At 50.6% G+C, this 143,754-nt stretch overlaps 1 protein-coding gene across 4 annotated transcripts; it reads right to left on the bottom strand.

Annotated features, from left to right (window-relative positions):
- Positions 1-32,731: 32,731 nt before the first annotated feature.
- CHST15 (carbohydrate sulfotransferase 15) lies at positions 32,732-107,405 on the bottom strand. 4 transcript variants are annotated; one of them, XM_057737384.1, is made up of 8 exons: positions 107,296-107,405; positions 66,464-67,512; positions 65,430-65,769; positions 63,348-63,494; positions 60,490-60,646; positions 44,213-44,369; positions 37,241-37,388; positions 32,732-35,172 (listed from the first exon to the last, which is right to left on the bottom strand). In XM_057737384.1, exons 2-8 carry the CDS (start codon positions 67,010-67,012, stop codon positions 34,982-34,984), a joined length of 1,689 nt encoding a protein of 562 aa, XP_057593367.1. In that variant the 5' UTR covers positions 67,013-67,512; positions 107,296-107,405; the 3' UTR covers positions 32,732-34,981. The 4 variants fall into 4 exon arrangements, with proteins under 4 accessions (XP_057593367.1, XP_057593368.1, XP_057593369.1 ...); XM_057737385.1 differs by lacking the exon at positions 107,296-107,405 and adding an exon at positions 106,174-106,284; XM_057737386.1 differs by lacking the exon at positions 107,296-107,405 and adding an exon at positions 83,286-83,509.
- Positions 107,406-143,754: the final 36,349 nt, after the last annotated feature.

Here is a 143,754-nt window from a genome sequence, read left to right as displayed (position 1 = left end):
GCTAAAAATCATCGAATGATACATTCAATGATAAAATATACCTCAATGAAGTTGTTAAAAAATAAATAAAAGAAGTGAGCATGCCATTTCCAGGCCTGGTGTGTAAAAACCTCCCACACGTTCTGCTCGGGCCCTTCCCCTTCACCCAGGCTGATGCAGTGATGGAGACGGCACAGAGGCGCCTGGGTCCCTGAGCGACGACGTCGGGGACAGCCACCCCCCTCCCCGGCCCCCATGCTCCCCTGTGAGCAGGAAGTGAACTGCTCTACGTTGAACCACTACTTGTTTGGATTTTGTTGTTACAGTAACTCCCTTACATGAATTCGTACAGACAGTTCCAGGGCAACCACGTATATCTCCATCTGAATGGCATTATGGTTCTTTGGTCGCACCCCCACTGGAGCTGTGTTTCTTCGCTGGAAGCCCTTTGTCTTCCCCACATCTCCCCAGGTCCCCTCTTTAACTCCACCCCTTTCCTGATACCTCTTGAATTGCCCTCGGGAACTCCAGTCCTTCCTTCTCAGTCACATAGAGCATCTGAGTCAGTCGATGACCAAGCAGGCCAGATTGTTTCCAGGGCAGCCATGGGAGAGGAAAAGGAGGTGAGGAAATTATTCCTGTGAGGGTTAAGGGTGGGGGCTGAGCCCTCTGTGGGGTGAGGGGAGGCGGGAAAGCTATGGTATCTGACTCTACCAAACTCTGCTGCCTTCTTCCCATCTCCAGCATCCAGTGTTCCTGCATTTCCAGAACTGAGATGGCATGAGTTTGGTAGGAATCAAAAACATTATTTGAGTCAGAAAAGAGAAAATGTATTGAATATTAGCATGGAAGAGGTATCAAAACAAAGAAATGCCTCCAAGCTACAAGGAGAATAATATAACATGGGGAATATGGCCCATATTTTATAAGAATATAAATGGAGTATAACCTTTAAAAATTGTGAATCACTATATTGTACACCTGTAATTTAGATAATGTTGTACATCAACTATATGGCAACCAAAAAATTTAAAAAATAAATGCCTCCAAGTGTGCATTTTACCTGCAATAAGCAAAATAATTTTTTCAAGCATCATTGGAACTGTGCAGGAGAGAAATCCTGGAAAGTTTCTGGAGCAAAAGCAATGACCAATGGGAACTCATTTTACAGGCCTGTTGTTCACTGAAGGTGTTTACAAGGGATGGGTATTTTCTTTATTTGGTGCACTGGTGCTGTCGGGCTCCAACCCTGCAGAGTCCACTCCCGCGTACAACACTCCTCCCTCTCCTTTCTCCCGGCACTGCCTGAGATCACGCCTCACCTACATCACCAAGGCTTCTATCTGCTGCTCCTGCCTCCTCGCTTGCCCCCTCGCCAGCCCACTCTCCACAGCCACACTTACAACCAGGTCGCTCTCCTGCTTACAGCCCTTTGGGCTCTCCTGCAATGGTGCAGTGCACAACCCACCCATCTGTACCCTGTGGTCCTGAGTATAACTCGGAGAGAACTTCAAGCTCTTTGGGCCCCAAATCTCTCTGACCTCCCCTGTCACCATCTGTGACAGGAACCTTCTGTCTAACCACTTAGAATCCCCGACTGTGCAATCATGTGTCTCTAGACCTTTCCTTATGCTGTTCCCTTTGCCTGGAACTCCTCCTATCTTCCTTCCTCACCAGGTACTTCCCATTCACCCTTCAGAGCTCAATTCAGCATCCCATCCTCCAGAAGGCTGCCTCTGTCCCCCTCACTCAGTCCTCTGTGCTCCTTGGGGCACCCTGGGGACTGTCCCGTGCGCTCCCTGAGGACAGCCATCGCGTCGGAGATGTGAGGTGAGGTTGGGGCTGTCCCCGGAGGAGCCGGAAGTGGCGTCACAGATGGTTCCACCTCAGGCAGGAGGAGGACCTAGAGCAAAATGCTGAGGGAAGCCAGAGGGAAAGTGAGGTCAGGATGAGGGCCCTGGGGCAGGCAGACTGGAAGGCAGGTCGGCACTGGGAAACTGGAAGAAAGAAGGCAGATTATTGTTGAAAATGTTCACCTTCCCCTTCCCCTCCCGCTGACACCTCTCATCTCCACCCAGGCCTTTCCTGGACGATGCCCACCATCCCCTGCTCACCCCAGGGCCTGCAGGTCGCCTGGCAGAAGTGCCCTGGGAAGGGTCGGGGGTGGCAAGGGCTAATCTGGGCAGCTGGGTGGGGGCCTCTCCGCTGGTCAGTGGGAGATGGTGCAGGTCTAGGAGCGGACCCAGCGGGAGCAGACCCAGCGAGGTCGGTGTAATACGAAGCAACAAGAACAGGGCCTAAAGCACCAAGGTTAAGGGTGCAGTTTAATCCCTTTGAAGTAAGATGCAGAACCCCTCTCGGCTGGAGCCACAGTATCCTCTCCTAGGACCACAGCGCGCTTGGCTCCCAGGCACTGGCAATGAACAGCTCAGAGAGAGCATCCTTGTTCACCTAGGAGAGATAATAAAAGTGCATAATCACAGAGATTAAAACACGGTCACAGAGGTCACCCGAGAGCAATTCTGCTGGAATGATTACAGTTCTCCGGATGGGTCTTCGATACAAAAGTTCAGATCATCAGATTCTCCCTGAAAGGAGAGCTCATTTCTTCTGTATCCACACAGCAGATACCCACTTGAGAGCTCAGGCCAGGAAGACTGTGTGAGACAAGTAACAACAGCCCAGGGGGTGTGGGGAGAGCTGCGCACAAAGAGAGGCGGCCAGGATGGTCGTGACGGCCTCTTCTTTAGGGAGCCAGGCGCCTGATTTTATTATTTTATTTTATTGTTTAATGGAATGGCTGAGTTAAAAGCTTTTGGTTCTATACTGGGTTTCTACCTTGGGCCTATTTTTTTTCTTTAAATGAGAAACAGATTACAATGGAGGCATTTTGTTATGTATATTAAATGCAGACACATCCAGAGAAAACAAGTGAAAAGGCAGACAGAACACAAGCTTGTGCCTCCTTGCTCGCATGCATATGCCTTAGCTCGTGGCCCCTAAAGTAAACCAGTTTCTCCAGCCTCTCATTATGCAGAGAGGGGAGTATTTTCCAAACACTCTTTGAGTTAAGGGGAAATGGCCTTGGCAGAGCTCTCCCCTGACACAGCCTTCCCTACGTGCTCCTTTCCTCCCTGCCCGCTCTCCTTTCTGCCTGAATTAACCAGTTCTTCCCCTTCAGTATCTCGTTCCTCACCAGTTGGAAGGGAAAAAATAATTATTATTTAAACAGGTCACAAAGAAGCAGATGAATGTACTGATTAAATGCAAGGGATGTGGAGTCAGAAAGCCCAGGTACAAATGTCTTTGCCACTTCAAGTGACTTCACTTCTCAAGCCTCAGTTTTCTCATCTATAAAATGGGGATGAGAATATGAGAATTAAATGGAATGATGCCTGTGCAGGGATGCCTAAATAGGCATATAATATATTATTATATTTTATAAATTGTACACACTAAGTATATCACTTACCCCAGAGAACTCAGTGCCTTGGGCTGAAAGGGGTCTTGGAGATCATCTCTCCTTGCAGGATAGACTGATCTGGGGGAGAGGGGGACTCACTAGGGCAGGTAGCAGGGAGGAGGGAGCCAGTTCTTATTGAGCACCTACGGTGTGCCAAGCCCTACACTCAGCATTTGGTCCTGGTGACGCTACCCTTTCCAGCACTCCGCGCTCCAGGTAAATGGCATGAATCCAAGCTTGCTCAGCTTTGCTCCTGCCCATCAAACCCTAGAAGGCATCCTGCAGCCCACCACCTCGGCACACCCTCACCCCCTGATCTGGGACACCCTTGCAAGTGACAGAACCCCACAATTACCGTCACCGAAAAGAGGAATTTATCATAAAAATACAGGTTTCATACTTGGATTATGAACTCCAAGAACTAGAGAAAAGTTGGGCTTCTGGAAGAACTAGAGCCAGGACCAGGTGTGCCCTGAGGGACCCAGGACACCTCTAATTCCCTGGGTGCCTCTGTGCCATTGTCTACCAGGCACCAGGCACGGTGCCAAATGCTTTATATGTATTTTCTCCTCTGCTCCCCCCACAGCCTAGGGGTCACGCTGGGAAACTGAGGCACAGGGCAGGAATTGGCTTCCCCAAGCTCACAGACCAATCCATCAGGGAGCTGGATTCTGAACCACAGTCTGGTGCCATTTTGATTGGGCCAAGCAGCTCAGGTGCTCCCAGCACTGGACCGATCAGCATGACCTGGAGGCAGGGAGACACAGGCAGCTGGAAGCAGCCCTAAGGATAGAGGGCACTTCTGCTGGGAAAGAACCAGGAAGAGACCCAACATGACCCACTCCACTGTCACCCTCTGGCCACCCTCTGAGACCCAGCAGAGAGAGCTCTCCCCCAGGGAAGTGACCCTTTTCCCAGCCTGGAGCCACCATCTCTCCCACTTTCAGGACAGTGGCTCGCACACAACCACCCCGCCCCGACTCCCATGGGGCCCTCAGTCCCATGTGAGGGTTTCTCTGGTGGTCTCCTCACACCGGGCAGAGATGCCAAGAGGCCTGAGAGTGTCAGGTCTGACCCGCCTCTGTCCCCAGAGACTGCACAAGCTTGTGCACAAGGGCTGTTCAGCACAGGAATGAATGAATGAAGGGATGAATGAATGAATGAAGGGATGAACAAATGAATGAAGGGATGAATGAATGAAGGAAGGATGAATGAATGAATGAAGGGATGAACGAATGAATGAATGAATGAAGGGATGAAGGGACAAATGGGTGGATGGATGAATGAATGAATGGTTCCCCCTCCGTGTCTCCCTTCCCTCCACACAAACCCCCAATTTCTCTCTGCTCAAGCCCCAGTTTGACAGGAGCACAGCCCAAATTAAAGAAGGAGGGGCCAGCAGGCACGACGGCTGCCCTGGGAAAGGCTGAGGCCCAAGCCACACACCTGATCCAGATATGAAGAGGGCCCACTGATGCGGAAGTCGGGGAGTAGCAGGAGGAGGGGCCCCCAGCAATCTCCCTCCAGAGGCCTTCAGGTGGTCCTCTCCTTTGCCTACCTCCCAGCATCCTGCCCTGCAAAGCAAGCCCCCGTCCAAGCTCAGGGCCCCCACTGGCCCTCGACTCTTTCTCCAAGGACCAGGTACTCCCGGAGCCTCCCAGCCTGGTCCAGACCCCTGAGCCCCAGCCAGCAGGAAGCAAGGAGACCCCCATCCACCCTTCACAGCCTCTGATCTGCAGCCCTCAGCTCCGTCTTTGCCCTGGGGATGCTGATTTAGGACAGGCGCCTTCCAAAGGCACAGAAATTTTTCTTCTTGTTTCTTTAATGAAGCAAACCAGATGGAAAAGAGAAAACTTGACATGTTTTAAGAATAATGACTTTGTTGTTGTTGTTAAAATCAAACATGCTCATTAAAAAGAAAAAAAATTCAAGCAATATAAAAAGGACCAAAAGATCTCTTCAAAGTTAAGGGAGAAAAGGAGTATAAAAATTATTAAAACTTGAGGTTTTTATATTTTGATATGATAGTATGTTTCATGTCTGTCTTCCTGCTGTGAAGGATGAGGGAAATTCCACCTTCCTCTCTCCATCCCTTCAAATTCAGTTACTGGCATCATTGTTTACATGGGCCACGTCCAGAGTAGAATGAATTCTATGTTTACCACAATCCTTTCAGGATGGTGCCTTGTTTCTGCGATCTGGAGTTTGATGCCTCGAGGTTCTGTCAAAAAAGCTTTTAGGAACTGTGTGCTCCTGCTTAAAGAAGTCTGTTGCCTTTATATCCCAGGGAGGGCTGGGTCACGTTTCCTTTCCCTGCCAGCTCTGCAGATCCTGGACACCGTCCTCTTGCACTGGATGCTGTGGGGGAATTTTTGTCTTGTTTTGTTTCATTTGGCACTGTTGTTTTTAGGATTCTGCCTTTGTCATGGTGTTCAGTAGCTAAACATGGTTATGATTCAGAACTGATCACTGTGTATTTTTTTTCTGGGATACAATGACTTTGTTGAATAGAAGATTTGAGTCCTTCTAATGATGAGTTTAAAGCTCATCTTCCTTTCATTCTGTTCTCTTCTCTGGAAGCACCAGCATCCTTCCCCTTCCATGTAAATCATCTCCACAATCCTTTTGGTGCCTTCGCACAGGTTTGTTTTGCATGGTTTTGTCAAACTTGTGTTTTCAGGTTTTCGTTGCTTCGAATGCGGTTTCCATCTCTGTAACGTTTTATTTTTCTCTCCCACTTGTTTCCTAAGCTCTGTCAACTCGCCTTTCATCTATTTCTGTCATCGCAGAATCTCTTCCTTGAAACATACACAGATGTCAGTGGAGCTCCGTTTTTCAGTCCATTGTGTCTGTAGTTTCTTCCGATTGTGGGGGATTTATGTGATCTTTCCCTGTCCTTTTTTGAGCAACCTCTCTTTAGAAGTGTGTCATCCATCGTTTTTCTTATATCCCTTTCCTCCTAGTTTGCTTTCTTGCTGTATCAATGCATAGGTTTCATGTGAATTCCTTTCTCAGCCTTATGGGCTCAGCTATCTCCTGAAAAAATAGATGTGGGTAGGAAAAAGGGGCATAAAAGCATCTAAGCATGTCCAGACTTTTCCTGGGGCCATGCTCTGCCTATGACTCATGCCTGAGAAGCAGCGTGGCTCTCCACTCCACCTGCAGCATTTTCCTGAGTTGGGAAGATGGTTACAGACAAAACAACGGCAAGAAGATGTGGCCTCCTCCTCCTGCTCCATCTCCCCAGCCGTGACCATGCCTTTCACTGAGCCAGGACACCAGAGGAGGCGCTCACTGGAATGGAGGGAATTACCGGGGCGGGTGGCCTCAGAGCTCTGTTTTGGCCACTGTTTTGACATGCTCACTCTCCACCCAGATGAAGACATCACATTAACAGTTGAATTTCAGAATTATTTCTTGGATCGTTTTCTTCTCTCCACTTTCTTTGCTTTTCTCTTTCTGGCTTTCTTCTGCAGATATTAGGCTTTCTAACTTAATCTGCTAATTTTCTTATTTTGAGTCCCCTATTTTCCCTTTTTCTTTTTTCCTTTTTTCTGATTTCTTCTAACTCTTCTATGGATTGTGTACATTTATTTCTGTCTTATTTGTAATCCTTGAGAGTTCTCCTTGGGGTTCTGCCCTGGGATGTGCAGTGTGGCCACAGCTGATCCCCAATCTCTCCTCCCTGTACCTTACCCTGGTTTACCCTGGACCACCTCTCACGCACACATGATCCCTCCAAGCTCTTCATAGACTATGCAACTCCCCCCATCCTGCATATAGCTTCCCTTGGCCATGCTGTGGGCCCGGGAATGCTCATTCAACCAAGCGGTCCCCTTGGGGGACTCAGGAAGGAGGCCAGCGCAGGCCCTGGAAGTGCTTTGGGGCCATTAGGACAGGGACTGCCAGGATTCCAAGAACTGGAGCCTCGTCCAGAAGGAAGGGGGCACAGGCTCCAGATGAGCATGTCAACTTGGTTTCTGGACTCTTTGACCCTCGGGGAGTGGACATGGCCAGAGGAAGGCCAGGGAGGGGTAACACAGAAGATTCAGAGCAGGCCAGCTCTCGGCATCTTAGGACACTTTCTGATCTCACTTGTGTCTGGGACAAAGGAGAGAAAACTCTTCCCCATCCCAAGCTCAAAGAAACAAACTTTCACAAAGATTTTGTTGGCCCCAATCTTATAGTATCTTCTTTTTTTTTTTAATTTATTTTTTGAGGTACACCAAGTTCAATCATCTGTATTTATATAGTATCTTCTAAACCCCTCCCAATCTGTCCCCACCTGCCATCACCGTGATAACGCACACCTTCCAGGGGACAGAACCAAGGAGACAGGAGGGAAGCTGTGGGGTTCGCCTTGCAGGGACTTCAACTTCTACTCAGACATGCCGTGCTCTCCAGCACAACCACTTAAGTCCTGGTCCCCCATAGCCCAGAACCTCCTGTCTTCTTGATGCCTAAATCCGGTATGTCAAAATTCCAAGTTATATCAATGTATATTCTAGACAGTGAGACAGTCGGTGATCTAATTAGCGGTTCTCAGCCTTTAGGATTTCTGGAACCCTGCTTTCAATTTTAAGTTAAATCAGGGACTGACATTGGGTTGACAGCTTAAAACAAAAACCAAAATAAAACAGAACAACAACAACCACCAAATTTCTCTCCACCCATCACCACAGTCCAACGGCAAAAAGAGAAGAACAGCATACTCTCAGTGTGGAAGGTATTCCTTTAAGCTGAATCGACTTAGCTTTATGAAAAATTCATCATATTTTCTTTATTTTTCACATTTTGCCTTAGACCAGGGAACACTTGCTTCTTTCTTCATTTTTTCCACATAGTCCAATGTTTGGACATCACTTCTTTAAAGCGCGTAACGGGAAAAAATTAAAAAGCCATCATGTGAACAGAATCACGCTAATGCCCGGATTCCTGGGGCAGTAGTGGGAAAGCACAGAAAGAATGGAGAAGGACAAGACTTGAAAGCTCTGCTCTTGGACTTGACTTGTTCCAATTCTGTTTGAATATTCAGCCTCTGTAGGCTCAGGACACCCCCCGATACGGGCAGGTATGTCTCCTGCACCCTCTTTCCCAAGCTCACCTCTCCCAGGGAGAGTAAGGACGGAAAGCTCTTCTTGTCCCCTGCGTGCAATGCCCTCCCTCTGCACCTTCCCAAATGCTTTGGAGCCTAGCCCGGGGCCTCCCTCTCCACTTAGCCAGTCCCTCTTCCTTCTTAGCTACTTCCATCTCAGCTCACATCCCTCACAAGCGTGTCCACTGGCCTAGAGCTAAAGTTGACATCACTTGCCTTCCTCTAAAAGAGGGATGGGGAGGGGCATACTCAGGCTCAGGCTGCCTTCTCCTCCCCAGGTGAACTTGGGCAGGGCTGGGCATGTCCGAGCTCTTAGACAAGAGCAAGTGAACTTAAGCCCCAGACTAGGTTGTAGCTCAGCCTCCTCGGGGCCCTGGCTGTCCCGCCTACCCTGCTCGGAGGTGGTTCTGTGACTTTAATCCACGTCCCTCCCTGGTGTGTTTCTGCAAAGTCTCTGGTCACACCCCAGCACTGCCATTACTGTTGAAGCCATGTCTATAAACATACCAGCCCGGGGATATATTAAGATTTTATGAGTCTCTTCATATAAACAGATTAAGAGATTCAGTGTGAAATTCTTCTCCTTTTTAAAGTTTCCCCTTCCCCTCAGCTCCCATCAGTCACACCAACCCTGGCCCCAGTTGGCTTCCGCTCTGTGATTTGCAAATTAAAGTAAATGCTGCTTTTTCCGGAAAGAGATGGGGTGGGCCGCCCTCACTTCCCATCCAGTGTTACTACTGGATTGGGTCCTTAATCCCATTTTTCTTGGCACACAGGCAGCAAAAAGGCTTTCTAAATGGCATGTTTTTTCCCTCCCCAAAGCAACCATGGCTCAAAAGATAAGCTGCACCGTGAGAACATGATAGGGTGGGCCAGCTCGCCTGTGACATGCCAGGTTTCAGCACTGAAAGTGTCACCCGGGAAACTCTGGGTCCCAAGCAAACCTGGGAAGATTTGTTGTCCTAGAACAAAGGCTTGTTGCAGAATCATCAAATGTTAGAGCCAGGAGAGCCCTCTGAGCTCCAAGGATTTCCAGATGATAGGGAGCTGGAATGCTTATTCCAAATGAAAACTCACAGGAAGAACACCAGGCAAACGGGCTGGAGCGCCTCCGATGGACAGAGGGAAGGAGCCTGCAGCCCACCTCCCCGCCGCTCTGTGGTCCTGGAAGAATAAGGCATCGGCTGGGACACGAGGGCTGCTCTGACATCATCCAACCCCCACATGGCCCCCAAGAAACCCAGCGGCCCCAACGGACTCCAAACCACAGCCCTGGGAGAGATTCTGGAGTGACGTTAATTAACGAACGATACCAGATGAGAAACCCCAGCTCCAGGAGGGAAGCGCTGCCCCAAGATCACGTGGTTGGAGACAGTGGGGCTCAGACGAAGAGCTCTTCTTCCTTAAAAAGAGGCATGAAGAAGCCAGCCCACACCCTCTGGCAGTGCCCTCCCCATCCTCCCACGCATTTGCTTTCTAAATTTGGAACAATCCATGTGCTCTAAACCCAGTCTCTGAGACACCACCACCTAAAACCCTCACACACATACACACCACCTGGGCTGTGGCTGTTTAAGGGAGGTCAGCCGCCTGCACTGCAGGGACTCTAACTGTCCATGGTGTTGACTTAAAAAAATGTACAACGTGAGAGTTGTGAGTTAAGTTTTATTTGGGGCAAAATGGGGACTGAAGCCTGGGAGACAGCAGTTCAGATAGCTCTGAGAAACTGCTCTGACGGGGCGAAGAGGGGAGCCAGGAGACATAGAAGTTCTGTAAAGAAAACCAGACATCTCAAGTTAAGGAATTTAGCGCTTTTCTATATATGGGAAGATGCAAGAGTCTGGGCTCACTGAAATCATTCCTTTGATATGCACCTCAGCTATCTGGGGCCCGTATCCTGTGTTTTCACATCCTGAGTTTCCTCAGGGCTCACTGCAGGGAGTGGCTGCAGTCTGATGGCTGCTAGATGACAGGTATTCTTTTCAGCCCTGAGTTTCCCCAGGGCTCATTGGCTGGCGTTGGAGGGCTGCAATCGTGAATGACGGTGACATCCTTTGTTTACTGATATAGCAGGAAATATTCCATTTATAAATTTTCCATTCCAGTATCAACGGCTTGGTTTGAACAGATGGCAGAAAATGCAGTGTAGGGGGTGTGGCTCATGGGTCTATGCTGGGCTGTCCACGCTCTGTGTCACAGAGGTTAATACCCAGCTTCTTCCAAAGGCTGTGGGTATTTACAAGTTTCTGCTCCACCTGGTACCCAAATCCTCACATTCTCCCTACACGAAGCCTCAGCACAGCGCTGGGTGTGTTCTCCCTGCCCTTCAGAAGCGGCTCCTAGCTTACCCTGAACCTGGAAAACTCCACCCTCAGAAACTTGGAGTCCACTCCCTGGCCAGCCCTGCAGAACCTCATAACAAAACACTGCATGATCCTCAGATTTCGGGAGGACAGGCGGCCTGCCCATCGCCCAGCCTTCACTATGCTGGCACTCGGCCATAGACCCTCCTGCCCTGGAGGGGCCCTGGGGTGGGGAGCGCCCCTCGGGCTGTGCCTGCAGCTACTCCAGGGCAAGAGCAGGCTTTCCTGGAAATGTGCATCCAGGGTGACAAGCTCCTCAAAGGCTCTGAGTCTGGGCACCCCCCTCCCCCATCTCCCCTGCAAGTCCTGCTCTCCCCAGGGGGCTGGACCAGGCTGATGACATCTCCCTCTGAAAGGTGCTTAGTGGTAAAAGAAAAACAGAGGCACATGAGAATTTTCAAGGGACTTCCCTGCTGGTGCAGCAGTTAAGAATCCACCTGCCAATGCAGGGGACATGGGTTCAAGCCCTGGTCTGGGAAGATCCCACATGCCGTGGAGCAACTAAGCCCATGTGCCACAACTACTGAGCCCATGCTCCGCAACTACTGAAGCCTGTGTGCCTAGAGCCCGTGCTCCACAACAAGAGAACTCACCGCAGTGAGAAGCCTGCCCCCCTGCTCTCCATAATCACAGAAAGCCCGCACGCAACAACGAAGACCCAAAACAGCCAATAAATAAAAATAAATAAATTTTAAAAAGAAAAGAATCCCTGTCTTTTAAAAAGAAAAGAATTTTCAACAGTTTATGGTTAGGAGCGCTCCACCGACAGGAGCAAGGGGAGAGGTTTTCATAGAGAAGATGTGGAAACAAAGCAAAGAAATAAAGTGATTGGCTGCAGCCTCGGCGGCTGCCTTACCTGGAAAAGCTAGTCAGCTGTTTGGGGTCGGCTGTCCCTGTGTCTCATCCTCTGGGATGAGTGTACTGACCCCGGCTTAGGTTTCGGCCAGCTTACCTGGACTACTATTCTGATGGCCTCCTTATTTAATTCCTTTTACATCAATGACATGATCCTTTAATTCCTCACTCTAATCCTCAAATGGGCAGGACCTGTGAGTGGATGTCGTGATAAAATAACTGTGAAGAAATCTCAGAGATTTCTTGTTATCATTACAAGTTGTAGTGGGACCCCCTCTTCTGTCGTCAGTAGAGAAACCAGGGTCCTGATCTGCCCGAGCACCCCACTCCCACCCGCACCGCACGCCCCCCACACATACACCCCGCCCCCACACCACTCTCCGCGCCGCCTGTCTGCCCTGCCCACGTGCGCGGGTGTGGTCGCCGCTTGCTCAGGGGCAGCGCCACCGACACCCGTTTCCCTTTCTAGACCGAGGGCAGCCTCTGCGACAGCAGAGTCCCCGCGTCACCCCCTCCAGCCCTCGTCACCCATGACCCCAGGGTGTCCCTATGATGAATGACGCTGTTGCAGAAAAAAACCAACCGATCCCACGAGAAACCAAGCACAACACTCGGAGAGTTGGAGAACTCAGGTTTATTGAGCCGGCGGACCCAGACGAGCTAACGCTCCAAAATTCTGGGGCCCCGTTTCAGGGGCGCCTTCTCCTTATATAGGTTAAAACATACAGCTATAATTGGTACAAACTGATTGGCTACAAATTACTATAGGTCACGGGCAGTTACAGAGCGCAGGAGTTGCCATGGGTTACCCACATAGTAGGGGGTCCTAACAGGAGCTTGTAGGAGCCGGACATTCCATTCCTATCAGGACTAAGGTCACAATTTGCATTCTCATATTGGTTGCAGGTTGAAGTTAATGGTCACTTAACAAGTCTCTGTGCAAAGGGTCTCAAACAAAGGCCTGGGGTGGGTGCCTGAGAGCGAGACATTCCTCCATTATCTGATCACTCTTAGTAATTCATTTTACTGTTTAACTGAGAGTGGCGAGCAGGCCTTTGCAAGATGGAGAGTAAGCAATTACAAGTACGGAAGTTTCAGTTTCCTCATCAACGCAAGCAGGGAAAGCAGGAATCTGCTCCTCCCCCTTGTCCCACAGCCCCTTCACACAGTGGCTTCTCTCCACCCCAGGCTTCCTTCCCAAGAGGGTCCGAGCTCCTGCCAGGGCTTCCAGATTAACCAGACGCTTCCTGCGGGCACAGGTCAGTCTGATGCTTTGCCACTTGCAGAGAGATCAGTACCAGAGATGTGGTCCGAGTCAGCAACGGAGTAGAAGGAAGCCCAGGGGACCACAGATGGGGCTCAGGAGGCCCCGTGAAGCCCCACCCCCACTCTGCCAGGAGCTGGGGATCCAGGACGAGCCCATCTCTCACCCTCCATCCCCCACCCCCCACCAGGCCCGTTTCCTCCTTGTTAAATGGAGGAGCCAGAGCAAATCAGGCCCACCTCTGGGCGTCTAGCCTTCTCTACATTATCAATATTTCAACTGATCACATGAGTCGAGGGAAATTAAACAGAATGAAGGTGAGGAAACCAGAAAGGTTTGGTATTGGAACTCACACAATGCACACACCCTGAGATCATTCCACACTAAAAAGCCTATTGAAACGTGGTGAGGCGCGGCACAGGCCAGCCCATGTTGTTTAAGCAGAGAGGGAACAGGAGCTGCTTTCAGTGAACTTTGTTGCAAAAAAATGGCCTGCCCGGGGTGGGGTGGGGTGGGGTGGGGTGGGGTCTCAGGAGTAAATACCCGCCTGGGGGATTAAAGGGCCTTGTGCAGGATCCAGTCTCCTGTGCTGTGACCCAAACGGAGGACAGTGGTGCCTGGGGCATCATGGCGTCCTCTGCCTCACCCGGGCCCTGCCCATCTCTGGCCACAGCTGAGCCCTGGAGGAGCGTCCCCTGCAGGTGCTCAGGCCATCAGGGAGGGCAGTGGGGAGGCCTCGCGGCTCCCGGTAGCTCTCAGCACCTTTGCGTACCTCTGGGGGCTTCTGGAATGATCCAGACCTGTATACAATTTCACGATCTCCTTTGCCAGTGTCTCAGACTGAAATTCAACCTCTAAGCATTTAAAAGAAACAAGTGGAAAACTCAACCCCCTTCCCTCCCACAGCACACTGGGACAGAGCTTTGTGGTTTAAAATCTCCTCAAGGAAAATACAGCAACTGCGGTGGATGGAGAAGCCCAGAGAGCCAGGAGGGGGCCAAGTGTCATCGCTCTGCCCGCGGGCTGGCAAAGCCCAGGCACAAGCGGGTTTCTGGTTGGTGAGTGGGTCAGCCCTGGCTCAAAGTGTCAAGTGGAAAGACAGACTGTTCCACAGTTTAAGAAAACTGTATTGTGAATGAAAAATGTTGCCTGCGGTATCAGTAACCAAGGGCTGTGGCAGCCATCAAGCCGCTGCAGCCGCCCCAGCAGTGAGCCCTGAGGGGACTCGGGATGGGAAAGAGAGGTGCATATCAAAGGAATAATCTCAATGAGCCCAGACTCTTGCATCCTCCCATACACAGAAAAGTGCTAAATTCATTAATTTTAGAGGTCTGGTTTTCTTTTAATTAACAGTAATCTTTTGATGTTCCTACTCCCCGGTCTTTGTTGCAAAAACCCCCATATATCCTGACTCCTTCCTTACCTCTCGGAGCCACCCCTCTGAGGGATCTAAGAGGCTGCGTCCAGGGCTTAAGTCCTCAGTTTTGTCTGCCAAATAAAACATAATTCTCAACTTTTAGGCTGCGCCGATTTTCAGTTGAAACTCCCTATCCATCTATCACAGGTTACATAGGTACTCTTCTAAGCATTCCTCAAATAGTAACTGATTTCGTCCCATTTTACAGATGAGAAAATCAATGTGTGGGGCACTGAGGTCCCTTTGCTACTGGTGGAGCCAGGAGTTCAGTCCAGGCAGGTCTAGAACACAGGCTCTGCCCTCCATGCCTGTGGTCTAGGCAGCTGGGGGGTGGAGCTGAGGTGGGCCGCAGGGCCAGCTCAGGGCTGCCGCGTAGGCTCAGCATCCGGAGGGGGCTAAGAGCCACAGACACAGTGGCAACCAAGTGAGTTGGCCTAGAGGGACAGCAGGAAGGAGGGAAGGAGGAAGCCAGCCCTCTCACAAGACTCCAGCCCAGTCCCCCAGCCCCCAAGAGCCAGGCCTGCCAGGACCTATCGTGTCTGGCAGGCACTGCAGGAAGGGAGGGTGACCTGGCTGAGAACCACCAGAGATTTTTCTCTTTGATGGGGAGTGATCCGGGTCCTGGCAGGGGCCAGTGGGGAGTGAGTCTTTGGAGGGAGTCAGATTCCAGCATCCTTGGACTCTGCCTGGGAAGCAGCAGCCGCTCATTACCAGCGGCTCCAGCACATTCCCAGGTGCAGCCTGCCCTCTGCTGGGCCTGTCGGGGGACCAGGAAACAGAGCATCCTCAGGTGGCTTCTCAGAGGCCCCTTTTAGGCCCATGCTCATCAACTGAGTGATAATTCACTAAGTCGCAGTGCCGTGCTGCTTACATGTCTGTCATCATTCTAACCACGTATCTGGGCTGAGAACTTTTAGTTTATTCTGCTTGTCAATGAAACTATTGTTTGAATTGTATAAAATGTGTGAGTGGCACATTTTTGTCACAGCTGGGGGCACGGAGGGGAGTGTTGAGGGGCAGGGGGTAGAGGCCGGGGCTCCAGGTCACCTCCCCCCAGGCGTGTTGGAGTGCATTTGGAGTTATATGGAAACAAGAGTATTGCTCTGCTTTCAAAGTTAGAGTCACTTGACCCCCTGCTGGCAGGTCCTTAATAAGGGACCTTGTGATGCAAGACGTGGTCCAGGCCCCAGGGCCATTGACACCCAAAATTTAAGAGCCCTAAACACTTGACCTGGGGCTTAGCTGAACCCTGGGAGTTAGGAATAGGGGTGACAGTCTGTTAAGGAAACAGCATGTTGCTAGTTGAGAGCTATTTTCCCCTCTGGTCATGTCATTGTTCAAGTCTGACTTGATCTTTTCCAAGCTCTATGACACCACTCTGATCCCACAGGACAGTTACAGAGGATCAGAAGTCCAGCTGATTTTGCTTCTTTTCACGACCAAACTTAATCACCAATGAAATCCCAGCCTCCAGTCAGAGTGGCTTCCAAACAGCTGCTATTATTTAAGTATCTGTGGAGGAAAGTCTAACTAGGCATTCCCTCGGCAAGGACACTGGGTATTTGTTTTCTAAACCTGAACTTCAGTTGGGAGTCAAGTCTCTATTTACCTAAAAACAGTGAACAGAATCCCATCACCTCAGGCTCATGTCAGGCAGGACCCTGTGTCTCAGCTCTAAAGATGCTTTCTCTCTCCGTGGTCCCTGTCTCCTCCCGACTCACGTCACACCTTTACTTAAACTCACCCATCACCTATCCTGGTGACCAGGAAAAAAATTCCAGTCCCTTTTGTGACCAATCAGGCCTCATGTTCACCCAAACTTTAGCGCTATCTACTGAGCCCCAGTCACGTGCCGGGTGCTGCCTGGGAGCTTGCGATAGGAAATGTCAGGGAGAGACAGTCCAAACCTCCCCCTCCATGGAGCTATTTAGTGTGAGATGGGAAAACAGTAAGCCAACTGCGTGAGTAAATGATGAGTGTACAGAAGATGAAAAGTGACATAAAGAAGCAGAGGAATGCAGCACTGTTTACAACAGCCAGGACATGGACGCAACCTAATGTCCGTCGACAGAGGAGTGGATAAAGAAGATATGGTACGTATATACAACGGAATATTACTTAGCCATAAAAAGGAAGAAATATTGTGCCATTTGCAGAGAAGTGGATGGACCTAGAGACTGTTATACAGAGTAAAGTAAGTCAGAAAGAGAAAAACAAATATTGTATAACATTGCTCATGTGTGGAATATAGAAAAAGAGTATAGATGAACTTATTTGCAAAGCAGAAATAGAGACCCAGATGTAGAGAACAGACTTACGGACACCAAGGGGGGAAGGGTGAGTGGGATGAGTTGGGGGATTGGGATTGACTTGTACACAGTACTATGTATAAAATAGATAACTGATGAGAAGCCACTGTATAGCACAGGAAACTCCACTCAGTGCTCCATGGTGACCTAAATGGGAAGGAAACCCAAAAAGGAGGGGATATGTATAACTGATTCATTTTGCTGTATGGCAGAAAAACTAACAAAACATTGTAAAGCAACTATACTCCAATAAAAAGTAATTAAAATTAAAATTTTTTTAAACTTAAAAAAAAAAAAAGAAGAAGCAGAGGGAGAGGGACCTGGAATGACAGCCATCAATGTGGCCTTGTTGCCAGGTGATGGGAGGGTGCAGGCAGGGGGATCAGCGGTATAGAGACCCCGAGGTAGGGGCAGCCCTGGGGATTGAGGACCAGCCAGGGGCTCATGGGCCTGGGTGAGGGAGTGAGGAGAGATGGAGGGAGCTGAGGTCACAGAGGAGGAGAGCAGGCTGGACCCCGGGGACCACGGGAAGGACTCAGCGGTCATCCAGGTGAGGGGGGGTCCCTGCAGGGTGCCAGCAGAGTCACAGCTCCCCCCATCCCACCCCCCACCCACTCACCTCGGCAAGGCTCCCTCTGGCTGCTGATTGTAAAGAGACAGGGGTGGGTACTGAGGGCAGGGACACCACTGCCCAGCCAGTGGGGAGCAGCTTGGAGGTGATGAGAAGGTGTCAGAGTCTGGGCTTAGTTGAGGGATGTGCCTGGGAGACCCCCAGCCAGTGGGGTGCAGGGTGGGAGAGAGCTGAAGATGGTTCCCAGCTGGGAGCCTGGGCTGCGAGAAGGTGCTGAAGCAGGGAAGGTGGTGGGCTGGCAGGTTTTCAGTGGTGGGTAGTGGGGACGGTCAGGAGGCTGAGGTGCTCCCTGGACCCCCTGCGGAGGAGGCAGAAGGGCTCTGGAGAGAAGTGTGCGCTGGATGAGTGAACTGAAGGTTAAAAGTCAGCCCAGGTGACGTCCTTTCCTCTCCCTCCCCCCACCCTCAGTCTGGCCACTCACACCTCCTTTATCACTGCAAACATCCAAGCTCATTTCCTGCCCTGGCCTCTCATCCAGGCAGCAGCCCCATTCCACCCACGCTCGCCCAAGGCACCGTCTCCCAGCTTCCATAGCACCCAGCAGGCCTTGACATGACCTTGAGTGCTTACATGGTGGTGTCCAGCCCCTCCAGGACAGCATCGGCTCCTCGAAGACAGACACCGGTCTCGCTACATCCCCACCCCTGTGGACACTCAGTGGCTGAACACAGCCGACCGGCTCTCCCGCAGGCCTCTCTGCCCTCTTCCCCTACAGCCACCTGCTCCTCTACCAGAGCATCCAGAGGTGACCTGAGGTCCCACTGTGAGGCCCGGGGACCCAGGTGGTCACTGCTGCTTTGGGGACCCTAATGGAAAGGAACCTCCTTTCTGCACGCTGCAGGACCCAGCCTGGGGGCCTTGGGGTAGAAGACCTAGCCACGCACACACATTCACACACATACTCACCCATAGGATTTCACCATTTTTCTCCTCCACCTCCTTTACTCATTCCTGGCCCGAGGGTTTTAGTAAGAGACTGGGAAAGCCTGAAACCGGGAAAGCCTGAAAGCCCAGCTTTACCTGACTGTGTGCATTTTTTTAACATTATATAGTATTAAGTATCATAATCAATTAAGTATTGGTTATGAACTTGATGTGTGATGAGGAGTGACGCAGACAGTTCTTTAAGCTGTGGCTCCACTGAACAGGGACACAGCAGAGGATACAGGCTTGGCTGGTGGAAAGTGTGTCCTGTCCAGATCCCCGTGCCAATCCCACAAATCTCTCAAACTGTCAGGAAAACACCGAAAACGCTGATAAACACAATAGGAACAGTACAAATGTATATAAATATATTTTGGGAGAGAGCGGTGGTAAGGATGTTCTGAATTTCAGTGTCCTGTTGTCACTGCAAATCTCTGACCAGGGGTCTGGGCTCGGGGCAGGAGTGCCTCCTGGAGGAGGCTTGGCCTCCAGCTGGCTCCACCGGGTCTGCTTCCCAGGCTCCTGAAGTCTGTTCTCTGCGGAGGGATGGCCAGCTTGGCCCACAGAGTGCTGCTTCATCTTCTCCACTGGAAAGGACGGTCAAACTGTTTAGGTGCTATTTTAAAATATTTAAATAAATGTCCTCTACTTCCCAGCCTAGGAAGCAGGGTGGGGACCTTGGAAGGGGAGGAGTCTTCCGCACCACCCTCCCCCAGCCCTCCCTGCCTTGCCTCACACTGGAGCCCCAGTGGTGAGGACAGGAGCCTGGTACCAGTTACCAGGTACTGTGGGATGTGCAGGTCCTACCTTGAGCTGCAACCGGGGAGGTGCCTTGGCTGAGAACCCGCCCCTTTCCCCTGCTGTTCTGTGTTTACAGAAAGCTCTCCATCAAGGCCTTGTCCCTCCGCATACACTCAGGCCACGCAGATTTCCGTCCAGGTGTCGGGTGGGAAGTGGCAGCAAGAGGCGGGACTCTCCCCCGCCCTGCGCTCTTCAGGGACCAGGCTTGTCCCACAGAGGCTGCCAGTGCCCCCAGTTGTGGGTGCTGGTGGGGAGGCCTCGCCCCTCGAGTCCCAGCCCACAGCCAGGCGAGCAGGACCCAGCAGAGGGACAGAACAGGAACCCATTGCTCTCCACTGTCCTGCAAGTCTGGCCACCAGGCCAACCGGGGTCACCGGACTGAGGGGGCTTCCAAAACGCAGGACTTTCAGTACTGAATTCAAGAACGTCCTGGGAAACGGGGACCTGTAGGTCACCCTAGGGCCAACCCAGCGTCCAGCCTCCCCAAATGTAACTCTCCAGAGACTTTGTTTCTCTCCGTCTCTCTTTGTGTGACTCTGGATCCCGGCAAACTCTACTGGGGCAAGAATATACTTTTGATTCTTATAAGCCCAGAGCCGCTTATAAATTCCTTATTTGGGGCCAGCAGTTGCTCCAGTTTAGCTACTGGCTCCAGGCCCATCCAGCTCTTTGAAGTGCAAGGTTACTGCAGGACGAAAGACGAAGGAGGCCCTGTGCCTTCTGCCTGGGTTTTTGGCAAGCTCTAAACTGCGCTTCTTTCACATGCCCCAGGCCTGGTCATCTTTCACAGCTATGGGCACTGCCTTTGTTTTCGGCCCCTAGGCTGATGCACCTGGTGAAGCTGACATGCTTGGTTCAGGAGCACACATTCCCCGTTCAAGTTCAAGTTCAGCTGTCAAACATCTCTCCCTCTGCTCCTCCCAGGAGGTCTGCTCCTTGCCTTACCTGGAGGGGAAATGACTGTTGATGAAAGAAAACGTTGTTGCATATATTTCTGAACCTTTTGTTTAATCCCAGACGAAGTCTCTTGAAGTTAAAAGCAGGAAATTGCCACCTGCACACTTTCCTTTGTGACCTACCCCCAGGCAATATGGGCCTCCTGACCGACAGCACAGTTCGAGAGTTGGGGAGTTAGAAGGGGCCCATCAGTTCATGTGTCACAGGTCATCCTGCTGGGATGACACAGGTGGACCCTGATGTGTCTGCCCTCCTGGCTAACTGCATGATTTCTGTGTCTCCTTCTCCCTGAAACAAACCAAATGCATCAATGTTCCTGTTTCTCACATTTCCTGTACCCCATCCTTTACCATGACATTTTCAGGGCCCCCACTGTGAGCCTGGCATCCTGCCCCAGAGACTTGCCACAGAGCCCTGCTCTGCCCCATGACTTGCTTTTACAGACGGGATTTTAGCAAATGTGACACAAGCAGAGGCTTGAAGAAATGCTTGCATCTCTCCCTCACTCTCTTGTTCCCAGTCCTTTTCCATAAGAACGTACCCAGGACAACTTGCTGGAGGGTGGGCCACGTGGAGTACAGCCAAGGTCACCAGTTGTTCCAGCTGTGTCCACCCTGGGTCCACCAACCTGCAGCCAACTGGCAGACGTGGGTGAGCTCAGCCAAAACCAGAAGAACTGCCCAGCAGAGCCCAGCCTAAGTCACTGACCTCCAGACTCATAACCTGCTAAACCAATGTTAACAGTGTGACACTGAGGTTCTGTGAGGTGTTTGTTATGCAGCATCATTGTGGCAAGTGATGACAGATTCACTCTAACTCCAGCTGCCAGAGGAAGCTTTCAGTTTCTCTGCAGTCTCAGGACCCAGCATGGTATGAGGCTGAAGGTGCCGATGGAAAGAGCCTGGGGTTTGGCAGACTAGAGTGTGGACCTTGGGTGTGACAGTGGCAAGTTGGCTAATCCCCCTCTAGATTGGGGGCACTACTGATACTATTGCTCCTAAAATTCTAATAGCTACAATGTATTGTGCAGTGATGCCTCTGAAATAATGTTAAGAGCTTTACATACAATAACTCATTAGATTTTCACCACAACCCTGTCACAATATGTCTGTTTTCAGATGAAGAAACTGGGGTTCTCGGTGGTTAATTGGATGGGCCAGAGGCACACAGCATAGGCTATATTATGCTTTGTTTTATGTGTATTTTGCTTTGAGTGGCATACAGAATTGTCATATAATACAATCTCAACCAATCAAAAATATAGAGAAGTAAGACTGGAAAAAAATATGACAATAGCATTTGCCTCAGAGTACAAGGTCTTTTTTTTTTTTTTTCAGTTTATTCATTCATTTATTAAACAAATGTTTTTTAAACCCCTGTTTGTTCTAGGCATTCTTTCAGGAACTGGGGATGTGGCAGTGGACAAATATATATCTAAATGTATGTATATGCACACATGTGTTTATAATATACATACAGTGCTGGGTGTAAATGCCCTCTGGAAACTGCCATGCGCCAAAACTTAAAGGGATTTGTTGGACTTGTGGGTCTGGAAAGACAAAAATGAGATTCTTGGGGGTGGGGAGCCAGAATCCCATAAGATGGGGCAAAGAACTAAGCCCAGCTATCAGCCAATTATCCCCTCAAAATATTTGAAGGTTTTTTGAAGCTGCACAAGATGGAAACTAGAAAGGTAAACACAGAGCCCAAAAAGTTGTTTTTAATTATCTCACTGTGCTGAGGACACAAGGACTAGAGTTCAGGACCTATCATGGGGCAAGAGCCTTGATGAACACACCAGCCTAATGAACACACCTTAAAACCATTCTGGAGGAGCAGACATGAAGCAAGGGCAGGCAGAGGTGTTCCAGTCCTGCCCCCCAGCCCCAAGTAGCAGTACTTGACTAGCATCCACTTAGTTCCTGATTGGATTAAGATAACTGACCCCCACAGTCTATCCACCCTTCAGAGAAAAGGATGAACAATGCCCAGCATTCAATGAAAAATTACTAGGCATGCCAAGAGATACGACCAAATGGCCAAATATCAGGGGGCAAGGGAGGGGAAGCAGATAACATAAAATAAGTGCAGCAAGTAGAAAACAAATAATAAAAGTGTAGCTATAAATCCAAATATATTAATCATTACATTAAATGTAAATGGACTACATACTCCAAATAAGACTAAGATTTTATATTGATTTTTGAAACTTGATCATATTTTGGTTGCAAGAGATCCAACTCAAATACAAGCAAAAAATAATGAAAGTAAAGGTTAGGGAGAAAAACTATGCTAGATAAGCACAGAATCAAAAGGAGGAAGAGACAAATCTATAATAATGGTAGGTGATATTAGTACACTCCTCTCAATAAAAATAGAAGAGCAATAAGGATATGTGTGAACAGCATTATTAACTTAAACAATACTGTATCCAACAATGACAGAATACATACTCCTTAAATGCACAAATATTTAATAAAATGAACCATATGCTGGGTCATAAAGCCAAGCTCCACACATTTTAAAAGATTTACATCATTCAGAGATGTCTTCTGACCACTGCAAAATTAATCTAGAAATTAATAACAACAGTTAATTAGAAAATTCCCATCTCTGCCCTGCTAGCCATCTCTGCCCCCCAAAATAGAGCAATTTCTTTCTAATTCACAGGCAAGTTTGAAATAAGGAACGAGGGCACTTCTTGAGCCAGAAATAAAGTAGGAACCACAAGTCAGAAGGATCATTCATGAGCCAACATCACAGAAGCCCAGGGAGGGGTCAAATGTAAGTATGTGTTCTAAGGGCTGGGAGCTGGTTTTAATGCTCACTGAAGAGAATAAATATGTCCTTGACACAGAGAGGCAGAGGTGAACTGAGAACTCAAAGTCAGGCCCCTGGAAGACTCACCCCTCCTTATAAGAAAGACTGGGAAAACCCAACAGAAATCTCAGGAACAAAGCTTGACACTGCTCAGAAAAGATGAGGGTGCATAAGAGCTCCCATTATAAAACAGAGGCTCCAAAATATTTGCTCTCATTTTAAAGTAGATGTGAGAACCGATGCTGCTATACTTAATATTAGACCAGCACACTGTAGGAGACAAATAAGTATCAGCTAATAACCATGCTCTCACTGTGCTTTTCAGTGATTTTACACGTTATGGACAGACGGAAAATGGGATAAACCGTGCCAGGTTTTTTCCAGAATAACACAGTTTTTGAAGAATAAAACAAACAAACAAACAAAAAAGAAAGAAAAAAAAAGGGATGCTCCCAACCCCCCCCCACCCAACCAGATGGACAGTTTTAATTTATACTTCCCATAAACAAGGACATCTTAAGCCAAAAAGTTATTGCAAAATTTGTTTTCAGAGAAGTGACCCCTTAGGTCCAGACCAAGGCAAAGATAAAATTCTTTCACTGGAAATACATCCCATCCCAGGGACTCCTCTAGGAAAAAAAGTGGTAATACACCCCAACAAAAACTCAAAATAATTTTTTTAAAATTACACACTACACAAGAAAACAATTCAAAGGGAAAGTCAGCAGCTTAAAAAAAAAAAGAAGAATGATTAATCCCCAAGCACATATAATAACAGAAGAGTTCAAATGAAATAATAAATCATGTTTTAAATGTTTAAAACGATTAAAGACATAAAGAAGGAATTAAAAACCATATTTAAAGGACTTCCTCTGGTGGTCCAGTGGCTAAGATTTCACCTTCCAATGCAGGGGGTGTGGGTTCCATCCCTGGTCGGGAAGTTAAGATCCCACAAGCCTCATGGCCAAAAAAACAAAAAACAAAAAAACATAAACCAGAAGCAATATTATAATAAATTCAATACAAACTTAAAAATAGTTCACATTTTTAAAAATCTTAAAAAAAATTTAAAAAACAAGATTCTATGAAAAAATAAAACAGACTTGAAAATGAACCGAATTGAAATTCAACAATTGAAAATGACCCCCAAAAAAGCCATTTAAAAACTAAAAACTTAATGGTTTACAGAGCAAAATTGGTGATGTAGAGAAGTGGAAAGATTTAGTGAACTGAGACATAAACGGAAGGGAATTTCACAGAATGCAGTGCAAGTATAAAAAGGTAGAAAATCCGAAAGAGATTAAGAGGTGGGAGAATGGGTAAGAAGGGCCAGGCTGGAATCCAGTGGGGATGCTGAGGGAGCTGGGGGACACTGAAAGTGCTCCCCCCCCCCCACATCAATTCTCCATCCAGCTCATAGCAGACTGACTGTCCCGTGGCTGGAGGGGGCATGTGACAAGTTCTGACCACTAAAACCTGAGCATCCTGGACAGGGTCATCTCTCAGCTGATTCAGGGGCTGAGAAGGTCACATGTTCCAGAAGGGGCAGCCCCCAGCTAGTGAGGGAGAAGCCCCCCTGGAGCAGCTGGGATGGAAGAGCAGGGGTCTGAGGAGCCCAAGGGCAAGAGCTATGAAGAAAGAGTGAGGGTTACAGTTGTGGCAGGTGCTAGTAAAGTGGGATCATTTTCTTTGCTTGTTACACAGTGTTTCTTTGAATGTCCTGGCAAGGTGGGCACAGTGATGTATCTGGGTGATGCTAAGCTTGGCTTGTCATCGAGACCCAGGACATTCCCAGAGCTGCCTTGTGGCAGCGTCTCCAGACCTGCTGTGGGAGACCCAACCCAGCTCAGCCTTGCCCCATCCAGCAAACGCCTCACAAGCAGGGAGGAAGGAGTAGAAGGGACAGAGAGAGGAGAGAGCAGAAAGAGGGAGGTCAGGTCTGCCTGCTAGACCAGGTCAAGTAGAAATACCCACTGCCACATGGAGGTCTGAGACCTCAGCGTGTCTACACTAAGGCAGGACAGGTGTCAGCACAGGACACCCCGGGAAAGGGGTTCCTCCTGGACCCCTGATCTCCTCCTCCGTGTCTAGGAAGGACAAAGTTATCAGAGCCTGCCTGGGTAGGGCTAAGAGGTCACAGAGCACGGTTTATGGAGGTGGGGCCTGGAGCTAGAGCCAGGAAGGCCATTTTGCAGGGAGGAGAGAGGAGAGTCCAGCAAGGAGGTGATGCTGGGAGGAGTGGAGAAGGAGGAACAAGGATGCACAAGGATGGAGCTCTGTAGGTCTGCAGGTAGAAGCTGCAAGCCCAGGTCCTCCCCATCACCAATACTCCCACCTCTCAGGTCCCCCTGGGGTGGGTGATGGCTCCCCCAGGGCCCTGTTGAGCCATGCACAGTCCTAGGAGGGTGCCTGAGACCCAAGTTCAGGTCAGCTCAGGACAGGGTATTAGGAAGGGTGGGGTAGAGGACGGGAGTTGAGAAGGAGGGGCATCCACATGGGAAGGACCAAGATGCGGAGGGGCTGGGGAGCTGTCTGACCACCACCAGTCCCAGAGGGGCAGAATGGCCTCAGCTCAGCCCATCAGGAGCTGTGTTCTGGCGGTGCCAGGTGGCATGGAAGGACCACTGGACGGGAGTCTGGCTGGCCCTCTCCCAGCCCCCCGTCCCTGCAGGCACTATAGGCTTGATCCTACACGGCCTGCAGGCCACTCAGCTGAGAGGAGGCCGGGGAAGAGCCTGGAGACCAAGAAGCACGTGTGAGCACCTCTGGGGTCTCCTACCACCACCCTTCTCTCCACATAATGGCACCTCCAGAACAGCGCTCCTGGGTGGCTGAGCTGAGACCTTACTCTCTCCACCTTCGGACATCCTCTTACTAGGGTTACCCGTGGTCCGCGGGAGCGCCATGGCCCAGGTGAGAGGTGAGCAGGAAGACAGTGGGGAGTCAAGTGGGCCACCCAGCTTGGTGATGGGCATCTGCCAGGGTAGCCCCGGGAACGGTTGGCTGAGAAAGGCTTCCTGGATGCAGTGCCCATCTAGACCACACGGGGGCAGCACGCGGCTGCATTTCCGTGCCTTCTGCTCCCAAGGTAGGCATCCTGGAATCCCAGAGGAGTTGCGGCTAGGCTGGGGGGGGGGGGGGGGGGGGGGCAGGGGTGGGCTGCGCCGCCGAACGCGTTGGGTAGCAGCCCAACCCCTTCTCCAGACACTTGCTCTGCAGAACACCTTAGGCACATAAGCAGCTTGGGGAAAGTGTCAAGTTTTCAAAAGGCAGTAAAGAGAAGGGCAGATCTGAAAGGGCCCCTTGAAATCCTCCAGGCCCCCACCCTGCTCCGTAGCTGGGGAAACGGAGGCTGGGAGAAGTCAAGTCACCTGCTCAATGTCATCGAGATCCCTAGCTCCCAAGTCAGTTCTCTCTCTAGACATTCACTGCCTCCCTCTTGGGGACATCACTCCACAACTGAAGGTGGAGGAAGGAACAGCCGGTGTGCCCCCAGGATTCCCTGTTTGGATGGGAATTGAAAACACACAAGTGACTACAGAGTCATGTAGAAAGCAATCAACACCAACTAAGAAGGGGAAGAAACCACAAGCAGGTGAGGTGGTGGGAAGCAGGGCGGAATCCAGGAGGCCAGCACGGAGGAGGAGGTAACACTTGTGCTTGGCCTTAGGGTGCGGTAAGATGCTGACTCAGTTGTACAGGAGGGTGGACACTCCTGGTGGTGCAATGGCTTGAGCAAAGGCAGGAAGGCAGAAAATGTGGAGCAGAGGTGAGGGGCATGCTCTCTTAGGGGAAGTAGGAGATTAGAGGCCAAAGACGTTCGCCTGCATCCTGAGGTCTTGCGCAGGCTGCCTGGGTCACTGCCTTTAGAACTGGAGGCTGGCTTGGCTTTGGAATTTTCCTGAATTCCACTATGTTGAAAGTGTAGAAAATGGCAGTTCTCCAGATTATCTCATGTGGAGGTGGAAGTAAACAAATGACCTCCATGGTAACCGTGGGGCCTAATTTAGGATGTGCAGCTGCCCCTCGGAGATCTGGAGGCCAGCCCTGAGGAGGGAAGCCGCCACTCCCCATTCCTCAACCGTGACTGGAACCCACAGCAGCGGCAGAAGCGGCTGGCCACAGGGGGCCCCGGGGGGCCCCGGACTAACCTCGGAACTGGCAGGAGGGGTGCAGTCCGGATTCCTGGGCTCTGAGAAAGCCTCCGATCAAGAGATGGAAGGGCCCCTGGAGCAGCTGGTCCTACCTGTTCAATCTCCAAAAACGCCAAGGGCTGCTCCCCAGGTCAGCACCCTCTCAGCCCAGCTGCAGGTGGAGGCAGGACACAGAAGGGATGCCATGAGAGGGCGGTGGAGGCCAGGATGGAGTCTCTGCCCAAAGGCCCCTACAAGGCTGGGCACCGATGGGGTGCAGGGAAGTGGGGGTGGGGCACTGTCCAGGTCAGTTCTACTGCTTCCACAAGGGAATGACCTTGAAGAGGCCACCAGGCCCTGACCTCAGTCCCCAGTGCCTGTGTTGGCCTCCCCGCCCAGACTGTCCGGAAGATACCGGCACCCCCCTGACGTCACCTGAGGCTCTGCCCACTCCACGTGCCTCCTTAGAAACTCAGAGACTTCAGGGAGTCAGAGGTGAGACGTGCAGGTCAAGACTCAGGCCCTAGAGATCAAGGACTAAATCTGCTCCTTAGGAGCTGGGGGCCTGGCGCGCGTCGATTGGCCCCTCTGAGCCTCAGCTCCCTCACCTGTATAACGACAGAACCGGAACCAAGATAGGACCTCTCTCATGGGTGGTGGTGAGGATCCAAGGAGACACTGAAAGCTGCACTCAGCACAGGGCCTGGCCCTCAGCATGTGCTCAGTAAACAGCGGGCACCTTTATTACTCCTGTCGCCACTTGTACCATAGATGCCTCTTCACCGGCCTCCCCACTGAAAGATGCCTGTCTCCTCGTCCCCTAAGTCTTCTGGCTGAGGCTCGGGGCATGTTCTGTGCTCTTGGCCATTCTGTAAAATGCCCTCCAGTCAATTCTGGGTTTACTGCAAGTCAATTATGTTTGTTCCCAAGTCTTTCTTATGCCAGTTGTGCTTGATATTAGAAATGTATGATTTCATACATATAGAAACTAGCAGTTCTCAAACTGTTTAGTATCAAGATTCCTTTATACTCTTAAAAATTACTGAAGATTCCCAAAGAGCTTTTGTCTATATGGTTCACATCTATCAGAATTTACTGTGTTAGAAATTAAAGCTGGAAGATTTTCAAAGCCCATGAATGCACACTTAGTCCATCAGCCACTGGAGTGGGCCTCAGCCACTGGAAACCATCGCTTGTACATCATGTGGAAATGAGAGGGTAAAGGGCAAATGACGTCTTGGTATGATCATGAAGAGTCCTGGTTTTGACTGGTGGATTTCTCGAAAGGGTCTCGAGGGTTGCCAGCATCCTTGGACCACACTTTGAGAGTCACTGATGTAAACAAATGAAATACAAGTGCAAAATATGAGCCAATTTCTGAAAACCACGTCAGAAGGTTTGGAAAGTCCCAGCAAACATGAAGGAAATAACCATGTATACAATGAAAGACTCTTATCTTCAGATGCTTCTCAAGGGCCTTCCAGTTCTCATGCCCCTTTAAAGAACCAAAACCAGAAACCCGTGCTGATTCATCCTGATACAGTTTTGGCCACAAAGATGACCCAGAACTCCAATCTGCAGATTCATGTTCGGGCAAAAGGCTTTGGCCCTTTTATCAAAAGACAGACAAATTAATATACTTTAAGTAAAAATAAAATGTCTAAGAAATGTATGTGTGGTTAAGTAGGATTTACAGATACTCAGAATTCTGACCCAACCCAGCCCGTCCTCCCTACCGGGGACACCAGCTCCACGCCTCATCCTGGCTACTGACCATTTAGCTTTTGGCCTTCCTACCCCCTACCCCCTCACCCCACCCCACCCCCCCACCCCCCGCCACCACACGGCTTCATGCAATCAGGGTTTCATAAACACGGGGTGAAAGAACCAGTGATGGAATCACTGAATGAGCGGATGAACAGCCCCCCAGCCATCCTAATGCCTGGCCCAGGGCCTTGTGCAAAGTAGATGTTCAGAAAACCCTCGCTAAAAAATTAAATTTTGGCTCTTTGCAGACTTTCTAGAGGAGTATGTCCCTTTGAGACTATCGCGGGGCTGAGCCCAAGGGCGAGCCATCCACTTTTGATGTGACTCTGAATCCTCCGCCCAACAGCCAGCACCGCACCCCTCCCCGCCCCCGAAGGCTGGCCTGGTCCTGGGAGTGGGAGCCTTGGCCGGCCCAGGGCAGGGAGGACACCTCTGCAGGGAGGACTCTCAGCTGTGGGACCCTTTTGGTAGAGCAAAGCCATGTTTATTTCCCTTTGTCTTCCCCTAGAAGCCCCAGTCCACCTAGACCCCTAGATGGGCAGATCTGCCAAAACCTCCGGCCCAGAAGACCCAGAAATTGCTGCCCCATCCCTAAGAGTATCTGAGATGCGGGCAACACGTGAAGTACAGACAGGCTGCTGGGGCCAGGAGCCTGATGGGGGTGGGGTGGGGTGTAGGCTGTAGCACCATGGTTAGAAGCATTGACTTTGAAGTTAAAAAGTAAAAAATCTGAGTTGACATTCTGCTCTTTCTTTCCGGAGATGGGAGCTGTGTGACCTCAGGCAGGTGTGTAGCCTCTCTGATCCTCGGTTTATACTTTCATGTACCATCACCTCGTTAACTCCAACACCCACTCATGAGGCCCACAGACCTGCAGGTGTGGAAAGGGCCCACGGTGTCCCCAAGGTTACGGAGTGGACACAACCCAGGCCTTGAACTCAGCTCATCTGGCTCCAGGCCCAGGGCTTGCCCCTTCCCCACACTGTCCTCCTGGGGGGCTGAGATTGGTGGGTGCAAGTCAGACTGTCCCTTTTCAAGGAAGAATGGTGAAGAAAGATGACTCCAGGAGAAGATGCTGGAAGGCTTTCCATCTCATTCACTGGACCCAGCCTTTCTCTGCTTTTAGAGAAGGGAATTCCTCAGGGATGTGAAGTTCTGGGTCCCCGCTACTACTTCACCTGGTGACCTTGGGAAAGTTGTAAGACTCAGAGAAGCCCAGGCTTCAGACCCACCTGCTTCTAGATCTGACCAGGGCCTGAGCACACAGAGCTGGGGGTGCACCCGAGCCCCGGGAGCCCCAGCAGCCTCCATGTTCCTGTGCTGCTGCCCCAAGTTCAGGGTCCTCCACTGTGAGAGGAAGCCCCCTTCCTCCTCTCCTCTGTGCCCCAGACTCAGAGCTGGGCACCCACGGGGCAGGGCGGTCCCACAGGATGGACCAATCCTACTCTTTGCTTTGCCCCAAGTGCACAGATGAAGAGCACGGGTGCAGCCTGAGCAGGTCCGGGCCCAGAAGGAGGACTCAGCCACCCCCAGGTGGCGGCCGAGGGGCAAGCGTTCTTCCTCAGGGGGCCTGCTGCAGCCACTGAGAGGCCACCACTTCCGCTTCTGTGATGTCCTTGTCACCTGCAGGCTCTCAGGGACAGCAACTCGCAGGCCAAAGAGACCCAGGACCGCCCAGCCTCCGCCCTGCCAGCTGGGACCTGAGCAGGGGCAGTTCTGCAAAGGACGGGAACTGAGAGTGGGAGGGACGGGAGGGGCGGGGCCAGGGCCAGGGACAGGCTGCCAGGCGGTCGGTGCCCTGGGAGCAGGGTCAGAGCCGAGGTCGTGGAGGGGAGGCCCACTCGCGGCCATCAGGCAAAAGCACTGAAAGTGAGGTTGCCAGTTGCCTTCCAAAGGCATCCCTGGAGCGTGCGGCCGGGGCCACGAGGCCACTGGCCCCCGAGACTCTCTCGGGGGCCAGAAAACATTCTAACCATATTTGTAGTTTTCACAAGCTGCTCCCTTGGGAGCGTGACTCACTCAAAAACAGCTGAACTTGAGAAACTCAAAACTGCCCACGTGGCTTCTGTGGGTCTCCTCGGGGAGAAAGAATCTGTCCAGGGCCAGGTCTGCCACTTGGCTCACTTGGGAGAAACATACAAAGGAATGACTTGCCGTTCACCCTGTCCCCCTCACTCCAGTCACAGGGTCCTGCCTAGACAGGAAGGCTCACCATCTCAGAAGAGACACATCAGGAAGCTCAGCCCTCCACTAGACACTCAGACCTGCGCGGGCCCCTTGGGGCGCAGTCGAAAGGGACGGGCCAGTGGGCACCCACTCCATCTTCTGACTGCCAGCCAGCACACTGGACCCATCCCCCATCTACTGCTGGCTAAACAACGGGTCCCAGAGATGTCTGCATCCTAATGCCTGGAACCTACAGGTGTTACATTATGTGGCAATAGGGGCTTTGCAGATGTGACCTTGAGATGGGGATGACCCTGCACTGGCGTCCTGTGGGCCCAGAGTCCTCATTCGGGTCCTTGCAAGAGGCCAGGAGGGGAGAAGCAGAGAAGGTGACGTGCCCAGGGTGAGAGTGACAGAGAGAGCCTGCAGGTGGAGGGGGAGGTCACCAGCTAAGGAACACAGGCAGCCTCTGGCAGCTGGAAAAGGCCAGGAAACAGAGTCTCCCCCAGAGCCTCCAGGAGGGACCAGTTCTGTCGACCTCTTGACCTGAGCCCCGAGAGACTGAGTTTGGGTCTCTGACCTCCAGGACTTTGAGGTGACAACCTTGTGCTGGTTTAAGTGCCGGCGTCTGGGGTAATTTGCTGCTGGCAGCCGCAGGTCACTCACATGGCTCCCTGCCCTGCGGGACCTGCTCCCTGGGCTGCTCTGCGGGCAGCCCTGCCAGGTAAGTGCTGATGTCTTCCTACCAGTCTCAACAGGATCTGCCCACAGGGTGAGGATTCTGGAGCAACAGAACAATACCCGCCCACACGCAAGGCCTCGCACCTTGGACGAGGCCCCGAGTTCCTTCACCAGCAGCTCGGCCTTTGCTGCGATTCCCACATGGAGCCCTTGGGAGAGGTCAGTCCCAGGGGAGGTTTATGCTAAGACAGAGGTGACCCCCATCAGAATGTCCCCTGAGAGCCGGTTCCCGAGTGGAGGGGGGGGGCCCCACAGCACAGAGGGTTGAGGACAGGCCCCAGGGGAGGGAGCTGTGCGACCAGCCCTCCAGACTCGCCAGTCTGTTCCATCCCTGTCTCCCACCTGCTGCTTCTGCCCCCAGGCACAGCATCCTCCCTGCTGAGCGAAGCCGGCCCTGACTTTGCCATGAATAGCTGGGTCCTCCTCGCTTGCAGGCCTGGACTCGCCTGTCCCTCGTCCTCCAGCTAACCACCACGGCGGGCAGTGCTGGGGAGATGCTCGCCCAGGGTGGGCCTTTCCAGAATTCGGGGACCAACCCAGGCTCCCCGCTGCCCCCAGGACGGCCCAGGCTTCCACACCCCAAACTTGAGATGACCTCCTCTCTCAGGCTTGCCCCAGCTGCACGTGGGGGCCTTGAGCGTCCTGTGACAATGCCATGCACCCAGTGACACCAGGGGTCTCAAACTCCCAGCCCCAGGGGCCAGGCAGGCCCCGAGAATGAAGGAGGCAGCCTGTTGGGAGCAGCAGGACCTGTGGTCACCCAATCGTCAAATCTAAATGTCCGAAGACAAACTTAGACCCCTCTGTGGGCAGGGCTGGACCTCGCCGCCTTGACTCACACCCCTGCGACTCCACGTGGGGGCCCCTGGTAACGTCTGCCCCTTCCAGACCACTCTTCTCTCTCACGTCACCACGTGCAGCAAGTCCCCTGCATACAGGGTGCACGTCACACGTGGGTGAGACACTGACTGACTCCCATGGTTCATTTACAGGCAGCAGACATGGCAGAGAAGCTTCCACAGAGCTCTGATGGCTTATGAGGAAGGGCGTGCACCCCGGGGTCCCAGTCGCAGGGGTCCACATTTAATTATGTTCAATATTAATACAAGTACATCATAACTGTGGCTTATTAACATACCTTACGCAGCTAAGGGAGTACAATTTAATACAACCTGATGCACCGCTTTGGGGACACAAAGGAACTTCCAGACCAGGCCGTGAGAGATGCTCCACCTTGCTTTGGTTTGCGATGACAGGCCCGAGGACCACCGCTCGAAACGGCAGCCATGATGTCACCAAGAGTGGGGCCTCGGGCAAGAGAGAGCAGAGGAAAGCAAAGGTGGCAGACAGACAGCCCTTAGGAGAAAGGCCCCTGGAGGAACCGGGTCTGCACGGCGCTGATCGGCACTGAGGGATGGGCCCGCATCTATAAAAAGATTTGTATAATAAACCAAATAATATTGGAAATAAGACTTTCAGTGATACTTCTGTGAGAAGCAGAGTCACGCTACATGTTGTTCACATGCACAGGCGTGAGTAAGAAAAGTCCTTGTAATTACAGCCGGGCCGAAGAGCAAAATATGGGCTCAAAGTGACAATCGAACTGAAAGAGGAATCAGTCCATGGAGGGGTGTGTCCAGAGCGGAGGAGGCTGATCCGCAACAGAACCGAAGGGAACCCACTCAGAAATGCGCACACACACCCACACACACCGCACCTGTACTGCAAATAAATACACACGCACACGCAAGTGATGTCTCCCTACAGCACCTGGTGCTCAGGCCAGGTCTGCCCACTGGCTACTGTGCTGAGTGCCACGGGGAGAGGAAGGGGGGCCTGTCCCTGAAAGTGCGTGTTCAGGACCACAGCTCCTTCACAGCAGAACAGCCTGGCTGTGCCAGGGCGAGCCCTCCGCAGGCCTTCAAATGGACCGAGCAGCCCACCTCCGATGGCGCTAGGGCTGGACAGCTCAGCAAATCCTCACCCCCACGTGGGCGGCTGGGCATGCAGGCATTTGCACTTTCTGTCTGGTGTGCATCCGGGACCTCGACCCGGAGAGCTCTGATTCGCAGAAGCTTCCCTTGACGACCACATGCAAAGTCTGGTTAGAGTCCCACCTGGAGCTGTGTGCAAGGGCTGTGTTCAACTGTTCCCCTCACCTCCAAGGAACGGCAAGACCTTCAGCCCATCTGATAGTAAGCAAGCTGCCAAGTGGCCCAGAAAGTTCTGTCAAGGACACAGCTCCTGGCATTCTCGTCCTAAATCCCAGCACAGCACGTCCAGCTCAAGTGTAGTTCATGCGCTGTGTTTCTGTATCAGGAAAAAGCATCCTGCAGTTTGTTGAGTGAGGAAGGACCTCTGGCCACACACGGCAGAGGACGTGGCACCAAGTTCACTTGGGAGGAAGGCAGAGCAACGGAGCCTGTTGCATCCAGAACTAAAACCTCAAATGGCCGCAGTTCTCTGAGGACTTCAGGTGCACGGCGAGGGCCAAGATGCCCAGAATTTCCATCAATTTCTTATAGGTGTTCAGTCTGCCATTAACAGCAAAAATGTCCCTTCCGATTTTAAACTGAATTTATATTCCAATTAGAAACTGAAAAAACTCTTGAGAAAACATCTAAATGGGCAGAAAAGAAAGCTCCAGCCAATGAAATGCAGGAAGTGCTTTGTTTTAAATGCTCTCCTCTTCCGTTAAACAGAAGTCCACAAGGACAGAAGGGGAAGAGGTCCGAGACACAGATATGCTACCGAAAAGCAACTTGTGTCTTTTTTCTCGTAAAGAGTGACGTTAACAGGGTTTATATCTGAAGAGATGGAAGGAGAGCTGACTTTGGGGTAAAAGGGAAAAAAAATGAAAGAGACTCTATTCTCTGCCAAAGTCAGGTTAGTGATCTAAACAGAGGGTTTCACAGCTGAATGTGTAGTGTACGTTCTGGCCAGCCCCGAGGTGGGACGTCCAGCAGATCTCAGAATCATCAAAGCCCAGACTCTGCGCTTCCCTCCCGATACCCAGCCCAGCGCCCACCGGCCTCATCCGGAGCCCGGCAACTCTTGGAGCAGAAGGCAACCCTTTCCCAAGTAGAATTTCCAACAGCCTCCATCTGAGGCTCGATGAAGGGTCCACTGCCGGGCTGTTTAGCAGCACAGAGGAAATTCTGAACTGGTTTCCATAAACACGGGCCTGGGGAGGGGTATCCTCCAGCCTCTGAGCAAAAGGGTTCCCCACCAAGAGAGATTTTCAAACCGTGGAAATCATGGAAAGCGCAGCCCGAGCCGGCAGCAGGAACCCAGCCTCACGTCTTCTTCCACAGGAAGGCCTCGTCGGCAAGGACCTGCGCCAGCCGGGCGTTGAAAGGCCCGTAGAAGTCCCGCAGGAGCCTCTGTGTGACCGGCCACATGGGCCCCAGGTTGCGGTCCTCAGGACGCCTCGCGTTGGACGCGGGGCTCTTGGTCATCAAGGCCTCTTGTTTCTCACTTAAGGGCCCTGGAACACAAAGGAAAGAGCCCATGAGGCAGGAAGCAAAAGAAACTTTGAGAAAATCCCAGCCTGTTGAGACAGGAGTTTCCCTTAAGAATGTTTGGAGATTCACATTCTGTGGCTGGGTCCATTTCGGAGTTGCTGAGGGTGGAAGGTGGAAACTCCTGTCTGACACAGCAGAGATTCTGTGGTCCGGTGTGTTACCCCCACTCTCGGAAGCACAGCTGGGACTTTGGGGCGCAGTTTCATTTCCAACTGCCCATAAAGGGAAGCCAGCCTGGACGTCCCTGGTGGCGCAGTGGTTAAGAATCCGCCTGTCAATGCAGAGGACACAGGTTCGGGAAGATCCCACATGCTGTTAAGCAACTAAGCCCGTGCACCACAACTACTGAGCCTGCGTGCCTGGAGCCCATGCTCTGCAACAAGAGAAGCCACTGCAATGAGAAGCCTGGGCACCACAAGAAAGAGCAGCCCCGCTCTCCGCAACTAGAGAGAGCCAGTGCACAGCAACGAAGACTCAATGCAACCATAAATAAACAAACAAACAAACAAACAAACAAATAAAATATTAAAAAAATAAAAAGGTGCATTCATTGAATCTCCTATGGAAAAAAGATATTTTTTTAAAAAAAATGGCGAGCCAGCCTGTCCTCAGATAACTGTGCGACCTGCTGCACACAGTCCACGCGCGTACATTCTCCAGCAACCAGCCGCTGGAAGCCTGTCTCCAGCATTTCTACTGCAGGCTGATGCAAACGGCCTCGTGGTGGGGCCGCGTTCCACCCTGTGTGTCGTGCTGTGAGGCGGCCATGGGGGGAGGGGAGGGGGCCACCTGTGCCCAGAGACCCCCAGTGACTGCACCTCCACCTGCAGCAGGGACATCGCGGGGAGAGGCCGGGAACAAGCCAGCTGCTGTGCCACCTGAGGCTGCCACCTCCACCCTCAGCCCTGGGAACCCTAAGCCTCTCTCTGGCTTAACCCCCAGGACCACCGCTCAGGCCTCTGTGCCTGAGGCTTTCGGCCCATGCACAGAAAACCTACATCCCAGTGTCCTTGGGATACGTGGCAGGGAAGGCACAGAACTGGCCTGACGGCCCACCTCAGAGACGGAAGACAAGCTCATGAACGTGACACAGTCTACAGGTAGCCAAATCAAAGAAAAATGGTTCTAGGCCTTCAAAGGAAAAAGTAATCACACTCTATCACATAACCAGCTCTCCAAGAAAAGGAAAAAGAAAATCAAATGACAAAAGGCTCCGAGTCCCAGCGGTGGGCAAATAGATTTCAGGAAAACGGTCAATTAACAGGAGTCCCAGGCAAGCTCATGAGACAGGGCCACAGGAGGCATCTGCTCCAGCTTCTCCAGCGGTCCTGGGTGCCGTCCGTTGGGGAGCACTCTGCACTCGTGCACGCGCCTCCACTGGCCGTCGCCCTGGCCAGCAACTCAGCCTTCTGCCACGAAGTGCCACTCGGGACTCGGGGGGGGGGGTTGGTGTCCTCTGGCTGGGGGCAGGCGCCCCCTCCACAGAGGCCCAGGAGCCCAAACCCAGCTACATGGCTCTGCCTCGGGGTGGGGGGGGCGGGGAGGCTGTCCCAGCAAAGTTGAGGCAAGCACTGACCTGTCCATCCCCTCCTGCAGGCCCTGTGCCCACTGCAAGATGGTTCCAGCCTCCCAGACCCCCCGTCCATCCTCAAGGCACAGCTCACACCATTCCTTCCATGATCCCTTCAGCAGCTGGGACCCCAAGTCTCATGTATGGACCTGTCATGAGGACACTAACCTCCCCCATGTCGCTCTATCAGTTACTCGGTTATTTGACCCTTGGCTTCCTCCTCTCCCTCCACTGGACCGTGAGCTCCCAGACACAGGCCGTCTCTTCCTCCCCAGACACCCCTCCACTCACGCAAGGCCCCATGTACACGTGATGCTTGACAAACAGGTACTAACTGGCCTCTAGCTCAGCCCCACCCTGCCCGGCTCGGAGAGTCTGCATGGGGCTCGGAGCATGTGTCACGGAGCCAGTGTCCACAGAGCTCGCGCCCTGCTCTGTGGATCTCAGCACAACATTCATACCGAGGTTGAGAAACTGGAAGACCCTGTACATGGTGTACTTGACATTGGAGGCGTGGTCTTCCAGGCGGAGAATGAGGAACTGTTCTTTATTAAAGACTGTGAGCCAGTCCAGAAGGTACACGGCATACAGCCCAACCTGGAGCCTCACCTAGGACCGAAGAAGAAGGCGGGTGTTAGTTAGTTCAGCAGTATTTCCGCCAACACTGTAAGCACTTTTCCAAGCGTATTACACACACGTCATTATAAACCAACACTGGGGAGTTGTCCCTGCAAACCACTGCCTTCAGAAGTTGGATTTGGGGGCTTCCCTGGTAGCAGAGTGGTTAAGAATCCACCTGCCAATGCAGGGGACACGGGTTCGAGCCCTGGGCTGGGAAGATCCCACATGCCGAGGAGCAACTAAGCCCGAGAGCCACAACTACTGAGCCCGTGCTCCGCAGCTACTGAAGCCACCGCAGTGAGAAGCCTGCGCACCACAATGAAGAGTAGCCCTAGCTCACCACAGCTACAGAAAGCCCATGCACAGCAAGGAAGACCCAACGCAGCCAATAAGTAAAAATAAGCTAATAAAAAAAGATGTTGGATTTTAAACGCCATACATTCTTGCTTCTCCATGCGGGGTTGTGCTCCCCACACAAAGGATTCCCACACTCGGGGTCCCATTTCATCCTTAGAACAACCCTGCAGGTATCTCCACAACACTTTATAGTGAGGACCCAGGTGAAGGGAGAGGCCACGGTTACACTTGCCAATGGCGCGAATGTTCTTTGCACACATCCTGGCTGCCTCTGCTCCTACGCCCAGCACACAACAGCCGTGAGAAACATCTGCAAATGCCCTAGCAACAAGCCACGAGAGGGAACTACCAAATGCCCGGTGCCACACGGACGTCTGTGACCTTGAGTGTGTGCGTGCATCCCAATAGAAGCAGTGTTGCTTGAAGCTGCTCCTTTCCACCTACCTGTCGGGGATCCTCATCCTTCTCCTGTGCCTTCTCTCATGCCAGACTGCACGTGTGAGGGCTGAAGCATTAACCTGACCCACAGAGAGGTCTGGCCTCTGTCCTCGGCTCCTAGGAGGTGACCTTTAGGCCACCTGGGATGTCCTGCCTGATAAGAGTATCTTGCTTGCCTGGAGGTCTGGGCACTGGATAGTCTAACAGCATGAGTTACGACAGGGGCTTTGGGCCACGCAGTACCCGCCTGACCTCCAGGAGAGACTGCAAGCTAAAGGTTAGCCGGACGGGTAGTACATGACAGAGCCTCAAGAAGTGCTTGGGACACCAAAAGCTCAGGTGGGCTTCCCCGGGGGGCTGTATTCTGTGTCTCATCACATATGCTTCCTCCCTGGGCTCATTTTATTTCATTTTATTTTATTTTATTTTATTTTATTTTATTAATTTATTTATTGGCTGCACTTGGGTCTTCGTTGCTGTACGCAGGTTTTCTCTAGTTGCAGGGAGCGGGGGCTCCTCTTCGTTGTGGAGCACAGACTCTAGGCATGTGGGTTTCAATAGTTGTGGCACACAGGCTTAGCTGCTCTGCGGCACGTGGGATCTTCCCAGACCACAGATCAAACCGGTGTCCCCAGCATTGGCAGGTGGATTCTTAACCACTGCACCATCAGGAAAGTCCCCCCTTGGCTGATTTTAATCTGTGTCCCTTCCCTGCTGTAAACCGTAACCACGAGTGTAGCAGCCATCAACGTGTTCTGTGATTCCTTCTAGTGAATTACGGAACCCAACTGTGGTTTGGGGGACTCCCTGCAACTTGCAAATGGTGTCAGAAGGGAAGGCGATCTTGGGGACTGTCCCCTATACCTTCACAGTTGGTTCTAAACTCTTGGCAAAGCTCCAAAACAGAACGGACCCTTCCCCTTCTGCTCTGAGGGCCCCTTCTCCAGCACTCCCTCCCCTGCTCTCCACCCACCACGTCCTTGCGGACCCTGCTCCGTGACCTGCCTCTGGCTCTGCCTCGCTGTGGTCTCCCCGAATGTTTTTCTTCTGCTCCCCTCGTCTCTTGGTTCAGGCCTCACCAGCACCTGCCCGGCACTGTCACGGCCCCGGACACAATGACTGGTGCTCCTGCCTCTAGTCTCTGAGCCTGAGCTTGCCAAGCCAACGCCTGGCGTCACCTGGCTCTCCACGGGGGGAAAGTCCTTGGCCTGGCTGGACTCCCAGCCCACCCCTCCCACGTGGAGCGCCTCCCCGCGCCCATCTCAGTTCCTGCAGCAGACACTTTCACATCCTACTTCCTCTCCTTCCCAGCTCGACCTTGAACTCCTCCAGGACGGGGACCAGGCTCTTTCATCATCCCGGCGGCACAAGGTTTGTGCCCTGGTACTCACGCTGAACACCATGGCAACAATAAGACAGTGAAACGCTTGACAAAATATGTACAGACACTAGTTTCATCTCTCGCTATTCTCTTTCCATTTCACTGTTTTTCTAATCATGTGGGAGGCGGTGGGAGAAGAAAAACAATTAGAGTGGAAAAGCTGTCTCCGAAATTCATTAGCTGCCTGCAGCCCTCAGGGTGTTGCTCCCTTAGACACCAGCTCATACAAAGACCTCAAGCCGGGCCAGAGCGAAAGAGAAAATGAGTGCGTGCCAGCCTCGAAATAAATACGTGTCGCCTCCAACACAGACACACTGCTGTGAGAACGTCTTCTTGTGAAGTCACCGGGAGCTTTTCATTCTCTGCCAGGCTTGCAGGCCGGCGCCTCCCAGGGAGGACCAGCCTGATGAAGTTTATCTCTTCCGAAGAACCTGCCTTTGCTACTGAGGACCTTCTAGGAGGAAAGGAGCTGGGAGTCTGTAGCAGGATGAGGGTGTTTTAAAGTAGCCACAGCCATCCCCGCACCTGGCCACGGGTGACTGCATTTCCCCGAAAGCGTGTATGTGCCTTTATGGGAGAGACCCCTCCAGTGGCACGGGCCTCCCACAGCTCAGCCTTCCTTCCCAAGAGGGCGGGTCCAGCAGCAGAGGGGCCGTCAGCGGTAGGCAGGGAACAAACCTGGAGGCTCTGCAGGGGAAGAGAGGTGGGGAAGCCTCCCCCCAGCCCCCTGGATGCTCCCTCTTCCTGCTCACTCCAAACCCCCACCCCCGCCCCCTTATCCATCAAGGGAAGTGCACGTGTGGCATCACGACTGACAAACCTAAGACAGGCCCACGCAGCACTTCTTCTCATCTTTCCCCAGTATCGGCCAGAGAATCAAAATGGAATGAACATAAAAAGGGTATTTAGGGCACGTGTCCAGTATATTTAAAATTTTAAAACATCAGAGCAGAGAGAAGTCTTTGATGTTATTTGCTTCACCTAGCTCTTGATGGAAAAACCGAGGCCTGGGGAGGGCGGGGGACTGCCTGCCTGCCATGGTTAGTGCAGAACACCCACCAGAGCCTGGTCCTGAAGCCGGGTCCTTGCGCTTGGGGCCTGTCCCCCCCACGCTGGGAAACAGCCAAGGATGAGCCAGTGCAGGGTCTCCCCTGACAGGCACACACCAAACCCCTCTGATCCCTATCAGGGATTTGGTTGGAACTCTCCACCCAGCCTCTCTGCTAGTTTCACAAACTCCCCATTCATTCCTTCATTCATTTGTCCTGCAAATAATCTAGTGCATCCTGCATGCCAGGTACCCCGCTAAGCAATGGAGATGCCTTGCTATGTAACAGACATGGCCCCTGGTCACGTGGAGCTTGTAATCTAGTGGAGACAGAGCTACACGGCAGAAGAAACAATTATCTATAATCGTCAATTGTGATACATGCTGTGGGGAAACAAATAGAGTGGAGAGAGAACAGAAAGTCAGATTATAACAAGACCTGAAGGATGAGAAGAGTGTGTCAGGGAGGGGAGTGTGGAAGGCTCTGGAACCCGGCTTCTCCAAGCCGAGAGCACAACACACCCACCTGGAGGCTGTTAAACAGACTGATGCGCCCATCCCCAGAGTTCCTGACTGTGGGGTCTGGGGCTCCACCTAGAAGTTTGCATTTCTGACACGTGTCCAGGGATGCTGATGCTCTTGGTCCAGGGACCACACCTTGCAAACGCCTGCTCTGAGGCAAGAGGACCTTGCAGAAGAGAGTGTGGCTGCGGGGCAGCGATGGAGAGGGAGGTGGGGAGGAGGCTGGGAGGAGGTGGACAGGTAGGCAGGGTGGGCTTGTGCACTCAGGGGCCACAGGAAGGCAGTGAAAGTCTTAAGCAGGGTAGCGCCAGGGTCCACGTATCTTTGAAAAAGATGGTCCTCCCTGTGCTGTGGTTGGGCTGGGATTCACAGCTGGGGGGGAATTCTGCTTCTCTCATCCTAGAACTGAAGATTCACCCCCAAGAGAAGGGTTTCCGACTGCCCTTGCCCTCCTGGCTCTTCCTGCTGTGCAGGGGCTCTCCAGGGACTGAAGGGTCACGGGCAATCTGTCATATATCACAGCCCCGCCATCCCGTCGCTGATCCTGCCCTGGGAGCTCACTCTGACCAGAGGTGCCTGCTAAGCTACTGCCTCGTCATCCTCAGCAAAACATGAAACTGAATTAAAAAGCACATGCCTTCTGCCTGTTCCAACCTTCACTTTTAGGAGTCAGCGAGGGAAGGTGGAAACGCCATGAGCCTCATCAAAGGCCGTGGGACCTGGGACTGGACCCTGAGCCTGCCCGTCAAGAGCTACGTGGCTCTGGGTGGGAGAATTAACCTCTGTGAGCCTCCACGTCCTCATCTGTAAAATGGACTTGGATTTCAGGGGGACGGAGAGGACTGAACAAGAACTTAAAGGTGCCTCTCGTCCCCTCTCTACAAGGAAGGATAGAGGTCAATCACTGGCCACAGCTCTGGGCCCTGATCAGCTTGGAGACAGCACCAGAGGAGTCAACGTGAGAAACCTTGCTAAAAGTAGCCCTTGTCGACCACGGGTTCCCTTATATACTTGCCTTCCCACAACTTGCCGCCCTAGAAACTCAAAATCCTTTTCCTCTGTCCTGTCACTTCTCTACGAATTTATGGTTCTCTTGTTACGACGCTATATAAGCCAGAGATCTGACCACCCCGAGTCACTCATCACTGAGTGCTCCCGTGTATACGTGCATGTGTACATATGCATGTGTTAATAAACTTCTGTTTACTTTTCTTTCGTTTATCTTCCGTCAATCTAATTCACAGGGCCCCAGTCAACGAACCTAAGGTGGGTAGAGGTGATAGGGACACAGTAAAGGGACAAAGTAGGTGATTAAATAGTTACTCCCATTAGGGGACTGTGAGTAGAAAAAAGTACGGGACACCCCTGTAAGCTACTCGAGAAAGCAGGTTTGCTTGACCACAAAACCAAGCAGACTTGCTTAACAACAAAACCATGTGACACAAGCACAAGACAGGCCCCAAAACAAAACGATGGTGGCACGAGACCCACATCCTGCCCAGGGAGCTCAGTAGTTAATGATCCCGAGGACGTGCTCTCCGCACACCTGAAAAACCAATAATTTATGGAACGGTGCTCATTGTACAGAGACCTGAAATAATTTTTACAGTCCTGGCTTGACCACGTGGGGACAGGAAACTCCCCAGCCCAACCTGGAGGAGGGGCTGAGGATGGAAGCATGACGTCAACTCAAGAAAGACAAAGAAGAGCCTTTCCCCCTCCCCACTCTTCCTTCGATTATGAAGCTGCGCCCCACTAAGTTCTTGGCACGGCACCCCCGTGCCCGCCCGCTCGTAACCCTCACCAGCGTCCTGTTCTAATAAACCACTTCTCTATCACTCTGCCTCTCGCTAAATTCCTTCTGCACTGAGACATACAGGACCAGGCTCCCCGGAGCCCTCTGAAACCACACCTGTCTGCTTCAGAGGAACAGGATCATTCTCTCCTCCCCTACCCGTGAATGAACTACCACTCTCTAATCCTCACCACTGCCTAGCAAAGCAGTGTTATTACCCCCATCTTATGATGAAGCAACGGAGTCTCAGAGAAGCTAAGACAACTGCCCAGAGTCAACTGCCAGAGAGGGAACTGAACCCACGCCCCTCTCTGGCTCCAAAGGCCATTCCTGGTGCTACCCCCCGCCCCGCCAGCTGGATTCTGTGTTGATCCTTGGTGTGATGCTTCCCCGCCACGCTGTAAATTCCAGCAGGACAGCCTGAAATCCTACCTACTGCCTCTGTGCATCCTGCCAGATAAGACGGCCTAGATGACAAGGGAAAGGGGGTGAACCCTCTTGACTTTGAACCCCACCGCACCTGGGGGTCCCTCCACCTCTAGCAGATCTCACCATGTGGCATGCTCAGCAGAGTAAGGCTGTGAACTTGGGGCAGGTGACATATTAGCTTCGCTGAAGAAGGCTTACCCCTAGCGGAAGCCTGCTGAAAAGGCACTTAGGACAACCCCCGGTGCTGTGCCGTAGAAAACCATCCCTTAGCTAAGCCATGCTGAAGTCACCACCTACAGCTTCTTTTGCATAAAAAACGGGCAAGAAACGTACAGCTATATTCCTGAAGGCAGATGAGAGCAAAGAAAAGAGGGATTGACGCAAAATATTTTTCCATTAAGACACTGTCAGAGAAGCACTGAAAGTCACTGGTGGGTAGGTAACGTTTGAAACCAACAAAACAATTCAGCATTGGAGAGAACGCTCTTAAGACAATCAGAGAGTTGGGTCCTCACGCCTGCCAATCCTAATTGCGGGGTGTGTTTTCAGAGCCTCACTAAATAGTAATCTTCCTAAATGAGCCCTCATTCTTTTGCAGAGGGAGGAGAGAGCATTGTAACTGGGAGACTGGCGTGGAAGAACGCAGGGTGCCAGATGAAAGGGCCCATCAGCTTTTACAGTTTTCATACCCATGAATACTTGTTTTGCATTAGCCACCGCTCAAAGGCATGGAGAGCGGCATTTGCACATTAAAACGCTTCTCTGTTTATATGCTAAAATCCTGATCCACAGTGCCCTTGCATAATAACCAGCGAGCAGCCCCTTCCGTGTTCAGTACGCACGGGCATGGCATTGTTGAGGCTGTTGTTGTAGACGCAGGCGCGCAGTGAATAATCCAGAATGCAGTTTTCAAACAGCTGCAGAGCTTCTGTCACTTTTTCATGGAAGTCATCTGCGGATTTATTGGAACTTGCAAAGTAGAGATAGTCTGAGTACAACCTGTGAATAAAACAAATGGATATTTTTTACCACCGGGAACGCGAAATCTCACCATTTGAGTGACAATGGAAATCAACAAGCAATTATGTTATCTCGTTTGGTTCATTAAAACACCACCATCCCCGGCAGACGAGCCACTTCCAATCGCCCTTGACACCTCCCCAGCCTTCGCAGGGCCACCCACGCTCTCCTGGACTCAGACATGTCTACACTGGCCCAGACAAGCCTCTGGTAGTTTTTGTGGGGTTTTTTTTTTTTTTTTTTTTTGGTTCTTTCTAGGCACCTCAGGCTGTGACTGTTTTCACAGTAACAGTGAACTTCACAACACCAGATTACAGAGATGGTACAACAGCAGAGAGAGGCCATGAAAATTTTATGCCCCTTCCGGTTCCGCCCTCCTCCGTTGGCAGCAATAATAACAGAACAGCTGGCGCTCTCCCAGAATTACAATTTCACATGAAATTCCAGGCCCTTTCCTCAGACTCTGAATGTCAAAACAAAAATAATGAAATGTATCTTTCTAGGTTGACAGGGACCTATTTTTTAACACAATATAATAATACCCCCATATACACATGCAGGCACCTGCAGGCCTACAAGCGTGTCCTTTGTTCACACAAACCTCACCGCATGTATGCCACAGTGTTTGCACACAGGAGCTGACAGTGTTTCTCTTTGACCAAACTGTTCTCAGGTTCCTCGGAACCTTCTTCCCAACTTGGCCTTGACTTTTAGACTTCCCTGTCCGTCTCAGTATCGCCAGATTTCAACAAGAATCCTGCTAGGTCGCTTTAGCCAGAATCCCCGGTCTTACTGCGGCTGTTTCCTTTTAGTAACTTCCCATCCACCGACCCACATAAATTGGCTATAAATTCTCTTCTTTGTTGTATTTGGAGTTGACCCCAATCTCGTTCCCCTACGGCAAGCCCCGACCACAGCGGTCCCTACACCTGTTGCTATAGCCCTGGATAAAGTCTGCCTTACCATTCTTTAACACAAGTCAGAATAATTTTCTTTCTTTCTTTTCTGCAAATCCTCTGCAAATACATTTTATTGGACTTTCATAACATTACAGATAGATATTTTCTTTACCATGGGATAATTCTTTTCTTACAGCAAATAAACAAAAAGTAAAACAAACAAGTTATAACACTGTAATGAACACACCCTTGTTTTAAAGTTTTCTGCCCCAATTTCCCCCGTGGTCTTAACTTTTGATTGCCAGGTCTGCTCTCTCTCCTGTGCTCTAAGTCATGGGGGCGGGCGGGGGTCGGGCAGGGAAGGTGTATAGCATTAAATTCTTCTATAAAACAGAAATACTCATTGTGCTTTCCTCATGATGTGTAAACAAGGTCATTCAGTTTCTTGTATATCCTTCCAGAAATTTTCAGTGCACACTCAAATGTGTATCTGCATATTGTACATTTTTTAAAACCACAGATGTATCAGGTTACACTGGATGGGACCAGAGAATATATATATTCTTATGGCAGTCCCCTAATCATTTAATTCAGGGGAATTTTGAACATCTATAAAAGTAAATAAGAGAGTACATACACCGCAACTCAATATACACATTATTCCACTGTCACCCAGTAATTGTTTTCTTTTTTCTTTTTTTCTGGCCACGCCACTCTGCTTACAGGATCTCAGTTCCCCGACCAGGGATTGAACCTGGGGCCATGGCACTAAAAGCACCGCAGGACCACCAGAGAACTCCCCAGTAATTTTTTACTGTAACAACTTCCCAGTTCTGTTGTAGTTTCCTACACCTTTTAGCCTCTGTTTCTGCTGGCAGGGAGGGTATGTCTTTATCTTTTTTTGCTTTTCAAAAATTGCCCCTTTGTTTCTGTCTTACGCTTTTTTCAACGCACACGTCCTGCCCCGCCCCACGCCCCCACCCCCACCCCCACCCCCCCACTGCTCTGCCCAACACCCTTCACTCATACTCGACCCCCGGCTGCCCAGAAACCAGGCTGATGCAGACTGGCTCCCTGCTCTGCGGTGTCACGGTTCTCTCTCTCTCAGCTCCATACTTTCTATTCCCCCAACTTCTCCAACCTGCTTCCCTCTTTCTGAGGCAGGAGACAGATGGGCCCCCAGGGCAAATGGTCTGAGTTCAGTCCCTGTGGACCGGTACTCTGAGACAGGAATAACAGGACAATTGGGAGAGGAGGCTGGGCCCTGCCCAGACAGAAGATAAGAGAACACATATTCCTCATTCTCAAAATCAGTAGACCTCCCCTGACTACACATGCGCAGAAAGGCTCCTTGGAGGTCAAAGGGGAGTGATGCCAAGTGGCCAAACCTACCCATAAGCCTCTTCGGTGGAATCCGTCTTGGCTACGAGATGCACATGTACACATGGGGAAATCCTGAGATATGCCAAATATGAACTCTGACCCAAGCAAATCAAAATGATTGATCAAAGGAAACATGGAAGAAATGCCCCATAAAAGTGATTCAAACTGCCACGAGGGGGTGACTCTCTCTGAGCCAGCCTGTGTGTCTATCCACACATATCCTACTCTTCTTTTCCTAATAAATACTTCACTTGTTTCACTACTTCCTGTCTTTGTGGGAATTCTTTTCTACAAAGCCGTAGGGCCAGGGCCTTGTCACTGACCACCGGTCTGGTCTAGTGGCTAGGATTCGGTGCTCTCACCGCCTCGACCAGACCTCAGTCACTGGTTGGGAGCCGAAACCCTGTTTCCAGCTACTGCAGGCTGAGGCCACCCGAGATCACTTCCAGTGAAGGAAATTCAGCAAATCTTATTAAGTACCCGCAGGTCTGGGGACTGTAGATGAGCACCGCTGCCTGCACCCGGGTTTCCCTCCGTGGCACTCAGCCAACCTCACTCCTGCAAAGACAGTAGATCGGCTGCAAACAGCCCTTCTCCAGCACCCCTCACCTCTCACCGCAGCTGTAGTCGGATCCAAACATTTCCTGACAACAAGAGGAGCACTTCTCAGGGACCAGATCCTCTTCCCCTCTGGCGTTTGGCACAGGGCCTTCTACATGGCCCTTTAGAAACCATCCACGGCCACTGTCCACAGAGGACACCTCTGAGAAGTCTTGAGATGTCTGAGTTCTGCCCACAGATTGCCTAGAATTCACACACACACACTGGAAGGAGTGTTCGTATATCTCAGCCTGGTCACCAAACCTCCAAAAGGACTTGCTCCAAGACTAGTCATTAGAGATGCTCAGGTGAGTAGATCCTCCCACAGATCCGCTTCACCTGAATACAGGACCCAGGTGACACTGCATTTGTCTACTACAAGTGTCCACCACGTCAGCTGTGCTGTTTTCCCTCTTCGAAAACAGGACCTCCATCAAGACTGGAACACGGCACCTGTCACTGTAGGGGCAGTCATAGTACAATCCAAAAGCTGATGGATAAATGCCCAAATCAGATGTACATGGACCTCAAAGTGTAGCTGAGCTGTACGCAACTAGGCACCTTGCAGCAATGGGCCAGATGGAGGCTCCTCCTGGCTCACACATTTCGTATGAGCGCTGTCAACATTACGGCTTTGCCCAAGAAAGATGTCCATGGAAAGTAACCGATGCCTCTGAAACTGTTGTCAAAATCTGTACTTTAATAGGAAGTTCAAGTCCAGAGTTCTTACCAAGGACTCCCACACAACTACCTAAATTCATTGTGGAACTGGAATTCTATCACATAAACTGCCACCTAAAAACCCGGCCCTCGGCTCAAGCTTTCCATGCTGAGTTTATTTTGTGGTAATAACATTTCTTGTAGATGTGCTGCTCATAAATAAAACAAGAGCCTCTGAATCTGGTTTAATTTTAAATACAAAGTAACTTCATGAAGCATCTGCTGACTGCATACAGTTCTTTAGAGATCAAGAAGTAATGGCAGGTGACAAATTGGGAGGTGTCCAATTGTTCAACCGGGCCAGCCCAGCCCCACCCAGGTGAGAACACTGATTGTCACCTGTTTGGGGTGCAGGGAAATGAACTCAGGACCCCACCTTCTGTAAAGGTGCATAGCTGTTAGAACCAGGCCAGGCCCACTTCCTCGGCAAGGTGAGAGGAGATTTCCCCCTGCCCCTCCATCCCCCAGGGACCCTGGATCTGCCCACATGGTGGGTGGTGGGCTTCCTGGAGCCCACACACATGCTGGGATGCATGTCTGTAACGAGAAGTCCTTCAAGTTCTATTTGAGCAGGGACCTCCTCTCCCCTACTCCTGTTTGGATTCTATACATTTCCCAAAAGATATGCCCAAGTCCTGACCTCCAGTACCTGCGAATGGGATCTTTTTTGGAAATAGGGTCTTTGCAGATGTAATTATGTTGAAGACCTCCAGATGAGATCATCCTGGACCTACAGTGGGCCCTAAATCCAAGGACTGATGTCCCTATAAGAGTCGAGGACAGGGACACATGGGGAGAAGGCGTGTGAAGACAGGGGCAGAGATTGAAGTGTTACCCACAAGCAAAGGAATGGCAGGATTGCGGAAGCCACCACAAGCTGGGAGACCCGTGAAACAGATTCTCCTTCAGAGCTTCCAGGAGGAACTAACCCTGCCAGCGCCTTGATTTTGACTTCTGGCCTCCAGAACCGTGAGAGAGTTAATTGCTGTTGTTTCAAACCACCAAGTTTGTGACAATTTGTTTATAAGAGCCCCTAAGAAATGAATACAGATTCTAAACCCTGAGGAGTCATTTTTGCCAGCCCTCCTTCCCACCCTGAGACCCTAGAAGAGCGACCTGAGTGTGCAGGAGGACGATGGCCGTGTGGTCAGCTTTTCCGCAGAGAAATGAGGAGGAAAAGCAAAACAGGACCCTTACTTTCCCAGAGGGCACTATTGGGTCCCCCTGGAGAATCAAGCCAGTGCTTCCTAAGAATGTCTTCAATAAGCAATACTGTGATTTCCCCACAACGGCTCTCTAGGGAAAAAGAGTCAGATAATGACCTTGGATGAGTGCAAGCCACTTGGATGGGTTAAAACAATTCAGGAAATGTTGAGAAGGACAGCAAATACATCAAGAGCAAGTATCCAAATGGACCTCAAAACACTGGCGTAGGCATGAAACAGAGCAGGACCCTATGGTCCTTCTCCCCACGTCCTCCACCTGCCTTTTGTCTGTGGAAAAACTGCAGCCAAAGCGTAAGCGTAATCAGAGAAGTGAGAAAACGCAGAAACAAAGGAAAACAGTCCAACAAGACTAAATAATAAGAGTTTCATCATTAAACAAAGTCAAGGACCTTTAGTTCCTCTTCAAGGGCTACGGATAATATTCGGAGCCATATTCTGTGAGCTGTCTTATAGATACTGAAACCCCCACCAGGTGGAGAAGTTAACTCCATGATGACCAGACTGCAGCCATGACATAAGCTGCCACAATTCCAAGAACTGGCCTCAAGAAAATGGGAACAAACCAACCCTGGAACTGAAGATGAATTGTACTTAAAACAATCAAGATGACGCTGGTCAGACCACCAATGACTAATTTCAAGACGACTGTCAGAGCTGACTGTGCTGTTTCTGCATGGAGCCCCCTCCCTCTGTCTATAAAATCTCTTGCCCCTTGAAAGTAGATGGGGGGAGTCGGCCTTTGGACAGGCATCCGCCCTCCCCACCCCACCGGCTGCCGGCATCCAAAACAAGGCAAACGTTCCTTTCTACCAACCTTGCCACTTTATTGACTTATAAGCAGTAAGCAGCTGGACCCCCCTTTCAGTTGCAGGCACCCTCCTGTAACAAGTGGAAATGTAAAGACATAAAGCTAAATGTCCACATTTTAGTCTTTCAAACCAACTGTACAAGGATGAAGTAGGGGAAAGAGGCCAACCTGGAAAATACACAAGGGGTTTAGTTGACAAAAGTACATAATGAATCATCACAGAACTGCAGCGACACTGATGCAAACTCGAGATACATTAATAAAGGTATGGCATTGAGAAAGTGGGAGGGTGTTGCTCTGCTCCACCCTGGCAGGTCCGAGCCCCCAAAGGACACTTGCCTTCAGTGCTGGGTGCCAAACAGTGAGGGGGAAGGAGCCATTCTATCTGGAGAAGCAAGACTCGGCAGGAAGGATGCCAGCTTCAACGGCTAAAGGGCTCTTCAGAGCTGGGAGAAGACCTGCCCCAGACTCCTGAAGGACTGACCCTGGGTAGAAGGTTCAGGAAGAAAGACTGGTCTCATACAAGGGACACTTTCTCCAGCTGGCGCAGTCCAGCATAATGGGAGTAGTCCCAGCGGCAAGAGCCGTCAAGGCTGGAGGGGGTGAGGGCTCCCTGGCTGGGTGAGGGCCAGCTGACCCTGACCATCCCCCAGCCCCGAGTTTTGGTGCTGCCAAGCCCCATCCTGCTGAAGCACCTCATTTTCTGACTCTCAAACCCTCCCAAACAGATGGGTGTTACATTTGGCCAGAACTGTTTCCAACAGCAATTCCAAATATAAGTCCAAAGACATTCCGGGCCTTCTGTGCTGCGGTTATTTTAGAAGGCTGCTGGGGCGGCCCCGGGACGGTAGGCCTGCACTCGCAGGGGTGAGGCGCCTTTCCTGTGCAGGGCAGGGGTCCCGGGACCTCAGCACTGCTGGGAAGGGGAGTGGATGCCTGGTGCCTCTGGAAGGGATCACGTCTCTTCCCAGGGGGACAGAGGAGTGGCCATCATTGAGTTTGAAAGCCTCAATGTGTAAAATCTGGGTGGTACCCCAAGGTCGCAGCCGAATTCACCCAACAACGACGAGGCACTGCTCTGAGCCTAGGTGAGCAGGGGTGGGTGTACTGATCATCAGGAAAGCAGGGGCCGCCATTACTCCGTGGGGACCCCCTCCAGCCAGGATCACTTAGGGGCTGAACACTCCTAGAAGCTTCTCGCTGTCCACTCTGCACGTGGCTGCCCGTGGCTACCAAGGCCTGCCCTCCCGGAGCCCTGCGCTGGGCACTACACACGTATTCTCCATCCCTGTTCACGGCCAGCCTCTGAGGTGTGCGCTGTCATCACCAGTCACGTGGCCCAGGAGGCCTCAGGGCTGGCCCCAAACCAACCCCGGCCTGCCTGACCCCAAAGCCCACTGACCCAACAGGACCTTCGCTGGCCTCATAGTTTAGGGACGGAGCCAAATGAGCAGCTGACTGGAGTGGGGCACGAGCCGGTTTGGGGGGTTTGCTCGTTTTGAAGTTTTTATTGTTTTAGGTGCAGAGTGATTTGGAAGCAAAAGTCAGCACTGTTACAGAACTACTTAACAAGCTTAAGTTACAGGAGGCCCTCCCCTGGTGGTCCAGTGGTTGACTCCACGCTCCCAAAGCAGGGGGGGCCCAGGTTCGATCCCTGGTCCAGGAACTAGGTCCCACATGCCGCAACTAAAAATCCCACGTGCTGCAACTAAGACCCAGTGCAGCCAAATAAATAAATAAACATTACCAAAAAATATACGTTACAGGAGACTGAACAGCAATTTTATGTATAACAGAGCAGCAAACACTGAGGATGAACAGGAGGAGCTGCACTGGCGCAACCAGGAAAAGCAAATGCGTTTACGGAGCTCCATGCTGGGCATCTAGAAATCGCAGCAACAATAAACAGAGGTTCAGGTATCTGTCACAGTTCCCGTCCTCACCTCCTGATCTGTCACCACGTGGATAAGCTACTGTTCATTGGTCACTGCAAACGGCTCATTCGATTTTGCCAGTTTAGCGGAGATGAGGATGTGCACGTTGACGGCCTTCCCTCCAGGCGGGGCGTCACCTGTTCAGTGAGACCGCCCCCTGTGGCGGGTTTCTCCTCCTTTTGTGGTATTTTTGTTCATACCATACCATTCTTAAATTGAGAGATAACCCACACACCATAAAATTCACCCTTTTAAAGTGAACGATGTAGTAGTTTTTAGTAAATGCACAAACTGGTGCGAACACCAGCACCATCTCATTCCAGAACCCCAAAGGGACTGATGGCTTTCACCTGTCAGTCCCCAGAGGGGCCCGGGTCAGAAGTCGCTCGGATCCCCAAGCCCGAAAGGCCCGTGGAAGCTCAAGCCTCAGTGTCAAGTCCATCCAGCTAAGCGCAGGCTGCCAAAGGCCTGGGGCTTCCACATCTCTCCGTTTCCGCTCACCCCTCAGCCGTCTCAGGGAGCCGTGCTTGGAGGAGAGACTCGGGGCAGATGCTGAAGCTGCGGATGACGGGGAGCAGCCGATGGCTCCTGCACGGGCCCACCCCAGGCCATGCTCACCCTGGCTTCCCTGCGCTCCCAGAGCGCCCACCAGCCGGCGGCATACATGCAAACGGTTACATATCATCACCGGCAGCCCCCCAGCGGCTCACTCACACCTTCTAATCCACCCCCCGTGAGACTGTAGGGTTCTGCGGCTCCTGGAGGGTCGCATGCATGTGGTCAGCAAAGTGTCAGCCAGAGCGGCCCGACATTACTCTCCGTTTGCTGGCATCTGGATCCAAATCACTGATCAATCACTTCCCAACCTTTGACCTGGTGTCATCAGTAATGATTATATATATTTTTCCTACAAGGAAAAATAGCCATTTGATGTAGCTGAGAAGGAGGCCCTTTCGCGCACTGAATCACACACCATGAACAACTCATCATGAGGAACACTGAAGCAGGACGGGCCAGACCAGCTTATGTGGAGGAAACATCACAGCCTGTGCCTGTGGGTGACACTAACAAAGCTCATTTTCTGCCAGAGAAGAACCTACAGGTTTGGGGGTAAAAAGGTCCACAGGGATGCAAATCCTCCAATTTGCGGGGGTTGCCTGGGCCAAGTCTTCTTTTCCCCTTGAGCACCAGTGGGGTTCTGGGTCTGCCTCTCCTTCTCCCTGAGCATCCAATCACGGGCCTTGGTGAATGTCCATGGACGGAGGCAATGCCAACATCCCCTCTACCTATGAGCCCGGTATGGCTCACAAAGCACTTTCACTTGATGTGCCCATGATCCCAATACCAGGTGTCTCTACAGGTGAGAAAAGGCAGATGCACAGAGGACGGGTGGGGTACCCCAGGGTAAGGCAGCAGCAAAGTCAGGCCTAGATCCCCAGTTGGCAGACCTTACGGCAGAGCTATGGCCACTACCCCCCAGGCCGGCTGGGACGTGACGTGGACTAGCCTCACTCATCAGCCCCGCACTCTGGGTAGCAGAGGTCCCCGAACTCCACCTGGCGGCCCAGAGTCAGCGTTCCGTGCCCCCATCACCTTCCAGTCTCTGCAGACGGAGAACAGCGGGCTCTTCTTCCCGCAGCTCCTCAGTACACAGAACCTCCCTCTGCAAACAATCCACGTGGGAATACTCGGGTCTGCCGGTGACTGTGTAAACACTTCCCGAGAAAATAAACAGTGTTCCACACACAGGAGTTTTCAGTACGATGGTTTTTCCCCCACCAATAACAAGATGTGGTTCCTCCCCAGATGGTCGCTCCTGAACGGCCTTCAGAGAACAGGCCTGCGCCGCGCTGGCCAGCTCCTCCTCGCTCACAGCGCAGCTCTCTCAGAGTGACTTCATGTCACTGTCAGGGCCCATACAAAGGTGTCACAGTGACACCCAGAGAGGCAGCTTCTGAGAAGCAAAATGCCTGAATTCACCAAGAAATTAACAAGCAGCTCAGGACAACCCACTAGAGTCTTCACCAAGGCCACTGCTTAGCAGCCCTAATCCTCCAAGGCCTCAAAACGGGAAAAAGGAAGAGAATGAGACGGGGCGAGGGAGACCGGAAATTGATCTGTGGCTGTCGTCATGACCTTTATACCCCAACACACCCCTCCCCCCACTCCATCTCTGGCCCACAGTGGAGTTCTCCTAATTTCCCTTTGAGATAGTTTACATTAAAAATTAATCTCTCAGTGCTAAGGAACAGCCTGCTTTTTAATCCTCATGCAAATCTGTTATAGAGAAAACATTTCTCAGCCTTGGAGTGCCAGAGCTCCTCTTCTGCCTGAGAACACATCTCTGGCACTAAATCAGTGCTTCCAGAGACCTGCAGAAGCTGGGCACCCGCTGAGTCGCCAGAGAGACTCTCGAGTAGAGTCAGAGGTCCACAGCACTTCACAAGCATCAACCCGGCTCAGCTCCCTGCTCCGTGAGCTGGTTATTGCCCCCGGTCAGCATCTTGCTGTCACTGATACAGAGATAAGTGCACGAACCAAGCCCAGGCTTAGGTACCCACACACACTGGCATCCTTACTACTCAAGAACTTTGCAAAAGTGGGGAGCCATCCTGCTCATGGCTCGCAGTTCAGTCCCTGCACTGAAAAGACCTGCTCCCCCTACCCCCACCCCGAAGTGACCCCTCCCCAGGGCAGACACAGCCAATGGCTGGTGGGTGGGAGATGCCTTGCGGAAGGCCATCTCAGCTGCACAGCTCCCAGTGGGGTCCGCAGCTGAGACCTCTGTTGTGACCCTCCCTCTGTCAGTCCTGCCCTGCCGCCCCTCACAGGGACTGTCCCGAAAGCACTCTCTAGAAACCTCCTGCACACAAAATGCTGTCTCAGAGTCTGCATCCCAATAACTGACCTACAACGGAGGTGAAAAGCTTGAATCCTCAGTCAGACCAACATGGGATCGAATCCCAGTCTGGGCACTTATTAACCAGGTGACGGTGGATGGGTGACAACCCCACGGAGCCCACATACCTCACTTGTGACGCATCATGACAGCCCTCCCACCTGCTTGCAAAGTTCAAAGCAGGCAAAGCACAGAGGGCTTTGCACAGAGCCAGGCTGGAGTACGTGCTCAATCAACGCTAGGTCCCCACTAGACAAAGACTCTGTAAGAGGGCAGGCGTGGAAGGACCTTGCTCTCCAATGTATCCAGTGCATCCAGCACAGCAAGTGTGCTTGATAAATGTTTTGTGAGGACACGGGTGCTCAGCTGGGATACTATTATTATTTGCTCCTACTGTAGCCTAATAATAACTAATAATTATATAATATTTACCATTTGCCTAGCACTGTTTATACATGCTACACATATTAAGTTATTTAATTCTCACAACCCTAGAGGTAGTGAGAGAGGAGTGGGGAGAAACCTTTATCTCTAGTTTCAGATTCACATTTAGCGTCCTTATTTTACCAATGAGGAAATGAGGCACAGATAGGTTGAGTAACTTGCCCAAGGTCACACAGCCAGTGAGTGGCAGAGCTGGGGTTCAAATACAGACCATCTGGTCCCCAAGGCTGTGTCTCTACCACAATGATCCTGGGTCACTGCTCACCATCTACACACCCTGCCAGCCACTCTGGAGACAGAGTGAAATTCATGAAAGGCTCAAGGTTCTGGTCCAAAGGTTCATCCCCGCTCATCACTCTCTGTCCAAATGACCAACTGCACATAAATGGATATATTTCTTTAAAAGCCTCATTCCTTCCATTCCTGGTTTACCATCATAAATAGAATAATTATTTAACCAGCCCGATGGGTTGTTAAAAAAATAAATTTATAAAAGCAGTTGAAGAAAATAACTCCCCAGGTTCCAAGGTTTAAGACACTTGGTTCAAGATCAAGTTCTACTCTTACTGGATCTGAGTTCTCCTTCCCTTCTGAGTTATCTTCATAAAACATGAAAACCAAAGGCTCTGCAGGTGGTCATTTCCCTGCACTCTGGTAAGACTACCTGAAGAATTCAGACCAAGATACAGAGATGGTAAAGTCCGTGACCAATGGCACAGGACTGCTCTCCAAATGTCCCTTGACTGAACTACACAGGAGGGGTTGGCACCTTCCAGCCGTTTTCTGCATTTCTTGGGGGCTGTGACCACCTCTGCATTAAGAGTCAAACTCAATCAACCATCTCACCAATGAAGAGGCAGGAGGCCAATACGAGCAGTGTTGAAAAGAAGTCTTTTCCACTTAAGAACTGAACTAAAGGAAGAAAAATCCTGCTTGTAATTGGTGGCTTCTTTTTAACTAACTGGGCCGATTTAGCCTAGGAACTTGAATTTTAAAGTGTCGTTATCTCTTACATAGAGAAACTTACAATAGGAATTCTTAGCTGACCCTTTTGGCTCTAAGAACCAGCCCATCCACTTTCCACTATTCTCTCTTCCCCACCAGAAAATTAAATGGACTTGCTGTTTACACCTTTCTCTGGAAACTTTAAAGCGATTGCTTTGATTTTACTTACACTCCCAACATTTTCAAACCCTCTGCCTTTGATCAATTATAGAAACGAAGGCTAAACGTGCATCTAAAAGTAGAAATAAAGGTTTCTCCCCACTCCTCTCCAAGCCTATCTGTGGAAGGCAAGAACAATTTGGTCCATTCCCACGGGCAGCAAGAGACTCAGGGAATCTCCCACTCGCCGAAGGGGTTAATGGCTCAGGACCCAGTTAGACTAATGGGAACTTGGGCCCCAAGTGTTTGTTTCTTCAAGAGTGACCTCAACACCCAATATTTATCATCCTTTCTGGTTGGGATGGAAATGAGCCAGCCATTTCAGATAGGCCATGAGTCATGGGGTTCAAAAAAGAAGAAATTCCTATTGTTACATGCTCTTATAAATATTTAAAAAGCAACAGAACAGCTGCTGCTGCCAGTAACCCACACAGAAAATACATGCATGCACACACACTCCCCTGTGTGTTTTGGGGCCCTGCCACCACATGTGGTGCTACACCGGCACTTACTCTTCTTCCAGCTGTAAGGGCATGGCTTCCTGGGGGAACAGAGAGCAGCACGGAGAAAGCAGGTGTGGAAGGTAACCTCTGAGATGGACCCCAAGAGCCTCACTTCTTGGTGTTCACTCCCTATAATCTCCTCCCCTTGACTATGGCCTGGAATTGCTTCTCATTAAGAGAAGGTGGCAAAGGTGATGGGCTGTCACTCTTGTGCTCAGATCACAAAAGATGGAGGCTTCCAACTTGGTAGCAGCTCCCTCCTTTGCTGGCTCTGATGGAGCAAGCAGCCTCTGATGTTGGCGCGGCCCAGTGGCAAGGTACTGAGGGCAGCCTCTAGCCAACAGCCAGCAAAGAACGGTGGCCCTCCTTCCAACAGCCCTTGAGGAACTGAATTCTGCTTGAAAGCATATCCTTCCCCAGTCAAGCCTTCAGATGAGACCCTGCCCCGGCAACACCTTGACTGGAGCCTTGGGAGAGACCCTAAAGTAGGGGACCCAGGAAAGCTGTGCCAGGTTCTGACCCACAGAAGATAGTGTGAGATAGTAAGTGTGTTGTTTCCAGCAGCCAAGTTTCTGGGTGATTTGTTACACAGCAGTAGATGACAAGTACAGTAGGCAGCCCCGTGACTGGGTTAGCTTCCCGATGAGGCTGTTGCCATGACAACCTGCTCTTCTCCACGGCACCATCACGTGCGTCATGAGAGTCAATGAGTCACTTTCCTGACAAAGGGCAGCTCCTGGAGGGCAGGCACCCACGTATGTCCGCTCAGCACCAAGTGCAGTGCCCAGCATATGACTGGGAATCAATGAACATTTTAACTGAGGAACTCTTTCTGTTCAGTGACCACCAAGAGGACTCCTTGGGATGGCCATCCTGGGCCCAAGAGCCCTCTAAAAAGGGGACTTTGGGCTGAGGTCTGAGAGGAGAGTCAGGCAGGTCCGGCTCCTGGCTCAGTGTCTGAACCCGGGCAGCATGACAGCCCTCCCTGTTAAAAGCTCGCCTTTAAGGCACTTGTGTCCTCAGAGGTGGAATCAGAACCGCAGGGAGAGAGGGACACACTCAGGGAAGCTGGCCCTGCTCTCCAAGAGAACACGCAGTCCTTCTCTCCGTGCTCTCCGTTCTCCCTGCTCAGCACACTCCTTCCCCTTAACCACCTTCTTTCTCTGTTTACTTGGCAAACTCTTACTCAGCCCTCAAAACCCCGCCTGGCCTCAGCTCCTCCAGAACAGCCTTTCTGGACTTCCCCCACTAGGAGCTCCTTCTGTCTTCGGTGCCACATTTCCCCCTCCCTCCCCGCCTGGGGCTGAACCACAGATGGTAATGACCACAGCCACTCCTGTGAGCACCCCGTCCCCAGGGCTCCCACCACCCTGCGACAAAGGTTGAGGTTTCACCCTCTAGGCCCTCTGGAGTCGAGGCAGTGTGGCCTCCTGCAGAATGAGGAACAGGGAGATGTGACAGGAAGACACTGGGCGAGCACCGAGCACCCCCGAGAATGTTCCGGCCTCGTGAACTGCAGCAGGAGTGGCCTGGGGTGGGGGGGGGGGGCAGCAGCTGTGAAAACACCTCAGTGGGCAGCATGGGGTCACTTAGTCACCAGGCCTTTCCAGGCTGGTGGTTATGTAATCATGTCCACACGAGAGCACAGCTGGTTTGTGTCAACTGTTCTCAAGTCAAGGGGGACCAGCCCATGCCCTGAGCAGAAGGGCCAAATTCCTGCCTCCTGAGGTGTGGGAACTAGCAGGTAGGACATGCGAGCTGCTCCGAGGTCAGGGCTGCCTCAGAAGCAGCGTGGATGGAGTCCCGAGGCTGGAGGAGGTGAGGGAGGCAGAGAGGACCCCTCTGCAGCACCGAGACGGGCCCCGTGGTGCAATACGGGAGGGCTGTGGTGGTGGAGGCAGAGCAGCGGCCATCCTGCTCTGACCAGATGACCGCAGCGCACAGAGGTCATTTGCAGATGCCACAAGGCAGACGCGGAGGTAAATCAACAATTCGAAATGAAAGAAGCAAGATGTAAGACTGTATATTCACACAGCTGTGCACACAACACACACACACACTACACTTACCTGCACAGATAAGTAGCTTGGAAGAATGCAAGCCAAAATAAAAATAAAGACTCTCTGGGTGGGAGATTATGGTTGTTTTTAAAATTGTCGTCATTGGCAAGGCTATGGGGCCAGGAACATACTCCACCCAAGGAAGGAACCAGGGGGTATTAGTGTCCTAGGACTGCTGTAACACAGGACCACAAACGTGTGGCTTATTACAGCAGGAATTTATTCTCTCACAGCTCTGAAAGGCAGAAGTCTGAAATCCAGCTGTCAGCAGGGCTGGTTTGTTCCAGGGCTTCTGAGGAGAGTCTGTTCCGGGCCCACATCCCGGCTCCTGGGGCTGCCGGCCACCCAGGGCTGCCTCGGCTTTAGACAGCATCACTCCAGCCTCTGCCTCCACGCGCACGTGTGTCCTCCCTGTGTCTGTGTGTCTCGGTGTCCAAATTTCCTCTTCTCATAAGGACACCAGCTCCTGGGTCAGGGCCCACCCTCATCCAGTGTGACCTCATCTTAGTCTCAGTCCATCAGTGAAGACCCTCAAGCTCATGTTCACACACATCTTGTTTTTGGTGGGGGGTGGGGTATAATAATTCGTAACAAGAGACATTTAGCCCAAAGGCAAATAAGACACAGGGCCGTGGCCACTGTCTTCAATATCCAGCAGGCACTCCCATTTAAAAGGATTAGACATGGTCTGCATAGCTCTATGGGGAAGAAATGGGTCCAAAGTGTGGACGCTCCCAAAAGACAGAGTTGGGCTCAGCACAGGAAGGATTCTCTCACAGAGCTGTCTGAGCGGGACTGGCTGTCCTGGATGGGGAACTCCTGGACCAGACTGCAGCCTCTTACCTCTGGTGCAGGGATACTGGTCAGGGGAGGGGGAGGGCGTGAACTAAATGATTTCAAGGTCCTGGCAGCCCTAAGAGTTTGCCATCCACAAAGGCATCATCAATGACCTCAGCATCACCCAGTGCTGGCCTGGCCACCCTCAGACTGTTGGTTCAATAGCGTGCTACCTTGACCTCATCCACACTGGGCAGCTCCTGCTCTTTACAACAAAGCAGCTCTGTCAGTCGTTTTCTTCCTTTTGGTCTCTCAAGGAAGGGTGGAGCTTGCACGTTCAGAGCCGACAGGATAAAAGCACTGATCAAGTTGGGAGACAAGGAATTCTAGGACCTTGACACCCCTGTTTCCAAGGGCACCTCTCACACACTGACCTCACCCAAGGGGCAGTGCCATGTCCCCAGGTCAGACCGGCCAGAGGCTGAAGGCCCACAGACCAGGGTCAGAATGGCTAAGGAAACAACCCACGATTTGTTTAGATGCAGTGAAGATTGCTCCAAGGATAACATTTACGTAAGAAATAGCAGTAACATTGCAAGTTAAGCTTGTTTATTTAAAAAGCAGCAGCAGCAGCTTCAAAACTGCCTTTTCTTTTCCCAAACAAAAAATCTATACTGCTCACCTCTCCACGGGGTCCCTGAGCATGACAATCAGTTTTGCATCCGGCTGGAAGGCGTGGATGAAGTCCTGGGTCAGGAAGGGGGGCTCACCACCCGTGCTGTTGTCGTAGAAGAACATCCAGGCATTGTTATCCCACATGGTGGAGGCACTGGCCTCCCCTAGAAACAGAGAACCAGAGAATGCTGCGAGTGAGCTGTGCTGAACTATGGGCTCCTGCAGAGCAGCCTGAATTAGGGGCCAAACCTGACTGTGATGCCTTCCTAAAAAGCTGCAAGCGGGTGAGTGGGTCCACCACGCTGGCAGACGGGATTCCGGGAAGAGGAGGCTGAGGACCACCCTCTGCCGCAGTGTCACCCCCTCCCCGCCAAGGACCTCCATCTGGAGATCAAGGTGATCCATGCAACACTGAGCATCCCTATTCCTCCCTGCTCCTCTCTCCAGGACGTGCCAAAAAACCTCTACTGGTCTGGCCTCCAATTTCACGGTTTACTTTTGTTCACGGCACACAACTCTGTGGCATTTTAAGGGCCCTCTGAGAATGTACTAGATGGTTCCCTTCAAAAAGCATCAGGGATGAAGGAGTGGTTCGGGGAAGCTGATCCTCATTAGGAAACTGCATGCGATCGACATCAGTCTCTCCTTGAAATCACAAGGGTCCGTCCCAGCGCACACTCGAAGACCAAACGAGGGGAAGGCTTTGCAGGAAGGCTCATGGGACCTTGGTCCTGTGTGTCCCCCCACCCCGTCGCCCTGCACACAGCTGGCTCTCGCTCAGTGCTGGCTGCGTGTACAGGAAGCTGGTTCTAACCCGTGTTTGATCATTGTCTGCATGAATGAAGCATGATGACATTAGACACATATTCTAGGACAGGGGTGAGGCCAAGACACAGACGTTTCAAAATTTCTATCTCGGATAACTGAACCAATTCTCTGACTTTCTTTTTTTAGGACAGTCTTCAGAGATTTAGAAGGAAAAGTAAATCAATCAATTAATTATACATTCGATTTCTCGACATTGTACATGGGATTGTATGATACATCTCAAAGTCACTTAGGGAAAATCTGAGCCAGAAGACTGCATCTCTCTGATCAGTGATGAGCACATCACAGGAAGGCAGAGCACTAGCACGGCCCTATTCATTCCGTTGGGTGTGCAATCACACCCAGGTGAACATTTCTATTCTGATCTTTCTTTCTCTTTTTTTTTAAAGAGACAACACCACAGAATACAGAAAAGACAAGTCAATGAGAAGTCCTTTGAAAATTCTCCTCACAATACAGAAGGGAATATTGGGACAAGGGGAGGATCTAAAACTAAGTTGTCACAAATTCTGTCAGTCTCATAAAAGAACTGGTTCTACACCTGTCCATCCATCCTTCATTCATCCTTCACCCATCCATAGAGAAAGCTCTGATTTGGTGTCTAATATGTGCCCAGCACTGTGCTTGGCATTGGGGACAGACGACTGAAACAAGACAGGCAACCCCCTTCCCTCTCAACCCTTACAATCTAGGAGAGGATCAGTAATTCAATAAACAGTCAGGGCCCCACAAGAGCACTTTGACAGGGCAGAGCAGGGGGAGAGCAGAGGCAGGGGCCTTTCAGCATGTATCAATCCCCACTCAGCTTTCCATTTAGCATAAAACTCAATCAACTCTGCTTCAGGTAAACATCAGAGCAGTAGATGTATTCCTTAGTTTTGATCTCTAAAGCTCAACGTAAACAAAACTAGGAAACCAAACTGAAGCCTTCCTTTTTCATTCATTATCTTAGGCTCAATTTTCTGACCCTAAGACACGTATTTTTAGCTCTTTCATAAGAAGATGAGATTTTCCCAGAGGCATATGACATGAGAGTCACAGTCAAATATTAATTAAGATTTGTAATTTGGGGTGTTAGAACTCAAGGCTGCAAGAAAATAGCTAGTAGTCAGTTCACACTGGGTGGGAGGGTGTGATTTCATCTGGCTCCTGGGACTTGATTTCTTTGAGTTAAAAATAAATAAATAAATTGGGGCTTAGGCACGTATGCCTGTCCCCCTGGACATGGGAGTCGTAAGTAAAGAGCCACCTTTCAAATGGTTGATTGCAATTCCTCTTAGTCACTAACAGAGTCACCGAATTTGAAGAATCAAAATATAATAGATTTAGGAGAATAAAAAAATAGCTCGCTGCCTCAGGTAACCAATTTAAGCAAAATATGTAATTCGATTTCTCTCTTTCAGAGGTGTAAATGTCTTCTCCTAAGCTGAATCCAACAGGGAGAGTGAATAGATATGTTTTTTTATAAAAAAAAATTCTTGTGAATTAAAAGAAAAGATTATTAATCAAACCACCTCATTTTGAATGTCTGAAGGCATTAGGTTGACAAGGCCTAAGCTTTTCAACAGCAATTAGTCACCCACGATGCCCTTGGGCTGCGTCTATTTCAGGGGAGGCCGCCTCTGTCTTCGCAGGGAACCAGCGGCCAGGGAGTACAAAAGCCACAAGAATTAAACTGATGACTAATCAGTTCATTTGGCATTCATGATCCCCCATCCAAACTTACCCAGGTGGGTGTATCATGAAGAAAAATCAAGCATTCAAGCTTAATTTAAATAAAAGCAAAGAAATGGCAAAAGAGCCACTTCAGGTGCGCTTGAGTCTCCACGGAACTAGACAGCCTACTAAGCATTTCTGCTTTAGAGAAGTTGCACAAGCAATATGAACATTTTACACAGGGCTGAGAGTGACAGCCAGTGTGAAAGTGCAGGCTCAGCGGCCGTGGGCAGGTTTCATGCAAATGCTCGCAGGTGCAGTGAAGCTGGGCCTGGCCCAGGGCAGAAGCAGGGCCCCGTGGGTGGTACACAGAAGCCATACCAATACTGATTCTATTCCTCTTGCTCTGCTCCTTCGCAGAGCTGGCCTGCAGTCCTTGATGAATCTGGTGTGCAGCCAAGTCAAAGAGGTCCAGATAATCTTCCACAGGATAGCGGTCCCGCAGCCCATCTCTCAGGCGGACGATTCCTACAAGAATCAGGAAGCAGGAATTACTGAGGTCGAGCTGCCACAGCTGGGCTGGTGGCCTCCAGGGAGTGACCACAGGCAGATGGAAAGGTCCAAGGGCCCAGCTGCAGCAGCCAAGGCTTGGCCCAGTGAGCTGCAAGGGAGGGAAGGGTGTCTGTGAACGGGCCGCCCTCTTTTAAGCCACGTGCGCTTCGAGGGGTGGAACGCACCACCATGAAGCTGCACAGGTGCCACTGAAAGGCTAGCATGGCTGTTCAAGAACTATAATTGCGTCTACCTGGAGGGACAGAGAGTTTGGGGCTGGTTAACACGTGCACCAGGTGAGTTCCTCCCCAGGGGTGGGGCAGCAATGGCATCAGGATACACACACTGGATGAAAAGAAAAGGCAGCCCATGGGGGTGGGGGTGGGGGTGCAGGGCGTAGGGCACAGCCTCCTCTGAAGTTCACATGCATCTTCTTCATCAGGGCCCACCAACACCTTTCGAGGTTATTCCATCAAGCAGGCTGTCCATTATCCAAACAATAAGGGGAACTGTTGGTCCCCGGACGGACACCTAGGTTATTCCGGCATCGGCCACATGCAGCCTCAATTTGCCCCTTGCCTTAGAAGTGGGTAAATTTCACTTAAAAATGTATTGACAACACACTGCCCCAAACCACAGCCACCAAGGTTAATGGAAAGTGGAGAGAGGGCATCCACAGGCAAAACAGCAAGAGGTTCAAGGTGACACTGGAACCCAGACTCCAGAGGCCCACAGACCCCTGTGCCTCTCTCTCCTCTGTCAGTGGGAACCTGGTTTTCACTGGGGAAAATGGTGAGCTGTGCAGGGGAGGGCGCCCTACAGATGAGTACAGAAACCCTGGCTCCCACAGCAGCCGCTGCCAAACCACAAAAGACACATTTACACTTCTGTTCACTCCGGGAGGAACATCAGAAGGATTAAGTCAAACGTTTGTCGGGAAACACATTAAGAGTTGGTCTCAGCTTAGGCTATACTAAGGAAAACTTTCCAAGCAACCTAGGTCCCTTCCACGGAAACCACTCTCGAGGCCCGCCCGGACTCTAGCATTTCTCATCCCTTAGTTCAGTGACCCAGTGTCTCCTGGCAGAAGGAAAAAGGCTAAGGAGAAGAAACAGTGACCCGAGAGCGGAGGGGTGGCTCGAGCAGAAACCGGCCTGCACGCCAACCCCGTGGGAAAGGGGTGCTGTGAGCAGGGTCTCCAGGAATTATCTCCAGCGGGGCTTTCTTTCAGAGCCTGTGAAGGCGAAGGGGCAGGTCAGAGAAAAGAGGCCCAAAGCAGCTCAGTGACAGGCTCAGGGCCCTGGGATGAACCAGCAGGAAGTGGAAACTCCGCCCATGTAGCCGCCTTCCCTTCTCCTGCCTCCTCCGGGTGTGGGGGTGTGAGTGCGGGGCTCCAGCAGGAACAGCACCCAGCGGGAAGCCGGGAGCTGGGGGCTGGGATCCGACACTCCCCACTCCCGGGTGCTGCGTGTGCCAAGGCCCTTCAGCACAAGAAGAGCTGCCGGTCCTGCGCCCTTCCCCTCGCCCTGCACACAGCCGGCACTCCATAAATGCTCACGGGATGGTCAGGAGCTGGGTGCTTAGTCCTGCTGGATGTCTGCCTGGGGAATCCTAAGCCGGAGAATTGTCTGATCGCTGCACTTCCGCGTGTTTTCTCATCTCCCCGCCCCGCCTCCCTCCTGGGGCCTCGCACCGCGCCCGCCCTGCTCGGGTCAGCCTCACAGCTCCCACCCCAGCCCTGACCGTGACCCTGACCCTGATCGTGACCCGTGACCCCTGACCCCGACGTGCGCGGAAGGAGCGACGGGATGAAGGTGGCAGGAGCACCAGGCTTGGGGAGAGAACCCCTCTCCTCCATCATGTGCACCCTCGCAAGGGGGACCCGGGATCCGGGACGGCGCGGGCACGCACCGAAGCGCTTCCGGGTCCACCAGTGCGGCTCCTTGATGGCGGAGAACTTTACTTCCGGGTGCAGCCGCAGGCGGTCGTAGAGGTCGGTGGTGCCGCACTTGGGCTGCCCGATGATGTAGAAGTGCGGCAGGCAGCGCAGGCGGAAGTGCTTGCCGTGCGCGTGGGACAGGTGGCCCCAGAAGGCCTTGCGCAGGGCGTCGAAGGTGGAGCGGAAGCGCTTGGAGTAGAGCACGTAGGAGTTGGTCAGGTAGGGGTCGGTAGTGTTCCTGCCCGTGAACTCCTCGTACCAGCAGGGGCTCTTGCTGTTGGGGAGGAACTTGTGCGGGATGACTGAGAACATCTGCAACGACAAGGACACACAGGGAGGGACACCCCGAGGGGAAAACGTCAGCACGAGCACATCCTGCCCGCAGTGTGATCCTGCCCTGAGGCTTGTTACCACGTTCAGGTGGGCTGTACTGCTGGGTGTGCACTGAAGACTGAAATATGCAAAACCTGGGAAACACCCAGTGGCCATGCTTTTCCTAACCCCACATAAAAATAAAACTTGGAGAGAATGAAGATAAAAGTTCAAACAAAATCCCTTCTACCATGATGTATCTTACACACACACACACACACACACACACACACAGGGCAATCAAACTAAGCAGCTGGAACTTTTGACCATGCAGTTGTGTATTTAAGCGGCTGTTAGAGGCAAACATCATGATCAGGGCAGACTAGGAACAGGATGACAGCGATCTGCAAAAGCAATTTTGCCAGGACCCATTTCCAGCAAAAAGTCCCCAAATGGAATTATGAGGAGGGGCGTCCTTCAACATTTCTAGCTTTGCCACTCAGTACAGAATTCCCTCCTCGGCATTCAACAGCGGGGACACGGCCCTCCCAGTGAACTCTCATCCATAAGGCTGTCAAATTACCATTGTTACACTTGAGAAATTTTTGGTCACTTTCTTCCCAAAAGTGGTGACAGGAAAGGAAGCAGCCATTGTTTAAAATCAGTCCACAGAGATGAGCGCCCGGCTACTCACGTGCAATTCCTGCTTCTTGAGATCTTCTGCATCTGGCAGCTGTCTGGTCGTGAACTCAATCCTGGCTGTGATGCTGTCGATGATTAATTTAATGCTTGGATAATCCTTCACGTATGAAATATTATTTACAGAGGGCTGGTGATGGTGCTCTTTTGTGTCACTCGGATTTTCACCATCCATCAAGCTGGGATTGCTGGGGAAGGCTCCGTAATGGAAAGGCGAGGAGATCAGAAGCTCTTGGTGGACCCCGGAAAGGATGTAAGAAGCCATCACCAACGTCATTATTACCAATCCAAAAACGAGGCCGCATCGCTTCCCCTTCTTGAAGCGCAAAAACCCACCCCAGCTCTCATTCCCTTCAGCCCTCACTTCGAGAACGGCAAGCAAGTTCATCTGCTTACCGTCCACTCGAAACACAATTTTGTTTTCTCCTTTGCACGCGGGGCACTCCTGGCGACCGTGACGGGGGCCTCCTTGGCAGCCGACCTTCTGTGTGTATGCGTCGTCAGACGACGACAGCTGGATGCAGCAATGAAGGCAGTGCCTCATGGTAATGCCCTTGGACTGCAGGCCCACCAAGCCATGGGTGAGTCCCCGAGGAGTCCGGATGCCTGCAAGTCGTGCTGGAAAACTTCAAGAACGTCTCGTGATCACATAAGATGGTCAAAAGGCACAAGCAACAGACACAAATATAAAAATAAGCAGGCGTCACAACACCTGAGAATGAGGAAGTGCGTTCTTTGGTTCGACTCCGAAAGACAACATGACTGATCTCCAACTGTCATGTTCTGTAGGAGCCACTGCAGTCCTGGAAAAAGCCACAAGGTCGGGAGCAATTCTTCCTGTCCTTCAGGTTTTTCCCATGGCACCAAATGAAGTGGGAGAGTTTGCGCTGGAGAACATGGAAACACCCAAGGGGTTACAAGATCTCATGGCCTCAGTGAGGGATGGATTGGCACGCCATCCACACAGAGTCCGTGATTTCTTCTTTTATAGCCTCTGCTTCTTTGAAATGTTTCCTCTTCAAAATCTTTCAGATGTCAGATTACCTAAATGACAAAGAAAAGAGGTTTTATTACATTATGTGATGATAGCAGTAACCCTGGGATCATCTTCCAAGGGGAGAAGGTCACGCTTCTTTTCCACTTCTAAGTTTCAGCCAAGCTGGCTGGGTCACAAGCAAGTTACAGAAAATCATATCGGATAAAGGGAAAGGTTTCAGGTCTTTGGTGCTTGGCTTTAGAGTTCTGTCTCTGCCACCAAATGTGGCCCCAACAACAGCGGCACCAGCACCATATTAAACACCTCCTATTTTGTACAGCCCGCATATTCTGTAATGCCTCTGCCTTGACACATCCAAGTGACTGGATCCCCCATCCCAGGACCTGCAGTCATCCTGATTCATGCACAGTTAGTGACTGCAAACTTGAGGGATGAATTGAAACATCAGTGTGTTTAAGTCAACAAAAAAGCCAAGAAGGAGGATGGTTAGGATGGGAGCAGGCAGAGAAAATGTTTGTTTGGTTGTTTTCTCACAATAGCACTAATAGTCTCTTAACTTAGAGCTAACAGTTAGTTTAGAATGCAAAAGTTAATGAAAATTTAGAAACATTGAAATGATTCTCTCCCGTAGAATGTATCATATTAAGAAAATTTTGACTTTAAGTTATTAAGCAATTAAATCCAGTGTGCTGTATTCCCCTGAGTAACAGAACACTTCAGACCCTGAAACAATTTTTCACTTTCATCATCCTGGGGAAAACATAGTTCTTAAAAATCCATTAATAGAATCCCGCGGTTATAAAATGTATTGTTGCCCAAATGACACTTCTTAGTAGATATTGTAAAAAGAGCAGAAAAGGAGACCTACTTAGTTTCCAGCAGCAGTAGAACCATGCTAACTAGCTAGCTGTGTGACCCTGAGCCCGCCATAAAATCTCTCTGAGCTCCGGTTTCCTCACCAGTAAAATTAGGATAAAAAGTACCTCCCTTTCAAGTGTGTAGCAAGTCCTAAGTCAGCTAATGCATGTGAAGAGTCTGCATATTACCTGCACATACTCAGTATCCCATAAAAGGTAGATAACATGAATGATAATAGCATCATCAAGGACTATTACTATTTTGTTTTTTAATTGTCAGTGAATGTCAAGAACATCCGAAGTGGAATCAAAGATGGGAGATTCCATCACATTATTTTTCCTTAGCACCTGAGAATTACCCAAGGGTGGCGGACTCCCCTCCGACTCTGTACTCCTCCAACAATCCTTACTGTCCCCAGAGAAGAGGTATTAACTAACCCTGCATAAAGCGCCCCCTTGTACTGGCTGAAAGGCTGAACAATCAGGGCTCACCAGCAGAAACATTTCCTTCCCGTGGACCGAAAGGCCCATGTTTTAGCAAAACACAATGACCAAGAAATAGCTAAGCAGTTTCCTAAAATGTCTTCCACAAAATGTTCTGTGTGTTGTCGATAGGTCTTCAGTGCTTAAATTACCTGGAGAAAAGGTAAGATGGCCTAAATTACACAGAATTCTTTACAGCAGGACTTTTCAGTGTGAATCCACAGGAGAGGAATATAATACACAACGTTTCCAAAACATAATTGGCCACAGAATTCTCACTAATGTCTCAAGGAAGCAGTTTGAGGAATGCCAGTGAGTAAAGGCTGAGATACGGGTCACAGCAATTCTGAGAAGCGCAGAGGAGCAGGGGCTGTGGGAGTGAACGGCCCCGGAACAGGGCCAGCATCGTGCACTCCACCGCCCCCTCATCCCTGAGAGCAGCTGGAGGGATGTGTTGGGAACCTCAAGGCTCAACCCTCATCCACCCCTGACCCATCACTGGGTACAAACAATTTTCCCAAACCCAAGAAACAAAAGGGCAAGCTCCCCTACTAGGAAACCCCATCACTAAGCCAAGAAGACATTTTTCACATGGTGAAGACAAGGCCAAGCAGGGTTAAAATGAGACTCCAAACAATCGCAGGGGGGAAGCCAGTTTGCACCCTTCTGTCTCTCGGGTTGCAGGAGGCCTAATTAGATGTTTTTCCAAATACGGTCTTTGAAGCTCCAAGACAAGAATGTACAAAATCTGGACCCAACAGCATGGGCAAAACATTCCTCGACAAGAACAAAGGTTTCCTATGACAAGCAAAATAAATAAACAGACCTGAGCAGCAGGGGAAGCTGACAGTCTCAACTGAGAGGCCTGGGACACAGTCAACCAGAGGATTTAACCCCTGGGCAGGCTGCACCCTCCAGCCAGACCTCCCACTCCAGGGCTCACTTCTCAAATGTAAATCAGGGAGCAAAAAAATGGGGAGACAATTCCAGATGCTTTGAGCCTTAAAAAAAACCCACTCAGATACAGCGTTATCTCCTATAATTCATTCATTCATCCCTCCCTTCTTTGATTCACCCGATCTCTTCTGAAGGCAGACTGTGCCTTGCGCACCACCCTAGATGCAAGTCCAGGTGTGGGGACTTGAAACCAGGACGTGACGGGGGGTGTGATGTCATAAAAAATAAATATTTGGTCTCTGTCCCCAGTTCCTGACACAGAGCTTCTAAAACCCTTGGAACTTCCTGAGTGATAGGGGTGACACGGACAACATCTTCTGTTATTTGTAACAAGCCCCTTTCAACCACACCTCAGTTTATGCTAGTGCAATGATGACCCTCAGCGGGGGGCCCCCAGGCAGCTTCAGGATGGGGCTGGTAGCCAGAAAGACCAAGCCTTGATTAGAAGCTTGGAACTTTCATCCCTGCCTCTCCGACCTCTAGGGAGGGGAGAGGGGCTGGAGACTGAGTTAATCACCAATGGCCAAAGAGTTAACCATTCATACCTACATAGTGGGCCCCCCATAAAACTCCCCTAAATGACAGGATTGAGAGAGCTTTCTAGCTGGAAAGCGTGCGGAGGTGCTGGGAGGGTGGTGTATCCAGAGAGGGCATGGAAGATCCAGGACCCTTCTCCCAGGCTGCCCCGTGCATCTCCTCCATCTGGCTGCTCTTGTATTGTCTCCTTTGTAATAGTAACTGAGGCACTTTCCTGAGTTGTGTGCATCATTATAGCAAAGTACGGAGCCTGAGGCAGGGGTGGGGGGGTGGGGTGGGAACTTCCGAATCTGCAGCCAATCAGGACAGAAGTGCAGGTAGCCTGGGGACCCAAGCCCTGTGACTGGGGCCTGAAGTGGGGGCACTCTCAGAGGACTGAGCCCTTAACCTGTGAAATCTGTGCTAATTCCGGGGAGTTACTGTAAGAATTCAACTAAACTGTAGGACACCCAGCTGGTGTCTGGAGAGTTGGAGATTTTGTTGGTGTGGGAAAAAAAAACCCAGTTGTGGGGAGGGGGGGCCCTCTTTGAGAAAAATAAATGTAAAACTATCTTACACTTGCAAGTTTTATCAGAACATATGACCAGTGCATAGTATGTAAAATACTTGATTAAAAACAACAGCCATGGGGCTTCCCTGGTGGCGCAGTGGTTAAGAATCCACCTGCCAATGCAGGGGACACAGGTTCGAGCCCTGGGCCAGGAAGATCCCACATGCTGCAGCGCAACTAAGCCCGCGAGCCACAACTACTGAGCCCATGCACCACAACTATTGAAGCCTGTGTGCCTAGAGCCTGTGCTCTACAACAAGAGAAGCCACCGCAATGAGAAGCCCGTGCACTGCAACAAAGAGTAGCCCCGATCTCCACAACTAGAGAAAGCCTGAACACATCAATGAAGAGCCAACACAGCCAATAAATACATACATACATACATACATACATACATAACTAAATTAACAAAAACATTTTAAAAAACCCAACAGCCATGAGACCAGTGAGTACATTGCTGTGAACAGGGCCTGGAGGTTCTAGGCTTCCAGACCACCCTCATCCAACTGGATGGGAGTGGTGTAGCTGTGACCATGACAGGGAGGCCTTTTCCTCACCTGGAGCTTATATTCCACCAGGAGTTAGGGGCCGCAGGGCACCAGACAATTTAAAAAGTCACAAATGAACAGCATCATCTCAGATGCTGGAAGAAAATACAAAGGGAGAAAACAATGAAACCCTGAGAACAGGGGCTCTCAATGCGGCACCAGGGCCGGATAATGCTTTGTTGTCAGGGACTGTTCTGTGCACCGTAGGACACTTAGCAGCATCCCTGGCCTCCACCCCCGGGGAGAGCTGCTGCCTTAGAGGAAGGGGAGGCACAGTAGAGAGGATGGCCAGGGAAGAAGACTGAATTCAGGAGGGGACATCTGAATGACGAGAAGGAAGCCAGCCACGTGGGCATCAGGGAAGTAAAGACCCCGTGAAGAAGAGAAGCTGGAGATCAGAGCCCATGGGGACCACCAGGAGGGCAGACCCCTGGGCTATGGGGCAGGACGGGGGTGGGAAGCAGATGGGAGAAAAGGCAGGGACCAGACTCTGGAAGGCTGCGTCAGGGCTGGGATTCGTCCAAGCACAAAGAGGGATGCACACATGTATGCTTTCAAAAGGATCTTTAAAATACATATAACTATGAACTAACATAACTCAGTGAAGAAAAATCAAACTCATGTGACTCGATTGAAAAGAAAATGGATTGCTGCTGTTTTCCTGGATTGGCCTATTCCATATGCCACAAATTATCCCAAGAACAGTCATTCCGAAACCTAACACTCAGGTTATTCTTTCTTAAGAAATAAGTGGTGGATATCCCCTGCACGTTGCACGTCACCTGCCTGGAATGTCCACATTTTGGTGCCAGTGGACTCAGGTCAGACAGGGCCCTGGGCGCTCCCATTCAAGTATTAAACCTGAGTTTTCAGGTATGCATTTCAGTGAGATTGCTCCCCAGCCTGGGCTCAGTGCTATGCCCTGTGGATGCAGGCTGTAATTGTGGGAACCTAGTACGCCTGTAAGAGATCAGATAACTGGTCCCAAAATAGAAAGCGTTCAATTACCCAGCCCTGGCTAGGAGGACCCCTATTAACCTCTGCACCCCGAGCATCATTAGCAAGCCATTTATAACAAAATTGTAATCGAGAGACCCAGATATACCTCTTCAGATTAAGTAATTGAACACCCCCTCAGTGTAAGATCGATAAAGGGCATCCAATTTCACCCTAGGAAAAACTTATTAAATTATTGTAGCTATAAGCTGATACAGCAGAAGAAAGATGTACAGAACTTCCACAGAAATCTGGATGAATTTAAATAAATAGCTTCATTTAGGTAGAACATTTACATCTGCCCTCTGGGAGTAGAGAGGAAAAAAACAGCTAATTACATTACATTAATGTTTTAAAGAAAAAAAAATTGATGGGTCTTAACCTTTACTAAAACACAAAGCCTTCTTCTGATTAGTATGTCTAACTGCTGACATTTCTCTCTGGGCTATGCATATGGAAATACATTTTTTCTAGGAATATTAATCAACAAGTGGCAAAAGGAACATTTTTCACATTTAGCTCAAAGATACTCTAAGTTTGTCACCCGGACTGAGAAGGAAGCTAACAAACTGGAGAATTCTGTACAAACAACAGATGATCAGCTTCAATCTCATACCTGGATTCTATGCCTTTGACCACATCACAATCAATATACAGAATAAAGCTATATTCCTCAGGTAACACTCACTGGCGGATAGCACAGTGGGAAGAATACAGTTAGCAGGCACGCGGGCCAGGATGCTGTAGTCGTGTCCACCTAGTGACTTCAGACAAGTCTCTTCAGTAAGATCCGGGCCTCTGTATTCTCAAAAGTCCTTGATGATAGTAACAGATCACATATAGCACTGGAGCCTGGGTGCTGGAGCAGGGTTATCCGGCTTTGACCTTGAGCACGTCGCTAAAACTCTTGCCTCCCGTTTCCTTGGATGTAAACTGGGAATAATCTTAGGGTCTATAGCATAGTACTGCTGTGAGCATTAGGTGAACCAATTCACGTCCAGTGCATAGAAGAATGGCCCACAGTAAGTGCTAAATAAATGTTAGTTATTATTATAAATATATAGGCCTGGCGCACAATAAGTATTGGATAAGTAGCAGCTTATTACTGCTTACGGCAGACTGCATTTTGGTTCCAGTTTATTACCCTGCCCTACGCTCACCATCTTCGCCACATAAATGACTTTGCAGTTCCTCCAATCAAAGGAGTGGGAAACACTTCTCCACCCTTCGGCTTGGGTCTGGAAACTGCTTTGGCCAACAGGATGTGGCAGCAGTGACAGCAGGCCAGTCCCAAGCCCAGGCCTTAAGATGGGTTGAATGAGTGTGTCCATCTGCCCTCTGCATCTTTACCATGCCTGCAAGAAGAACATGGCGGCTTGGCCGGGGGAGGGTGAGAGACACTTGGACCACAGCCGCCTGGCTGAGCCCAACCCGGAACAGCCAGTACCCTGCTGACCCCTAGCCAATCTCTGCAGACACGTGAGAAATAACAAATGGGCGCTGTTTTAAGTCACCAAGTTTGGGGTGTCTTGTTATGTGATAAAAGTTAACCAGTACACTCTTCTACAGGTTACAAACAATAGATGTTACCAAGTCAAGCTAGTATAATTTTACATTTAAGAGTTCCAAAAGTGTCTTTATCTGACTAAAGTGAGCAGTTCGGGCCAAAGCAATTTATCCAAAGACCCAGTGACTCAACTGAATCAATGCTTTTGCCTTGAAGAACGCTTTGGCTAACACCAGATGCAGATATGCCAAAATAATGCTGGAAACCCAGAGGGCAGCTGTTCCCAAACCGAGATAAAACTATTCAAATGTCACACAGCAGGTTATTTTTCTGGCAAAGGGTGTATTTATGACAACCTCAGCTGTTATGTTTTAGTTATCAGACAACTGGCCCCATTCTACTCACTCCCTGGTGAAGAACCTTCCTCCTTGCCTATTTTTAGTCACTATAATTTCTTCCTTGTTTCCTCTCCTTGAGCAAACCCTTCCTGCATCCTATACTTATGGTTTCCTTGCCAGATTTCATTTTTTCTGATGACTAAGACATCTTATCCGTGCTTTGTCTGGAACAGGAATTCTCAAACTGTGACCTGCAGGATCTTCCTGGCTCACTCAAAATGTGTGTCATACGAAACACAGGCAGTTTTTTAAAGTTATTTTTAAAGCATACTTGACTCTATATCAATTTCATCATCAACATCTTATTTGTTAATGACTACATCACATGTCTTACAGTCTAGAAAACACATTCTATTTCATTATATAAAATACATCCACAAGAAACAGGCATTTTCTCTCAGATCAAATCCCCACAAATATGCAGCCAGCTTCTCTTCTGCATCTGGCCTAGGGAACCAGATGATTTGCAACTTGCTAGAAAGCTGGGATGTAGCAAAAATGTTCTCTGAGCAGTCGAAACAAAGCCTTACAGGAGCCAGACTGCCAAAGGCGTCAGGCAGACCTTCCTTTCAATCCAACTCAAGTCTGTGCCAGCTTTATGATCTCAGGTAACTAACTTCACCATTCTTTATTTCCTCATCTGTAAAATGGGAATAAAACTATCTCCTCCCAGCACGGATGTGAAGAGGAAATGAGATAATATATATACAATGCTTAACCCAGTATCTGACACACATAAAGCCTCAATAAGTGATATGTGTTATTTTTAAAATTTATTTATTTATTTATTTGTTTTTGGCTGTGTTGGGTCTTTGTTGCTGTGCGAGGGGATTTCTCTAGTTGCGGCGAGCGGGGGCTACTCTTCATTGCAATGCTCAGGCTTCTCCTTGCGGTGGCTTCTCTGGTCATGGAGCACGGGCTCTAGGCACGAGGGCTTCAGCAGTTGCAGCACTCAAGCTCAGTAGTTGTGTCTCATGGGCTCTAGAGCACAGGCTCAGTAGTTGTGGCACACGGGCTTAGTTGCTCCCCCTGGCATGTGGGATCTTCCCGGACCAGGGCTTGAACCCATGTCCCCTGCATTGGCAGGTAGATTCTTAACCATTGCACCACCAGGGAAGTCCCAATGATGTGTATTCTTTGCATTCTTGTAGGAGAGGCCCTTGGGCCTTCATTACATGTTACCTGCTTTCAGTGTATATATAGTTCTAGGCACAGGTGTCCAATTTTCCTGTCTGCAACCAATCTGAAGTAATGAGTGAGAAGGGGCAGGTGGCAGCTAGAGGCAGGCACATGGATGTAGGAATAAAAGCCAAGTTTTACAGTAGAAACAAGATGCTAAAAAGCAGAGCCGACTGGGATCATTCAGGTGCCTCAATAACCAGGGTGGGAAGCCCTGGAGAGCCTGGGACAGCTGTGGGTGCGCCCTGGGAAAAGCTTAGTCCCTCACAGTGATCAACCGTCTCCAACAAGGCAGGGAGCCATGGGGTGTGGCCCCTGAGCTGAGATTCCCAAGCCTGGTCCCCATCCAGACCTGACACTCACCTGGCTGTAACCCTGGACAAATCACTGCATCTCTGAGCCTGTGCCTTGCATGTGAAATACAAAGTTGGGACTACCTCTTTCAGCCCTAACACTCCTAAGTGGATGATTTGCAATTAACTCCTCCCTAATAAAAACCCATTATCATCATCTATTATGTCTTTGGGCTGCTAAGAAGCCAACAATTCTGCAGCGAGCACTGAAAAGCTGGTGCAGTACTGGCCTTATGCTAGGCAAAAAAGCTGGACAATTAACCCCCAAACACACACAGTGTTCTCTCCTTAGTAGCAGCCCACACCAGTGAGCACACGTTTATCAAGCACCCTCGGTGTGCAGAGCACTGTGTTTGTTGAGGCTACAAACAGGAAAAACGCACAGTCAGGCCCTCTGGAACTTCCCATCCAACTCCAGAACAAAGGCTCCAAAGGCTTCAGCAAAATGCCCACACTCAGAATGGTAGATCCCCTTTCAAGGGCAGCCCCGAAGCCCACCAGCCCCTGAGCATTTGCAGAGCTGGGAGAACCAGCACTGGTTCATGGGACTGAAAATACACCCTAACAACAGGGCTGCCGCACTCACCCACGGGATCTCCGACAGCTGAAGGCAGGAGGGCAAATGGGATCTTTTTAATATCCTCCAGGACGGCTCACTCTCCCATAGGGTAACCTGCGCCAGCTCCCTCGTGCAATCGCCAGATATATGGACGACACCCAGCCAGTCTCTCTGAAATGCACAGAACGGCCAGCGGTAGGGTGGACAGGAGGCCGCCAGTATGTTCACACTGCACTGTCACCCAAGGATTTCAACAGGCACGAAATTCTAAAGGTCTTTGTGACACTACCAACAATTTTCTTTTTCTGAAAGCAAATGGGGGGGTACTATTTCTAAACACTCATTTTATTATTTCCAGTAGTAACTGTAATTTTCTTATATAAATTTATTTATTTATTGGCTGTGTTGGGTCTTCATTGCTGCGTACAGGCTTTCTCTAGTAGCAGTGAGGGGGGGCTACTCTTTGTTGTAGTGCCAGGGCCTCTCATTGCAGGGGCTTCTCTTGCTGCAGAGCACCAGCTCTAGGCACTCAAGCTTCAGTAGTTGTGGCACGTGGGCTCAATAGTTGTGGCTCATGGGCTCTAGAGCACACGCTCAGCAGCTGTGGCACACGGGCTTAGTTGCTCCACGGCATGTGGGATCTTCCGGGCCCAGGGATGGAACCCGTGTCCCCTGCATTGGCAGTCGGATTCTTACTGCGCCACCAGGGAAGCCCCAGTAAGTGTAATTTAAATTGGTGCTAGGTTTAGGTACTTGATTTTCCACTCAAGCCTGTACATCTACGATGATGGTTTTCTATTAGGGTAGAACCTACTTGAGACAAGCTTACCAGGTTGCTGTGAAACCTGCCCACCTACATGGCTCTCGGCAAGAAAGCAAGGACAGTCCTACAATGTAAAGCATGTCAAGGAAGCAATGTGCAGTCTGTTTGAAGACATTTGAAATTATAAATGAAATATCACTCTTTGTGCAGACTAGGACGTATACATCAAAACATGGGCTCAGTTTAGGGTTTTAAGTGACTTTAGCGACGGTGACAAGAGAAAGTAACAAATGTTGGTCCATCCCCTGCCACGCACAGGGCACCACACAATGTCCCTTCTTGATGGCAACCCTCTGAGGTCAGCACTGCGAACTCCAAGTTATATACAGGAAACTGAGGAACAGCAGGGTTAAAAACATCCTCAGAGCCCCATGGCCAGACAGTGGCAGGATCAAACTCCAACCACAGGTCTGTTTGGCTACAAAGCCTGTGACCTTTCCCTGCACCACACCAACATGTAAGATGGCAGCTCAGGGAGACACCTGCTGAGAACTCAAGGCTCAAAGAACAGTAAGGTCAGCTTTCACCCAGCCCACCAGCCACCCCGTCTCCCAGGCAAGGAGGTGTGGCTGGAGTTTGGTGACTGTCCGATTGGACTGTCAGCTCTACAAGGGCAGGGTCAGTGATGCTCAACCCTGAAATCAAATCAGTGTGAGTACGAGACTTCCCTGTACATCAACCGTGCCTGGCACAGGGTGGGCGCTCCCTGAATAGTTTTTAAATTAATGAATGAAGGCACAAACTCATGGCAGAAATCCAGAACAGGGCTCTTGCCACTTAGTGACAACAATAAAAGTGACATGAGCTAACATTTATTGAGAGCTTTCTGGTGTCCAGACACCAGGCTGGGATTTATACAGATAATCCTGTTCATATATCATGATAACCTAAGAGGAAAGTACAATTAGTACTCCCATTTTACAGATGAATTTAATGCTATACACCTCTACCCCTCGAGATCAAAAGGCCTGGGTGGACCACCTACAGCACCTCTTAACCAGCCACGTGACTGTAAGCAAACCCTGGCACCACTTAAACCCTCAGTCTCTTCTTCTCAAAGTATGACACATCATCACAGAGTCCAATGATCTCAGGAACCCAGGTATCTGATAAATTCTCTTATTATGCTTTTCGCACGCTTTCAAAGATTCAAACATCTGCAACAACAAACCTTAACTACCGCGCGGAAAAAATGAAACATTTTCAGACTAGGGTGTCCTTTTGGCTCTTGTGCAACTAGACCACAAAGATGAGAGGTAGATTCTAGTTGCCTTCCAACAATTTTTCCTTAACAAATAGGAAAATGAATGAAAAGGAAAAGCGGCTCCAAGTGTGATGCAGAGACTAAGTATTAGGGCCCAAAGGTGGCTCTGTCCCCCCCTCACGTGGGTGCCCAGAACCCTCTCCCCTGCTTTGATGTGACTTCAGGAAGAATGAAAAGGCTGCCAAACATCAGAAGATGACCAGCCCAGATGTCCTTCAGGACGGGCACAGGAGAGAGGTCTCGTACAGACACAGAGCTCACATGTTCAAAACCGACTGTGAATAACGATTTTGCAGATGTACGACGGCGCCCTACAACGAATGCATTAGAGGAGGCACAACTGAATGGGGAGCAGCTGCGTACTCCCCACCAGCTGGCCTTGCCGATCTGAATAGTTTTAAACATTGTTTCATTTTCAAAGATAAGCAAAATAAGAGTCTGGTTAACCCTTGAACAAGAAAAACCGCCTGAAAACACTTCTTTGGAATTTCTTTCTTTCGGATGGAGTGAGCCATCTGACTGAATTGCGATGTCCTCAGGCGGGTTTTAGAACAAGGTGAGGGTGAGACAGGATTTCTCCAGGACATCCACTGTCTGCCCACAGGCAGGTCTAGCCCTTACGAGGTGTGGCAAGAGGCGAGGACAGCAGCTCCAGCGCAGACCCGGCTTGGGTGTGTGCACCCCAGGGCTGTGGGGAGATGTGTGCCCGTGCCCCCAAGGCGGTGCAGAGCTACGCCTAGAGCTGCAGGAAGCTACAAGACAATCTGAAGCTCCCATGTTTGAAATACTTACACACTTCAAACATTGTTTTTAAATTAAGTTATACTCAGATACATCACTAAGTGAGACAAAATCCGCAGAGTTGCAGCTTGTCTCACTATCTCCAAGCTGCTTGGGGGCAGCCCAGGGCACTCCAGTGAGAATTTATTATCTTCTGCCTTCAGGGTCCCCTGGAGGCAAGTCTGAGAAGCACTCACATAGGGCCAGGGGAGGAGAACTACCACGGACTGAACACCTGCTCCACGGCAGGCACTATGCTACCTCTCATCTACCCCGACTTTGAGGCGAGGCTAAAGGTGGATGTAACTGCTCCATTTTGCAGGTAAGAAAACCAAGGCTCTGGGCAACGAAGCTGTTTGTCCTAAATCACCCAGCAAGTAAGTGGCAGAGCTGGATTTAAACACAACCTGAAGCCCAAACTGCCCCTCCCTGCAGGGAGGGCGGGACCCACGCCCACATTAGCATTTCCAATCCTTTTGCTTCCAACTTTACTTAGAGTATTACTTTATAACCACAAAGATAAGAAAGATGAAATGTGATGAAACAGGAGTGGCAAATAGAAACTGGGCTGGGCCCAGGTCCCCAGGACACGAGTCCCCATCTCTGAGCCTCAGTTTCCTCATCTGTTGAAAATGGGTGCACTCTTGCCTCTGTCCCCAGATCAGGTGGCACAAGCGACGGCCATGAGGCTGCAGGGCTGTAGGAGGCAAGGGGTCATGGCACGAAACGGGTTTGTGCAAAGTGCCAAATGGGAAGTTACATACAAGCCCCACTTTATCTCCTCACTTCTCAAGTTCTCTTTGCATTAATATCTTCCCACAGGACATGCTATAATGCTCAACTATTGCGTAAAAAAAAAGTCCAATTCCCATTTAATTAAGAATGACATGCCTGGGAGTGAGCCCAGGAGGGACAGCTCAACTCTAACCCTAACCCTAACCCTAACCCTTGCTCACTCTGCCACAGCCATGGAAATCCTCGAGCCGACCACAGAATTCCCCAGAGTGGGCATCCATGTGTATAAACACGCACAGTCCAAAAGAGCACCAAGGAACAAGCAAAAAGGACAGTGGGACCCGAGAGGACAATTTCTCGTGACTGATTGTTTGCTGAAGCCAAATGAGCCTCTAACTCCTTTGACCCAGGATCCTGCTTCACACGGCTCCACAGTGTGGGAACGGGCACCTCGCCCCCATGGAAGGAGAAGCGCGGTGGCGGGGACCAAAGATGAAAGCCCACATCCCAGCAGTATGTGAACACACACACACACACACCCCCATCTGGTTGCTGTGTGTCCTTGGGCAGACCGCTTTACGCTTCTGTGCCTCAGTTTGCTCCTCTGTCGAATGGAGATGATGACGCTCCCTACCACCGGAAAGCTGTGGGGATCAACCAAATGCCTCTACGGTGCCGCCAGCACCAAGTGCTCCATAAACAGCAGCCAAAGCACCACCACTTCCCGTCACTGCTCTTCCTTCTCTCCCTCCCATCTCTGCCGACAGGACCTCAGCTCAGCAGTATGGACTCTCACCTGGGGTACGAAGACCTAGCCAAGCCTGGATGCAAAATAGGAAGAAGGAACGTTGCAAAGGCTGTTCAGCGACATCTGAACAAGACTGACTGAAACAGGCCCTTTCTTGAGGGGACATGGCAACAAACCCACTGGTCCCACCAGGGCACCCAGAGCCAAGAACTAGATTTTGGATGGAAGGAAGGACCCGGAGAAAAAACTAATTTTAAAAATGGTAGTTTTAACCAATATTTTATAACTATAAATGGAATATAACCTTTAAAAAAAAAAGTAAATGGCAACCAAAATATATGCAGTCATACCAGTTAAAATAACTGCAAAGTAAAACTCCTTAGTATTCAATAAATAAACAACTTAAAATGGTAGTCTCGAACTCTCCTTCTAACTTCCTTGACACTTTTAGAGAAGAGACCCAGTTTCTAATAACCTCACTCAACTATGACATCCAGATTCCCAACCTCTGTAAAATAAATAGGTCGAGGAAGTATTTATTTATAGACATATCCCCCAAGACGCTGACACAGATCAGTCTATCGAAAAGGAGTTCTTTTCTCCATTAAGTAGAGACACTGAGAGTGGTTGGTGGTGTATGATTTCTTTTTAAAAATCTCTCCAAGTTTCGATACGTGAAGCTGGAGAGGTAGACATTCAATAAACATGATAACAAAGGCATTTTCTCCACGTTTCTCCGCAGCCCACGAACATGCTGCTTCCCTGGGGCCCTCCACATCCACCCTGCCGATGGAGAGGACGAGCCTCCTTTTGCAAGGAGGTAAAGCAGAGTGGGGACAGGAGAGGAAGCAGGACAGGGTATGAAAGCAGACAGCTGAGCTGCAAGAGCTGCCCTGCGAACTCAGTTCTACGTAAACAAGTAACCTGGGAATTAACCACGGAAGAGTGGAATCTTTTCCATAAAGATCTGGAAAGCGTTCAGGCCTCGTTATGAAGGTTGGGACTTGTTTGCAGAGAGCAGACATCTTCCCGGGCTACAATAAAATCTCAAATTTTTAAACACGACAAAAAAAAAAAAAATCTTTGTAGCTGACTTTCTTTCAAGAACTGCTCTGGTTGGTTCAGAAAAATATTTGGCTGAAGCACATAGATGTTCAGACCTAGAGTCAGCTCAGAGTCAATAAGAACTTCTCCTGACAAAATCCGAGCACCCAGGCGATGACGTGACCATCCTTCCAAGGCCCAGCAGAGGCCATGGAGCCGCCAAACGAGCACTGGACTTGGCGTCCACGGGGACACGTGCGAGCAAAGCAGGAACACGCCTGACTGGTGGCTCTTACTCCACAAGGTCCTGAAATAACCGCCTGACTAGATGACCTTGGGCAGGCTTCCTTCCATCCAAAATCTAACCTGCAGATCACCTAACCTCCTAGCCCCGAGCAGCGGCCTCGCTGTGAATGAGGACATTCGCTCTTCAAGGAAAGAAGTGGGACTGTGCCTCAGGCAGGTGCTGCCTCTGCCCCTCTGGCTGTTGTCATCCCTCTGCTTCTGTCTCCGTGTGCCTTCCCCAGCCTGGATGGCCACCATCACCCCCAACACGGGTCAGCTGGACCCACGACCTCCTGCTCCGCCTTCCGATGTCAGCCAAGCTCCCCTCAAGCCCCCAGACCAAGTCAGCCCCTGCCTCACCCGCCAAACCCCTTCCACTTCTCATCTGCGTGTGTGCTTGCTGGACCGGCCTCTGCCTTGACCACTGGACTACAAGCTCCGTGAAGGCAAGAGTGTCTCTTCTGTTGACTTTTACAAATATCTCCTAAAGGAAGAAAATTAGGAAGGCAGGCAGGAAGCAGGCAACACCTATACAAACATAGCACATCACGAACAGAATTCCCAATGATGGGAAGGGGAGGAGGGTGACGTTTAAAATAGGATTTTCAATTCTGCAGCTTTTTCTGCCTCTCTAGGACTAGTCCCTATGGCACTGAAAGCCCACTTCCTGGTATCTCCCGGGCCTACGGCTGGCACTGGCTTCAATGGTAGGACTGTCCGGTAGGCTGGCCCTGGGCTCTGACACCCACAGAGCCGCCCCACCTGCCCCCGGTTCTGCTAGAACAGAAACAAGGGCCTCCGAGGGCCCAGAACTGGATTTCACTGCCCCTAACCTCAAGCATACCTCCCTGCCTCTCTAAATTAGCTTTCATACTCAAGAAAATACCAAAATGATATGTCTTAGCACATTATATAATTCTTACCTGTGGCCGGAAGCTTTGGGTTTTTTCTGTTTTGTTTTTCCCGTTTTGTTCTGTTTTTACTCAGTTTTGGTTCTTACAACCCCTCCAGGCAAATTTCTGAATGCACTCAGCCTACCCAGTTTCTCAGCACATGCCACAAAACCCCAGGACTGAGTTCAGGACAAAAGGAGGAAAAAAAAGGAAAAAGAAAATTCCCTCTTCCTTTTGGATCACTTTCATTCCTTTCCTGTAAAGGAAATCTGGAAATGTTTCAAAAACATCAAGTATTCAGAATTGACTAAAAATCCAAATTACCTTTCTCCCTTCTTTCCTTTTCTTTTTCTTTCTTTCTTCTTCTTTTGTCTCCTCAGCTACTTTCCCTTCTTCTATACTTCAAAGAGATAAAATACCCATTACTATGTCGTTAAATGAGTTCCTCCAGGTAACGAATTTGAAGGATTTACTGGTTTTTATGGGTGGGAGAAACCATATTTTTAGGTTAAGATAATTATTCATGGCATTACAGAGTGCCAGGGCTGGAAGCGTTTCAGTGTCACCCAGTTCTGTTCCAGCAGGTCGGGGTGGGCGGGGCGGGGGGCATGCTGCTGGAGCCTCCTCAGGGAACCCTCGCTAGGTCTGTCACCGCCTCTGCCTCTGCTTCCAGCCCTCAGCCACTCCTCCTCCTATGAAATTGGCTGCAAGAAACAAGTTACGTTGTCACAAAGCAATTTGGGCTGACTTTTTTTTCTGAACTTTCATACCCTGGGATTATTTTCACTTTCTGATGACAAAACAGTTTACGACATTGCCAGACCGTCTTTGGTTAACTCCGTTTTTCTGAGGTTTTCACACCCTGTCTTGCTGTTATAAAACCCTGAAGAGAAATGAATGATTTTGAAAAAAATCCAGAGACGCTTTTCCCTATGAACAGGATTCACTTTACAATGGAAAAAAGAGATGGAGGCGTTTCAACCTGGGGAGGGGGCACCCCTACCTGGACTGCCAGTCACCTCCCTCCCAGAGTGGTGGGTCGGTACAGTGGCACCTCCTGGTCTCCTCACAGCTTTCTGAGACCAGGAAGGACCTTCTGGTGACAGCAGGATTGTGTGAGCACATACCAGGGGTTCAACCTCCTCCTCCTGCCCCATCCACCCCCACTCCCACTGAGATCTGACCCAAAAGGGGCTTTGCAGACAGAGCAGAGGAGCTGTTTGCATGTCCCAGAGTAACTGGCTGGGCTTCTCAAAGCATCACAGGGTATGCAGACCCCGATCCCTAGTGATGTGACAATAGCATCCCACATGTCACATTCTGCAATTATTCCAGGGACACGATCGTGTGCCAGGACTCTTGCAAGCAGCATACTTGAAGTCTCTTTAAAATTCTCTTTGGGGATCTCAAAGAAGACTTTAAGAAAAATTTTCCAAAGGTAGTGTGAAGCTCTTACATATTTTCTGGCTGGTAATTTACATTCACGTCATTCAGTGAAACCACTGGCATCTTCACACTTGTCCTGACCCATCTGTTCCGTCATCAGTGCTGAGCCTTGAGGAGAGATGAAGAAAGGGCAGACCTCCAGGCTGCCCTCCTAAGACCTGCAATCCAGTTAGGCATGGAAGCCACCGGAACAGAACCTCAGAAGCAAACCCAGGCACCTCAGAGACCGTCTTTTTAAACTCTTCATTTCCCAGGTAAGGAAAGGTCAGTGAATCTGCCCCAGATCAAGGCTGACTTTCAAGTCTGACACACAGGGCATCTGGAGGAGGTTATGTGTTGGGTGATTAAGCTTATAACTGGAATCTCAAGCCACCGACTACTTTGGGCAAACAAAGTTAGAAACGTAGGGCAGTATCGTTTCCCCAAGTAGAGCTGGGTTTTCGAATTTCCTTAAAGGTTGTGTCCAAACGTGTAAAATGAAAATGATGTATTGAGGCAATTATCCAGCTACTTCATGTCAAAACTCCCAGAACCTTTGCCTCAATTAGTGAAATAACTGAGGCAAAAAATGAGCATATGGCTAATTCCAGGAATAGCTGCCTCCAGTTCTCACCTTCTCTGGGGGGTCAGAGGCAGAGCCAAGGGGATGGTGGAGACGAGTTGCCACTTATGAGCAGTTCCTGGGGAGCCGCTACGAGCATGGGGTCATCTCAGTGGCCGGGGTCCCCATCCTGGTTCCACGGCGTGACCCCAAGCCCACTCCAGTTCCCCATGTGAAAAAAGAGGAGGAGGAGGATGATGTCTAGTCTAACGGAACCGCAGGCAGGGCCGAGATGACCTATGGAGAGCGCCGAGCGAGAAGCCTGGTACCCCCGTCAAGTGCCTGACTAGGCGGCCGCTATCTTTACTACATTTATGTCACCATTACTATTATTCCCATCACCACCCGCTCTCAGGGTTTGTGTTTAGTGAACAGGTCGGTCTGTCTCTGGTCTGGTCTGTGTCACGCAGCTCCATGTTTCACGCTAGCCTCTTCTAGAAAGCCAGCTCGCTGAAGTGCATCACCAACGCATTACTTCGCTGTCTGTTGCAACAACTGACCCTTCATAGTCTAATCCAGAAAAAGAAGATCAAAGCTCATATATTTTAATGTCTTCTAAGCCTGTTGGAAAAGAATCGCGACGCTCTTATTAAAAAATTCTGCTTTCATATCATCTGCCTTGATAGCCCTAGTCTTAAATACAAAAGAAAAAGAAAAAAATCAGAAAGACAGAGGAAATAGTTATTCTTTTTAAAAGACCTTATCTTGTGAATAACTGCAAAGCATTCCATTTTAATAAGAAACACAAATTCAAACAATCAAAACAGGATCATTTTTATTTTAAATGTTAGGTCTGATGGTATTTGAGGCCCCAAGGCCACAAAGACGGCAAAGCGAGGAGAGGAACCAAGCTAGGAAGAAAGTGTCTGAACAGGTCTGAATGTGTCCCTCTCTGGGCTAAGCCGCAGGCAGACGTGAGTGGGACACGGCCAGTCAGGGTCGGGACTCTGCCTCTCAGAGATGAGATGATGTCCCTTGTCCCTGCACAGACATCCAGCTCAGCATCACGCCCCCACAGGCCTCTCCCCTGGAGGCAGTGAGTCTGAAATCTGGGCTCCACGGGGCAAAGGTGCCAACTCCCCAAACCAACATCTCACTTGGTTTCCCACATCCCATAGTACTCCTAAATACAGGGACAACTGGGTTCAACTGAATTCTGCAAGTGTAGCTCTAGCACAAATCCAGGCCACACAGACCATAAATACAGCCAGGAAACACAAGAGTCTCATGAAGTTCAAGTTCCTCCCTGCAGTCTTCGGCCACCATCTGTGGTGTGGAGGGTGTGACCCTGCAAGAGTAATGAGGGCTGGTCCTCGGGGGGGTGGGCGGGGGAGCCCCAGGTCTCTGGCAAGTTGAAGGATGCCCCCACCCCAAGCTGTGATGGAAGGAGAAACCCAAAAAGCAGAGTGCAGGGCCTGTGGCCTGCGGAAGGCTAAAGAGGGGGCGGAAGTCAGGTATCTCCCCAGAGACCAACAGGACCACAGGACTCAACGAGTTTATGGTTTCAGGTTGTAGAAATTTGAGTCACTGACTTTGAACAGGCAGGGCAGAGCAGAGGACTAATACACCAAGATCAGTGTCCCACCACAAGCTCCCACCAAGGGACACCTGAGCACAGAGGCCAGCCTGAGGTCCTCCTCCCCAGCCCACCAGCTTGTCCCTGCCTAGCCAGACACCATCCTCCCCTCCAAGGGGCACAGATTTCTCTCTCTCGGTCTTGACTTTGACATTTCCTGTTTCCCTGGGCCCAGATCAACCAAGATTTACACATTAGGTCACATTAAATGTGGGCTACAGTAATCGTGAAGAAGTCACCCCAAGATGGGCATTCCCGCAAATCCAAGTTCCCGCCGTACCCCCATCACCCGTTCGTCTCTGGCCACGTGGCCCCACTTTTTTTCCTGCAACAACAATACTGATGTCACCCAGGGTGCTGTCAGAGCAAACGACAGACCATGGTGGAGGGAGGGCTTGGTAAAGAGAAGAGGTCTGTACTGATGTTTTTTCCCAGGCTCTTATTTCATCTTTCAGGAGACTCATACACTGCTGGTGGGAACTGCATTTGGTACAATAGCTTGGAAAACTAGCCATGTCTACTGATACGGAGTATGCTGATTCCCAAAGACCAGCAATTCTACCCCTAGGTATGTGCCCAACAGAAACGCATCCCAGCGCTGGTCAAAGGCACATGCTAGAATCGGGATGCTCAGAGCCCCAGCTGTAAGGCCAAACTCAAGCTGCAAGCAATACCAGGGAAGAATCTCACAAACGTAGTATTGAGTGCAAAAAACGAGACACACAAGAAAACATTCCACATAGTTCCGTTCATATAAAGTACCAAGAACAGCTGAAACCAGCAGAGGCCATGGAGATCAGGGACTGGGGGCTGGGGGGTGGTCAGGTAGCAGAAAGGAACTGGGGGCTTCTGGAGTGCTGTTTATACACTTGACCAAGGTGCTCGCTGCACAGGTGAGTTCTGTTTATGCAAATCAATTGATCTATAAGCATCTGATAGGTGCTCTCTAATTAGGTCTGTTGTACACCACGGGGAAAGAAAAGTTCATTAGAAAAAAAAAAATTAGAACGGGTGGTGGTAGGTTTCTGCCCCATAAGAAACCAAAAGAGAAGCAAAGGGCATGCGGGCCATTTGACGCGGGCATGAAAGCGCCCATGCGTCCAGCCCTCTGGCCTTGACCACGAAGGACAATGTTCTCCAGACAGATTGAAGACCGTTTCCTTTCAGAGGCACCAAACCAAAGTCACCTCCGCTCATAGCCACTCAGGGCTGATTTTACAACCCAGCTCACAGTCCCGAGGCTAACGACCTCCAGTTCCCAAGTTCAAAGGGTTTCCAGGGTCTTTAAGGGCTCCATCTGGGGTGGACTTGGCAAGGAGGCCACAAGCCCCAGTCCTCCTAGGCCATGTCATGTGGCCAGCTCAGCCACCCGCAGGCCGGGCACACACTGGGCAGGTGTGATGTCGAAAGCAGGGGTGTAAAAGGGCTGTCTCTCACGTATTCTTTCAGCCACTTTTCATAGAAGACTTGTCATGGCAGAAGTTGCGAGATCAACAGCAAACCAAGCTTTCCTGTCAGGCCCCCAGGGAAGGGATCTCGTTCTTTGATCCTGGGGAGAGAGAGTTGGCCGGCTGTGTTTATCAACCCAGTGCCCAGGAAGCAGAAGCCCATCACATTCTGAACTTTTTTTTTTTTGGCCACATTGTGCAGCTGCGGGATCTTAGTTCTCTGACCAGGGATCAAACCCAGGCTGCCTACAGTGGAAGCTCGGAGCCCTAACCACTAGACTGCCAGGGACATCCCCACACGCCGAACCTTAGAGAGAGCAAACCCCAGGTCCTGCCACCTCCCTGGGAGGCGTGTGCCGTGAGCTCACCTCGACCAACCCTGTGCTCACCCGACATCACAGACTCTGCCCTCCAGGAGGTCTCTCAGGACCCTCCCTCCCTGCCCTCTGGGCTCAGAGCTTCCTTGGTGCCCCACGCTCCTCCCAGCTTCCTCCATCATTCCCTGGAACTCTGCGACCCCTCCCTGCACCCCAGGCCAAGCTGGCTCAATGCACCCCCAGGTATGCTCACACATCCCCCCGGCCCCCCACATCTCCCCCCAGCACTCATCACTGTTGAAACTAACCATCTGACTCAGTGTTTGTACCTCGTCCACCCACTAGAACCCAAGCTCCATGAGGGCAGGGACCGGGCATGTCTTAGCCACCACGGGCTCCCCAGCAGCCAGTGTTCACTTCCTCGTCTGTGTCCCTCTGTGGGTTAAGGCTCAGAGTGGGGACACCACGGCATTCCCAACACCTGGCTGTCCATCTGTCTTATTTCTCCCTCTCCCTGACATCTCCTGTGGAAAGAGTAGCGTGCAGCCATGGGGCAAGTCCTAGAATCAAATCTCAGCCCAGCCACAGCCAGCTGGTTGACCCTGGGCAAGTTACCAAACCTCTCTGTGCTTTAGCTGCCCCTCTATAAACAAGGACCATGTCATCTACCTCTCAGGGCTGGAGGACGACTGACTTAGGTTAAGCACTGACCACAACGTCTCAAACATGATAGTATTATTTTCTTACATCTTTACAGTTTCCTTCCATTTGAGGCTATTGTCTAAGAAGGCCCACTCACAGGCCGGACCAGGGACCCAGAACCTGATTCATTCATTCATTAACAGGTTTCATTCAGTGCGGCTGGGCGAGGCATGGGACACAGCGGGCAGACACCACAGACGAGATCCCAGCTGCTTCGGTGCTGGTGAGGTTTTGTGGAGGGGAGAGGTTGTTTGCTCATTCATCTTTTCATGTTTCCCTCTCTCTCTCTCTCGGTTTATGCATCAAGATTTTTTCCCCATTAGCTTTAAACCCAGCATATTATTTAACTTATCTAAGACTCCTGCACCAGGTAATACAAATATTGTGGGCTTTTTTCCCCTATTATTTTTCTTTTCAAAATAAAAACAATGATTATGGATGTCTTCACAGAGAAAATTAAAAAAAAAAAAAAGCTTTTGTGTGCACACCAAGGTGCTATAACTTCATTTCCTGAGTAAGTTAAGTACTGGCTGAGCGCAGCCTTGAAAGGGAGGATCTGATTCCAGACACCCAGGTACCAGCCAGTCTCGGGCTCAGCAAGGGCAGCCGTGGACTCCAGAACCACCCAGATTCCTGACGAGTTCTCTCTCCCCAGCCAGGAGGTTTATAAAAGCCAGTTTCTTTCTCTCTTTGAGCATCACAGCCCCATTCAGACCCATCAGCTTGTGACAATGAAAGGAGAGCACAGCGTCCCGGCTCCCTTTGAGCTCACACCCCCAGTGACCTCTGTACAAACTGAGAACAAAAGGGGGGACTCCAGTGGCGGTCCACAGTAACTCCCCCGAGATGCGGCTCTGAAGAGCTTTCCTTAGGGATTCTGAACAGTGCAACCCCCAGGCTCCTCCCCCAATAAAAAATAATTTTAATCCTCATTCAAGATCCCCAGTTCCAATTTAAAACCTGCAAGTCCCAGCTCTCCTCCGCTGGAACCTCCCCTCTCTTTGGCAGGCAGCCCTGGATGCTACTTTCCGCTTCTCCATCGGCTTCTAAGAGGAAACAGGCACCCACAGAGCCTGTACAAGTCCCAGCTCAACACGCTGGAGAGAACAAAGACTTAACACAAAGAAGAACCCGGCCCTCTAAGCCCTGCAGCCGCTTGCTCCAGAGAAGGGATGCTTCGGGTGCTGGAGTCTGTTTCCTCGCCAAGATGCGCTATCCGCCCCCTCCCACCCCCGACTTTGCAGGGTTGGGAAAGGAGGAGGGTAACCTACAGTGGCCCTGAGATCCTGGATGCTCTCCAGGGGCCTTCCACTTATCAGGGAGGGCAGAGCCCAAGCAGTGGACACCAGAGATGAAAGCCAAGATAGGATGGGGCTGGCCCTCTAGGGACCGAGGCAGGGGGCTGCAGACAGAAACACACATTAACCATTGCGAGCTGCTGGATTTTACCACCCTTGTATATTTTGCAGTGAAAAATCATGGGCTTTATATACACACATACACATGGGCACACACACAAAATCTAGAAGGGTTTGTATTCTTCTCCAAGCTGAGCTGTCAGACAGTAGGAATTTTGGTCCTTGTGCCTGTCCATTCTGAAGAGCCCAAAGGTGGATTTTTCCAGATTCCTGATGCATGGAACCTGAGAAAGCCATACGAGATCCCACCAGCAGACCAGGACAATCCCTCCATGAACCGATTCAGCTCAGCGAATCTCTCCTGAGCACGTACAGTGGTCAGGCACTCTGCCAGGGCCTGCAGAGCACACCAAGGTGACACGGCCACATCCCTGCCCTCCCGATGCTTACAATCTACTGTTCACACTAGTTGCTACAGGTCAAGGTGGTCTAGGATGAGCACGCTATGGATGCCCAGGGCCAGCACCCATGCAGTCACACAGGGCCTGGCCCCCCAAAGGGCCCTGCACTTGGTTTAATGCTCTGCTGCCCCCATTCTGAAGTTCTTAATAATTTTTTCATAAGGGGCTTGCGTTTCCATGTTGTACCAAGGCCTACAGATTATAGAGCCAGTTCTGGAGATACCAAAAGAGTAACACAATCAGGATTAAATGGAGAGAGAAATCACAACCAGAGAGCTTCTCCTATTCCTGGTACATGTAACAGCTAAAGTACAAGTGAATACTTAGAAAACGGCATCATGCCCTGGGTTTAATCCCATCATTGGTTTAAGTAGAGAGCTTTCCAGGGTCATTGCAGAATCAGAATCGTCCACACTATACCAGGAGTGAAGTCAGCAAAAGCAGTTTCCATGAGCCTGTTTACCATAACTCTGATCTATAACAGTATCTTCTCTAATGCCTGATGATTTTAAAAATATGGGGACCTTTAATTTATCAAGCTAATGTGATTACAAAGCCATCCCAGAGTCTAGCCATCTCACAGGCTCTCAAGCGGAGGCCCCTCCTGTGAAATTTATGACCTGAAGCTTACGCTCCTCCAGCCCCTTTAAATGGGAACATCTTTACCTTCATTGAGGGATGAACTCATTCCTCCATCTTAAAAAAAAATTAAGCCCTTCCACAAGTGCCCTGCTCTGTTAGTTTTTACCACTCGTCCCCAGACAGCGAGGTTTAAATACCATTTACCAAGGAGCTTAATTTTAACCTTCCTTTGCGGAGGATGCAAAATCAATTATGTATCTGCTGATAACGCCCTCTCATCTCGTTCCAGTGGCATCTCACAATTAATGCTGCCCATGAGGCTGGCCGGGAGCAGCTTCATACAACACCTTCTGGTTATTACAAGCATCACTCTGACCCAGAGCTTCACGTAGAAGGTTCAGACACAGCACGCTGCATGGGGATTTTGCATCTTTAAAGAAATCAGTTTGTAGATGGCTTAATTAAAATACACCAGAGCATAATTCAGTTGAAATTGAGGTTCCCATCAAACCTCAAATTAGGCAGCAGAAACCATCCCGACCTTAAAAGTACCTACAAGGGACAAAGTAGAAATTTCACTCAGCTCTTTGGAGTGTTTCTTCCTCTACTGATATAACTGTTTTCACCAGTGAAACCAACTGCACTCAAAGATAGAAGGGATATGACATCGTCTCAGCCAAGCCCCTCATGTAGCAAGTGAGGAAAAAGGCTCAGAGAAATCAAGTAAGCAGCCCCAGGACACACAGCAGTGAGTGAGAACTGGGACCAGAGGTGTAACGGCCTGAAAAAATGAGGGCGGCCCTGCAAGGTAGGAGCCAGCAACCTCTGAAGTCAGACTGCCTGGGTTTGAGTCTCAACGCTATCATTCATAAGCTATCAAAACTTGGGCAGGGCGACCCTCTCTAGCCTCAGTTTTCACATCTGTAAAATAGGAGTGTTAATTGTGTCTGTTTCAAAAGTTGCTGGGAGTAAATGGAATAAAGTCCGGCACATACTAAGTACCCATATGTGGGTCACTATTATCAGAACTCGTTTCTCAATTCCCTGTCCTGTGTTCTATTTCACCAAACTGTTCTCTGTTATTATAGGTTCCTTATCTCTGAGAATCTCCCGGATCTAGGGAAGAAGGCTATCTGCGTGCACACCCCAGGGATGAGGCAGCTACAAAGCACCAGCTGGGCACATGGAGACATGAAAAGCATAAATCGTGAGTCCTCCAGAATTTGTTGATCTGATCAAAGCTAATTTTAACTGATGGCCAACTGGAAGCGATCCAAAAACAATCCAAAAGACAAATGACAACACTGAAGTTCATGAAATTCTAAAATGCTTCCAAAGTGCTGTGGAGTCCTAGGTTTAATGAAATTACATGGCAGTAGAATAAGGTCTGGAGCTCAGTGACAGTATTGTACCCATGTCAATTTCCTGGTTTTGATAATGTTCTATGGTTACGTAAGACGTTATCATTGTGGGAAGCTGGGTGAAGAGTACACAGGAACTCTGTACTATTTTTGTAACTTCTTGTGAGTCTAAAGTTATTTCCAAATAAAAAGCGAAAATAAAATTATGAGACAGAATCTAGGAACGCCAAAAGATTAAGGAGGCTCTCGGAAAGTCTTCAACACAGCAAAACGTCTGGGGGTAGCCGTGAGAGGACAGAGGAGGAAGTCAAGTCCTGAGGGAGGGATGGGGCTTGGTCAAGGCCAGGGAAAGAAAGTAATGCTCAAGGCAGGGGCCACACAGGCACAGGAGTCTGCTCTGCCCTGGTCCCCCTCCAAAGGGTCCCCTCTCCCCGAACCAGGCTGCCTGGAGCTGTCCCTGAATTCAAGGGGACAGCCACATGCTCACCTTTGGGATTTCACACACTATTTCAGTCTTGTTTTTATGAGTGTGGTTTCAGCTGCTCACCCAAGACTTCCCCCGTCGAGCACATGCTTATATAAAAATAACTTCTGCTCACAGGCCAAACCCTACGTGAGAAGATGAGGAGGATGGGGGTTTTCCTTGCTTCTCACTAGCGCTGCTTTTTGAAACTGCAGCAGCTGCAGGCCAGCCAGCATAGGACAAGGGTTCTTCACCCAGAGATGAGACAATGAGAAAGCAGAGCCATAAAGGAAAATCTGGGGGATGTAGAACAGAAAAGAATGGGCGTCACCCCAGGCGTGCTATAAACCAAGTCCTCTCTCTGACTGGCTCTCCCGAGCCTATCTGATCCCATCCCATCCACTGATCCCCTCCTGGGATCTTGGCACTGGCTGTTCCCTCTGCCTGGGATGCTCTTCCCAAGCTGCAGCAGTGGTGCCTTCTTGTCATTCAAAATCAGCTTAGATGTCACCTCTTTGGAAAGGCCTCCTCCAATCACCCAGTCACTCCCATTCACATAGCACTTATTACTGTCTGTTCTGATATTTACGAACTTTTGTTCACATAGTGTATGAGAATATACACTCTGTGAGTGCAGGGACCCTGTCTCTCTAGTTACGGCTGGGTTCCCAGCTCCTAGGACAGCAGTGGGTACACAATAGGTCCTCCATCACTGGAGGGTGACTCTTCTTTATTTATTTATTTATTTATTTATTTATTTGGTTGCACCAGGTCTTAGTTGTGGCAGGCAGGCTCCTTAGTTGCAACTCATGGGCTCCTTAGTTATGGCATGCATGTGGGATCTAGTTCTCTGATCAGGGATCAAACCTGGGGCCCCTTCATCGAGAGCATAGAGTCTGATTCCCTGAGCCACCAGGGAAGTCCCTGGAGGGTGACTCATAAAGGGGGTGCAGAGCCTGAGTCAGAAGAGTTGAAGACGAAGGGTCAGGCTCCCAGTGGTCTTCATCAACAAAGCTGAAGGATCGGGGGCAAGTCACTTCAGCCCTGCAGGTCTCAGCTTCTCCAGCTGTCAAAAGCAGGGTGAGCAGGATACGACAACAACCTAGACGACCGGTGAGACCCTTGCCGTTTCTGCACGGTGGGTCAAGGTTTTCAATTAATCAGTGTATCCCTGCCTTTCCTCCTTTCACCCATTTGTCCATCCATCTGATCATTCTTTCCCATGGACTGGGTCCTGAGGATAAAACCTTGAGTAAGACACACCTCCTACCCTAAAGGGACAGATAATCTCCTAGTGGCAGAGACAGAAAGGAGATAATTCCTGCACTGACCAGCTAAGGGCCAAAGGAGACCCCTGGGCCTCTGGCTGGGCCACTGTGGAGATGAGGGCTGCGGCCATTCATGCAGAGAAGGAAACCAGAGCTAAAATCCCACAGATGCTGCCGTGATGAAACACGTATGTTAATTACATTCAGGGAATCTGATCAAGAAACCCAAAGAGGCTCACAGTCTAGAACAGAGGACAAAAGAGGCTTGCTCCTGAGATCTCTGCAGAGTTATCTGTCCCCGCATCTTTCCTATGGAAGAACTGGAAATCCTCCTCAGAAGAACAATTATAACCACTGCTACGTTCCGTCTTAACTAAAGAGCTTAACACACCCACCCACGTACGAACAGGAGCACACATGCAAACACAAGAACATACACACACAGGTGTCCTGGGCCCACCCCTGAAGAACTCACGTAGGACTGGAGTGTGTGTATTTCTGTCAAAAAGCCCCACAGGGGTTCCGATGCGGCACCCTGGAGTCAGAGCCAACAAGCTTCCTGCAAAGCTTCCTTCTGATTACAGTTGTAGAGGGGCATCTGGTGTCAGCGATAACAGCATGAAATGTATCCAGGAGGATCTTAACAGGTGAATTTGCCTAAGCATCACAAAACGAAAGCGAGTCTGGGGACTCAGCTCAACACCCTGGGATGCACCCCCAGCCCCGGCACACGCCCGCCCGGGAGAGCTGCCTGCTGGCCCCACACGTTTCCTTCCGTGCTGTGGCCCAGCCTAACTCTTTAAAAGACAACTTCATAATGCACCCCGGAATCACAATCACAGCCCCTTGCTTATGGGCTCGGCCAGATCAGATAAAATTTCATTCTCTGAATTGGTTCCTAATTTAATTACTCCCCGGATAAGCGCTGGCCTCCGTTGCTGCAGGGGAAGAATTTGGGAGGCGCTGGCGCCACGAGCCACGAGCTGCAGTTCTCGTTTGGCAGCTGGTGGAGGATGAGTCGTTCTGGGGCCTTTGCAGGTCAAAGCGGGGTTAGGGCAGTGGGCTCGCGCCAGGCAGTCACTGTCTGTCCACCCAACAAGCCTGCATTTATTGTCCCCCGCCAATCAAGAGGGTGACCTGTAGTTTTACTAAGTGCTCAGGGAAAACATTCAGGGTAACTGGACTGACTCTAAAAACCCCGATTCAGTCCTGACTCTGTGTGGCCTCACTGGGCCTCAGTTTCCCCATCTACAAAATGGGGCTGGACTATATTTCCCTGAAGCCTTTTCCAAGCTCTAAAATTCAGACAATTCAGGGGGATCAGAACCTCATCCGAGAATCAAGCCTTCTCTAGGGCCAGGGAAAAAGCATATAAAAAATAAATGAATCATTATTAAAAGCAAATAAAAATGTCATAAATTTTAATTCTAGAAATGGAAACGTGTCCACACAAAAACTCATAAATGAATGTTTATAGGAGCATTATTCCTAAGACCCAAAAGGTGGTGACCACCCAAATGTCTATCAACAGATGAATGGAAAAATAAAATGTGGTCTATTCATGCAATGGAATATTATTAGGTCATAAAAAGGAATGAAGTACTGATTTAAGCTACCATACGGATGAACCATGAAACATTACGTTAAATGAAAGAAACCAGGCACAAAAAAAACACATATTCTATGATTCCACTCATCTGAAGTCCAGATTAGAGAAATGAACAGAGACAGAAAGTAGATTCCTGGTTGCTCAGGTCTGGAGGTTGGGGGTGAATGGGGAGGTACATGGTTTCTTTCTGATATAATGAAGTGTTCTACAATTAAGTATGGTTCTGGTTGCACATGTCTGTGAACATACTAAAAACTACTGAACTGTATACTTTACAAGGGTGAATTCTGTGTTAAGTGAATTACACCTCATTAACGCTGTTTTATACAAAGGATAGGTTGAATGGGCAAAAAAGCCTGTTGCACGATTTTTAAAAATAAATCAGATGAGAACTCTGTAAAATAAATATATACACACATAAATACACACACACACAATCTCCCTAAACAGTCCTGCAGCTCCATAACTGGTCCAAAAGTACATTAAAAAAGAAGAAAGAAAGGAAGGAAGAAAGGAAGGAAGGAAGGAAGGAAGGAAGGAAGGAAGGAAGGAAGGAAGGAAGGAAGGAAGGAAGGGAGAAAGAGAGAGAAAAGAAACTGCTGACTCAAAAGTGGGCAGGCCTGCATTTTTCTATTGATTTGTTTCAGTTTTAACAGCCAAAAGGCAAATTTGTTTTCTACCATCTAAATGGCAACTGAGGTTTCATCCACTTTTTAATACATCATTTTTATTCTCTGAGCCAAATTGTGAACAATGCAAAAGGCCCGCAGAATTTCAACTGTCGACCCATGGGCAAAGGATTTTTTTTTTTTTTTTTTTGGCCTGGAAGCTACTTCCTATAAAAAGGCCACATTTGCTAAGATCACTCTTCCCTTTTGTACATCTTTCCATATCTAATTTCTCACAGAAACTGCTACAGAGCTGGTATAAATAGCTTTTCAAAGTTAGGGCGACACAGATGTCAGGCTGATTCCACTCTCACTCATCGGCGCGTCCTTTCATCCTCTCATTTTGTGCGACTGATAACTTTCTTAGGCAATTTCAACATGTCCTAAAAGCAGCTATTTCCTCTGACTTTCAAAACAGTGTGCCTGGATGACTGGCCTGATGTGGGGTTGGATGGGGCCTTCCTGGAACTATTATCTTTTTATCAAGAATTGTGACAGAATAAGGGAAGGTCATGTCATTGTGGGTCAGGCCACAGATGACCACAGAAAAGGTAACGGTGAGCTTCCCATAGTTCAAGAACATTCAGGTACACAAGAAGATGGTCCTCCCTAAGGACTCACCATTTCTGAGGACTCACCATTTCTTGTTTCTTTCAGACAAGAAATACTGATGGGTCAAAGTAACAGGCAACCATGGAAGTTTAGTGCGTAACGCTGGATGGTACGTGGGGCAGCGTGGGGGCTACAATTCAGCTCTCCACACCCCTCCCCTCAGACCACTGCCCTGCTTTACTTCCTCCCCTGGATGGGGCTCAGCATCCTGGGACCCCAAGCAGAGAGATGCTTGAAACTCCTATAGCCAGGACACCATGCCCTTTGTAAGACAGAGGATTCCTGCTACCTCAACTGAGTCCCGGTCCTAAGGCAATAGTGCGCAGAAGAGGAGCTGGCCCCACCAGCGAGAAGGGCCCTGGGCTGGCTGGAATGCCAAACAAAGGAGGTCCTGATACCAGCCAACCAGAGCTGGGCACCCCGGCCCTGCCAAGACTGCCCTGGGTCCCCACTCATTTGTCCTTCCCCTATGATGACAGGGAGGTTTCCAGGTGGGGGATGAGCCTGGATTCGGGACTGGTTTATGGACCAGGCTGGCCCCCTCCAACAGACCAGATGACCCCCACTCTTCATTTGCTGAGACTCAGGAGAGAAGCTTTCCATCAAGGGCAACCCAACACACACACATACAGACACACACACACACAAAATATGCCAGAAGCAGAGGCTCTGGCCCAGCCTGACTGCAGCCCCCAATCTCGCATTCCAGAAGAGGGCAGAGACCAAATAAGTGGTGATACCCTGCCTCCAGCAAATGTCTGGCAAACCTGTGCTGTTCTTCATGGAAAATTAAAAAGCTAAACTGCCCCAAGAATCTGATAGAGGATGACATCCTACAGAGGCCTTCAGACTTCAACCTTGAACCAGAACCGAAACCATGGAAAGAACACTAACCCCCACATTCTTCCCCACATCTTCCTAAAGCAATGGCAATTCTGAAATCAGGTGTCTGGTTATGTGACACCAGCCCCCACCTGGATGTCCAGGAAACTGAGGACAGAGAAGCCAGCCAGTCCCACAGGACCTGGGCCAAAACCTCACCCTGCCCAGGGTGGCTGCAACTTAACAGACGGCGTGATCATAAGTGTCTGTCGGGAAACCCAACTACTTGGCCCAATTCCCTGGGGCAACCCCGCTTTCTTGTAATCCTGGAGAACCCTTACGTGCACCAAGCAAATACGGTTCTGTGTGTGGACATTTGGAAGTCTCTTTATATAAACAGGTTCACAAATCAGAGGCAATAATCCTCTGTAAACCAACAGTCTGATTTTTGGTTTGGAAATTATGGTCCCTATAAATACACGCTAGGACATGCTTTATATTTTTAATGCAAATATTTACATTCCAAACAAAGGAGCGTGGAACTTCAAGACAAGCTATTTATACCGGCTATAAGAAACACTAACAGCCCCCACATTTCTTGTCTGAGTAAATAGCTCCTGCTTCTATTCCTGAGATACCAACCAAATTTCCACAACATTTGTTCCCAAAACTCTCAAGACACAAAAAACTGTGGTTACAGGGACTTCCTAGGTGGCACAGTGGTTAAGAACCCACCTGCCAATGCAGGGGACATGGGTTTGAGCCCTGCCCTGGGAAGATCCCACATGCCACGGAGCAATTAAGCCCGTGTGACACAACTATTGAGCCTGTCCTCTAGAGCCTGTGAGCCACAACTATTGAGCCCATGTGCCGCAACTACTGAAGCCCACACACCTAGGGCCCATGCTCTGCAACAAGAGAAGCCACTACAATGAGGAGCCTGTGCACCACAATAAAGAGTAGCCCCTGCTCACCACAACTAGAGAAAGCCCGTGTGCAGCAATGAAGACCCAACGCAGCCAATAAATATATAAAATAAATAAATAAATAAATATTTAGAGTGTACAATTTGGTACACTCTAAATATATGCAGTTTATTGTAAGTTAAAAAAATAAAGTAACAGCTCATGTGAAAGTGAAAAAAAAATACAGTATACAGTTTAGTAGGAAAAGAAATAATAAATTTATAATAAAAAAAAACAAAACTGTGGTTACTACCTTTTAACAGCCCCAAAATCTAGTATCAGGAAATCCAAGGTTAGTACATTTCATTCTTGACTGCTTCAGAAATTTAGTGACAAGTATGAAGTCTCCTGCACCATGCTACCAAACTGGGGGTACTTTTCTGTCTTCTGGGTGCACACCCAGAAGCCCACGTGAAATCCACCACAGCCCTTTCTCCAGGACAAGCTGGCTTTTGAAACATCAATTCAACAAATGACAGTCTCTAGTGACTCAGTGGGGGCCCCGACAGCCTCCTCACCCTTGAGAAGCTCACTGGGCCGGGGTGAGTGGACCACACCCAGGAAAACTAGAAAGAACATGGTATAAAGGAGGATGGCGTCAAGGTCAAGTTCAATAGAGCAGAACTGCCCTACTGAAGGAGGACGGTAACACCTGGATGGGAGGAGGGGGCTAGATGGTAAGAATTACTGGCAAAGTTTCCAGAAGGAGGTGATGGGAGGAGGGCAGGGGATATGAAGGTTCAGGCCACAAGGGGGAACCAGGAGGGAGAACCAAGAGGAGGCAGAAAAGGCTCTCTGGCTCAGGCTACCAGGCTGTCAGTCAGCCAGTGGCTCCGCCCCTCCTTGTAAATTACACCTGTTACAAAGACTAATCATTATCTCAATCTGGCTAAGCACTGCCATGTCTGCAGGTAACAACTCACAGTTGACTGGCTCACTTCCTAACCGCAGTGTCCCCCTCAATGTCCTCATCAACTTTATACCTAACAGGTGCCACGTGCCAGCCCCCCACCCCACCATGGGTCAGGCCCTAGGCTCAGTCCTTATTATCTGCTGTGTGGGGAGGTGGGGTGGGAGGATCGGGGGGCTGTTCTTGCCCACTCCTGATGTTTTCTTCCTCGTGGAGAGAGCGCCCCCTGTGTACCACCACCTGTGAACCACCATCTGTGTCTACACCTGGTGGTGTCTGTCCACACCATCCCAGGAGTGTGCAAGGAGGACCTGGACACAGGTAGCCTGGCTTCGCCTTTTCCCGCACAGAGTAGGCACTGCCCCCGGCTGGCTGCCCCGTGGAGGGAGGGGGCTGCCCCCAGGGAGAGGCTGCGGCTTTCCCGCTTGGCCTGTGACTCAAGGAAGGTCAGTGGGCCTAACTGCCTGCTTCTCACTTCAGAATTGCGATGCCCACATGCCCACCGGTTCAATCACATTCTCCTATGCCTACTTCAGTTGAGAACAAACACTGTATTTTTATCTTCACCCATCTTTCTCCTCCCCTCTCTCTCAGTAGGTTCAGAACTTGGCCAGAAAAGAGAGGTTCAATTTGGGGAGCTCCCTTGAACCCTAACTTGTACAACTGGTACTCAAACTACACTACAAGGACAAGGTAGAGATTATTAACTCCACTTTCCAGATAAGGAAACCGAGGCACAAGGAGATTAAACCACTTGCCCAGGGTCATGATAATGGGACAAAGTAACACAGGAGGAACTCAAACCCAGGCCAACGTGGTGCCCCAGCTCACCCCACCACCTGAAGGGTCTATAAGGGATTCAACCCCCAGGCTAAAAGAACATCCACATGGTGGGCACCAAACATTTGGCTGATTGGAAAATGAAGGTGCTAGCTGAACTTACTTCATTCAGCCTGAGTCAGTTACCATGTGTCATGAAGGACAGACAGAGCTGTCCAGACCCCGTTCAACAAGGGGTGAGACAGTAACACACCATCACAGACCTCTCAGACTCTGAAATGCATCTTCCAGCCTCACAGCAAATGTGCCACAGGCCCCAGTCCTTGGGGCGGTTCCCTACAAGGGCACAGGAGAGCAGGAGAGAACTTCCACAAAGATCCAGGGCTGCCCTGAGAGGGATAGGACTGCCACCTCTCAAGCCCTTTCCCCCTCAGAGGCCATACCACTATGTTTTCAATCACAGGGAGAAAAAGGGCCAGCAAGCATGTATTCCATTTCAAGAGAAGACGTGACACCACCAGGTTCCTGCATACCATAGGAAAAAATAATTGCGCCTGCCCTGTAATCTAATTATTTGCCTGTGTTGGGGTATTTTCCAGGCACCTGGGTGACTAGCCTTTTATCACAACCACAATTCTGGAAAGTGTCCAGGTTTCCATTATAATGACACTCTCTGCTTTTGAGGATCTGCCAGCCTCCCTTTCTTCAGAGACCCTGTAAGGCCTGGACCAGGACAAACTCTAGAAATGTAACAAAGGTGTCAGGGACAGCCTGCCCTGGCAAAAAAGACCCCCACCCACTTGCTCAGGACTCTCTGAAGCTCATGTTACATTCAAGATGCAACATTCAAAAGCCAGCCACCCCAGCACATTTCCTGGTCTGCCCTGGGCTTAAGTGCATCACACAGGAGCATCACACAAGAGCACAGCCCAACAGACCTACAGCCTATCGACAGCATCTACTGGAAGCATCCCAGAGGGCGGCTGTGGACCCAGACCCCTCTCTGCACAGATGAAGAAACAGCCCAGAGAGGTGAAGCAACCAGCCTGACCAGGACCCAAGGTGTCCTGGGGTTCCTGGCCCTTATGGGGTATCAGAGAAGCCCTCTGAGGTAGAATATGCTAGAAGTCCCCCCCAACCCCAACCAAGAAATATGCACATCTACATAAAAAACTGTACCTGCAACTTCAGGGAGATCAGAGATGTTCCCCATCCCTGGTTACAAGCTCTACCAAAAGAGCCAATGTTTATTAAGCACTTACTGTATACCAGGTACCACTCCAAGCACCTGGCAGGCATTAAGTCATGTATAGGACCCCAGGTCTCAGGCCAGGGGTGAAGCGCCCCAGACTACCCCAATCTCAGAGTCACTAACCCAGGCTCCTGCCACACCCTGGGCAGCACTGTGTAACTCTGACTTGTGCAAGTTCTGCGACGCCCATTACTCTGAGTGCTGCCTCTCAGCCCCCACGCACCTGGCCCTGGGCCTGCACCTGGAGGAAGGCATAAATGCTGCATGGAGCTGCGGCTGATGATGAAAGAGGCTGCTTTCGTTTCCTCCGTGTCTCTTTCAAAATAAGCAGAGCCTGAGAACCTGCTTTTCTCTGCCACCTCCCCCACCCCTTACCACTTGCTGATTCACTCCCGCCCTCCCCTTCTAGAGCCACAACTGGTTTTCTCCATCCCCAGCCCCATTTCCCTCCTTCCTCCACTGCCATTCCGTGCTCCTTCCTCGTGCACATCCAGATGACTGAAAGCTTAGTCCCTGTGATTTCCAACAGCCTCCCACCCTCTGATTCAGACGAAGGGAGACACCTGTCTGACCTGGCTGGCACAGAGTCAGCTGGGAACTAGTAGGGGCCCAGCAAATGACAGCTGTTATTACCAAATGTCTTCCTCCCCAACCCCTGTACTTAAAAAAACAATATTCTGTATTGGCCCAAATCAACACAAAACCTTTACTTTTCTTCCTAGATATGGAGACTGGATACACTCACTAGATAACTGTCACCTCTATGCTTCATTTCATGCTGTGAAGACACAGGTCTACACATAAACCTTCTCGTCCCAGTGCTTCATTTTAAAGGAGGAACATCTCAGGAAGGAAATCAGACCCCAGCACTTGAGAACAAGAAAGAAACACCCTGCGCAAGTCAAAACGGTCTCCCAGTGCAACATCAGCTAAATGAGAAGACTCGGGATTCACAGCAAAGTCTCTGGATTCACAGCAAAGCAACACAGTTGCGGCGGAAGTCAGTTAACATCCCCTGAGCATCTCAACTTTCAGGTGGATGCACCGTTCTCACCAGTGGCTGAAAGCGTCACTTGTAAATCATGTGCCGCTGAAGAGATGCCCAGTGATGGATTACTCACACAATGACATTCCAGGCCAGCTACGTTTCAAAAGAGTTTCCGCTTTTAGATTATGGAAACACCTCTCTAATATAAACGGGTTCCAAATGGCACCTCTGCAATCCTGGACCTCCTGAGCCCTGGGGACGGGAAACAAGAACTGCCCACCACAGCGAATGTCCATTCCTCTGGGAGTTTCCAAGAGGCTCCAGTGCAGCAGGATGGGATGAAAGAGCCAGCCCAGGAGCTGGAGAATCAGAGACCTGGACCAAATTTCCACTTCTAGGCTGTGTGACTTCAGACCCACTGCTCCGAGCCTCAATTTCCATATCAGGAAAAAGAGACTCCTCCCCTACAACCCGCTCCTCACTGGCATTTTTCATTGCCTTGTTGTCCTTTCTGGCTCACTGTTCACCTGTCCATTGAGTACAGGCATTTTTGTCTGCTCCCCTCCTACGAGGGCTGGGACTCTGTCTTATCACTGTATCATGTGTACTATTTGATAATGAAATTATACGAAAAGTTTAATGCAGAGTGTCTCTTTCCACATGGCAAGAATTCATCAACTAGCTATTGAATGGACCCATGACACACAACACGTGAAGGAGCCGGACACACGGCCACAGGCACATTGGGCACCCATCAGTTCTTAGTCCCTCAGCCTTGGTGGGGCAAGGGGGTGTGGGGGGGAGGGGTGATCCCCATGTCCTATCATGTCTCACATCTTTCTAACAGTGGGACACCCTTCCTGATATACAAACACAGGACCAGATGTCAAGGTGCAGACCTCTTGGAAGAGCACTCACCCCCAACCTTGCTCTACTCATAGAATTTGAGCCCACACTTAAATGTCCAGGCTTGAGGATTCTCTTAAAAATTAACAGGACCTGTCAGGTTGATTTTTTTCCCCTACTGGCTGAGTCAAAGCTGCCCTCTTTAGGTAGGGCAAGTGCTCACCTGGCCAGGGCAGCCCCAGAGTCTTCCCTTCTCCCCATCCCCTGGAGTAGCCTGGATGCAGACGCTAGCCATGCGCACAGCAAATACTAAGGGAAGATAGCCCGGCAACCTCCAGCCAGGTCCTAGGTGGCCTTGGACAACCACAATCTAATCACAACCCAGCCCTAACCTAAAGCTTCTGCTAGTGCAGGTTTTGAGAGCCTGGGGCTCCTGTGGCCCAGATGGCTAACTCGGAGTTACTTTTCTGCTCTTTCTCCAGACACCAAATAAGCAGCATCCACTTCCCAACCTCTCCCAAATTTTCTTGCAAACACTGACTCTTCCAGATGCAAGGATTAATCTTTTCTCCTTCAGGCCACTAGAAAACAAACACCTCACCTCTCCTGGCCAGGGGCGGCGGTAACAGAGAAGAAAGGTGGGGAAACAGAGGCCTCACGGCAGCCACAGTGACAGTGCCGAGATCCCTGGCCATCTAATCAACAAAGAAAAGCAAGGCACTTGTCAGATCCACTATGGACTAATCTGTCTCTCCATCACCACCCCCACCCCACCCTGCAACACACACACACACAATATCCTGGATAAACTCACCCTGCTCAATGCAGTCATGCAATGCCCAGAGAGAAAAAGCACAAAAACATTGTTGAATTTCCTTCAGGGGGCCCTAGAGATGGTTCTCCCCAGGAGCTGGACCTGGGAGGGAAGAAGAGCCCTGCAGCTCCACTTTTGGCTCCCCTGTGTACCTATGCACTGAGAGAGAGACCGTGGCCAGCTGCTTCACCTTGCTGATTCAGTTTCCCCATTCAGCAAGAGACAAGAAGAACATTTTCCTGCCAATCTTTCAGGAGTATTAGAGAGAAAAATGTATTTGATTAAAAGCTATCTAATTAAAAGGCACTTTTACTCCCATACTATCTTTAAAAAAATCATATATGATTTGTACATCAAAGCATCCTGATTCAGCATACAGTTGGTCAAATTAATGTGTCAAGTTCTTGAAGGGAGGGATCCTGATTTGGTAACATGGCGGGGTGGGGGGGGGTGGATAGGAAAGCTGGCATGGAAAATGGTGCGGGAGATTCCAGAGGAACTTGGGGCGCACCTCCAGGTTTCAGTTTCCACCTGGGCGCCTCAGGGGGTGCACATGGGGGCTGCCTTTCTGCTCCAACACCGGCGGGCTGCCCTCTTGGGAACCGCAGCTGATGACGGGCTGGGGCCCTGCGAACCTCTAGGCTCAGCCTCACTGAACAGTGCGACACATCCCTTCGCGGGGCGTCCTGGGGCTTCCTGGATATACAACTTCATTCCCCAGAACTCCGTGCCGTCAACTCACCCCACGTGAGTGCAGTGAAGGGCCTCAGGGAACGGGAAAATGGGGCCGGAGGAGCGGATCTCAGCCCCAGCCTTTGCCTCCTCCTTCTCGAACCTCCCTACTCGATGCGCGGACCTCCAGCTGCCAACAGCCGGCACTCGAGCCTCAGCCTTCTGTCTACACCCGCCGCTCCAGCCCCGCGGGCCAACCCCCGGCGTAGGGCGGACGGGCAACGTGGGCACCAGGACCGCGACGGGGCGGTCAAGCAGCCGCGCCCAGGACCCTGGCGACTCCGAATCCTAAACACACACGCACACACGCGCGCGCGCGCCGGCCAATCCGTTCGCCCGGAGGAGTCGGAAGGCGCTTCCACGGCTCTTCATTCATTCCCCCAAAGGCGACGGTTCCCTTCTCCCGGGCGCCTCCATCCCGCGATCCTAGGGGGCTCCAAGGGGGCCAAGTGCGCCACGAGCCGCCCGCCATCCGCCCACGGCCGCCGAGTCCTCTCCACCCGCACACACAACCCAACAGACTCGCGCTCCATCACGATCGGCAGCGTCGCCCCCGCGCAGGGGCCGTCGCCGCCCCGGCCTCCCGCAGCTTCGTCGCCCCGCAGCCCCCGCCGCGCTACTCGGCTCAGACCTGCAGCGCTCGGCTCGCCGCGCCCAGGCCGGCCGGGGACGCCGCCGCCGCCACCGCCGCCGGGAAGCGCCGGCTACTCCCGAGTCTCGCCGCCTCCGGAGCTGCGGCCGGGCGCTGGGAGGGGGCAGGGGGCGGAGGGTGGTGAGGAAGAAGGAGGGGGCGGGGAGCAAAAGTTCAGGCGGCTCCCGGCCTCGCCGCGCCCCCGTCTCCTCCCAGGCCCGCCCCCGCGGTCCCCCTCCCGGAACCCGGTCCCGCAGGCTTCGGCGCCTGGCATCCCCCCCCCCCCATGCCTCCCCGTCGGGTGCGGCCGCGGGACTGGAGCTGGGGCAGGGAGGCGGCTCCGAACCGGAGTCCGGGAGAGAGTGGCGGATGCACACCTACCTGCCCCGGGCCGCGCCTGGAAACTTCCCCGAAGTGCGCCGAGGAGCGGAGCGCATGGCTGGGGAATCCCCACCCCCACCCCCACCCCCACCCCACGCGCGCTCCTAAGGAGAAAGCACCGATCCGTCGATCCGTCGGTCCGTCGGTCCTCTGTCTGAAGCGCGCCGCCCCGATTCCGACTCCTGGGGCCGTTCCCCTGGACAGCCGGCCCGTGCGTGCCCCGTGGCGTGCGCCCCCCGCCGGCCTCCGGCTGCCCGCAGCGCCACCACCCCGCCTCCGAGTCCCCCGTCCCCGAGCTCCGACCGCATTCTCCCGAGCCAGGGAGGCGGGGCGTGCGAGCCCCGGCGCCGCCGCCGGGCAGCCCTTCCCGCGGGGTCCCCGGCGCGCGGGGCGCCCAGAGCGCGGCCAGGACCGGCGGCGAGGGGACGCCCTCCGCCGGGGGCCCCGGTTGGCTCGGGGAGACTGGGCCGAGGGTCGCGGGGCCCAAACCTGCCTCGGCTCCGCGCGCTCGCAAGTTCATTGTCTGCCTGGGCCGTCGTCGCCGCCGCCGCCACCGCGCCGGGTGCGCCGCGGGGAGTGAGGCTGCGCGCAGCCTCCGCCGGCTCGGACTCCCTACGCTCAGCCGGGGCCGCCCCCGGCGCTGCCCGGCCGGAACGCGGAGGGGCGCCGGAGCCAGACACCCACCCGCCGCTCGTCGCCGCCCCCCCCGCCCCCCCGCCGCGCCTGGCACCCAACTTGTACCTGAGAAGCCCGAGTCCAGCCCGGGAGCCTCTGCGGCTCCGGCTCCGCGGGAGCGCGCCCAGCCCCGCGCCTCGAGCCCCGCATCCAGGGCGCGTCAACCTGACTCCCCGAGCGCAGGGAGGAAAAGTTTGGGAGTGACGTGTGGATGGCGAATGAAACATCCGAAGAGAACCCTCCCCCCTCCCCATGTCGCGCTGACACACATCAGCTCGAGTCTGGAATGTGAGATCAAGGCGTGTGCGCCGAGCGGTGGGTTTGGTTCCCGCCCCCTCCCCTTCCAAGTAAACACGGTTTGCGCGATGCGGAGATTCCAAATAGAAAGCAAACCGAAACCTCTAAAGTCTGCCAACGACACCCTGCCAAGAGACATTTTTAACGAACTTGGCGGTCTGGAGCCAGCCCATACATTGATATTCAAGGCCACGGCGCTGGTGGGTTCTGCGCTCTCTGTTGCATTTTTGCATCCCGAGAAGGCTCTCCCGGGCTCTTCGGCCCAGCCTGTTTGCTTCCACGGTGAGGGAAGGCTCAGAGGGACCCCGAGCCCGGCCGCAGTGGCCCCGGGGGCGGCTGCTCCAGGAAACCACCTGGGCTGCCCGAGGTCAAGGAAGCGGCACCAGTGGTCCACTGCCGGGCTCGGGTTCGTGACTGAAGATATAGCATCAGTTAAAGAGAAGACACTTTGAATTCTGGAAGACTCGACTCAAGCCCAGCCTCTCAGGAAACAGGTACAGGGGACAGGAAAAAAAAATCTTGTCTTCAGTCACATAGCCTTTTGCCTGCCCGTGTCCCCATGGCCAGAGTCCAGCATCTTGTCCTCAAAGCAACCAAGAGTGGAGCTGGAAATGCTCCGTACGTGTCAAGTGCTGGCACACCACTGAGGGATGCGTCCTCAGGGTGCCTTTTCCCTCTTTCGTCTCTTTCTGGAAAAATGTGATTTTTATTGCTTTAGGCTTCATCTCACACACCCCCACCCCCCGAAACTATAACCCACCCTGAGGTCATAAACTTCTGCTCAGCATCCGTGGCAACTAATGCAGAGGTCACAATCAGAGGATTATAACTGCAGATGGGAAGCCGGGATGAGAGGGGAATTCTTCAAAACGGTGTCTTGTTTTCCTGCAAATAATGCCTCTTACATAAAATCTACGAAGAAAGATTAATGCAGCAAAGAGACCAGCCTTAGAATCTCAGACTAGATTGCTTTTTCCATATAGACTCCACTTGGTGGTTTTTGTTCATTATTATTTTTTTAAACAAAAAGCTTTTTCTGAAAATACAATGAGCTGCTTTTTGCAGGGTTCACAATTCCCACTAGATGATGATGCCATTTTTCAAGGTCTTACACACGTTGTGGCTTTGGGGCTTATTTATTAGCTCCCAAGAAAAGCCTGCCTTTCAGTGAGGTTTATATACTCAAGTAATTGCATCGGGGGACACAGTACAGGGTGCTGTTAAAGAAGGTTGGTTGTGCCTGCGTCTGCAAGGAAGGCCCTGGGCCAGGCAGCTGTCAGACCAGAGTGTGCAATGGGTTTAAACAAACACAGGGAAGGTTCTATGGAAACACCGAGGAGGAAATCCCCTCCTGTAAGGATGTGTGGAACATTATTCCACGGCCGCACATACCTCCATCTTTCCTCTCCTCCCTCCAAGTAAACACACCACTCCGTTGTGGAGATGGTGCAGGGCCCACCCAGAACACGTTCAAATTCAGGTGTCAGAAATCACGGTTGACACGGAACAAATTGTTTTTAAGTAAAATCACGGTGCCACTTTGATATGAATTCCACCAGGGACATTCTAAAGGTATTTATACACGTGCCTGAGATTAACTGGAGAGCGATTTTCCCCCTCAATGTTAATTTCAGAAAAAAAAAAAAAAATCACCCAAGGACTTTCCTGTATGTGACACAGTGGTTAAGAATCAGCCTGCCAAATAGAGACACAGATGTAGAGAACAAACATATGGACACCAAGTGGGGAAAGCGGGGAGGGTTGGGGGGGAATGAATTGGGAGATTGGGATACCAAATTGTACACTCTAAATATATGCAGTTTATTGTATGTTAACTGTATCTCAATAAAAGTTCTTTAAAAAATAAAATAAAAATAAAAGTTCTTAAAAAAAAAAAAGAATCAGCCTGCCAATGCAGGGGACATGGGTTCAAGACCTGGGCCAGGAAGATTCCACATGCTACAGAGCAACTAAGCCCATGTGCCACAACAACTGAACCTGTACTCTAGAGCCCATGAGCCACAACTACTGAAGCCCAAACGCCTAGAGCCCACGCTCTGCAACAAGAGAAGCTACCACAGTGAGAAGCCCAAGCACCCCAATGAAGCATAGCCCCTGCTAGCGGCCGCTAGAGGAAACCTGTGTGCAACAACAAAGACCCAACACAGCCAATAAATAAATAAATAAGTAAATTTATTTTTAAAAAATCACCCAAGAATTGCCGTGGAGTCTTTTATTCTAAAGAGTTGAGAGAACACCCAAATGCCAGACATGAGTGAGTGAGTGGATGGATAACTGTGAGAGAGGCTGGTGCCAACGTGACATTGGCAACTAATGGGTGAAAAAAATGCAGGTAATTTAAGGGGAAAAAATCCCCTCCCCATGTGCACACTTAGGCCTCCATAATTCTGGAATTAAATTGTCTAGGTTAAATCCCTACTGCTGACACCAACTAGCTGAGTGACCTTGGGCCAGTCACTTCTTTCTTTGCCTCAGTCTGGGGCCTATAATAGCCCCCTACTAGCAGTAAATTGAATTATTGACCCCATGGGGGTATTATGCTTCTACATCTTTGTCGCAGCCTCATAGTGCATGGAATATGCTTCCCCATCCCTTGACTTTGGTCTTAGTCATATGACTCACTTTAGACAATGAGATTTTGAAGAATGTGACCGAAGCAGAGGCTTGACATGTATTGCAGGGCTGGGCTTGCTCTCTTGTGCTCTCGGTCCATGATGAGAAGAACACATCCTGAGCCATGGCTGCCTCTTCCAGCAAGCCTCCAGAATAAACACACGTGGAGCAGACCCAAACTCAACTTGCAGCCTGGAGCCAAGTGACCCCAGCCTGGATTCAGAACTGCCTCAGCTGAACTACAAACTCATGAACAAAGGGGAAATGCTTGTTGCAAGCTATTGAATGTTGGGAATTTTGTTACACAGCATTGTTGTGGCAGTGGCTGACTGATACATTCCCTCAGTGGGCTGGGGTGAAGATGAACGGCACAGTGTTTGAAAAACACTAAGCACAATTCTTAGGACCTAGTAAGAGCTCAGAAATATTAGGTATTATTAGTAATCAATATTTTTGAAAGTGGCTTTGCATATAATAGTCACGTAAGAACTGTTATTAAACTGGTTAATTGGATTAATGAAGAAGTATTATGTGAGTAAAGATTCTATGAGACAGCACAAGCACATCAGCAAACTGGAAGGCCAGGGACCTGCCATGATCCCCATGTTACATTCACTCACTCACTCATTCATTCATTCAGCAGACTCTCCCTGAACTCCTGCTCTGTGCCACACACTGGAGGGAATGTTGGAGCCACTAAGATAATTAAGCCTCTATACCCTCCTAAGGATGGGGACCTACAAAGCCCCACCATGTGACAAACACTGCTAAGTATTTCCCTGTGCTACATCATTTGACCTTCACAACAGCCTTGTGAGCCAATATTATTTAATCCCCATTTTTCAGGTGAGGAGACTGAGGCTCAGAAACAAAACAACATAGGAAAAGACCAAAGACCACTCCTAAACCTTTAGCGGGCACTCGTGCCAATGAATTCAAGTTCATGGTATGCACACCCGTCAGGTAAGTGCAGTGAGAATAAAGAGGTAAACACAGCTGTCAGGCTCCAGGCCTCATATGTGCAAGTTGCTCAGGAACTACTAAGGCTCGGGGGGCCTAATGTCTGCTTCTGCCATCAGCTGTCTGTAAGGCCTTGAGCCCCTCTCTGACCCTCAGTTTCCCCACCTGGAAAAGGGGGAGAAGGACCTTGAAAGCTGCAGCTCTCGCATCTTATAAAGCTGTTGATTCAAGAAGTATTGCTATTGGAAGTTCATTTTAAAGGGATTAAGGGATGGGAATCAGTGCAAGGAACTGGCCCAGTAATTTGCAAGTGGGGACAGCAGACCACTTAGGGGAGAGGGAGACAAGGTCAGGCCATGGGCACTGCACATTACAAGCCCTAACTCAGCAGCCGCACCCTTGCCTTTGGTCATTCCACCATATGAGCAATGAGACCAGAGCATTTGGGGTCTTCCAAGAAACTTCTGTCACAATGGAATGCCCCTTTTAGATGTCAGAGGACTTACTTCTCAGCTAACGCCTTAATTTTCAGTTAACATTTTAGCAGAGACTGGGATGAAGTTCAATTCACCTTCACCTTATTCCCAAACGTGAGGTTGTTTCCAAGGGGACGGCATGCGGGGTGGAGGGCTGTTGGAGTCAAGAGTTCCTGTGCTGGGAAAGGCTGCACCTGGGGGCTATGGGGCCTCCAGGGATCAGTGCACAGGCTCTCGAATTTGTTTCGGTGGACCTGGCTTCAGATCTCCACCCCTGGCAACGACCTGCCTCCAGCCCTGTGACTTTGACGAATTTAGACTGCTCGGTAACCTGAAGTGCATTTCAATTTCATAAATTTAAAAATACTCTGGTTAGACAGATCCCTTCTGCAGTAATGCATCCATTAAGTGCACTTTAAGCCAATTTTGGTATGCTAATCCATCACAAATCGACGTGAAATTTAGGTTCTTGTGAAAATTTCCTACAACGCCACCCAAAACCTCAACCGGATTTAGGATAATAACAAATTCCTTAAAGCTGCAGTCTTCAACTCTGTATCAAAACTTCAGTGAAGAAAGCAACAGAGCCAGTTTTAAACAAACATCAGAACAGGTGTATTTACAAGAGAGCTGCCTATTCTAACGGGGTGCCCCGGAGAGGTCAGTTCGTTGACTCTAAAGATGCTGCCACAGGTGGAAGATTTTAGAACTCTATTTTGGAGTTCCCTCCAGGGAAATCTGAGGACTGTAAGCCCTTTGAGGGCAAGAACAGGGTCGTGTAACTCTCTGTATTCCCAGCCCATAGCTCAGAGCCTGGCGCAGTGGACACGCCCAGTAAATGAGCAGTGAATGACCCAGTTGGAACCCTCCTGGTTTGATTAGCGACTTGTCCACCAAACTATTCTCTAAAATCAAATGCCTTCCCCACCAATGAAGACTGGGGATCCTAAAAGCACAGGCAGAAACCTCCAAAGGCAAATCCGATGAGGACTCTAAGTGGCTTTAGTGATGACAGCATCATCACCTCTTTATCATCCACAAGCGAGCGTATGGCCAGTAATTGGTGATACAGAGAACCTACGGGTGATGAGAGAGACATAATGTCATTGTTATCACCACCTAAGACTCTGTTGCTACCAATTGTTGACAGGCATTGCCTATTAAGTGAATGTTTTTAGCTTCATAATAGACATTTCGCCAATAAGATAAAGTTTACAGCCGGTAGCATTTTCACTCACTTGTTTCTGTCATAAGATCTCCAACCCACCCAACAGCAAAAATGAGCTGTTGATTTGGTAAATTTAGAGCAGCATGGCCTGCCCTCGCTGTGAAATACCTGAGCCTTCTAAATACGTTTCATTTTTCTGGTTGAGCAGTTAACGCAGCCACATGTTACAAAGCCGTGCTCGGGAGGAGAAGGGGGATGACACACCCACACGCAGAGGCTCCGGGCAGCTGTTGGTGATTTCCACCCCTTCCCTGCCCGGCTTTGCTGCTGGGTCCAACTCAGACCTGCTTCACCCCTCTCAACCCCCGGCTCTCTGAATATGTCCCCGCCAAGCACCTGCCCAGGTGCCTAAGGCAGAGGCTCCAGGGTCATCCTTAGCTCTTGGCTCTTTCACCCCCAGCTCCCATTAGCCACCATCTTCTTTTCAACCCTGCTGATCTTAGAAGCCTGGGAGTTTTAAAAATGCAGATTCCTGGGCCTCAGTACCGGAGATTCCATTACAGTGTGTCTGGGGTGAGGCCCCAGGCTCTGAACCTCTGGGGGTGGTATCGAGGGGTCTGTATATTTAACCCCCCTCCCCCCAAACTCGGTACCCACTGAAGTTTGAGAACTCCTAGTTTGGACACATCTCGCCTCTCCCTTGGGGCTGTTGCAGTAGCTTCTAGCTACACTCTCTGCCTCCTTTCCTTGACCTCCACTAACTGGTTCTTTCTACGTGCATAGCCAGCATCTTTCCAATACACAAATCTGAGCATGTCAGCCCGATTATAACACCCGTAATGCCTCCACTGCACCCGAAGGTGAGTCTAGTCCACATGGCCAGGCAGGGTCCAAGGCCCCGCAGCTATGCCCCTGCCTCCTCTCCATGCTATCTCCCTCCCCAGTTCTCACACACCCATCAGCACCATTCACACTGCTTCCCAAAGTGGCTCAGGGACAGCAGACATGGTCATTCTGAGATGAGTTCTGGGACAATGGCATCACAAAACATGTCCGGGACTATCTGCTCTGGGACGGAGGGTTAACTAGAGAAAAGCCACCTCCTTAGAAGTTTCTTTGATGACATTAAAACCCAGTGTGAATGTGGCCCCTTCCCCTCCCTAGGCCTCACATCCCGGCCCCTGACATGAGGGTGGAACTGGATTATCTCTTGGGACCGAGCCCTCTCCAAAGTGTCATTAGGATGTTGATTACTCCTCATGAGAAGTGGCAGAAGGTGATCTGTTCACTATCTGTATCAGTCTTATATAGCTGTGTAACAAGTTACCCCAAACCCAGTGGCTTAAAACAGCAGCTACTAACTACCTCACGGTTCTGTGGGTCAGAAGTCTGGTGGGTTTTCTGCTCCAGGTCTCACAAGAATAAAGTCAAGGGGACAGCAAGGCTGGGTTCTTATCTGCAGGTCCTGGGGAGAAAGTGCTTCCAAGCCCATTCAGGTTGTTAGCAGGATTCATTTCTTTGTGGTTACTGAGGTCCTCGCTTCCTTGCTGGGTGTTGGCTTGGGTTTAGGCTCTACTCTCTGAGTCCACCAGCACATCTCACATGGCTTCCTCCACCTGCAAAACAGCAACAGCATTTCTTGCTCTTGGGATGTCTCTGCTTTCTCTTCTGCCTGCTTTTCAGGGCTCCTGTGATGACACTGAGCCCACCAAGGAGAATCCAAGATATTAATAATGCAGGATAATCTCCTTATCTTAAGGTCAACTGATTAGTAACCTTAACTACATCTACAAGGTCTCTTTTGCCATGTAACCTACACATTCATAGGCGTGACACTGGGCACAAAGGTGATGGGGGTCATTTAAAATTCAGTCTGCCACACATCAGTGTTAGGAAATCCAAAAGGCTAGCTCCTCTTGCCCACATCATTTCTTCAGGGAACATTTCCTGAGCAGGTCCAGGGACACCACACACGAGCTCCCAGAACAGCAGCCCTGCCCTCTAGAGGCTCAGGATCTAAAAGGACACAGACGAGGAGAACCAGGTGCCAAGCCTGTGCCAGGGCTGGGGCAGGGGCCCAGGGGTGGGGGTGGGAAGGGTGTCAGGTTTCTCATGCACTTAATAAGAAGCTGGCCTGCACGAGGGTCCCCAGCTCCCCGTCATCCAGGCCGTTCTCAGATTTTGCTTTAGCTGGAACTCCCTGTAAAGTGATTCACTTACCACGTTCTTTCAATATGCTCACGAAGAAGCAATTTACATACTGCAATATATACAGATGAAGTTGTAAGGTGGCTGGGAGTCGCTTCAATAATGGAATGTGGGAGCTTGCTAGGTGGCGCAGTGGTTGAGAATCACCTGCCAATGCAGGGGACAAGGATTCAATCCCTGCTCCAGGAAGATCCCACATGCCACGGAGCAACTAAGCCCATGCGCCACAACTATTGAGCCTGTGCTTTAGAGCCCGTGAACCACAACTATTGAGCCCATGTGCTGCAACTACTGAAGCCTATGCACCTAGAGTCCGCGCTCTGCAACAAGAGAAGCCACGGCAACGAGGAGCCCACGCACCACAATGAAGAGCCCCCATTCACCACAACTAAAAAGAAAGCCCGCACACAGCAAAAAAGACCCAACACAGCCAATAAAATAATAAATAAATAAATAAATAAAATAATGGAGTGTGGGAAGAGTCGGGGGTATAGAGAAATGACACTGGCCATGGACTGATGATGGTTGGAGCTGGAGGGTGGGGTGTCGGGCACCCATCTCTGTTTCTGGGGTGTTATTTGGAAACATCCATAGTAAAAAGAGGTTGAAAAATGTATTTATAAAAGATGATTTATTTCATCATAAATGGAAAAACCACTATCATTCACCATAAAAATTTGTCAAACAGTTAATATAATTAAAAAAAAAAACAGCTGGTTAAATTCCAGCCAGGTGCACGACTGTTTTCTTCCTCTTAACACTCCCCGTAGGAAAGTTAGCAAGTGTCAAAATTTAAGGACTAGGACCCAGTGGGCTTTCTCACTGGGGTAATTTTTAAGAAAACCTAACAGTTTTCATTAAATCCTTCTGATAACTTTCCCAGTAACCAGCTCCATTTTATTTAATGACCTGACCAGTCCGTGCATTCTTAAAGGCCCCTGTGGTCTGGACAAGCTCTGAGGCCCCTTTGGACCCTGCAGTGTCCCAGTCTGTGACTGTGGGTATGCCGTACGCCAGTCTGGGGGCACAGTGGGGTGTGGATGGGGGAGGGCCCAGCGGGTGGAGAGGAACAGCCCAGGCGGCCAGGGAGAGTCCGCTTAGGTGAGGAAAGCTTGGGCTCTGAGTTTGCCCTCCTTTTACCTTGGCACCTGAACCTCTTTCTCCAAATCTCACTCCACTTCCCACTTAAGACTCAAGACGCAAAGCACTGCTCACACCCCCACCCCACACTGGCCCTGGGAAAGAGCCTGGGGGCCTCTACACCTTAGATGAATGTCTAATGAGGGCCTTTCTCCCATCCCCAGGTCTCAGAGGAGACTGCAGGTCTTTGTTATCTGCTAAGTTTCAGGCATCCTGAACATCTGAGGAGGTTGAGTTGGGTGGTACTCAGCCAGGGCACAACCAGGAGGCTAAACCCACGGACCACATCAGCAGAACTTGGAGGAGGCTGGCTTCATGGCTGGCCCTTGACATCTGGCCCATTTCTTGGTTGGGGGGGAGGGGGCTACTCCAAACAGAGCACTGATTCAAGGGGCAGTGGGTGCTGCCCCATCTCCTGCTCTGCCATCAATCCAGAATTGAGCTGTGGGTCCTTCCGGTCAACTGTGAGGTAGGCCTGCTGACCGCCTGGCACCTCTCAGAGGCCTGGTCTCCAACCCACCCCAGCTTCCCAAGGACACAGGCAGAGCAAGGAGGTAGGCCAACTGCCTGGCTGTACCGAGGCCACAGGGGAGGGGAGGGGAGAGAGCAGGACCAGTCCCTCCCCAGGAACACAGGGTGCTCTCCTGGCCTCACTGCTGCACAGAGACAGGGGAAGAGGATGTTTCTTGCAAACCTGCCTGATGCCAGGCACTGTGCTGGGGGCCTTGCACGTTCCCCCTGCCAAGACGCTGTTGAAGGGGATGAGAGGTGAGCGATGGGGAAGGGTGGGGCCAGGGGCACTGTGGTGCACACACACCCATCCAAGGAGGCAGCTGGGTCTCAGCTCCTGCTAGATGGGGCAGGGAAGCCAGAAATCTGAGTTTTATTGTGAAATAGCTCAATTTTAAAAGTAATCTTGGATTGACAACTAAAGCAGAGAAAAAAATTGTACAACACAGTGGGAACCAACCCTTTCAGATTGCGGGAGAGATGGCCACAGGCTACTGCTTCTGTAGCTCTGACCAGTGGCCCCTGACACTTCAGAAAGCTGTTTCTGTGACGGTCTGAGAGGAGCTAAGAGGTTATCATCCCATTTTACAGGTTGGAAAATTGAGGCTCAGGTAATAGCCCAAAGATACACAGCTTTGCAAATGGCAGAGCAGGAGATGGGGTGGGGGCCCAGGGCCCCTTGAATCAATGCTCTGTTCGGGGTACTCCCTCAACCCAGAAATGAGCCAGATGTCACCTGAGAGTCCCATCCAGCAGGTTAGCACTGAAAAGGTTGGAGTACTCAGTCAGGGGTCTCCTGCAGGAGCCTCAGGGGCCACCAGTTACCTCGGTCCCTATTTGTACGCTTACACACCAGGGGCACACACCAATGACTGTGAGCAGTCTCAGATGACAATGTCACGATTACAATCCTCAGAGCGGTTTGTCATTTCCTGTGTACTCCCTTTATTGCCTGGCCAAGCCAGCCTGTATCACAGTAGATGTGATGTATCTGGCCTCTGGTTGGCCCGCAGTGGGGAGAATTCTGGGAGGGAGGAGTCAAGAAGTGAGAAGAGCATCTCTTGGACCCAGAGACCCACGTGCTCTGCGGCACGTGCAGGTCTGTTGTCCCTGTTTCCTGAGCCTGGAGGACCCACTGTCTTTGCGCCAAGGTGAGGGAGGACCTATTGTTCCTGAGTCCACAGGTGCCCACCGGGGGCTGCACTGGAGATGAGCCGCCTTCTCCATCCACTGCCACTGACCTCCCCCCGCGGCTGGGGCTCTGTGAGTCCTGGGTGTCCTGTCGCGGGGCTCCCCTGAAACCAGCCTCACGCAGGGCTTCCCTCCTGCCACAGAGGAGCCTGGGACCCAGAAGTTCATGCCTTCTACGTTCACCTCAAAAGAAGCTGGGGGGTGCTTCTCCCGCTTCCAGGAACCGTGATGCAGACATTTGTACAATGTATCTTGTCAGCCAAGCGAAGTCATCCCTTCTCAGGCGGTGATCAGGGCCTACAGCTGCTGGTCTGTCCGGGTCATTGTAAAAACAATTATTTCTTCTTTCAATTCAGCAGGAGAGATGAGCTGATATTTGAAGAGTCAAGGAATCAAATATTCATAGAAACGACTGCATGATTCTTATTTGGAATATTAATTATGCGAAGGGAACGACAGAACCGTTTTTTTTTCTGTTAAGCCCCAATGAAGGAGCTGTCCCCACACTCTGGTAAAAGCCTAACACAAATAAACAAGGTCCCATAGCAGCTGACTGACCTGCCCCAGGCGGAGGCCACCGTAACAACAGCACACACACACACACACACACACGCCCTCGCACACACAATCATACCTGGAGTACCTCTAGGGCTTTACAATTTACAGACACTTTCATATTCATCCACTTCTTTGGGCCCCTGTACCTATCTCTTGCAGGTCCATATGGGGCATATTAATGCACCGCTTTATAAAGAAGCAGTAGGTTTGGAAAGAGAAAGGGTCTTGCCCGCGGACTCAGCTAAGGAGTCCTAACTATAAAGAAAGGATTCAATCCAAGGCCAATGCTTTCCCTACTAAACCCTCTTCACTCAGCAGAAATATCTCAACCTCATCGCAGCCTTGAGGAGAGTACATTATTCCATCCATTTTATAGATAAGGAAACTGTAGCTGTGAAAACTTCTCCTTGGGCCCCTTCCCAAACCCCCTGTAATGTTCACCCACCCATCCTTTCACCCTAAGGAGGCTCCTGGCAGCCTAGGACCCTGACCCATTTTTCCCGGGATCGGGGACCAACAAGGGTGACGGCGTTTAAGGGTGTTTTTCAGTTCTGTTACTTTCAAGCTTGGTATTTTAAAAAATATCAACACACCAGAACCACAGAACACAAGGTTTTCTGCATCTTGGCTAATTTCCTGCTGACTCAGCCACGCTGGGAAAGAGCCAATTGTGGTAACTTCTCTGGCCGTGTGTGAAAAATATTTATTGTTGAATAGTCCTCTGTTTAATAAAAGGCGCTCAGGCCTCTCTACAGGGCAGAGAAGCTCCCACAAGTGTGGCTGTCCTTCCCAAGCTGTCACTTTCATGCAGGAGGATTCAGGTAGCGCTGATTTCTCTCTTGTTCTAGCAGGGCTTTCGTCTCCTCTCTGCAGAGACCAGGTGCAGCCACGATTTACAGAAGCCAGAGCTGAGCTTCCGGTTCCTATTTTCACCCTGATACGCTTTTCCTAGGTGAGGCTGGCAAATGAATGACTTGACCCCTCTGCACCTTCGTTTACCCATCTGCAGAATGGCTAGAATAAAATGCAGATATTGACTGATTTGTAAAGAGCCCGCCTCCGATTCATCTTCAGATAACTTCCACGTTCAGGGCCAGGGAGCGCCTCCCTGGAGGCTGAATCGTGGCTCTATGTTGACTTGAAAAGAACCTTTGAAATGACAGAGCGCAACAGAGAAAATGGCAAAGGACTTCAGGGCACAGGAAAACTACCTCTCCTATTCAATAATACACGAGGCTTTTGATGATGCTTGTGTGAATGGCTCCTGTCTGCAGAGGATGGGTTGAGAGAGCCAGTTGGGAGCCCTTTACAGTATATTGGATTCCAAATCCCAAAGACCAAAGACTAGGGGGGGTTAATCGTGTTTCAATTACTTCAACAGTTGCAAAGAATGATATCGATGTGATGTGTCCTGGCCGTCCTCTGTATGAAAGGTGTACTTCCATAGGCCATAATTAGCACCTCGGTTTTTGTCCCCCAACCCCTCCCGGCTCGCCCCGGGATTGGATGTGTTTAGACGGGGAATCGATCAACTCCTTCAGAACTTCAGTGGCTGAGATGACGCAGGGTGCTTTTTAATCTGTCAGCCTCCCCTTTGTTCTTCTGAGGCTGGCTCGTTTCTTGTCTCCTCCAAGCACCCAGCAGGGGTCTGTGGATGGAGGGCAGCTGACCAGTGGTGCCAGGCATGGGACTGGGAATGTGGGGAGCGGGATGGGGGAGGGGGGGAGGACGGCTGCACTCCATGGATTGATGACTCTTTAGCTCAGGCCTCTCTCCCAAGCCCTGTATATCCCGAGGCTGGGGCAGAGGCACCAGAGTCCATCTTCCCCCAGAGCTGCCCCAGCCTCCCTGGTCCATCTCAGAGAATGGCAGTCACCCAGGCGAGGAGGCTGGGAATTGCCCTGACCTCTTCCCTTCTTCCCGACTTCCAACTGGCGTCTGGATACTATTGACCTGTCCCGTCCATTGTCATGGCCCTGACTCAGGCCTCCACTCCTCCTGCCCAGGTCTCTGCAACAGCCTCCCAAGGGGTCTCCTCACCTCCACCTGGCCCCCAGCCCCCAGCTTCCTTGCTCTCCTAACTGCAGGAGCCCTGATCTGCTCACAGTTTCAATTACTGTTCTTCTTGTCCCTGGGCCTCCAACCCATTGCTCCTCTGCCTGGGGGGCTCTCCCCCAGCCGCACCCTCTGCATGGCTGCCCCCATTTCCAGCCCTGCCTGTGGTTCGATGGGACCAAGTGAGTTCCGGCTAAAGCACAGAAGATCAGGTGGGAGCTCTCCCTGCGCTGTCTGGGGAGGTGATGGACGCCCCCCAAACCAAAGCAGCCTCCACTCAACAGAGTCACCGCAAGGCGGACACTTCATGTCCAGTCTCTCAACATACATGGCCTGTGTGTGAACAAGAAAGCGTCGTGGTGTCACCCCCCCTGAGATGTGAGCGCTGCAGTGACTGTAGCAGAGGCCTCACCCACCCAGATTCATGGTCTGGGGAACTCCCTTCCCTCTTCCACACGCTCAAGAGCAACCCCCTCCAGAAGCCTCCTACTCAAGGAAACTCAAGTCCCCAACCTGTGCTTCTACAGTGTCCTGGGATTTGCCCAAAAGGAAGAACTTTGCCATCACCATCACTGTGCTCCCTGTCACCATCATCAGCATCATCCATCATTTTATTTATTTATTTATCTATTTATTTATTGTCTGCATTGGGTCTTTGTTGCTGCACGTGGGCTTTCCCTAGTTGTGGGGGTGAGCCGGTGCTACTCTTTGTTGCGATGCACAGGCTTCTCATTGCCGTGGCTTCTCTTGTTGCAGAGCACGGGCTCTAGGCGCTCGGGCTTCAGTAGTTGCAGCACGTGGGCTCAGTAGTTCTGGTGCACGGGCTTAGTTGCTCTGCAGCATGTGAGATCTTCCCAGACCAGGGATGGAAGCTGTGTCCCCTGCATTGGCAGGTAGATTCTTAACCACTGCTCCACTAGGGAAGTCCTCATCCATCATTTCTTGGCTGTCTAAGTGCTTTATACACATACCACACCTCATCTAACCCTCAGGATCCGGTGTCCACTATTTCTTCTTGCCATTTTGCAGGCCAGGAAACTGAAGATCAGAAAGGTTATGTGGCTTGATTAGTTGCCCAGGAGACAAGGGGTGGTCCATCCAAGCCCACAGCCAAAGAGCCTCAGCACGGCTGGACCTCTTCCTTATCTGCTCCGCTCTCCCTGGCACTCAGCACAGGTTCTAGCACACAGTGGGTGCTCACTAAAGTTTGTCAAATGAATTCACGAATGATGCTTGCTTTCTGGCCTTCCTTTTATGTAGTAGACCTTGAGGGAGAGATGGGGCTGCCCCTGGTGCTGGGGCAAGTGACAAATTATGCCCAGAAAGATCCCCACCAAACCCTCTCCCTCCAGGGCAGCTCATGCCAAACATTTTCTCCCAACTCAATTTGCAGAAGACTTTCATGTGTGATGGAGCCTGGTTTTTTGTTTTGTTTTGTTTTGTTTTTGAAAGGAAACTATGAAAGGATGGGATGGACACAGTCCTTATCATTTGCTTCTGCCTTGACACTAGGATTCAAAGGCCTTGGCCCCTCTAGTCCTAGAATAGCCCCTTGGCCCCCACCCCCAAATTTGCACAGCCCTCCCCTGTGTGCAAAGCAGTTTTCAAGCATGTTATCTCATTTGATTCTGATATATAGAATTATTATCCCCATTTCCTAGATGGGAACACTGAGGCTGGGAGATGCTGGGCAATTACCCCTACTCAGCCAGCTCCTGAGAAGCCCAGCTGCAGTTTGAGCCCAGGTCCTCCAGAATCAGAAGTCATGTGATCTCCCAGCCCCCTGTTGCCTCTGCTCTGGGGGCAGAGGGGGCTTGCTGGGCCGGACCCTGAGGCTGAGCACTGGGAGGAGGGGAGAGAAAGGAGCTTGCAGGCAGCCACAGTAGCCTGTCTCTGGTGTGACATTTAGCACAAGGGAGCCATTATGCTGATTGTCTTCCTTCCTGGGCAAAAAGAAAATCAGACCCAAGGTAACAAGTGAGAAGACTGTTTGAAAGACCCCAGGGAGGCCACTTCTGGGAGGGGGCATGGAGGCAGGGAGGAGGGCTGCCAGGTGAACAGACAGTTTGGATTTTGTGCTTTAATGGCTGGCTGTTTGAGGCCAGGCTCTGGGAGAAGAGACCAGTGCTGCCTAGTGGGCAGGGGCGTCTTACAGCAACTGTGCTCAGCTGTCCAGTCACTTGGCCTCCAGGAATCAGCTGAAGGTCATTGTTTGTCTCTTTCCACCAGCCTGGCCTGATCTGAGACCCACTGAGACAGCCAGTGGGGTTTGAATTCACTCCGCATGATTGGCTCATGGCCTCTCTGGGGGATGAGAAAATCCACAACCAAAAGCCATCAAAAGAGAAAGAAGAAGAGAGGGTCCCTCTTCTTCCTTGGGACAATGGGATGCCCAGAGCAGCTGGGGCCATCTCGCCTCCAGCCTGAGGACAAAGCCATTGTGCAGGATTGGGTAGAGCCAATGGAATTGGGGAAAACAAGGTCAGAACTGTGACATTTCATCTAGGGCATGCCCTGCTCTGGACTTCTGGGCTATGAGATGACAAATGTCCTTGAGGTTGAAACAGTTTGAATTGAGGCCTCATTCCTTATAGCAAAATCATCCTAAACAGATGCACTAGGAGTCCGGGCCTTATCCTGGAGGCAGTGGAGAACAGATGGAGAATGTGGTGGTGGTGGTGGATGGGTGACAGATGTGTTAACAGAAAGACAGCCACCGCCTGGTCCAAAAGCACAAGGCTGCCATAAAGGATACAGGGTCTTCCAAAGGGGGCTTCAGGAGTTAGGAGCAGGAAGAACTGGCATCCATTGCAATAATGCCACCCCCCACCTGGGAAAGAAGCTTCACCAGGCATGGGAAGTTTGCCCATGCTGCCACTGGGAAAGTGCCGCAGCCTAGAGGGTCATCAGACAGCCAACGTGATAGGGCACCCACCAGAGGCACAACGCCCATCACCTCTCCGCCCACAGAGACAGTGCTGTGCCTGACTTGTCAGCACACGGTCACTGGAGAGCATCTTCAATTGAAAACACAACCACGTAATGACAACCATCACCTCCTAATTCCCTTTACCAATAAACAGTGGGAGAAATCTCAGATCAGAAGCCCAGGAAGTGCCAGTGCGGGGTCTTCAGAGAACAGAATGGATCAAATTAGGACATTTGATCTCATGTGTGCTACTCCGATGAGTCACTCAGCCTGAGACGGTCGCCTGCTGTATCCTAAATGTTCATTAAATGTTTGGTAAATGGACCACAGGATGCTCAGGGCACTCACCAGATGTTTCTGTGGAGTTAACCCAAAATCTCTTGGAAGTCTCTACTGGGGGGTCACATGGAATCACACACTCCTGGGTTTGCATCACAGCTCTGCCATTTCCTGACTAGGCGACCACGAGGCCATCACTTTACTTCTCTGCACCTCGATTTCCCCAAACCCTTTTTTTGTAAGGGTTAGATCCTCTTCAGGTAGAGGGAAGGGGCATGGCTTTTTGGAGGAACTGAAGGCAGGGAATTAAGGTGGGGTGGAAGGAGTTGGGGCGTGAGGGGAAGAGCAGAGCTGGAGGAGGGGGACTTGCTGGCTTATAATTTTTTTCTTTTTTTGTCTGTGTTGGGTCTTCATTGTTGCGCTCAGGCTTTCTCTAGTTGCGGCAAGCGGGGGCTACTCAGATTTCTTGTTGCGGTGGCTTCTCTTGTGGTGGAACACGGGCTCTAGGTGCGTGGGCTTCAGTAGTTGTGGCACACGGGCTTAGTTGCTCTGCGGCATGTGGGAACTTCCCCAAGCAGGGCTCGAACCTGTGTCCCCTGCATTGGCAGGCAGATTCTTAACCACTACACCACCAGCAGAGTCCCTGGCTTATAATTAGAAATGAACGTTTTTCTATTTTCAGCCTTCTAAAATTTTATTCTCTTCCATAGTTTAGCTATTATACCTTTGAGTTCAGCTTAAATAGATGGCTTTGAAAATGTGCTCTGTGTTGGTCCGGCTGAGCTGCAGCCTTCCTGAATCTCATCGTCAGAACCTGGAAATGGTAGCGCTCCAGGGCACGCCAAGGCTTCAGCACCCTCACACTCAGCTGGCCCTAGAGACAGCCTGGCCATTTACCTCCGACTTCAAACCTTTAAGGCTCATAGGTCCCTATCTGCTTTCTGGAAAGGGTTGGTGTATTCATTTCTCCATCAGCTTTCAAATCTCCACAGCATCTCCAAGACTGCAGCCAATATTGCCAGCATTACAGATTATAGATGAACCCAAGGTGTGGGACTTTCACACCCTGTGGATGGGAGAGCCTGGGAATGCATAAATTACATTGGTTCCAGTGGAAACAGAATCCTCCTAACCAAGAAGCCAATGCAAAAGATGCCTTTGTTCTAGAACATTCTCTATATTTCTGCCTCTGACCTGATTACCCTATAGTTTCCCTTATCCTGTTGTATGTAAATGGTGGTCTGCGATCACTGTCCCTATTAGCATATGAAAAATCTTCCCGTTCCATTGGTTGCCATCATTGGTGAGTCCCCGCGCATCATAATTCCTGCAGACTTAAGAGCAGAACATGATGTGAACATATAACAATGAGGCAGCAGGGGGATAGAGAGAGAGCAGGACCCAACAGCAAACCTTTGTTCCATGCCCCTCACCCCAACACACACATGCAGCCTTCATTCTGGGGAGGGCCTGGCCAGAGCTGGGCAGGAGGTCAGGGGCCTCTCCAAACAGGCAGGACACCAGCCCTTGAAACTAAGGCAGGAAATAAAGACAGAGGCCAGCCCTGTGACTGAGCTTGCACCACAGAGGGGAGGGAAGATGCCACCAACAGCTCCAGGGGTGCTCCTGGGAGGATACCAGGTCAGTGGGCTTCTAGGGCTTCTAGGATGTACCACCTAGTGGATGGTTAAGTGTCTCATATCCCATCTCAGGCCCCCGAAAGTCTGGTCAGAAGGCTCAGGGCAAAATAGTGACTCATGTTTGTAATAACACGAACATCACTCACAGTCCCACTGGGTAGGGTTTTCCAGGGATAACTCCCCACACCCTGGAAGGTGACATGGAGATGGACAGTCAGAAAAAGCCAGATAGATTTCAGTGTCTTTTGAAAGATTGTATGCAAAGGATGCAGGCAGGGGCTTCTGATGAAGATGGAAGTAGAAGGTTCCCCTCTGGTTTTGAAAGTACCAGAAATGAATAGCCTCCTGAGGCTCGAGGAATGCTCTGCTGGGTGATATCGATTATCTTTGGGGCCAGAAATTGTTTTGCAGTTGTTCCCTATTGAAAGGTTTCCTATTAATTCCTACTGGCAGGCAGAATAAGAAATATCGAGTACCTAATTGCCTTTGAAATAATTACACCCCCAAATGTAATATCTTAACCAACGCATCGCACAATCATTGTTTTGCTGAACTAGGGAAGTTTGGGAAGTAATGGAAGGTCAACCCTGGACCGGGGGTGGGGCGGGCTGGATCGATAAGGCACTGGATGATGGGGTTAATGCAGGTCACCTGCAGCTTGAGTCCTGGTTTCCATCTGTGAAGCTGGCAGCTCCCATTGGGGCCGTAGAGACACAGAAGCAGGGGCCCTTTGCTGAAGGCAGCTGTGGGGTAAAGGAAAAAGCACTAAACTAGGAGTCAGAGACATGAGCTGGACCAGCCACCATCCCCACCCAGCAGCCTAGGGGAAGCTAATCAACCCTTGTGTTTCTGTCCTCTCTTCTGCAAAACAAGATCGACCGAGACCAACCTCGGGGTGGCGGGGGCGGGGGGGAGTTGTGAAAATCCATTGTGATAACTCACCAATGTATGTCGAAGTGTTTTGTCACCTACGAATTCATCCATTCATTGATTTTAAAAATATTTATCTAGCGCCTGCTCTAGACAAGCGCTGTTCTAGGTAGTAAGGTGACAGCGTGAATAAAGTAGACCAAATCCCTACCCTCACGGAGATTAATTCTAGGGAGGCAGCAGGCAACAGAGAAACACGTAAGATTCGGTAGCATGCTGGTGACAGGTGTAAGGAGAGAAGAGAATCAAGGAGGGAAGAAGAAAGGGGTTTGGCAGAGAGACATTGGCAACCGCGAGTATATATAATGTTCTCCAGAAGCTTCGCTGTGGAAGGAAGGAGCAGAATGGGGTGGCAGATGGAGGGGAAGTGGGGTCACAAGAGGGAGAAGCAGAGCATGGTAGGATGTCGACGGGGCTGAACCCGTACAGAAAGGAAGCCTTGATTCGGGAGGGAGGGAAATTGCTAGACCAGTGTCTTCGGAGCCGGAGAGATAAGACCGGATCTGGCGGCCAAGGGCTGGACACAGACGTGGTCCATCCACAGTGCAAGGAGAGGAGACAAAGCTTGTGAAGGCAAACAGGCGGGTGGGTGGGGAGCTTGCGGACAGTCTCTAGGTTGCTGTCATTTCCCCCTTGCAGCAGGTGCGCGGCCATCAGTGGAGAGAGGCGATGGGCCAGCAATCTACCCCTTCGTCCACGCACTGAGCACTTCCAGGGTTTTCCTAAGGCTGGAGAGGTCTTGCTTCTCAGACAGTGATCCTGACTCCCTTCTCAGCTACGCCTAGGGGTGTGAAAGATGCCACATGTTTTGCAACATCTCAACTGTGTTGCAGGGATGAGGGCACCTTCCTTGTCAGCACTATTTTCTCCATCCCGACGCGCAGACTGGAGCACAGCACAGCGAAGCTGCGCCCTTCTTTCTCCTCCTGACAGGAAGCCTGCTCACATCGTTCATCCGATCACCTTTAGCACATCACGTTCAGAACATTGGGGTGGAATATTTTAAGTGACTGTTCTAATTGCCCCTGGCGCAACCCCCTGAATACTAAAAAAACCCTAATAGTCATATGTTCCAAGAGAATTCAAAAAAAGAATAGAGAGTGAAATAGCACTTTTTAAAAACCACTTGATGTTATCCTAAAAACACCTTCCGTTTGAAATTTCCCTTCAGCCTGAAGACTCTGGGAATGGAGGGGTGGGGGTGGGGAGATGGTGGGGGGCGGGGCCAGGCCTGGAGGAGGAGGATCCCAAAGGAGGGGCATTTGGCTTCTGAGAGCCCAGCTCAGGCTTGTCTTCAGATAACAGACTTGGCTCCGATCCACACTTGATAAAATCAACACCCTTTTGTAAAGATGCTTCAGGGCTGAGAGCTGGGGGACCGCAGAGGAAGATCCATTTTCCACTACATTCAGCACTGGCAGCTTCAGAAGCAGCCCCCGGAACAGACGTCAGCTCAGGGCACTGGCTGGAGGGACCCAAGCTCCGGAAGGAGGCCTCGCCCTCCCCTTCTCAGAACCCAGGCCCAGCAGAGAAAGGGGCTGCAGGCAGGCACCTCTTCCCATAACCAGCGTGGCTGGGGGACGAGGGCCCTTCAGCAGCCGGCCTGTGCCAGCATCTGTGAACAGACGCCCAGGGTAAGGACACAGAAGTCCTCTGGGACACACCTGGCACAGACAGTCCTGAAGGACAGGATGCGGCCAGACACCGGCCAAGGTCTGAGCAAACACAGCCGCCCAAACGCAGCCAATAGCCTTGGCCCCACGAGCTCTCAGCCTCGATGCCACTGAGTGTCCCCTGATGTCTCCCTACCCTTAGTCCCTATTTTGGCCCTTCAGCAGCTTTAGGCACCAGTGGCCACCCTGCTCCTGGAAGTCTCCTCTCTCCCTCTCTGCCTGGTTCCCTGCCAACAGCTCTGGCCCTTCCCTGTCATTGTGCTCCTCCACCCCCTGCATTTTAAAAGATTTCTCCTGCAGCCCCTTCTCTGCTCTCCGCATCATTCCAGCCACCTTCCTGATCTTCATTTATCCAGTCAACAAACATTTGGGCACCCAGTGTGTGCCATACGCTGACAGAGGCAACCAGACCCCAGCATGACATTTTTACGGGGGAGGCAGATAGTGAGAAAGAAAACATGTGGATCAGGAAAGCTCCAGTCTCAAAAGTCTAAGCTCTTCCCCTAATTCTTCTCAAGTGGAGAATCTCAGACAGAATGTCAGGATCCCAGGCCCCCAACCTCACTCAGCTCTGAGACCCTGAGCAAGACACGTAGCCTCTGCTGGCCTCAGTTTCCCCACCTGCAGGATGACAAGGTTGGACTATGATCTAGTCTCTAGATCAGCCCTGTCCAGCAGAATTTCCTGTGATGACAGATACTGCCGTCCAATCCAGCTGTCACCAGTCTCACGGGGGTATTGAACACTGAGGAACAGAAATTTTATTTTATTTAATTTTTATCTATTTAAATCAGCACATGTGGCTAGTGGCTGGTGTAAGGAACAGCACAACTCTCTCTGCCCTTGCTCTCCATTGATACTTTTATGAACGCTTTATCCAATATCTCAATAAAGGTACCTACAAATTCTCTGAGTTGATGGACAAAATAAAGAAATAGGACCGTCATAGGCAAAAACAATTCTGACTTTCAGATGCCTTGTTTCTCTTTCCCAAGGCAAATTCCCATCTCCAGGTGAGACCCAGAAGAGAACTCTCCATGCTGGCTGTGTGTTAGGGTCCGCTGGTGGAGATTTTTAAAAGCACAAGTAACCGGGTCCCACCTCGAACAAATTACATCAGAATCTCTGGGCCTGAGGGGTGGCCATTGGTCATATATTTAAAGTTCCCTGTGGGGAGTTCCCTGGGGGTCCAGTGGTTAGAACTCTGAGCTTTCACTGCCAAGGACACAGGTTCAGTCCCTGGTCCGGATGGTGTGCAGCCAGCTGTCTCGTCCCACAGCCCCACTGAACAGATGGGGACACTGAGGTCAAGAGGAGAGCTCTCTCTCTTTGTGAGAGTTCATTCCAGAGCCTGAGCTGGACCCTGGCTCCCCAAGCTGCCCTGGCCAGGCAGGCTTTGATTCAGGGCTGGTGGCCCCAGACACGGGGACCAGCATGCAGGGCCCCAGGAGGGGGCTGACCTCCCGACTCTCCTTCCAGCGGCTTCAAGAAAGGCAACTCTCCCGGTGTCATGTTGTAAAATAAGCAATTTTCTGCTCCTGAGGAAACAGATTCACGTCTAAGCTCATTCCAGACACAGGGGGACCCAGCATCACATTGCTCCCCACCAGCTGTGCCTGCAGTGGGGAGGACTGCGGGGCTGGGGTCGGGAGGGGAGGAGGGGGAGGGGAGGGAGAGGAAGGGAGGCAATGGTGCCAGAGCAAGGTCCCCTTCAGGCCATAGGAAGGGTCCCCAGTGCAGGGTTCGTTCTGCTCAGCCTCCTGGACCTCTGGCAGGGCCCGTTCCCTCCGAGCCACTTGGTCGGGACGAACATTTTTCGGCAACTCAGGCGCCATCTGGCCCAGGGCTTCCCTGGCCGGGGAGCCTCATCCTCACTCTTGTCTCCTTCCTGAACCCTCTGCACACCTGCAGCCCCAGCAGCAGGCTCACTCCCAGCCCCTGGTCTGTGAAGGCTTCTTTTGCTAGTTTTGTTTATTTCCAAAGTGAGCCTGGCCTGGCGACCCAGCCACCGCACACCTACGCTCAGACCTTGGCTTCCCCACTTAATAGCCGTGTCACATCTTATCTGAGCTTCGACTTCCCCATCTGTAAAATGGAACCCGCCTCCTGTGGAGCAGGAAGGAAAGGGCTAGGTGAGCACAGTCCCAGGCTCACAGCGAGAGCTCCACAAACGTCAGTGGCTTTTCCTCCTCCCCCTTCCCCTCACCACCTTCCAATCAACAGCTTCCCCAGGACGTGGGTCCAGGTCTTATTTTTCTTTTTTTTTTCTCCTGGCATTGCTCAGTGGCTGGTGAAGAGCTGGAGGCATGCGCATTCTGCAAACAGGTGTTCAGTGCATTCAAATACACCCAGAAGGCAAGAACATGGCATGGCCTCCCCTCCTAGTTTCTCCCCCAGGAATTAGAATGCACGACCGGTGTCCCCTCGCTGACGAACCTGACAAACAGAGCTTCTTGCAGCCATTTCCTCGGTTACACACACACACACACAGCATCAAGTGCATCCTCTTCAAACAATAGGAGGAAATGAGGGGGGACTGGAACACTGCCGGAATAGTGCAGAATCGTTCAGAAGCCTTGCGTTTAACATGCAGGTGTGAAGAGGAGATACCCCAGGAGCAGGCAGGCTTGACAGCAAAGAAAAACAGGAAGTGGGGTGTGTGTGTGTGTGTGTGTGTGTGTACCGCCTGTGGGATGATCTCCATTCATGGATGCAATGGAATCAAGGCCATGGCAGCCTGGGGTGCTTTCTGACCCTCAGGAGTTCTCCAGGCAGAAGGGGCACCCCCAAGCACCGGAAGACAGGGTCTAGGCGAGATAGAAGTTGTTAGGAATTCTGTAGAAGACATGGGACACCCGGGACTTAAGAATGTTCTCTCGGGAAAGCTGGTTTCCATTCCTCTCATGGAGGAGTCTGGGGTTTTAATATGGTCTCTGATTGGAAAAAGGATGCAAGGGTTGGGAACTGTTGATTAGTAGAGAAAGTGCTGGGATCCTGAATCCTAATCCTTGCCCGGTCGTTGCCTTGGTTAAGAGCAGAACCTGCACAGAGAACTCAGAAAGGGAGTTTATTTTAAGAGTCTGCGGAATTCAGGAATTCAAAGTCTCTCTGTCTCTCTCTGTGTCTGTCTCTATCTCTCTATCTCTGTCTGTCTCTGTCTCTCGTCCTGGACCCCATGGTCTCTCTCCTCTCCAGGTCTCTCTTCTCTCTTTTTCCATCTGCCATAGTACATGTGCTCTTGCAGTTTTAATGGCCACGGCACACTGACTAGCCTCTGGGTAGTCCTTCGCTTAGTAAATATCTATAAGGTGCCTACCGTTTGCCAGGTGCATAGAAGCACCGGGACACAGGATGAGCGGAGCACATGGACCCTCATGAGCTAACATTGTCAATCCATTTCTCTAGGGAAAAAATTTCATTGGGCAGTGGCCTTGGGTCACTGTCATCCCCATCCAGTCCGCTACAGCAAGAAGTCACGTGACACCCAAACACCCCAGCTCCTATAGACTACATTTCCCAGGCTGCCCTGAAGTAGGTGTGTCCATGTATCCCCATGGCTGCCTTCCCATCAGAGGGATGTGAGCAGAGGGACATGCACCCTCCCAGGCCTGGCCTTCAAAGCTTTCCATACTCCATGTGTCCCCCATTGAGATGACCCCCAATTAGACCACAGATGCGGTTGAAAATGACATTGAAGATGACCAAGGCACCGGCTAGAAGGACTCAGGGTGGAGGGAGGGAGTCACTGGGAGGCTTGCTGCTGGGGTATTTGCATAGATTGACACATGACCAGGAACCAACTGTAATTGCGCTGCACCAGTGTACTTCGGGGGTTGTTTGTTACAGGAGTAGCTTCATCTAACACAATAGGGTTCCCAACTTTGTCTTGAGACTAAATCACATGTGGAGCTTATTTGACATCCAGGCCCTTGAACTCTATCTGGATGTGCTGGTTCAGTAGATCAGGTGTGTGACCTGGGTATGCACATTGTGAAAAAGCATCCAGGGTGATTCTGATACAAACTCTGCTTACAATCCACTAGTATCTAGACAGAATTTATAGATTTTCATGGAAAATGAGACCCAGAGAGGTCATTGTGCCAGGTCATACGGCTAGTCAGAGGCAGAGTGGGACCAAAACTTTGGTCTCCTGATGCCTAATCGGGTCTGTGGCAGATCTCTCCACAACTACAAGTTCCCTGTAACATTCATAAACCTCCAATGCCACTGTTGGAACAGTAGCGGAGGAGACGTCTCCTTGTTGATTAGTATTGAACACAACCAACCTGTGTAAATATGTTTTGAGAAAACTGTTACCTGATTTGGGGTCAAAACAGTATGTTCATTTGCTTATGTCTTTTCTACTTCCGATGCCCTAGCCCACCTTGGAGTCGGCCACGCCCCCCTTCTCTTTAGAGCACTGCCTGGCGTTTACCTGCCTGGTTCGCATCTCTTTTCCACTACTCGGTGCTGAGGAACCACACACACACTCACCACATGCCACACACAATACACCCACACACACATCGCCTACACACCACACACGTACGCACAAACCACATACACATCACATCACACACACTCCACCACATATACACACACCACACCACAAACACATGCACCACACCACACACACACACACACACACATACACACACACACACACACACACACACTCTTACACTCATCATGGTTGGAGAATGTGGGTCAAACTGAACCAAATACACCAGATCAGTGAGATGCACCCTCAGGACATGAGGTTTTAAATTTTCAACCACTTTGGTCAAAAACCTCGATAAAATTTTTATGTGCTTCTTGGATCCTGACATCCGTAGATGACTACAGTTTTCTTGGTGATTTAAGACTATCGTATGAGTATGAGTTCGTACAGAGAGGCCTGCCGTGTCCCTGGTGGTCTGTGAGCTCTCAGCCCCAGGCCTCCGTGGGGATCTTCCCTCTGGTCCTCCGGCTGCCATCAGTTAGAGCCCGCTCAGGCTGGCAGACGCACTCCTGCTCCCACCCGGCCTCTCTGGAAGCCCAGGCACTGAGGGAAGAGCCTTCTCCCTCCCGTGCACACGCCCAGCTCAGGCCTCAGATTTGTTCCAGACCCGAGGTTTGCTCAAAGGCTGATGTCTGGGTTGGTGGAGTATTAAAACACTTCACATGCAGTCCATGAACTTACCCTGGTGATATACTAACTAGTCTTGGTTATATACTAACTTGACCTTGGACTACACTAACTAGTCCTTTTCGTATACTAACTACTCCTTGTTATACACTAACTTGACCTGGTTATACAGTAACTAGACCTGATTGTACACTAACTTCCCTGGTTGTACACAAATTTGACCTGGTTATACAATAACTTCCCTAGTTGAAGACTAACTAGTCCTAGTTGAACTCTAATTTGCCCTGGTAGACACGCACCTTTGTGCATTGATTCTCTCATGGCCGTCTCCCAAACCAGCCCTGAGCTGTGGAATCTGAGCGGACGTCCACCACCTGGGAGTCAGCCCTTCCCACCTCCACACCCCAGCTCAGCGCCCGGTGGGTCCTGGCACCTAGTAGATGTCTCCTAATACCCTTGCGCACAGCTCCAGGCCGAGCCCAGGGCAAATACTGCCGGATTATATGTTAACATTTCTGAAAATGTGATCCTAGCTGCAAGTCAGTGAACGGTTAAGGAGCAGCCCCTGCCCCTGGGAACATTATCCTCAGTGAGAGGATTTGGATTCATCAGATTTCAGCCTCTGCTAAGGGAAAGAAACTTACCTTCAGGGGCTCTGAAGAAAATTCCATTCCATATTTTAAAGTCACAGCCTAGATTTTTAATTTCCTAATGGATGTATAACAGAAGAAAAATTACCTCTTAATACAGTATTCTTGCCCGATGCCAAATCTATTCCCACTTTGAGTTTGACTGTGTGACCTCTTAGCTACTGAGCCCCGGTCTTCCTTCGGCCTCTGACCCGCGTGCTTGCAGAGAAAGCTTCTTCCCCAGAGTGAGCTAATCGGGCCCCTGCCCCAAACCTCCCACCAAGGTCCCTGAGGACCTCTATCAGGATGCCTCCTCTGTCACATACACACAGCCAGCAGGCGCTCTGGATGGCAGTAGATGCCAGCCATCAGGGGTTTAGAGCTTCCGCAAGGAGCCTGAGACCTCCTTGTCCCCCTCTAGTGAAGGATAAGGGAACAGAGGGAGGCCCAGAGGCAGCCTCGGAGGATGAATTGCATGCAAAGCCCAGAAAGGACTTCAAACCTCTTCCTCTCCACCACTTTTCATCCGCCCAGTGCTTGCTGGGCACCATGGCCTAGGCTCACTGGGCACAAGGTCTAGCCCTGCCTCCTGGCCCCAGGCCCCTTGTGTTGGTGGATGGGGGGGGAGCAGTGGAGAGAGGGTGTTTACCCAGGGCCTTCTCTATGGCCAGCTCTGTGCCAAATGTTTTCAGATGCCATCGATTCTAGTAAAAACAGGATTTGTTCAGCTGTATCCCCAGAGCCACATGACTGGAGAGAAGATTTCCCCAAAGAAGGGGGTGTGGTGTTCTGTTCCGAGCAGACCCAAACATAAACGCACACTATATCCTCCTCTCTAAAATATGTTGTCTGAGATTCAGAGACGTGCAGAGATCACCATATGGCTTGTGTATTAGTCTGCTCAGGCTGCCATAACAAAATACCACGCCTTGGGGGGCTTAAACATCTGCTGGGAACTCTTCCTGACTTACAGATGGCCACCATCCCTCTGTGTCCTCACACGGGCCAAGAGGGAGCCATCTCTCTGGTGTCCCTTCTTATAAGGGCACTAATCCCCACCCTCATGAACTCATCGGACCCTAATTACCTCCCAAAGGCTCCAACTCCAAATGTCACCACAGGGAATAAGGCTTCAGCATAGGAACAGCGGTGGGGGGGCACAAAGATTCAGTCTATAGCAGCTGGCACGTGGCAGAACCTGGGCCACCCCGCTACACTTCTCACTGCGAAAGCTCCGTGGTCCTGGGAGAGACCAAAGTTGGCCCCCCTCCCAGAGAATCCCCTAACCCTCACTCCTGCCCACATCCAGGCAAGCACAAAGCCCCCCTGCTGCTGCTTTCTAGGGGTCCTGTTTTCAGAACTTTTCATCTTGCTCCCATCCTAAAGGATTTGAGCCTCCCCGTGCCACAGCCTCTGGGCCTCCCTCCGAGGTCACCTGGGCCTCAAGCCCTTGAACCTGACACCCCAGAAAAGGCAAACCACAGGCGCCCCAGCAACCACCCACCCTGGAGGCCGAGAGCGTTCTTGCTCTGTTCTCCCACACTGTCCTGCCAGGTGGCACCTTTTGACTGTCAGGTGGCACATATTCTGCCGTGTCACCAGCCTGCCAGTCTTCCCTGGGGCCCTGACAGTGAAGCCCGAGGCTCCCTGGCCCTGGGGACTTGGTCTCCTCGGCCAGGACAGGCTAACAGAGCTTTCTCTTAGGTAAGTGACCAGCCTGGTAGTGAGCAAGTGAGTCAGGGCCACGCTGCCTCACCCCAAGGAGGCCCAACCAGTAGCACAGCCATCTACAGAGAAAAAGGTTAAGGCTTCGAATGACATATCCAATCTGCTCGGTGTATATTCAGCAGACCACAGAGGGCACCTCCTTGGGGGCAAACCCCACCCCATCCCCTCGCAGCTCCAGCCCTGGAATGACCATCTGCCCCAAGGCCCCCAGCCCCTGTGTGACCCCCGAGAGAGTCCCAGCCACCCAGCCCCAGCCTCTCCTCCCCGTAGCACTGCCCGCTGCCAGCCTCACCAGGACATTTTGTCCTTTTCTGTGCTTGGCTGTAGCCACCATTCTGTCCCTTCCCCTGGGAGGCTCTGGTGTCTGTGGATTTAGCAGCAGTTTTAGCCAGGGGCACTCGTGGGCTCCCGGACACCTGGATGCCAGGCTGGACAATGGCCCCACCGAGGGCCGGGAGGAAAGGCCCCGCAGGGCCAGCTTCAGCACCACGGCCGAGGGGCAGGGAGAGGAGGCAAGGCCTGGGGTCCCCTTCACCCTGAAAATTCTGGCTGGGAGGAAGCAGCAGCCCCCAGGTTTGTGAAGCCACCAAACCTAGAAGGGGCACTTCTCTCACTCCGCTTTTCCCAAGCGGCCCATCTGGACGCCCCCAGTGTTTCCCCACCTCTCACCGCCCCCCACCCCGCCCCCACCGCTGTGTGACCCTGGGTCGGTCACAGCCCTTTCTGCGCATCTTCATCAGTAAATTGAGGACATGCGTTCCACTCTCTCCACTGCTTTTCCAGCACGAACCTTCCAAACATCCAAACTGCAGGGCCCAGCACATGTGAGAAACGGGCACTTCCTCTTCCACTTTCACACATTAACAAGCCCCATTTTGCACAGATTTCCCAATGGTTATTTTCCCTTTTAACACTCATCACTCGAGTGATTTTTCTCTTCACTCCCAAGTCACTCCTGAGGAGAGGCACAGCCGGGAGGGCAGGCTGGAGATGAGCACATCCCATGCCCTCTCCCAGGAGGTCGTGGTCCATCCCCACCACTCCCGGCAGAGCCAACTCCCGCCCCGTGGGGACCATGTATAATTGGCCAGCCCCATTCTCTCTGCATGGAGCTCTGAGACACCCACGGCCACAATGCCGGATGTTAAAAGCTTCCTGGGAAGCCCTGCTCTCATCTCCGAGAGGGGTAATTAATGTAATAAAGGGGTTTCCGATTATGATTCTTGCTGCAACTTTGATTTCCCCTGCAAATCCTCCTGAGATGTTTCCAGAAGTACCCAGGCCTTCAGTGTCTGTTTCCTCAGAGCTCCGTCCACTCACGTCCATTCCTTTCATCATTAAAGAAAGAGGCCCACGCCCCTGGGGTCCAGGCCTTTGTGCCAGGGCACGGGAGTGAAGGGGACAGCCATCAACAAGGCACAGACTGCACTTGAAGGTCCTGCCTCTGTTCTCTCGGGGTCCAGACCACCATTTCTCAGCCTCTGCTCTCTGCTTTTAAACAGTCATTCTTGCTCTCCAAAGGAGGACCTGCTTGTAACTAGTCTTCCTGATTCCGGATCCTGGAGAGGCGGCGGAGCTGGTCCTCACTGTCTGGGATCTTGGCCGGGAATGCAGACCTTAACCCAGTGCCGGCAGCATCCGGGGCCTCCCAGCAGCCTCGAGAAGCAGGTTGTCAGCCCTGCTGTGGTTTACAGGAGGCCATCTGAGCCCAGAGAGGTTAGGGACCCTTCCTGGTGTCACACGCACATGTAGGAACAGCAGGACCAGGGCTCAAGTTCTCCCAATGCTGTTCCCTTCTCCTGCCTCAAAGCCGCCAAGTTCTGCGAGCAAACCCATGCCGTGCTGAGCTCCTCTCTTCCCTGCAGGACGCTTGAGAGAGGTAGCTGCTGTCTCCTCACATCCTGGGGGGAAGCTGGGGGCGCTGGGGGTCTTCTTCCCTGGAAGTGGAAGGATGGAGAAATGGAGGACTTAGCCTCACGCATACACACACACACACACACACACACACACACACACACACAAGCAGGGAAACTGAGGCAGCCACCTGGACGTGCAGAGCATACCATCACCTTAGGGTGGGGAAAGACTGTGTAACTCTGTGCGTGGTTACCCAGGACTCATGGCCAGCACATCAGAAGCCAGGCCCGTAACCCTCTCCCAACGGCTGCCCCGCTGTCTGGGGGGCTGATGCTGCTGTAGGGAGAGGCCCCAGGGGACCAGCATCAGGAAGGCAGGGGACCAGCAGCGAGGAAGTGCCTCTTCCTCTTCTCCTTCCCTTCTTTGGCTTCCTGGTTTCCCTTTCCCACCTCTGCCAGCCTCCCTGCGCTACCTGGGTTTCAGATCACAAGCAGAAATTCCCTGGGCTGTTTAGTCCCTGGAGGACTGAAATGAACCTATAAAACAGGAAATAAGGAGAAGATATGGGAGCCTGGAAGTCATGAGCAACGGAAGGAGAAGATGAGGACGGAAACATAATAGCTCAAAAAATTAAATAAGGGAAAACGTCTTCTGAAATATCACCACTGGTAGCATTTTACTCGGCACCTTGGGACTTCCCTGCAGACCCTAGGGCGGAAGCCATTCCATTTTTTTTCCTTTCTGCTGTTACTTGGCCAGATCTCTCCGGAGTCACTGATATTTCCTGTTAGCCTCAGGCTGAAACTTGAAAGTTCCTAGATACTAAACATTCACATGAGCACATGCACTTTTCTTAAAGCAAGAACAAACTAAAACCAAGAATTTGAAATTCAGCTGCCGTGTGATCATTTTTCCTGCCCCATGTGGTTCAAGGGGTTGACGTTTCCACTCATTCACTGCACAGATGCTGACGGCACAGCCACTGTATCCCTGGCTTGGTCTTGAAGGTAATGGCACCCTTTAAACTTGCTGGAATATTTTTTACATATTCTTAACATTTGTAAACTTCCCAAACCACCAGTCACTTTAATCCCACCATTTGTCATCTCGGAAGAAAGAGCATAAGCATTGTTCCAATAAGAATTACCTGGCCGGAGCCAGGCTGGGAAGAAAGAGGATGGGGCTGTGGTTACCTGCAATTATCTGTGTTGGATTCCCGGGCAGCGGCTGGGGCTGGCGTGGTGGGAGAGCAAACTGGTGACCCCACAGCCGGCAGCACTGCCGGCCTGCCAAGACTGTTGGAGTCATGAAGGCCCAGGGACAGGGCACCAGGTATTCCAGGGAGGATCTGGCTGCTAGAGGAGGTGGGCACTGAGTGCCTTACTCTCTGGGTAGCCGAGTGGGGAGCTTTTCTGTGAGAGGAGAGACTGCCTCACCCCACACCTAGGCATCTCCTAGGCCCAGTCACAGGTAAAGGCAAGTTCTAAGGCCACCACTTGACCCTCCAACCAGGACTTTATAATCTCAGCAGTACAGGCAGACTTCAGCATTGCCTGTTCAGTTCCAGACCACCACAAAGTAAATATCACAAAAAAATTTTTTTTGGTTTCCTAATGCATAACAGAAGTTATGTTTACACTATACTGTAGTGTGTTAAGTGTGCAATAGCTGTATGTCTGAAAAAAAAAAAAAGTACTCACCTCAGTTTAAAAATACTTTATTGCTAAAAAATGCCAACCGTCATCTGAGTCTTCAGAAAGTCTTCATCTTTTTGCTAGTGGAGGGTTTGAACTATTTCGAGAGTTACAAAAAAATGTGACACAAAGTAAGCAAATGCGGTTGGAAAAATGGCACCAATAGACTTGCTTGACGCAGGGTTGCCACAAACGTAAGAAATAAAAACACAATATCTGCAGAGGGCAATAAAACCAGTCACTTTTTAACTCCCTTTTATAAACTGATGACTGCAAGAGAAAATTTTTTTTTCTACCCCTGGTCTTTAAAAGCTAAATGAAGGAAGCACATATTTGACAAACACTCTTCCATGAAAAGTAAAGCAAGAAGGCAGAACTTGAAGAGGCCTCCCCAGGAGACAGGAAGGGTCCTGGACCAGGAGTCAGGGGCCTGGCCTTTCCCCTCAGGTCTTCTCCCAACCAGCCAGGGAACCATGAAAGCCTCGTTCCATCTTCAGCTTTTTCTTTTGTATTTACTTACATTTACATTCACACCATTCACTGAGCCCCTTACTCAATGCGTAGCCAGGGCAGACAACTAAGCCTTCAGCTGTGACCGAGACCCAGTACCTGCTTCCCGTCCCCCTGCACTGGTTATAGTGCAGAGTTCTCTGTGCCACCATGGAGGGCACGTGCGCTGGGGCAGCAGCCTTGAGGACAGCCCCCTCAGCTGTCCCTGGCCACAGAGAGACTGGGACAGATGAAGCTGGACCCACTGAAGCCGGGTTTGGGATCATTGGGGACTCCAAGTGCAAAATGACAAGAGGGCAATGTCTGATCTCTGGGCAGCGAGGATGGTGAAGAGGTAGCGGGACTAGATGTGTGACCGAATTCTCAGGGCCTTGGTTTCCCCATCAGAGTAATGGGGTAACAGTATCTGCCGAGCCTGGACCAGGACACCCAGCTGAAGGACAGTGAAGTTCAAAGACAAGAGCTGATTTGATACTGTTTGATTCCATTTATTTGAGGTACATAGAACAGTCAAATTCATAGAGTCAGAAAGTACATTGGTAGATGCCAGGGGCTGGGAGGTGGGGGGTGGGGGGTAGAGAGGGGGATGGGGAGTTAGTGTTTAATGGGGACAGAGTTTCAGTTTAGGAAGTTGAAAACGGGAGATGGATGATGGTGAGGGTTGCATAACAATGTAAATGTACTTAGTGCCACTGAACTGTACAGTTAAACATGGTTGGGCTTCCCTGGTGGTGCAGTGGTTGGGAATCTGCCTGCCAATGCAGGAGACACAGGTTCAAGCCCTGACCCGGGAAGATCCCACATGCCTTGGACCAGCTAAGCCCATGCGCCACAACTACTGAGCCTGTGCTCTAGAGCCTGCGAGCCACAACTATTGAGTCCATGCACTGCAACTACTGAAGCCCACACACCTAGAGCCCGTGCTCTACACTAAGAGAAGCCACCGCAATAAGAAGCCCACGCCCTGCAATGAAGAGTAGTACCCCGCTTTCCACAGCTACAGAAAGCCTGCGCACAGCAGCCAACAAATAAAAAATAAAATGAATGAATTAATTAAAAAATATATTTTAAAAAACATGGTTAAAATAGCATATTTTATATTATGTGACTTTTACCACAATTAAAGAACATTAAAAAAAAAGAACTGATTTGAAAGCTATCAAGTACACAGCAATGTCGAGCCCCATTGAGGGAATGAAGACAAAACCCTGACTCTGCTTAGAAGGACAGAGTTTTGTTTGTTTGACTTTCACTTATAAAGGCTATTTTATTAAGCCCTTTAAGGAGTCAAAAGCTCCAACTAAATTTAGGCAAAAGAAAAAGGCAGGTCGCAAGCCTCCTAAAGAGATCAACTGTTGGTGGTTGCAAGGTAAAAAGGAGAAAAGTTAGAAAAAGTAAGAAAAGGGGCAGTCATAGGCTCTCTTTCATAATTTTTAGGAAAACTGCCTTTTATTATGACCTTGTTGTTCACTTGCTGCTCTATCAGCCAAGCCTGGGGAGGCAAGAGCCCTCATGGAGGACAGGTGGGCAGTGAAGGTCCCTCCTGCTAGAGGATCCAAATGGATGAATGTTGCTGACCAGGGCTTTTTTTTTCTAATATTTATTTATTTATTTATTTGGTTGCACCAGGTTTTAGCTGCGGTAGGCGGGCTCCTTGGTTGTGACATGCAAACTCTTAGCTGCGGCATGCATGTGGGATCTAGTTCCCAGACCAGGGATCAAATCCAGGCCCCCTGCACTGGGAGCGTGGGGTCTTATCCACTGCGCCACCAGGGAAGTCCCCCCCCAGGGCATTCCTGCGGTCCCAGATGGTTCCTGTGACACTCAGCAGACAGCTTGTGCACAAAGATGGGTTTTGACTGAGCACTGACTATTGATAACTAAAGTATTTGAGAAAGTACCTCTTCATCCGATACATTTGTAATTCTTTAGCTTCGGTCCTAAATTGTCATTACTTTCTTTGCTTCCAGTAGTTGGAGATTCCTTTTTATTTTTTGTTTTAGCAGAGGAGAGTTCTGTTATTTTCAATATATCATACTTACTGAATCATATCTGGAAGAAATTAGCAGGTTTTAAGTCTTAGAAACCCATACTTAGAAGGTGTAGGTAAATATTGAAACAAGACGTTGTCATTGTTCGTATATTTTAAAAGCTTGTTTTTCTGGCTCCTCCAAAGCATCAGCCAAATAATGCAGACACCCAAGCACAACAACATGTTCTGACCCGTCTGAAGAGAGCTGCACGAAGCGGACCAGCAGAAAATGTCACTCGGACACTGCTAGGAAATGAAGAAACATGGGCCTGTCCAGTTAATTCCAAATGCTGTCACTGTTCTGATGACACATCTCAGAGGAGGACATTTTTCTCCCTCTCAGAGTGCAAATCATCCCATTAGTCCTATCAAACTCCCCGAGACAAAGTAGCAAGGGCTTCTGCAATTTAAATGGCTGGACAGCTGGGGAACATCCCCAGAGACTCTGAGTGTGTTGGAAGCAGGGTTTGGATGCTGGGTGATGCCTGCAGGAGCTGTCTCCTCAACAGGCTTGGCTCGTGTCCTGCTGTCCGCAAGGAATGCAGCTGATGGGCCCGTGGGCTCACCTGCCAGTGGAGTCTGGTCACTGCTCAAATCTGTATCCAAGACCCTGGACCAAGGAGGACCCAGGCCATTCATACCAAGTCCACCTTTCCATCCCATGGGGCACAGCTCACCCCGGCTATGCACCACTGACTGTTTGGAGGCACAGCCCCTGCTCTGCTTCCACTCCACACACCAGCCTTTCTGCGTTGGGGCTGCTGGGGGCCTGGACTCTGTTTTGAAAGAGAAAAAAAACCCAGTCTGTATCCTCTTCTAGATCGTGACCTCTCAACGGGAGGTCTCCCTCACAACTTGAAGCCCATCAACTTGAATAGAGTCAGCTATTTGTTTTATAAATTTTGGTCCAGCCAGCCAGCTAATAATATGTTTCCAAAGGTCTTTCAACTCTTACATGTGATTTCCTGTACCTAACAGTTAAACACGTGCACACTGGGCACTTACAATGTGCCAGGACCAATGCTGGGTTGGGGGATGCCCAAATGAATGATTCACGGTAACTTCCCTCAAGGAGCTCAGAGTCTAGAGGAAAAAACAGGAGGTGAACTGACTATTGCAATGTGATTCTCTGCTCAGTCATCTCCTTCTCACTTTTCAAGCCCGAACATCAAGGCCACCCCTTCAAAAGGTCTTTCTTCCCTTAGTGCCTGAATCAATGCAGGCTTCCCTACTCTATCAAAGCACCTATCATCAACAGCTATAATTTTTACTTATTTGACTTTTACTTATTTATTACTTGTCTCCCCACTAAAATAGAAACATGAAAGCGAGAACACTGTCTATGCAGTTGTCCATTTTCATCCTAGTACCCAACACCTTGTAGGTACTCAGTAAATACTTCTTAAATGAAGGTGTGTCTAGTGATATCTCTGACCACTGTGTCACAGCTTGTGGCCCTTCCTGCCTTGGCACTCCTGGGACTGCTTCTGTGCTGTCTTGGTGGTTTCCTCCAGGGTATCTTATAATTTCATTCATTTATTTTGCTTATTGCCTGCCTTCCCCTATGAGACTATACATGCTGCAAGAATGGCAGTTTTGCCTGTTTTGCTCACTACTGTTTCCTTGCATCTAGAACAGTACCTGTAGTACACAATAAATATTCTTTCAATGAATGAATGCCACTGCTGTGTGGGAGGTAACAGAGGATAATTTAGCCCATACGGGTGGGGGGTGGTCACAGAAGGCTTCCTGCAGGATATGACATCTGAGCTCAGTCTTCAGTCCTAATGAATTAACTCACCAAAATGGACCCCAGAGGAAATAGAAAACCTGAGTAGTTCTACGATCACTAAATAAATTGTATTCACCAAAAAACTGCCAGGCCTTGGTGGTTTTATAGGAGAATTCTGCCAAACTTCTAATCTTATTTAAACTCTTACAGAGAATAGAAAAGGAGAAACCATTTTGTGAAGCTAGAATAACCTTGATAATAAAACCAGGAAAGGACAGTATGAGAAGGCAAATCACTGGCTAACATTCCTCACAAGTTTCCATGAAAAAGTCCTAACAGGATATTAGCAATCCAAATCTATCAGTGTCTATAAAATAATAGTGCATAATCATCAAGTTGGGTCTATCCTAGGAATGTGAAGATGCCTTATTAGCAAACTATTGCAATATTGCAAATGTCACTATATTAAGAGATTAAAAAATTATATTATAATCTCACTAAGAACAGAAAAAGGCATTAGATAAAATTTAACACTTATTCATGATAAAAATTCTTAGCAATCTAGAA

The sequence above is a fragment of the Hippopotamus amphibius genome, chromosome 5 (genome assembly GCF_030028045.1).
Source record: "Hippopotamus amphibius kiboko isolate mHipAmp2 chromosome 5, mHipAmp2.hap2, whole genome shotgun sequence".
In the NCBI taxonomy this organism is placed as follows: Eukaryota; Metazoa; Chordata; class Mammalia; order Artiodactyla; family Hippopotamidae; genus Hippopotamus; species Hippopotamus amphibius.
This window is presented reverse-complemented; position numbering and strand designations above follow the sequence as displayed.

What these genes read in the sequence shown, in the direction of transcription:
- CHST15 (XM_057737384.1), bottom strand. Translation starts at nt 67,012, where the DNA reads ATGAGGCACTGCCTTCATTGCTGCATCCAGCTGTCGTCGTCTGACGAC. An exon ending in TCAAGAAGCAGGAATTGCAC is followed by an intron (nt 65,770 to 66,463) that starts GTGAGTAGCCGG and finishes TTGTCGTTGCAG; the next exon opens with ATGTTCTCAGTCATCCCGCA. An exon ending in GCCTCAACAATGCCATGCCC is followed by an intron (nt 37,389 to 44,212) that starts GTGCGTACTGAA and finishes CTTCGGTCCTAG; the next exon opens with GTGAGGCTCCAGGTTGGGCT.